Source organism: Emys orbicularis, chromosome 1, assembly GCF_028017835.1.
Source record: "Emys orbicularis isolate rEmyOrb1 chromosome 1, rEmyOrb1.hap1, whole genome shotgun sequence".
Lineage (NCBI taxonomy): Eukaryota > Metazoa > Chordata > Testudines > Emydidae > Emys > Emys orbicularis.
Genome location: NC_088683.1, coordinates 147165343 through 147309521, shown reverse-complemented (window position 1 = coordinate 147309521; position 144179 = coordinate 147165343). Strand labels below are relative to the sequence as shown.

At 43.4% G+C, this 144179-nt stretch overlaps 4 protein-coding genes across 4 annotated transcripts; 1 reads left to right on the top strand and 3 right to left on the bottom strand.

Annotated features, from left to right (window-relative positions):
* Window positions 1-3279: 3279 nt before the first annotated feature.
* Window positions 3280-7543, bottom strand: TMEM52B (transmembrane protein 52B). Its single transcript, XM_065415296.1, has 5 exons — window positions 7490-7543; window positions 6770-6813; window positions 5557-5595; window positions 4247-4407; window positions 3280-3524 (listed from the first exon to the last, which is right to left on the bottom strand). Exons 1-5 carry the CDS (start codon window positions 7541-7543, stop codon window positions 3280-3282), a joined length of 543 nt encoding a protein of 180 aa, XP_065271368.1.
* A 5189-nt stretch (window positions 7544-12732) lies between these two features.
* LOC135887425 (C-type lectin domain family 7 member A-like) lies at window positions 12733-20304 on the top strand. Its single transcript, XM_065415212.1, has 3 exons — window positions 12733-12817; window positions 14712-14782; window positions 20182-20304. Exons 1-3 carry the CDS (start codon window positions 12733-12735, stop codon window positions 20302-20304), a joined length of 279 nt encoding a protein of 92 aa, XP_065271284.1.
* A 13906-nt stretch (window positions 20305-34210) lies between these two features.
* Window positions 34211-94409, bottom strand: LOC135887323 (C-type lectin domain family 12 member B-like). The gene is made up of 11 exons (XM_065415125.1): window positions 94319-94409; window positions 87573-87671; window positions 86554-86697; window positions 83014-83168; window positions 80484-80602; window positions 73716-73753; window positions 73176-73194; window positions 71951-72016; window positions 35678-35873; window positions 35344-35456; window positions 34211-34337 (listed from the first exon to the last, which is right to left on the bottom strand). The coding sequence occupies exons 1-11, from the start codon at window positions 94407-94409 to the stop codon at window positions 34211-34213; spliced, it is 1167 nt and encodes a 388-aa protein (XP_065271197.1).
* Window positions 94410-109781: 15372 nt separating this feature from the next.
* Window positions 109782-132846, bottom strand: LOC135873033 (C-type lectin domain family 12 member B-like). Its single transcript, XM_065397502.1, has 6 exons — window positions 132756-132846; window positions 116554-116649; window positions 115620-115763; window positions 114123-114277; window positions 111008-111126; window positions 109782-109920 (listed from the first exon to the last, which is right to left on the bottom strand). The coding sequence occupies exons 1-6, from the start codon at window positions 132844-132846 to the stop codon at window positions 109782-109784; spliced, it is 744 nt and encodes a 247-aa protein (XP_065253574.1).
* Window positions 132847-144179: the final 11333 nt, after the last annotated feature.

Here is a 144179-nt window from a genome sequence, read left to right as displayed (position 1 = left end):
TGCTACACATGGGGTCTTAGCATTCACTAGTGGCAAACAGTTGGACAGTGGATAATTCAAGAAAATGTTCATGGATCTGGAAAGGATTTCACCTGGTAAGTTGGGATGCTGATTCAGCTTCATGCTCTATCACAGATTTGCTGTGTGACCTTGAGCAGGTTACTTAAGTCTCTTATGACTCCGCTCCCCATCTGTACAATGGGGATAACAACACTGCCTCACAGGGATGTTCTGAGGATAAATACATTAAAAATTATGAGGGGCTCTATTTATATAGCTGGGCAGGTGAATATTTATTTGTCTGAATATTCACACCATAAATGTGTCATTAATTCATCACTATTATTTGCCATTATGTCTAACATTTTTCCACCATCCAGTTAGTGAGCAAAAACAATACCATGTAACTTAGATGATCAATCACACACCAGAAAGAGTAACTATTCCAAGGAGCAGTTTGCAGACTGTCCATTGGTTGAAAATTATTCGTACAAACTATTTGAAGAAGAATCATGAATAATTAATATATTTATGCAGATCAGAAAAGGCTCACAAATGATTTGTTACCTGAAAAATGGCCTACATTTGTGATGAATATTATTCAGCTTGAATAGTTTGATCGCCTCTAGTAATAATTAGGCTTGGAAGAATGTGATTTTTATTTTTTATAATTTCAGCAGATAATGATTTTTAATTGTAGGCATTTTTATTAGGACTGTCCAGAGATTAACAAAATTAATCACGATTAATTGCACTATTAAACAATAATAGAATGCCATTTATTTAAATATTTTTGGATGTTTTCTACATTTTCAAATATTGATTTCAATTACAACACAGAATACAAAGTGTACAGTGCTCACTTTATATTTATTTTTATTACAAATATTTTCACTGTAAAAAAACAAAAGAAATAGTATTTTTCAATTCCCCTAATACAAGTTGTCAGGGTTCCCTCCCCACTCTGAAGTCTAGGGTACAGATGTGGGGATCCGCATGAAAGACTCCCTAAGCTTATTTCTACCAGTTTAGGTTAAAAACTCCCCAAGGCACAAATTCTCCCTTGTACCTTGGATTAGGTAACGCTGCCACCACCAAGTGATTAGACAAAACTCAGGGAAAGGACCACTTGGAGTTCCTACTCCCCCCTAATATTCCCCCAAGCCCTACACTCCTTTTCCTGGGGAGGCTTGAGAATAGACAAGATGAGCACAAACCAACCTTCAGATTCTTAAACCTTGGGTTGAGTGCTATAGCTATCTTTAGAAATCTCACATTGGTACCTTCTTTGCATTTTGTTAAATCTGCAGAGAAAGTGTTCTTAAAATGAACAACATGTGCTGGATCATCATCTGAGACTGCTATAGCATGAAATATGACAGAATGTGGGTAAAACAGAGTAGGAGACATACAATTCTCCCCCAAGGAGTTCAGTCACAAATTTAATTAATGCATTATTTTTTTAACGAGCATCATCGGCATGGAAGCATGTCCTCTGGAATGGTGGCTGTAGCACGAAGGGGCACACGAATGTTTAGCATAACTAGCACATAAATACCATGCAATGCTGACTCCAAAAGTGCCATGCAAATGCCTGTTCTCACTTTCAGGTGATATTGTAAATAAGAAGCGGGCAGCATTATCTCCCATAAATATAAACAAACTTGTTTGTCTTAGTGATTGGCTGAACACGAAGTAGGTTCTGAAGTTTTACATTCTTTTGTTTTTGAGTGCAGTTATGTGATTAAAAAAAAATCCTCATTTGTAAGTTGCACTTACATGATGAAGAGATTGCATTACAGTACTTGTATGAGGTGAATTGAAAAATACAATTTCTTTTGTTTGCCATTTTTACAGTGCAAATATTTGTAATAAAGAATATAAAGCGAGCACTGTCAACTTTGTATACTGTGTTGTAATTGAAATCAATATATTTAAAAATGTAGAAAATCAAAAAATATTTAATACTTTAATTGGTATTCTATTGTTTAACAGTGCGATTAAAACTGCGATTAATCACGATTAATTATTTGAGTTAATCGTGTGAGTTAACTGCAATTAATTAACAGCCCTAATTTTTATCTATTTAAATTGTCACCATTGCAGGAAATTATGGGGAGATCAGACAATGGAGGGAGGTCAGACAATTTTTTATTGACAGACAATGGGAAAACAGTTAAAGTTTTATGACCATTAAACCACAAATTGTCAACATGACATCAAAGCACACAAATATCCTTGAATCAAACTCTAATAAGTTCTCATACAGCATTTTTATTACTTTACATATCTGTAAATTTTGATTATCAATGAAATATTTTTTGTCCATTTGTTGAAATTGTTGTATGTTGAAATTGATATTTACCGACATTTGCTGATAACAATCTAATCCTTCCAAGCCTAGTAATAATACACAGATAAACATTAATTGAGCTTTATTTCACCAGCAATGTTTCTGCCCCTTCCCATGTCTGATCTGTTATCCCACATATCACTTTTTTTTTTTAGTTCAAATATAAGCTGTTTAGGACCAGGCCTCTTGTTTTTCAATATGGTCTCTAAAGCACTGCATGTATCTATAGTGTTATATTATCACAGTTATGTACTTTATATAAGCAGGTGGTGTTACCACCCTGCTCCAAAATATAAACACTGTATAAGGTTAAACTCACCCTTTTCTTGTGGCTTGTCATTATTAATAATAATAAAACACATATTCCACCTCAAGTTCTTTCCCTAATCTTGGCTGTTCCTAGTGTTCTTCCATCAGATCTCTGTGTCCTATGCCTGTCTCCCTCTAACAAAATAACCATTCCCACTTCCCTTACAGCCAGGTTAGAGTGACTAAGCCACGCCTGCCACAATGAGCCATCAGGAATCAGTCAGCATCTTCCTGCAGGACACCAACACCTGCCAGCAGATTGGGTCAACAGAATAACCCTGCTGCCCTGGTGCAAGGACTAACTATGGTGCTAGAGACTATGGTGATGGGCATCTTATTAATGTGTGTAATGAAAATAATAAATAATAATGAATAGCAATAACTAATTAACAATAAAAGACCAAGGAGGTATCAAGAGAGATCCATGAAAATATTATGCGTCAAAGTATTAGGAAATTGAGTTACTCTCTTTCCTTGTTCAGGACATTCGATTAAAGAGGAGAATAACCTGAACTGTATTCCTGAGCCCACCTACAACAGATTTTGGATTCTCCCCTTGAATATTAGCACTCTGCATTGTTGTCCAAGTAAAGAAAAAGAAATTGGGTGCATTCACATCAGGGGAGGTCTTGTTGTGAATCATCTTTCACAGCTGACGCCTGTTGCTTTTCCTCTAGCACTGGGGCCAGGTCTGGGACTCTCTGCCCAGTCCGGGCTACCGTGAACCTGCTCATATGTAGGGCCTCCTCATAGACTGGAGGGGTTTCCGATCCACAAGGTGGTGGTGATCCTAGCACGGTATTGTGGGAACGTGCAACAGCCAGTATCCTCCTGGCAGCAGGACCAAACACTGAATGCAGAGCTGAAAGGGGTGAGATTGGGAAAGGTTAATCTAACTCTGGAACCATCAAATACCAGACTTGAGCCAGACAGAGAGCACAAATATACTTGCTGTGCAAGGCTTTTCCCAGCTACACACCCTCAGTGCCAGTCACCTTCCTTCTCCAAGGCCATCCCTTCTCATCAGACACATCCTCTACCTAGACCTTCCAAAAATGCTTCTCTCAGCTGCTGGACCTGTCCTCATTCCACCAAAAGAAGTGTCCCACCCTCATTCCCTACTTCCCAGGTAACTGGATCTTCTAGATATATCCCATGAAATCCCCCAATCCCAACTCACAGATGCCCCTATTCCCCAGCAGAGAGCAACCTGGCCCATACACCAGCTGTTAGGACCCTCCCTCTACTACCCCAGTAAGTGACATGATGATCTATATGCAGCTAAGACCAGACCTGATCCCTGAACCCATAGTTTCAAACTTTTGGGGCTCTAGGATTTGGCACTTTAAAGTATGTTATGGGTTCTAGACTTTAGGGGACAGCTCCTTAGCTGATGTAAATCAATGTAGTGCTATTTACCTCAGTGCAGCTGTATGACTTAAACCAGCTGAAGATCTAGCCCTTGAAATTCATGGGATACAGAGGTCTGAATTTTTCAGACCTTCAGTTTCTGGATTCTGGAATATGTTCGAGGATTCTCAGCCTTCTCTACATCTACCTTGGCTTCTGCATGGTCACACTCACAAGTGATAGTGCTCTGGAGAGTGTTGTCATGATCAAAGGCAATGACTGTGACCTCATAGGGGTGGGAACCCGACTCCTCCCCTGCCTGCCGGCAGCAGCACCTCACACAGGCTGACACCAGGCCACACAGAAGCAGCAGCCCACCAATCACCACCACCAGCCTGTAGAGGTAAAGGAAGCAGAGTTATTGCCATACTTTTTTTATGTACACACACTGAATGGTGTGACAAAGTTCCTCCTCTACCTAGGTGGGTCCTGCGCTTATTGGCGGATTTGCTCGCCTCACAGATTCACCATGTGGGTCGGGAAACAGCCCAGAGACCTTCCCCTCTGGTAGAAACCACAGTCCAGGTCAAATCCTCCTGTGTTTGATCAGGAGTTGGGAGGTTTGGGGGGAACCCGGGCCCACCCTCTACTCCCGGTTCCAGCCCAGGGCCCTGTGGACTGCAGCTGTCTAGAGTGCCTCCTGGTACAGCTGCGTGACAGCTACAACTCCCTGGACTAATTCCCCATGGCCTCCTCCCAACACCTTCTTTATCCTCACCACAGGACCTTTCTCCTGGTGTTTGATAATGCTTGTACTCCTCAGTTTTCCAGCAATATGTCTTCTCACTCTCAGCTCCTCTTGCTCCCAGCTCTTCGCATGCACGCCACAAACTGAAGTGAGGTCCTTTTTAAACTCAGGTGCCCTGATTAGCTAGCCTGTCCTGATTGATTCTAGCAGTTTCTTAATTGGCTCTAGGTGTCTTAATTATCCTGCCTGTCTTAATTGGTTCTAGCAGGTTCCTGATTACTCTAGTGCAGCCCCTGCTCTGGTCACTCAGGGAACAAAAAACTACTCATCCAGTGACCAGTATATTTGCCCTCTACCAGACTCCTGTACTCCAATGGTCTGGGTCTGTCACATAGGATTCTAAGAAGTGATCACACTCATTTTACTAACATTTACAGAGACAGTCCTTTTTTAGAAAAAAACACTCAGCTGCACATCTGTGCTGTGAAATCATGAGTGTTGTACATCTTAAATTTCTTATAACAAAACTAATGCATTTAATAAAAATGCATGACTGAGAAGAGGGAAAGAGATATGTTCATGTTTGTTGAAGATAATATGTTATCTAATACTAATAGCATCCAGCAGGAGTGGGAAAACGCAATACATCCTTCATAACACTAGAGGGAACTGAGGTAAAGAGTAGAATGGAGGAATGGTTCGATTTTTGTCACTTAAAGAATCAGATTTAATTCTATCAATTGCTTGCTAACTTAAGTGACAAATACAAATGATATTTATGTAAGTGTAACCTTACCAGATGTACCAGAGACGGACCCAATCAGTGCTTGAACAGCTGAGAAAAAGAGGGTGAAAGAAAGAGTTAACAACATAACATCATAGAAATACGGGATGGAGAAATTCCCTTTTTGATCCTATCTTGTCTACCATGCCAACTCCCGTCTTCACTCCATCTGATGAAAGATTGGAGACTGGTCTCCGCTCTAAGTTTTAAATGACTCACATGATGAAGCTTCCACCACTTCTCACTGAGGAGACTATTCTTCAGTCTAATAAATCTCATTATTAGGATTTTTTTCTTAACGGCCAGCCTCAAATTTTCTCTTTTATTCAACTTCATCCCATTTGCTCCAAGTTCTCCCCCTCACACACACACACACACACACACCTCCTGACTATGTTATTCTGTTTACATCCTTCAGATACTTGTAGACAGTTCTAATGTCTGCATCTTCCTTATTTTTTCTTCATAAATCAGCCCTTCCAGCCCCACTATTTTTGTTGTTTTTCCTTTGAATTTCTCTCCCAATTTGTCACCCTCTTTTTGGAAGTGCACATTTCTTTACCTATAATTAGTAGAGTTGATCAAACAGATCACAAAGATGTTTTGCAAGACATTTCTCTAAATAAAATATTAAATTTTCTGTGGCTGCTTTCACACTTCTTTTGCATTCACTTTCTGTTGATATTCCTGCAAACAGCCTTCCTAGCAGGAATGTTCACAGCAGAATTTACAATATAATCATTCAAATTCCTACTGGTGAGTATTTGCATTGGAAACCCAGTAAATGTTACACTCTTCCCTTTAGGAGCACGAACAATATCACTTGATCTACGTGTCCTATCAAAACTAACTAATACAGCCCGAATTCTGAATATTGAATCCTTACAATGAACTGCTTGCAAAACAGTGATAGAACAAAAATTAATCCCAGAAATTTCTTCGCAAAAGTTTTCAAACAACCAATACCCCGGGGGGGGGGGGGGGGGGGAGGCAGACAATTTGCAAGCACAAAGACAGGGCAAATAAATTGTATGTTAAGAATTAGTAACTCAAATCTAACAAACAAACTTTCTGGCCCTGGAAAATGCTTGCTCAAGATTTACCAACACTGTTAACTAAAGCAAACTCTATTGGTGAGAGACAAGGCCATCAGCTGAGATTCCTCCCATGTCTGTCACTCCCCACAACCTCTTCTGAAAAAAAAATGCAGGATGTGTATACTCACTGTTCAGCATTCACACAGGCCTCCTCACATCTCACTTGGGGAAACTACAAGGAGAGCAAAGGCCATCAGGGCGAATTGTCCTCACTCAGTCTCCTCGATGTCCTGTGTTCAATATCTCTCTCATTCACCCCAATGCCAATCCTAATGTCCCCACCCGTGGATTCACAGTTACCCACCCTCTTTTGTCCCTCTCACCCACACCATCATAAATCTGAATTCTCCTCTCCCCCATGCAAACATGTAATTTATATTTTACCTTCCCCTGCCTCCATTATAGCCCTAAATTCCCTTCTGTTCTCTCTTTCCACAAACAATTACCTGCTTTCTACATCCTATATGACAAATCTGAATGCCCCTCTGTTTCTAAAAACATATACCCATCAATATCCTATTATTTACTGTGTCCATTACAAATCTGAATTCCACACTGCACTGATGGATCTCCAGTTACCCCATTTTCTATCATTCCTCAATGTAGATTTTATTTACCCCCCCCCATTCTCTTGCTTCACTTATCCCCACTTGTTCTACATCCTAACATCCTCTTTACTGCTTTGAATTCTCCTCTGCCCCTACTTTATTTCCCCAATACTTTTAAATATCAGGGAAATTCTTACTTCAAATCTATCTTTGGCTCAAATCTCCTTGAACTTTCTGATGTAATACAGTGCCCCAGCAGAGGCCAAACTCTGCCAAAGAGGAACCTATGATGTGACTCACCCAAGAGAGACTTGCCAGAGCAGAGAGGGTCACGAGCGGGCTACCGATCCCCATGAAGAAAAAACAGCTGACCCTGCTGTCCCATGTAGCTCAGAGCCAGTGCCTCCTTCCTAATTTCAGTTCATCCTCGCCAGTCCTCACAGTGGGGTGAGGAGCAGGGAAACTCCCTTTCCAGGGTGAGTTCCTTCTCTCTTCTTCTTACTCTACTGCTTTCTGCACCCTTCTGGGTTTGTCTTTCCCTCTCACGCACACTCTGGTTTTCTGTCTGCCTTCTTCTCTCTTTGTCTTTCTTTTTATATATTTCTGCCAATGTCTGTCTCTCTCTGTTACTCTCTTTCTTTCCCTTCAGAAGGGAGCTCAAACACCATCCAATCACTTCAAGAAAAGAACTGAGGATGCCAGTCACTTAGCTTTGCTATTTCCAACTGATCTAGCTCAGGGAATCAATGAGAAAAATTTACCCATGATCCTGAAAGAACTGAGAATGGAGAACTCTCTTCTATGGCAGGTGGGGGGAAGGTGCTCTGACCTTATTCATTCCCAATTACTTCTCTCCCCTCCCCCTCGTCCAGGGAGACTGGTGCAGTTTGAAGGTCATTTGTTCACCTTCTGCTTTACTCCGATGTGACCCCTCCTATTCTCCTCCCTCAACACCCTCCCATCATTATGCTTTTGCTATTCTGGCCTGCTGAGTCTAACCAGAAGCCCAGAATCAGAATGGAAAGCACATTGCACCTGGGACATGCCTGCTGGCGCAGGATGGGCAGAACGGTGTGTGTATGTGTTATGGAATACCTAAAAACTTCTTCACACACACCTCACTCTTAATATGCAGTGCTCCCGTCTTCTCAGCTGGTGCCTCTCCCCTTTGCTCTGGTGATCACCTCAGTCCTGAGATGCAGAACTCTCTAATATTCCAATCCTGCCCCCCATCTTTCCAGCTCTACCAAAGCACGCAGTCTTGACCTGCAGAAACTTCCACTATTCAAGTCTTGAGTGCTGTGGAAGCAAAAAAAGAACTGACAGGAAGGGGATTGCAATGCATAACAGTTTGTTAGCAAGAGTCAGGCTAACTGTAACCCTAATAATGCGAAATTTGTAGAAGCAAGAAATGTGTAAGGCGAGTGGGAAAGAACTGTGTAAGAAGTTGTTGCGACCTTGTGTAAATAATTAATATGGAATGTAGACTAAGAGTCTACATTAGTGAGCAAAGCAAGATATCAGAATGACTTATGTATAAACAAAATGCAGCTGTTGCTCATTATTGTCTGTAACAAAAGGTATAAATGCTTGCTGTAATTGTTTACCTGTTGAGAGACCTGTTTAGCTCTCTCCCTCTATGCAATTGATAGAGAGAAAATAAAGTATCTGACTTGCTGTACCCAAACAAAAAGTGAGAACTCTGTTATTCTCCGACAGTGCCTTACACAGCTCTGCCAGTGTCCCTCAATCCTACCCTGCAGCCCCCCTGCTATTCCAGTCCTGGGCTCTCCTCACAGCTCTGCCAATGCCCCACAACTCCTTTACCATAGTAGAGGATGTTTTGTTGCTTCTCCTCCTGCATACATTACAGTCGTCCCTCCAGCTATTTAACTTAATAGGCCTCTTTTAATGACCTGCTGTTTTCCCTCTTGTATAACCACTTTGGGTTTCTATTACATTACTGCTCACGGGTATCTATGAAGTGCTTCCATGTATGTAATTAGCATCTCTCTCTCACACACTGTTTCCAATAGTTGAAACAGGAAAATTGCTCCTCAGTAATGCGTTATTATTCCTACCCCGCAACCATCCAGGACTGGTATATGAATATATGTTTGAGGAAGTGAGCAGTGCAGAGACTAGTGGAACTTGTTACTCCATGTTGCAATCACGTTGCATCCATATTAAGCTGGTGAATCATTAGCCCTGGTCATGGCTATTAAAGGCAAAGAGCAGAACCAATGGATTCATAAACATAACACACACATTCCCCCCAAACAGGGGCTAAGAACCATCCACTATGAGCAACCTCCAAAAGAGTCATGGGCTTCTCTGACTGTTCAGATAGCTATCTTTCTATCTATCTGTCTGGTCATCTCTCCCTCACCCTTCTATCTAAATTAGTTTATGATCTGGGCCTATATACTGAATACTGGTGTGCAAAGGAGAAACATGCAAAAACACACTAGAGGCTTCTTTCCCATCTGCAGACTACTTCAGATTCCTGTTCTTTCCTTTCTTTAAATATGCCTATATATTATGGAAGTTTCAAATGAGAAGACAGTACAGCCTTCACTGAACAGCCTTCACTGTGTACAACTCTTAGAGCTGACGTGGTTCAACACACAATAACCAAAAAACCAAGTGCAAATTATAAGTGTGGACTCAACCTTTCTGCAACTTTACAACCCAGCCTCATTTAACAACCTAGAAAAGTAGAAATAAATCTAAAAAAAAGTCTGGATCATTGCATTTACAACTGATTCACGGTGACCCTAGATGTATGACCATTTCTCAAAACTGTTCTTTCCAGCCGCCAGGTATTCAGCTAATGTAAATCAACATTGCGTCACTGAAAGTCAGTGGAGCTATGCTGATTTACACCGGCTGAGGATCTGGTCCATCATATGTAATCATCCACGGAAGTCCAAATTGTCAGTTTTTAGTTTTAATTCAATAGCTATTGACAATAGATTGTCAATCAGATTTTTAGTGAAATGCTAGTATTAGAAGAAAATTTCAATTTTAGACTGATCAAATTTGGCAAAATATCACATGAAGTGATAAACATTTCTCTAATGAAAGAGCGACATTATAACCAGAAATTGTGACCTTCAGAGAGCACATGATCATTCATTCTGGCTGAACTATGTTGGCTCCATTTCTTTAATTTCTATGGCCTCTGGTAATACCATGGTTATAGTTGGACATAGTAATTTAACCATGGCCTCGTTAGTCTATTACACAGTGACAGAATAATTCACATTCAATTTGATACTTTGGCTCATTTATCCCATAATTTTATTTTCCTTTGATTTGTTTTACAGTGAAGTGAGTTTTCTCCACCAGATTTTCCCCCTTTTTAGAAGTTTAAAGCAAGTGATTATACCCTTTACAAAATTGCTCACAAACATCCTTGTCCTATTGATGTGTTCTGCTGTTGTCATAGATTTCAAGGGCCCATTACATGTTCAGCAGTGAGCTTCGTACTTCCTACTGGGGCTCCAGTGACAGCATAGTTTGCTGGTGAACAGGCAGAGAACTCCCCCTTTTACACACACACCCACACACACACACACACACACACACACACTCCTGGGCTAATGCAGTCTCAGCAAGGTCTCAATCCCCTCCCAGATTTGATTAAATTCAGTTATGCAGTTCTTGGAAGTCAATGGAAATTTCCCTGCTTTGTTATCCTTCTGAGGAGTGTTTTTTTAAGGCCAGCTTCTTTAGTCATATCAGATATTTCCCTTGTGAATTTAGAACAGAAGATGGGAAAGAGTTTGGGGTTCATAACAGCCATTTGTTTTTTCTTGTAGGTGGAGAAAGGATATGCCCACTGTTTCATGTACCACATGCTGGGTAATAACACAAAAGGACTCCAGATTGTAAAACAAAACAGGCTGTTTATTAAGAGAACTATTTACAGAGATGCTGCAACTGCAGCTAGCATTCTAGCCCATGTGCATACAGACTGACTTCTTGGTGCCTTCTCTAAACTCTTCCTCCTGCAACCTGTGCTCTAGCCTCCAAGTTCCAAGCAGGTTGCTGCACCCACCTCACAGAAGATTCAATGTGGTGGCTGAGCTAGGAGTTAGCGGTCTGCACTGCTGTGCAAGAAATCCATGGAGTCCAGGTCACAGTGCCCATTTTTCCAAGTGAAAGATGTAAGAGTTTCTCTGTGTCAGGAGAATAGGACCTCTGATCCTTTGCTTCCTGGGGCTGGTGAGGTCTGGGAATGATGTGGAAGTAGGGCTTGGTGCCACCAAAGGGGTAGCATTCTGCTTTGCCCAATACTGGTCTGTTGCCCCCTGGAGTGACAACTAGTGAGAATGCTACTGAATCTGGGTTCTTGTGCTCCTTGAATTAGTGCCATGTGCTGCCACGCAAGAGACTCAAGTTCAAGACCTATTCCTGATCTCTCACAGGCAGCAGCTGGGACTGCTACAGAGTCTAGGACTGGTTAAGGGTCTGTCTTAATCTCAGTCAAATAAGAAACATTTTGGGGTCCTGCTGTTTTGGAGGCTCTGCAACTCATCCATATGTCCCTTTGCAGCAGTGGGACTAGAGGGACAGGAAACAATTCATTTCCAGGTCTCCAACGAACCTCAAGTAATAGGACCAGAAGAAAAGGCAACTGATGTCTAGAGTTCCTTCTTCCGATGGCTTGGGGCCCTGCAAATAGTAAAGCTGGACTCTGGTATGGTGCAGCTCATCTGTAAACCATGGAGAACCAGTATCTATTCCTAGTATTGGTATCACACTTTCTGGAGTTGGCAGCACTGAAAGGACTGGGCCTGATACCTACAGCAGTTAGTGCTCTGCGTTGCCTGATGAAAGACCTGGGTTCAGTTCCCATTCTGATTCTTTTAGTCCTTAGGTGGGATGTTGGCTATGAAAACTGGATCTGCTACACCCTAGGAGTCAGAACTCTATGCAGGAGCACAAAAGCACCTAGAAGAACCAGTTCAGTTCTCAGGCTTGGACTCTTGTTCTCCACAGGACTAGTGAGGACTGGGAGCATTGAAGAGCACTGTTGTTTGAATTTATTAAGTGTTAATAATTGCGTAATAAAGTTGAGAATTGGAACACATATTGCAGTGAAGCCTCAAGAAATCTGTAAAGCACAGTTTGAATCTATCCCTCTCTAGCCCACTTCCTATTAATCACATTTCAGCTCACTCTCTCTGTCTCTCCATAAATCTCTCTATGCATTTATGGCAGTAACCAAGAAATGCAAGACTCCCTCTCCCATTCCCACTGTGTTTCTGCAGAGGCAGATGAAGAGATAAATGTCAGTTTGTGAATCTATTGTAAAAGCTCCCACAATGTATAAAACAAGCTCCCCAAATGCCCCAGATTTTGTTTTATAAAACTCTGGCATGAGTCATAGTCCCCGCCTGATTTGTAGTTGAATCACTCTCTCATTTCTAATGACTCTGACCATTCAAAGGATCACACCCAGAACCGTATCTCTGTCGGTCTCTCCCTCTGTGTGCTGAGCCATAACCTGGATTTCTCTCAGAACCTTGCCAAAAATGGCTGAAGTGACCTATGCAGATCTGAAGTTCATGACACGGGAGCAGCCCAGGAACCAAGAGCCCCATGAAGCCAAAGCGAAAGGTAACAGAGTGGGGTAGATCCTTACATGGTGAGCTTGCTTACTTAGAACACAGCATTCAATGTTGTCCTTCTGTGTATGACACTGATGGGACCTCTCTTAGAAAACTGCATTCAGCTCCAAAACCAGAAATCTATTGACAAATTAGAGGGAGAGGAGCTATACTGCTAAGAAGCTGGAGGGGTTGGTTTTCAGAAAAGAGTAGAAGAGTTAAGACTCATATTATCCCCTGATATGCACACAAATGATCCCCCTTAAATCACTGGGAATGAAGCCATTTGGGTGGCATGGGGGTAGAATTTGTTTCTCAGTATATATCTCTTAGCTAACCAATTAGTAATGAAAGAATATGACTAATAGCTACAAGTATTTGAAGAGTGTATACACTTAGAATGCAGAGGAACTCTTTATGCAGGGGCAAAGGGGTCTAACTAGGCATAATGGGATGAAGTTAAGGAAAAAGGGACATTTTCGGGCTAGATATTAGGCATCAGTTTCTAGAGGTCAGCGAAATAGTCGTCCCAAGGGAAATGATGGATTATTATTGGGTTATTTAAAACTGAATTGAACAAAACACTTAAGAATATTCTGTAGGGAACAATTCTGGGTGGAACAAGAGATGGAACAGATGGCTGGAAAAAGACCCTTTGGCCTTTAACTTCAGAGTCTATGAAAATAATGCTGTGTAGCTTCACAACAGTGCTGTATGTGTGGTTAATCCCTGTTCTGTAGGGTATATACAGTTTTTAAAGTGCTTTGGAACCATTCAGGATTAAAGGTGCTAGAGGAACAAAGAATTAGTCTAACAAAATTCCAACAGGATCCTAATTTATCAATTTACAAGACTGAGGAACACTTTCCTGGGGGGATTCTCTGTCAGTAGCCAATCTGGTGGCTACCCCATTACCAGCCCTCAGAAGGATCCCTGGATCTTAGATAGAGAGTAAAGTCAGACTCTGTAGAATGCTTCCCCTTAGGGTTGGGAATGGGGGATGGTTAATCCAGATGTTGGATTGTTTGGATCCACAGGATTTCACAGGGCGCCTTCAGTACGGAATCAATATTCCAGCTGAGTCTCTTCATCTTTGGTAAAAAAAAATAATAATCAGAGAAGTAAATGAGAGCTCAACTTATTATTGTGTGTGTGTGTGTGGTTATGCATCCATTGCCTATCTGTGTTTGCATATATGTTTGTCTCCATATTGCTTGTATGTACCTATATATTTCCACGTATGTCTATGTTTGTGTACTCTCTGTGCATCATGCCTGTGTTTATATGGCCAACATTTTCAAAAGTGATTTTGAATGTCCATTTTTGGGGTGCCCAATTTGGGACACCTTTAAAGGGGCCTGATTTTCAGAGGATGTGTGTTTCAGAGGGTATTTTCTGAAAATTAGGCCTCTTCAAAGTATCTCAAGTTGGGCACTCAAAAATGAAGGCACCCAAAATCACTAACCACAGTTGAAAATCTTGGCCATGTTTTAGACATATACATATGTGTTTGGTAACGAATGCATACGGTGGGGAGGGTTTTTTTTCTTACATGTGTACATTCCCGTGTCTCTATATGTTAGTCACTTACATCCTATTCTGTCCATCTCAATATTTTGAACCTATCCATATATATAAATGCCACTGGGTATTTCTATCTCCATGGTCCATGCAGTCCTTGGCATCTGTCTGCTGAAGAGGGGGCCAATCACAATTATTAGGGGAGTTTTTGTAAAGTATTACTATGAACTGGACTGAACCCACCAATTCATTTCACATAGCTGCACAGCCATCAGACAGGAATGACTTTCAGTCACTGCTGACTTGGGGCTATGTATGAACTGGTGACCTAGATGTGAGAGGATCCATATATTTGTCGATTCCCTTCCTTTTCTTTATCTCAGACTCTCCCACTCCATCTCCTTATTGGCGACCTGCAGCAGTGATTCTTGGGATCTTCTGCTTCGGTTTGCTGGTAACAGCTGGGGTCCTGAGTGTGAAGTGTAAGTATCAGCAAGGAAGCTGGGCTAAGAATTCAATGTGAACCATTAACATATTTTGAAATAAACTAAGGAGAGGAAATGCAGTCTTGTGGTTCAGGCACAGCTTGGGCATTAGCGGATCTGGAAACTTTTCCTTGCCGTGTGATCTTAGTCCAATCTCTCTGTGCCTCAGTTTCACAGTCTTTGAAGCAGGGATAATGCGTGTTTCAAATGCTTCCAGGGAGCTGGGGTGTGAGGCTTAATTTCCCTCTTATCCCATGACAACTTACTTTGCTTAAGAGCCTTTGGTGAGGGACCTTGTCAAAGGCTTTCTGAAAATCTAAGTACACTATATCCACTGGATCACCCTCGTCCACATGCTTATTAACCCCTCAAAGAATCCTAGTATATTGGTGAGGCATGATTTCCCTTTACAAAAACCACTGTGACTCTTCCCAAACAAATTATGTTCATCTATGTGTCTGAAAATTTTATTCTTTACTACCGTTTCAACCAGTTTGCCCAGTACTGAAGTCAGGCTTACTGGCCTGTAATTGCTGGGGTCACCTCTGGAGTCCTTTTTAAAAATTGGTGTCACATTAGCTACCATCCAGTCAGGGCCGGCTCCAGGCACCAGCTTACCAAGGGCGGCCAAGGGAGAGGGGTGGCACCTGTGGCAATTCGGGGACGGCAGGTCCCTCACTCCCTCTAGGAGCGAAGGACCTGCCACTGAACTGCCGCCGCTGATCACGGCTTTTTTTTTTTTTTTTTCCAATTGCCGCCGCCGATCGTGATCGCGGCATTTTTTTTATTTTTTTTTGCTTGGGGCGGCAGAAATGCTGGAGCCAGCCCTGCATCCAGTCATTTGGTACAGAAGCTGATTTAAATTATAGGTTACAAACCACAGTTAGTAGTTCTTCAATTTCACATTTGAGTTCCGTCAGAACTCTTGCGTGAATACCATCTGGTCCTGGTGACTTATTACTGTTTAATTTATCAATTTGTTCCAAAACCTCCTCTAATGTCACCTCAATCTGGGACAGTTCCTCAGATATATCACCTAAAAAGAATAGCTCGGGTTTGGGAATTTCCCTCACATCCTCAGCCATGAAGACCGATGCAAAGAATTCATTTAGTTTCTCTGCAATGGCCTTATCATTCTTGAGTGCTCCTTTAGCATCTTGATCATCCAGTGGCCGCACTGGTTGTTTAGAAGGCTTTCTGCTTCTGATATACTTAAAAAAAAATTTTTTTTGCTATTACTTTTTGAATCTTTGGCTAGCTGTTCTTAAAATTCTTTTTTGGCCTTTCCTAATTATGTTTTTACACTTCACTTGCCAGAGTTTATGCTCCTTCTGTTTTCCTCACTAGGATTTAAGTTCCATTTTTTAAAGGATGCCTTTTTGACTTTTTGTTCAACATATATACATTTATATACACTTCATATGCAAATATATAACATACTCTAATATTAAATGGAACAATTTCATTCTAGTTGTATTGTGAATTGAAGTCACTCAGGTTTCCCATCTAGTGAGTGAATGGCATGAAAACCTTACCCAGAAAAGGGAAATTCTGGGAAACCTCACCCAGCAGTTGGAGTTTCTCCAAGCGCAGAACCTAAACCTTTTGGAGACTGTGCAGCAACTGGCAAGCTACAGAGGTAACTTTTTTTCTAGGGAGTTCTTGTTGGTACAGCTGGGCAGGAAATGTTTTTTTTCCCATCCCACAAGAGTTTATGAAAAAAACTTTTCTAGGGTTGAAACATTGAAATCTAGAAAATTTTCATGAACCAATAAACTGAAAAAAAATTGGATCAGGTCAAATCAAAACATTTTATTTTGATATCACCCTTTTAAAATTGTTCCTTTTAAAATTCCTAAAATTTGAAAATGAAAAATGAAAGTCTTTATTTAGAAAATGTTGAAATGGGACATTCTGACAATTTCAAAACTTCTTTTCAAAAGATTTTGAATCCTCAGATTTGTCAAAACTGACCCTTTCCTGTGAAAAGTTTTGGTTTTGATAAATCAGCATTGTCCAAAGAAAAAACATTTTGTCAGAAAATTCCTGAGTAGCTCTACTTGTTGAATATATTGATCTCCTCAAGGCAGCCTCTTTCTAGTATGTGTTAATGAAAACCTTAGTGTGAGCATCACTGCTCTCTCCTGGATGTGAGCAAAACTCCTCAACTGTTTTAATAGACCCTATGCTGGTGATTTTTCTATCCCTTATTCAGTATGGGTTTGGTCTTTTCATGAAGGAAAATCTGAGTTTGTTAGGTTTTCCATACACATATCACAACCATGTACTATCAGTCTACATCACTTTTATTTTACAATAAAAAAGGGAGGCAGGGGAGCAGATTGAACAAAAGTTTCTGTGGTAATCCCCTCTGTAATAAGCAGCCTCTAAATTGAACGCAAAATAGTAGCAGTCTCCTAGACAGAAAATCAAAATAAATCAAATCATAAGGGTTCAATATTCCACATTGTTCCATCCTAATTGCCATCCAGCATGAAATCCTGAGAATCCAGGGTATACACTGGCAACTATGACATTCCTAGTTAGCTATGGATTTGTAGCAATATAAAATTGTACTGTGAACTACAGATGGGTGAACCACTATGCAGAAAGAAACAACCATCCCAAACCAAGAACCAAGTTCCCTGAACCTTTTCTGAGCTCTCCAAATAGTCTTGGGTACTTTTTTCTTTAAATAAAAAATCAAAAATAATAACAATTCCTGCATCCATTTTTAAGCCAGAATTGGACCTCCCAAAGTACCACAAGAGAAAAACTGTTTTCATTATTGTATTGCCAGCCCAACCAGATGCAGGAATTTTGCAGATTTATTTGGTTTGGAGTAGTCTGCATGAGGGTCAGATAAACAATCCAATATTTTGATTGCTTCTTTCTGACTTCAGTGTTGAACCAGAGTCTCTGTTTGGTGTTCAAGGGGAAATCAGCTAACAAAATGGTATGGCAGGAAGGAATAAACACAGTCACTAACAGTAAAGGCTTCTTCTTAAGGAATAATGGGTCTGATTCTCTCCTGCTTTACTCCTTGTGCCATCATCTGCACCTGTACAAAAAGAGTGCAAAGTGGATATGAAATGCCACCAAATCAGAATGGTATCACAGGTGTAAATGGCTTCATAATGTGCAAGCCTGATGAGAATCAGGCCCAATGTTTCGAACAAGAAATAAAAATAATAGAGCTACGAAAAATATAAATAAAATAATGGAACAACAATTCTGTTTGATGGCAATTTTGAGGTTTCAGATTTTGTTTTCGTTCCACACTGGAACAAAAATAAAACCTTGTGAATGTTTTCACGAGAATGGAATTGTGTCAATGTCCACTGTCAGGTCAAAACTTGAGCTTTTCAATTAAGGAAGAGGTGTGTACAGCTTGCGGGGTAGGGCACTGGTGTGGGAGACACAGCAGGTTCAATTCCCAGACTGATCTGGGATGAAAAACTCTCCTATTAATTAGGTAGAGTGGGGGCTTAAACCTGGTTCTCCTAGATTCCAGGCCATTGCCCTAACTGCCAGCCTATACAGCATGAGGGGGCTGTGCTCAAAAAACCTTCCTAGCAAAAATGTTGTAGAAATTGCTACATTTTCCCCAGACATTTCAGCTTTGACTAAGCAGCATATTTCAACAAAACTTCATTTAGTCTCAAATGTTCCTACCAGCTCTAAGAAATTAATTAACACACACACACACACATAGAGAGTAAATAGAAAACTCCCACGTAGGCCTCTGCCCCTGTGTGTTTGATGCCCAACCTGCCCAAAGGCTCTCAGGAGCAGCCTTCTCTCATACCCTTCTACAGGCATGGGTGCAAGCTTAAGGGGGAAGACAGGCTGAAGTTAACCCCTTCTTCTCTGGGGAAGAGGTAGCGCTCTGTCACAAAGTCATTGTGCTGATGGATGTACTGACTCAGCTGAGACATAAAACGAGGTCTTCATTGCTTGTGTGCATTCAAGGTCTCATTTGTGAAAATAGAGATGTTAGCCCTGGTGGATCTGATCAAATTCTAAATGGGTTAGTATTACTAGAGCTGTAGGAAGCTCTTCAATTTTGGTTTTTAAGTGCTCAGCCAAACTCTTGGTGATTTGGCTGACTTAGCTGCAGTCTTAACTATAGAGTGGCTGTTGCTGTTCCATAATACAGTTTGTGGAGTGTTTTTGTGATCCTTTAGAGGGAAATCTCTAGATGCTGCTATTGATAAGCATGGTGATATGGTATTTTATTTCCAAGGACATAGATGCAGCCCTTGCCCTGAGAACTGGCTACAGCATGGAGAGAACTGTTACTTCCTTTCTACCAAATGGAAAACTTGGCAAGAAAGCAAAGCTCTTTGCTCTTCCCTGGATTCCAGATTTCTTAAGATAGAGAGTAAGGAAGAGCTGGTAATGATTCATTTTTCTATCTTACTTTAAGGGTATTCTTTTTATTTCTAATGTTCAGCTGAGTGGAGGAGAAATCCAGGAGATGGTGCTCAGACTCAAATATATAGGAACATAGGGCCAGATCCTTTTCTGGTGTAAATCAGTGTAGTTCCACTGACCAGTGGATTATGCTTATATATACCTATCAAAGGGCAAGGCCATAGGACTTGCCCTACCAGATAAAAGTCGGCTGTTCCATGTACTTCCTTATCCCACCTCAAACCAAACTTCAGTAGATCATTTAGCAGTTCTATTTGATATCCAATCTCCAGCCATATTGGAACAGACCACTGGTCCTACACTTGGCTTGCTTTACATCTCTTGCCTTACTGAATTAGAAAATTAGTCAGTCTAGCTTGTCATCCTGCTTCCTGACCTCCCAGATCAAAACATCCAGCCCATCTCATTTCCTGATCCCTCCAATACCAGATGAAGCAGAATGTAATACATGAAAGCAAACCTGACTGGGAAGGCAAAGATGTTCACTGTGGGGAAAATTCCTCTCAGACTCCCATTGGTGATCAGTTTAAACCCTGAAGCATATGATTTGATTACTCTTATTTTGGCCAGCCTAATCAGAACACCAGACAAAGCTCATCTCAAGGGCTAAGACCTTTCACTTCCCTTGTGACTGCTGTATGCAGAGTTTGATGGAAAGAATTCTTCCAGGCCCATTACATGATCCTGGGAAGTTCTGAGCCCATAGTTATTGAGAGCATTCAGCACCTCACCTTTCCTGGCCTGTGAAATAGAACTAACTGCTGGGACTGGAAAACCCAAGGCAGATTTCCTTGCAAAACAAGCCTCTGTTATAAACACCTGAAACCAGTGAGTTCCTTTTCTCTCTGTGCCTTTCTCCCTTTGCAGCTTTCCAGTTCTGACTGGCTGTGGAGGGGATATGATTCAGAGCTTTGCTTTTGTTTCCATACAGGGTTTCATAATAAGATCAGCACAGTCTTATAGTTCCTATTCTTTCTGGATTGCCTTATCCCGCAAAGGAGCTGATGGGTCCTGGTTATGGGAGGATGGTACAGCTTTCTCCACTGACTTGTAAGTCTCTGCATGTCTAGAAACTGTTCAATTTCTAGGTATGAAGAAGGAAGAAGTGGACTCACTCACTCACTGGACTCACTTACTCATTATGGACTCACTCACTCACTTACCCAACCTCCTTGTCATCCATCACTCACATGCCCACCAGGTACAGACAGACTGTACTTGACAGCTGACTTAATTTAATGCACTTCTACTTAAAGTTCAAAGGGGTGGCATTGGTTGGGCTTATATAAGGTTGATTAGTGATTTTTACCACATGAAACTGGCTGCAGCTGGTTATAAACTCTGACTTTCTATTCCAGGTTTTGGATCCCAGAAGCCAGTTCCAGTCTTTACCCAATCTGTGTGTCAATTCAAGGTGCAAATGTTAACGCTGAGGCGTGTGGGTCATACAAGTTCTGCATTTGTGAGAAAGTGGCTAATTCAGTGGGGACTGCCTGACTGGGCTTATCAGCCAGACGTGGGGTGCAGATCTCCAGAGAAAGACACATCCGGAGATGCTGCTATATGGAGTCGTCTCTGCCCCTGGGGTTTGTGACAAAGAAAAGACAGGTGTGCAGTTCGAGCTCACTTGTCAAGATTAATTTTAGGGATCACCAAAGTTGTACTTTATCGTCTTCTGACACACACTATCCAGTCCTTTAGATTCACCCTTGAGCCTTCCTCCAGCAGCTCCTTTCCAGCTCTTCTTCACTCAACAGTACTGTCAACCCTCACACTCTCCTGTTTTTCACTGAGCCCCACCAGACTCTAGTCTCAATGCCTACCCTTTGCTGATACCTGCTCGGAGAAGGAGGGATAGCCTGAGTAACTGACCCAAACGTATTACAAAATCAGATAGCATATCTCTACATCTTTCCCTGTGGTATTCTATGTGTAGAGAACTGAAACACAGAAGGTGAGAAGGTCCCCCAGTGCTCCCTGCTGATACACCAAAGGATCAGTTTGTATGAGGCCCAGTCAATTTCTGTAGAGTGCAAGCTTTCATTTGAAACAAAATTAAGGGAGAGATTTTCCAAGTGAAGTAACTTCAATGAAAGCAGAGTTAGGCCAACCCTGAGTTCTCCTGAATTTAAAAATAAAAACACTCCTTAGGTACTCAGTGTTGTCAACTCTCATGATTTTATGGCGAGTCTGGCAATATTTGATATCTGGCCCTGGCCATTGGAATCAAGAGATTGCAACAGAATCTCAGCTTTAATTTAAAAAAAGAGTAAGTTTCTAGCCCTCATGATTACAGAGAAAAGCTTGAAAACATGACCAGAGTTCACCCTAAAGGTTTAGAAACCAGAAAGCAAATACAAAGAACCCAAAATTTATTTTAAAAAATCTCATGGTTTTTGAGCAAATCCCATGATTTTGAAGGCCTGACTCATGACTTTTGAATGCCTGGGGTAGGCAATACCAGTACTAATGAGCTATTTTTGTGCTGCTTCTGGTGATTACAGAAGAAATGCAGTATCCATGCAGGGCAATTTCCTTGGTGTGCCTCAGGTTTGCTTAATTACTTCCCCAAATTCCATTTTCCACTCTATCTACTGTGAGTTTTACAACATGTATAAATACTGATGGTGATAATTTGTGTAATGTGTGCTTCTTAGACAGCCACTGTGCATGATGTCCTCAAGGATCAGAAATTTGTAAGCAGAGGGCCTTTGGCTGTGGAAAGCCCTATCACCGCAGAGCCCTTCTGTGTGACCCACACACATCTGCAGCTCTTTGAGAGGCTGAATGGGCAGAGGTGAGACAGACCATGGATTTCTTATCTCCATGGCACTGACCAACTCCAAAGCTGCTTGGAAACACCCACAAGAATTAATTAGATGCTGTCACCAGGAATTCTCGCTAGTTGCCTATGTGTATATTTGATACCCTTCTGATGTACTCAATGAAAACTAAGATCTGAGGTCAGGGCAGACAGAGAAAGGTGAGGGTCACTCTACTATTGTACCAAGCCATAGAAACAAAGAAGGCTGTTCTCTTCCTCAGAAGTGCTGTCTCAGAATGGCTGGTGAGGGACATAGTGGGCACAGAAGGGGAATGAGGTGACTGTTACAGGCAGAGTACTTTTCTAATGTCCAGTGTTTTATGCTGTGATAAAAAAGGGGCAGTTTCATATCATAGCAGGAGTGGGGATTGATGTTCTAGCACATGGAGGACAGGGGAGTCTAAAGTGGCTGAGGTTAAAGCCCTGGCAGCAGAGGAGGCTCTGATGGGCACCACGTAACTGCAGAGGGAAGGAAAGAGACACAAATGGGGACCAATGGATGGAGACAGAGCAGGGGAGAAGGGGCGCGGGGGCTGGTGTGCTGGACTGAGGAAGGAGCCAAAAACACAATAACCAGGAAGTCGGGCCTGGGGCTCATCAGGACCCTCACCTTGGGAGATGGGCTGCCCTCAGTGTCCAGATCAGGCTCCATGCATACGCAGGACCTTTTCTGCCCTCTGGTGGGAGAATCTTCATGGTGCCTCCATGGCACATCTGCAGTGTCAGGTCCCCAAAGCTCCTGCAGGAGCCCAGACAACAAAGGTCTCCTTCTGCTGAGCCACAGCCTCAGAATTTCCCCATTAAAGGACTCTGCAGCTCCCTAGGTGCCAGGAGAAATTAAGGGAGCTGGTATTATGGGCTGGGACTGGGGAGGACACTGTTGTTGTTAAGATCTTGTTTAGTTCCTGGAAGCTCTTCCCAGCCTGGGACGACAACCAGGAAAACAGACCCTGGTGCCCACCTGAACCCTCGCCTTGGGAGGTGGGCTGCCTTCGTGCTCCAGAACAGGCTTCACCCATATATGGGACATTTTGCTGCCCACTGATAGGAGTGCCTTCATGGCACATATGCAGGGTTAGGGCCATGGGCAGCGGGTATTGTTGGCTGGGGGTGGCTGTGCCTCCCCAAACAGCCTGGCATGGCCCCGCCCACGCTCCACCCCCAGGCCCGCTCCTGCAGTTCCTGGCGCTCTGCCCTGGCCCAGACTGGCTGGGGCTGCCTGGCCTGCCTCCCACATGGACTTGGGGCAGTTGGAGCTCAGCACTCCGGGGCTGGGGGCGGCCACCCAGTGCACTGGGGCTGGGCTGGGGCCATGGACCATGGTGGGGGTGCTCTGGGCTCTTGCAGGGGTGGGGGTAGAAGGAAAGGAGGAGGAGCAGGTCACCGGGCACAAGGGAGCGGGGCCGGGGGCTAGCCTCCCCTACTGGCCAGGTCATTGGCCACCCATGATTAGGGCCCAAATCTCCTATGTGAGCCCAGATGGCAATGGGTCAATCTTTGCCATACCTTCAATTTCCCCCTAGTGCCTCTTCAGAGAGGCCAGTTTTCAGGATCTCTGCAGTTCCTTGGATGCCAGGAGAAGGACACTGGTGTCAGTGGGACCATCACTCACATCACTGGAGATGAACCTGAGTCACAAATTTCAGACCTGACTGCAAACTTCCCGAGAGTATCTGTGAGCCCATCACTCCCTGCCTCCCTGCTGCCCATTGGGGTAACCATTTCCTTCAAATGACCTGTCAGGGGGTGGCTGTGTGTTCTGGGGCCAGCGGTATGGCCTAGTGGATGTACTCTGAGGTGTAACACCTAAGGGCGAGAATCCAGTGGCTGCCTTGTCTAGTGACTATATCTTGGGTTAGTGTTGCCTAGTGGCGAAAGTGAGGGGGTAGGGGAACCCGGGCCTGCCCTGCTCCATCAGTTTCTGACCCATGACCCTTTGAAGCAGTAGCCCTTGTACTGGGCTTAGGGCTTGATACCCCTAAATGTGCTCCCTGGGTAACTTCCTAACTTTGTCTCTGTCCCTCTGGCGGCATCTTGGGCTGGACTTGGAATCCCTCACGTGTTTCCTGTTTCTCTATCTCAAAAGTTTCCTTCGCTGGCAACAGAGAGACATCACCTTCAGCTCCCATGGTTGATAGGCTTTCAGGGGCTCAGTCCTAGCAGTGTGAAGCCCAGGCAGCATCGAGGCAGGAGGCTACAGCCCAGACTGAGCTGTTAGTTCCTTTAAATGCTCTCTCCACAGGGACCAGGCCCAGCAGAGGTGAGGAGACATGGCTTCCTATCCCCAAAGAAGCTCCTTTACCCTTGCCTTGCTGCCACAGGGTTGATACACCCCAACACATAGCCCCTTGCATATAGAGGGGCCAGGCTGTCTTGCTCACCAGCTGCCCTCTCTTCTGCAGATTGGGGAGTGTGACACACTGGAGTTTCCAGTCACCTCTGCCTTCATTGGCAGAGGGTCACTGCCTGCTGATTCCCTGTCTGGACTGTGCACTGCTAGGTAGCTCTTTACTTGACAATTTCCTCTCACAGCCCTTCCCCTGGCCCCAATACTGCTGGGGAGGGAAGGTAAAAGTCCTCACCATTTCTAGGCAGGACTTGAAACTTCAACACAACGACATTGATCTGATGCCTCTAGCTCAGGATTCCCCATGCAATGAGATTTTCCACTGTGCTTCAGTCAAGAGCCTATACCTGCCAGAGGCCCTGAAAGGAAGCAAGACCTCAGGCCTCATCACCCTGCTCCAGACTGTGAGGAAGCTCCTACCCTAGCTCTGGATTTAGTGATAGTTTATTAAAGGGTGAGAAATTCTAGGAAAGAGCCTGTTCAGTTCCTAAGGGAGATGCTGGTTTGTTCCTGGTCTTCTGCCCTGCCCCAAAGGAGTCGTGAAAGTTGAAAGAGTAAAACCAATATATATCATTAGAAGAAAAGCTCACTCTGTGAGCTGGAGAGAATTGAGGGGGAACTGTCCCTGGACATCACATATTGACTAAAGGTACCATGGAAGCAGATTGTGACCAGATTTTGTTTTTACAGGGGGAATTTCTCAGTGTCATCACAGCAGTATGAAAGGGAACAGAGATGGAGAAATAGATGGTGCATGTCATAAAATTTGGGCATGTGCAGGGTGGACTGTGGTCTGTGCTAGGAGGTTTTGGAGATGGTACGAGAACAAGTTGGAGGCAAATGTCAGCAGGGAATGGGCTTTTGCTCAAGGGTATGGGAGGATAAGGAGATGGGTCATGGGTGTTCATTGTCCAAGGAACACGTGGAAGAAGGATACCTGTTTCTGGTCCCCATTGCCTTCCAGCTTCTCTTCCCCTCATATAGTACCTTGATGATGACTCTGAGACCAACCCAGTTTTCTCTGCATAGGGCCCTATAGCTCCACCTGTCTGCCTCCACACTGTACTGTGAAAACATTAGCACCCAATAGAGTGTGGGTGCTTCAGAACCAGATGATGCCCATGGAAGCTCTTCACTTGAGTTCCATCCCTGTTACCATGTTCACAAAACTGCGTAGTTAACAGTCTTCTTACAACCTCCCTTTTCCCCGTCCCAGGTTGACTCTTTACCCTGCAGGTCCACACTTAAAAAGAGAATAACTCCCAAATCCTTTCTCCACTTACAATATTGCTTTGCTTTTGCTGATTGAGAAATTAGCTCCAGCTTCGGCACCATTCTCTGCATAGCCTGCTTCCTAGGAGGAGAGGGGCAAACACAGGCTGTAGATTTCTTGTGCAGGAGTTAGATTTTTCTCTTTTCTGTGCCAAATACTGGGCAGGCGCTATACAATACTCACGAGATTGTATTAGGAAGTTCAGTATGAAAGCACATATCCCAGTGTGCACCTGTGAATACTGGGTGCACACCATTGCAGAATAATTATCAAGTCCCCATAGATCAATAGAGTAATTAATGTAACACACACACAATATGTCAAACAAAGCAGGAGAGAACAGAACTGGGAATTCCAATAACATAACACTCTCTGCTCTCTACAAGCCCCATACAGGACTTATTATAGTATGGGAACATCAGGAATTCAATACCATGTAGAAAACACTGATAAAAAAGCACAGCTCACCCACGTCTCCTAAGGGCTACTGAAGAAAACAAAACAAAACCATAAAAGTAAGGAAAGGAAAATAAAGAACCAAATCCCTCCACCCAATCCCAAGTCCCATAAAGTGCCAGCTGGGCTAATTTCTCTGTGTTATATCATCTGGGCAGATACTGAATTGCTTTATCTTGAGTACTAGAGAAAATTTTAGACTGATTTTCTTTACTGCAAATAACTTTTTAAACATTATAACATCTAGTAAAAAAGTGTCCAGGCTGTCACTACAGGGAAATACGCATGAATTACATATTTGTCCCTATCAATGCCACTCAAAAGCCAAATGCTTTTTAAAAATTGGACTAACTTGTAGCCACTGGATTTCTCCTAAAATGATTGTGAATTTATTGCAGGGTAAGTTCTATAGCAAGTATTTTTTTTAATAGGAAGATTTTCTCCAGTATCTCCCAATTTCTAGACAGCCCTACTAACCTCCCAGAACTACTATTGCATCTCCAAAATTTCTTTGAGTTGAAGATTTATATCACTTTTAATGATAATCTATTTTAGGTACTTATATGTCCCACATTAGTGTAGTTTCTGAGTGCCTCACTTTAATCTCTGCATCCTTAATATATTTATCCTCACAACACCTCTGTGAGGTAGGTCAGTGTTTTTATCCACATTTTACTGATGCACAGAGAGGCTAAGTGACTTGCTCAAGGTCACACAAGAAGTCTGTGGCAGAGCAGGGAACCAAACCTGGGTTTCCTAACTCCCAGACCACTGCCCTAGTAACTGGATCATCCTTCCTTTCCTGAATAGAATGATAATATTTTTGAGAATGAGAAAGGCCCAAGACTCACTCATTTCCTTAACCAATAAAGCTCAGCCATTGATAGTTCAACATAAAGCCAGTGCGATGGAGCTTATGTTTTCATTTAAAATATAGTTAGTTTTACACTGATAGGCTATATCATACAGCTTTCCTATTAATATGTTTAAGAAACCTTTTACATTTTAGGAACAGGTATTGTAGCTTAATTCTTACATACCTCCCATTCCGTACAAAGCTAGCAAACAACTCCATGATTTGGAATGTTGAATGGTATCATAGCTAATACATAGGTGACCAGTGGTACAAATGACATCTTAACTGATTCCCTTCTATTGCAAAGAGATGTGGGGAACTTTGTCAAAGGTTCCATTTTCATTTGAAGGAACATAAGCATCTCCACAAAGAAAGAAAAAATGAATCTTTGCCAGTCTTTGTTTGCTGTCTGTCTTAAGAAGTCCTAAGTGCTAAGGAGAGTAAGAATCTTTACTGAGGCAAAGGCTGGAGGATTTCAGAATAAATATGATAACAGAGTGCTCAGTGTTGCAAGTGATTCTCTGGACAAAGGCTGATATTTTTATCCTTGGAAAGAAGACATTACTGATAGATTTCAGCATATTACTGCATCATTTAGTAGTGAAGCAATTTGCCTTAGGGTAGATGGTCCCAAACCTAACCCCCCTCATGCCAAATGCCCTTACTCTTTGGTAATGGTGTTCAGAGGGAACAGTGCCTACTGTCACCTGCTGTTCAATGGTTTAGGTGGCATCACAATGTTAGCTCAGCATGCACTTGCTAACTAAAGGACATTTTGAAGTGTTTCTCAGGCTTCTACTGTCATTGTTCAATCAAGGCAATAATTCGTCCTCTAAAGCCTTTCTGCTGTTTATATTGGGATGTCTTCAACACAGTCCGCATTGCACGTGTAAGGAACAGCCAGTCTAGAACCCGCATCTGCAGATCCCCCATGTGGCAACCACTGCCCCCCCAATCACCTAACAGCTCTGGAAGTGGACACACTGAGTAGGTCATGAGCCTCAGGGACCTTCACACACACCAGGACATGCTGCCCATGAAGGGCCTGATTGATAGGACATTCCTGATTGGTCTGGACATACTATTTAAGTCTGGGGAGGATACAGGAACCCCAATTAGCTGGGGTACAGACCCTACTTCCTCATTCTGCTTCTGATTCTGGGTTCCTGATCTTGGCTTTTCCTCCTGGCTCTGAACCCTGGTGTCTGGCTTACCTTGTCTTCTGCCTCTGATCCTTGATCCATGACCTTGGCCTTACCCTCCACTACTCCTGCCTTGGCCTCAGCTCCTGACTCTGACCCTGGATCAACCCAGGATTCTGATTCCTGGTGGTTGATTCTGGCTCTAGCACTAGGCTGTCTTCTCATAACCCAGCCCTGACAATGCTCCAGGAGGCTTCATTTGGAAGATGAATAGCTGTGCAGGATGCATTAATGCATTGAACTGAATGATAAATTCACTTTAATTAATCTTTTCTAAGTGGGGCAGTATCTCAGTTGTCCTAGTGGAAGAACTACTACAATGAATGTTTTTATATGACACTAGGGAGTGTGCTGCTGCCAGATGTGCAATTTTTCAGATGCAATGTGAAACTGCAGCCGGTATCATTTTTAATTACTACAGATCTCAAGGAACTTTTCACAAGAGTAAGAATGGCAGCTGCACTGTCTTGACCAAATTTTGGCATGAGCAATTCTGCTTATCTAAAATTTGCTTCCATGGTTTCAGATGGAAGAGTTAGTCTCTGCTTACCCTAGTAACAACTGTTGTAACGTGTCCCTCCAGCCCAGTGGAAGTTGCATTTAGTAGCTAGTGAGCAATCCATATGTATAACATAAAAACAAAAAAGATGTTATGCTTGCAAAGTCCAGCACTTGGAAGGTAGGAAATGCCAGAATTAAGGTTGCCTGTGCAACCATAACTATAGATATTGCTCTTATAGTTTAGTTCCCACTTTCAATGTCTATTAGGGCAGCACTGCACCAGTCCCCCAGTGCAAGGCTATCATAGATCCTGACCTCTGCAAAATATTCACTCTGCATAGAAGGCTCCTCTGGTTAAATAGAACCACTGTAGTGGTTCCTATCACACCCAAACTTCCAGGTGTGACTTACCATTGTTGGGGAAAAGAAAGCAAGGAAGCCCCAGCTGCCAGAATGGCTCCTTGGGACGGTTGATAGAGGAGATAATCACTCTAAACTATGAGGTTGTTTTAATCTATCCAAAGGACTGAGCCAGCATAGAACCAGCCTCAACATTAAACCACTCAAATCACCATTGTCCCTCTCACCCAGTGCGCTGAGTGCAGTTTGACTGGACTGGAGGACCCAGTCCTTGGTCGTCATTTATATCTGTACAACCAGGTCATACAAAGACCAAAAAATGTTTGCACTTATATTCTGTAGATGGAGACTAGAGTTTGGGACTGCAGATTTAAAATTGTTTAATCATCCTTAAAATCATAGAATCATAGAATATCAGGGTTGGAAGGGACCTCAGGAGGTCATCTAGTCCAACCCCCTGCTCAAAGCAGGACCAATCCCCACCTAAATCATCCCTGCCAGGGCTTTGTCAAGTGTGACCTTAAAAACCTCTAAGGAAGGAGATTCCACCACCTCCCTAGGTAACCCATTCCAGGGCTTCACCACCCTCCTAGTGAAAAAGTTTTTCCTAATATCCAACCTAAACCTCCCCCACTGCAACTTGAGACCATTGCTCCTTCTTCTGTCATCTGGTACCACTGAGAACAGTCTAGATCCATCCTCTTTGGAACCCCCATTGCAACTTGAGACCATTACTCCTTGTCCTTCATAGCAAATTTTCTGTTATTTTCCTGTATATTAACCCCAGCTGAAAGAAATACAATTACAGAGTTAAAAAAGCAGAAGCCAAGAAAAGAAATATTAATCACTATCCTATGTTCTGGCTGAAATCATATGGAAATCTCCCATGCTGCTAAATTAAGATGTGCTTCCCTTCCTAAAGTATAGAGAAATGAACATGTGACTCTAAGAATGAAGAATTGAAACTAGAACTGGTCAAAAAAATTCCAATGGAATTGTTTTCTGTTGGAAAATGTGGATTTGACAGAATAGAAACATCCACAGGAACACACAGCTGCCTTGTTTCCTGCCAGCCTGTCCACCCATCCACGCAGCTCCCAAGGGCTGCGGAACTCCCTGAGCTCCCTGTCTCCTCAACCACTCCAGCAGCCTATCAGAGAGCCAGCCTGGCTTCCTGGCAGGGCATTTTTTGAAAAAGTCTGTTCTGCATAAATTTGAACACACCTGGCCTTTCGTTCAGATTTGGAACTGAAATTTTGGGGGAGAAATGTGAATTTTTGTATGGGACAGAATTCCTGGTTCTGATACCGCTCTAATAAAATCAATAAGGGGAAGGCCAGCACATTCCCCACCTCACAAACACTTTTTATCTGTCTCAAAATCCATGTAATTCTTCGCATTTGTGTAACGGTGATGCCCCATGGTAAGTCGTCATCAGCAGGGATCTTGATTAAGACTGCTTGATCTTAATGCATGATTCTCTACTGCCTGTTAGTCAAGGCTGCAGCAGGCTAATCAATCTCTGCCTGGTCTAACCACCACTAGAGTGGGACAGAGCATCACACCAAGCAGGCATGGCTTACATTTGTTTTACAAATAAAATCACAAATATTTCATTGGAGTTTTAGACAAGAAAACAAGTCAGTCACAGCAGCCTCTGTGCTAACCAGAAACCCTAAAAGAACAAACTAGAACACACAGTCCCCATATGCACAATGGCCCTTGTTGGTAGGTGATCTACTGGTGATGGAAGATCTAATCTCCATGCTGATATTACTAGGCATGTTAGCTGTCCAATGAAGTCAGAAGTTGAACACAACAGAGAGTATGGCCCCGATATTTAATAGGAAGGATAAACCTTGTGACGGGTTTGGTCACAGAGACCCCCTGGGGACTGTCACCTGATGTGCTGAGACTATCTCTGAGACCGTTTTCTCTGCCAGTTTGGGCCTCTAGAACCCTGCCTTGTTGAGCCAGACACACAAGCCTGCTGCAACACAGACCCAGGGTTGGAACCACGCCCCCAAAGCTGCAGGCTTAACTGAAAACAGCTTAAGAAGTGCTCCTGTCTCCGGCACCCAGACACTCAGCTCCCAATAGGATCCAAACCCCAAATAAATCCGTTTTACTCTGTATAAGGCTTGTACCGGGTAAACTCATAAATTGTCCACCCTCTATAACACTGATAGAGAGAGATGCACAGCTGTTTGCTCCCCCAGGTATTAATCACTTACTCTGGGTTAATTAATAAACAAAAGTGAGTTTATTAAGTATAAAAAGTAGGATTTAAATGGTTTCAAGTAATAATAGACAGAACAAAGTTACCAAGCAAAATAAAACAAAACACGCAAGTCTAAGCCTAATACATTAAGAAACTGATTACAGGTATATCTCACCCTCAGAGATGTTCCAATAAGCTTCTTTCACAGACTAGACTCCTTCCTAGTCTTGGCCCAATCCTTTCCCCTGGTACAGACCTTGTTAGTTCCAGCAGGCATCTTAGGTGAAAAGTAGGGGATTCCTCCTGACTGGGCCCCCTTTGTCCTGCTCCACCTCCTTTTATAGCTTTGGCACAAGATGGGAATCCTTTGTCTCTCTGGGTCCCCACCCTTCCTTCTAAATGGAAAAGCACCAGGTTTAAGATGGATTCCAGTATCATGTGAAATGGTCACATGTCAGTGTAAGACCTCATTCTTCATTACCCATGTCAAGTACACAGGAAGGCTTGCAGGTAAATAAACCCATTCACAACTAATTGTCCTAGTTAATGGGAGCCATCAAGATCCTAAGCCACCATTAATGGCCCACACTTTGCATAATTACAATAGGACCTCAGAGTAATACTTCATATTTCTAGTTTTAGATACACGAATGATACATTCATACAAATAGGATGAACACATTCAGTTGATTATAAGCTTTGTAATGATACCTTACAAGAGACCTTTTGCATAAAGCATATTCTAGTTACATTATATTCACATTTATAAGCATATTTCCATAAACATATGGAGTGCAACATCACAAACCTGAAAAGCAGTAATGTTGAAATGCACTTCTTGTAGGCGGGAGTGGACAATCAATTAGATATGAATTTGCCACATGATATGATAGCTAGGGTGACCAGATGTCCCAGGTTTATAGGGACAGTCTCAATATTTGGGACTTTTTCTTATATAGGCACCTATTTCCCCACACCCCCTGTACTGATTTTTCACATTTGCTATTTGGTCACCCTAATGATACCCCAAAGGCCATCGTAGTTTACGGCTTCATACTTTGAGGTGTCATGTCACAGACAGGGATGTGATAGTCATTTTCTATGTCACTCAGGTGACACTGCACCTGGAACATTGCATTCAGACACCTAATTTTTTAATGTATTTGTTCCAGTAGAGCTTTGAGTACATAAATGGGTTTGAAATAAATTACATAAAACTTCCAAAAGACAATGTACATCCAAAAATCATACAAACTTCTCAAAAATCTCTATTCTACTTCACCCACTTAATGCATTCCCCCAGGATAAACCTAAGAACATAGAGATTCCTTGAAACATGACTTGAAAGTCAACAAATCCAGCGAGCGTGTTCCAGAGGTAAGATTCCCTCACTGAAAACACCATCACAAGCAGACTCTTGTTTAAATCTGAAATCCGTTACTGTGAGCACCTCATCTTGTATCAACCTTTACAGGATCACATGTGGATGTCATGAGGCGTCATTCATTCACATGTATAAAGTGCTTTGAGGTCTTTTGATGAAAGGTGCCATAGAAGTACAAGGTATAATTTATTTGGAGTTATAAAAGACATCCGTCTAAAAATCAAGGTATGTGTGTATTACAAAGATACAGACAAACATTCAGCTGCCCCACCAGCAGCAATTAATATTTTTCTGAACCCTCTACAGGATCACCAGACCTCCACATGCCCCTTCAAAAAAGGCTTCTGTTACTCAGGGGTAACATGCTCTATATGAGGAGCATTATTAATTAAGAGGCCATGTGTTCTGCATCAGGGTTTTTTAGGTGTAACGCCAAGTAGGGCTCATAGCAGAAATCTAATTATTATCATCATCTTCCCTGGCATAACTACAAATCTTATTCTGTACATAATAACCCACTCCTTTCAAAAATCTAACCACAGTATTTGACTCTGATGTCTATTGCCAGCAAGTGCCAGAGAGTTCCTAGGCACTGTATTAAAACCATATTACCTCAGTAAAGAGGTAATCATATGGAATTGGAATGTAGAGCACTTTTTACAGCCCCATACTACACAAAATGATCAAGAGGCTGGAAGAACTGAAGTATGAGGAAATGATTCAGAGCCAAGTAATGACTAAGGACCCAAAGAACTACAATAATCTTGCACAAGTCTCTGAAGAATAAAAGGTGGAAGGTGACTTGCTTTGGGTCACTGAAGGTTTATACAGTAACTAGGAGTAAGTGTGATGAAAATGAAGATGGAGTATCATGAAATATTTAACACTGAGATCTATTAGAAGGTTGTATGTCCTCCCAAATGGAAGTGGTGATCACTTGAGTCATTTAAAATGGACCAGATAAAGCCTTGGAGAATATACTGTAGCGAACAGATATGTAGTGAGTTCCCAGGGGATTGACAATAGGTGGTCACATAGGTCTTTTTCCATCTCTAATTCCTGTAGCCTTATTTTTTGTCTGAAGTTATTTGTTTCACTTCTGCAACAGTTACACATTTCAGAACTAGATTTACTGTGCATGTACCTTCTCTCTGGTGTGTGTCAGTAGCTATTTGATACTGCTGGTGCCTTATATCTGCCAGAGACTTCCTAGTCCTGTTTCTGTTTCTTGATTTGCAAGCAAGCAAGCAAGGGTTCTGGTTTTGGCTCTATTTAAATATCACCATGAATCCTCATTTTGTGAAATCTGCAGAAGAAAATCAGAACTCACTGAAAAAACCAGGAGTCCTTGTGTGACAAGTTTTTTCATGAAGTTGTTGGATTTCCACTTCATACGGAAAAATTCAGTGCCTTGCATGGTGACAGGTTTCAGTGGTAGCCGTGTTTTTTGCGTTTTGCTGATACAGACTAACATGGCTACCACTGAAACCAGAACTCATTGATGCTCTTCCAGTGTTCCTTCTGCTGATTGTCTCTTTAGGTCATCTGGACAGCTGCCTTCTCACAGATCCAGGGGTACTTTACATTACAGTTCTTACTGTTATAAACTTTCAAATGATGATAGTACAGGTATGCACTGTTTTCACCATAGGACAAAACAATCCTAGAAAATAAAGCACCATTCTATTACATCCTGCCAATTCAAGTTCTGTAAATAATGCATAGTCACTCTCAGCCCCATAATCACAAAAATTGATTGAGTCACTCTCAGTGAAATGTTTTTTCAAACTGTTGAAGAGTTTGGTGGTGCAAAGAACTGAACCTGAGGGCAATGGCCATGCTTCTTGAGTGCTCCTTCTGGCCCAGAAGATGTGAGATAGTGTGTGCAGGAATGGGATTATAATCTAGGTCACCCTGAGGACAGTGCAGAGCACCAACTCTTAGATCATTGGGCCTATCATCCACAGTGCTTCCAGCTTGGATGTAGAAACTAAAATGCCATTGCCTAGTCAAACCGTACACAGGAGATTCTGCACAGCACTCCCAGCCCAGACACAGGAAGAATAAAGGAACTGAATTTATGTTTCCAGCATGGCAGTGCAGAGCTCTTATCTGCAGGGCACCAGACCTGCCTTCCACAATCATTGCAACCCCAAGGACAGTTCTCATATTAACTACCCACATTTACTACCTTTGGAAGGAGTGGAATCTGGATTCAGAATTTTCCCCAGCTAATAATTATGAGGGACGGATGATTATGTTTGGGAGCCTGTCTGTGTCTGAGGGGAACTGGGTGCAGGAGGGCTTGGTATCCGGGAGGAAGGCTGGAATGAGGTTAGGGATGCTTTTCAAACTGGATGGGTCTAACTGTGGCACTCAGTGATGTGTGGTACCAATTCATGACCTTTCTGCTCCCCTGATTGCCTGCTTTCCTTCTAGTTTGCTTGCTTGCAAATACTAAGCCCCTCCTTTCTCCTGCAGCAGTTTTTTGGAGCCCTACCTTAAAGTGCATGTGAGGTACAGATGGCACCGGGTCCCAGCATGAAGCCTTCACATTGAAGTTTTGTGCAGATCAGTAAAACTGGGAATATAATCTCTCTCTGCTACTTAGACACAATATTATAGATGCAAAGATGTAAACTACTGACGGTTAAGATGTGGAAACTTACCAGTCTCTTTTCTTTGTTGAAAGAGCTGTGTTATCTACCCAAAACCAGCCATCAGGTTTATATGATAACCCTATCCAGTAATATTGTTTTTTATCTATTTGAGGTACATACTCCTGTGAGGAAATAAGAAAAAAATACTTTTTTACTTAATTTTGTAGGTTCAAAAAAAGCTAATGGAAATCAAGTACTGTTAAATTGTGGTAGTAAAAAAAGAAAGAAAAGGGGTAACTTCAAAATTAGAACCTCCTAAAACCCATATCCAGTCATAATAATCTACACCTCCCATTAAGAACTATCTCTGCCCATCTGACTTGCAAGTGTGGACCGCTTATACTTGGTTCCTCCAATAGCCAGAAGGACAACAATTCTTGTTAGAGCACTGATCAACCACTTCTCCTTGCAGCAGGCAGAAGGTGGTCTCCAGAGCAGAAGATCCACGGATCATAACCACAGCATGATTCAAGAAACTCATGCCTCCTATTTCCTTAATAGTATCCTGCATTATGATGTTCCTCACCAAAATGAATTTTCTGAATTTTGGAGACTTGAGAAAAATTACATACAGATACAAGATAAGCACAGTAGGATAGGCCTATACCAGCTTCTTCTGCTCTTTCAGCATGAAAAGGGTGGAATTCTGCGAGGAACAGAACTCCTGACTATGCTGCCAGGTCTCCTTCCGGTTTGAAATGTAGAAACAGGTGTTGCCTCCTGCCCATTGCCAGTTTGCGGGGCAGAGTGTACATATTGGTCCTAGAACAGAAGGAAACCATCATTCTGTTTCATCCTGAACTCTTAAGTGAAGAACACAGAACCTATAGCCATTGGCTTGAGAGGGCAAATTAATGGAGACCTGTAATGTACATGCCACTAATTCTTCATGGGCCAAATCCTGAGGTCCTTACTCAGGTTTGAGTCACTCTTTATTCAGACAATCACTCATTAAGAGCAAAAGGAGTTTGATTAAGTAAAAGCTACATAAATTCTGGGTAAAGACTTCAGGATTTGGCCCCATTTGAAGATTTTCAGAATGAGTCATATGTTATGTCACATCTTGACTGAGACCCCCATGTGACATTCCTGTGTGGCATGTGTGATGTGGATTCCTTTGACTGGTGATTTATTAGACTATGAAATACTTTCCCAAAGAAAGTGGTTGAATCTCCATTTCTTGATATATTTCTACCTTCTTTGGACCAACCAGTAGAGAATATACTGTAGTGAACAATCCTGAACTGGCTATGTGGAGAAAGGGGAGGAAAAGAACAAAATGTGGCCTGTGCTTTAAGGTCTTCCTATCTTTCACTTTTATGATTCTACAGGTCATGAGGGAAAGTCAGAAACTGTTTAATTTGACACTTCACTGCACAACAGGTCAACGAGTCCAACGAGTTTATTGCCCATCATTATCTGTTCCCGGTGCCCATGTCTGAGGCCACCAGCTCTAGGTAGGCAATAAAATCAATTTGTGAGCATGGGAGACAGATTACCTCACCTGCTCGGTTTCCTCTATATTACTGTAGATCTCCCTACTTTTGCTTATTTTCCCCCCTACTTTCCAATACATCTCACCCATCCCTCCCTCAAATCCCACATTGTAGTCACCATAGGTTCTCAACAGACATTAACCAGTATCACTATAGGGCTCAGTTACCATATGATGACAGTACTCTGGACTGAGTCTCAGTCCAGATTCTACTGGTCAGCTGCAGACTTTGCATTCATCATAGTAACTGTCAATAGTTATCCTCATTGGTAGTTTCAACAGAGAGGAGAAAGAGTAAATGATCCACATAGACTGAACTGCCCTCTCATCCCTAGAAGCAGCCCCTTGAGGACACCCTGAAAGGAAGTGGTTTATTCAGCAATCTTGCACTGTTGCTGTTCCTGATATGCCTGTTCTGGGGATTGAGGTCTTCAGTCATGATGTGCAATTTAATTAATTAATTCATAAAGAAAGAACTAACCCATTTCTGAAACAGTTTTTCTGTAAAACATGTGGCATTATGGAAGCATCAGTCACAACTCAATAGTTAAGGCTGAGTTGAGATTTACTCTGAAATTTACATAATACATGATGGTTTTGTGCATTATACAAGTCTATATTTCTCATATGGTTTTGCAGTCATCCCAAATGTGTGGCAGTAAAACATTACCACCCAAGCCTCACATCTTTCATTCAGTTCTCTTTCTGATTATCTCTCTGTCTATTTATGGATCAACTGATCAAGAATATCATTCTATCTAGAAAACATTGTATTACAAATGTATGTTCTAGCAACAACCCTCATTACCTTTCTCTTCTCCTTTCCGATAGAGGGTCTACAGGCCATCAGCCCTGTGCATAAGAACCCCATTTACCATTATTCTTATTGTGCTCCTCCCCTTCCAAACACAAATGCTCTTGCATTTCTTGCATCCTCCTTCCTTCCTTATGGGTCTTGGACACATGGAAAACTGAAATGCACAAAAACATCATCCAGTGAGATATTTTACAAAGCAATTATGATGATGCTGCACAGCATTTGCTTCTTGCCTGCATATTTATACCTGCCTCTGGAAATTTCCACCACATGCGTCTGACGAAGTGGGCACTCACCCACAAAAGCTTATGCTCCAATACTTCTGTTAGTCTATAAGGTGCCACAGGACTCTTTGTCATCATTTACATATATATCACCTTCATTTCTAGGTCACTGATCTAGATTCAGCTCAAGTAGCTACTATATGAAAGTCACTATTATCAGTGGCCTATGTGAAATGAATGGGTGTATTTTCATTGCAGATTTTTTAGTGATACTTGACAATCTTAATGGATGCACAGTGATAGATGGGGAGAGGGCAATTTTCATGGGCAGCAAGAGTTCAGACTGTCTTGTTGGGTGGCTCCTGCCAAACAAGCACCTTTCACTAATGCTGGAATTCCCTAAGAATATTAAAATAAATAAATACTGTATCAATACTTACGCATGGCCATCAGTCCTATGACCAGCACCAGACACAGTGTGAACAAAGTCAGGGCAACTGGACACCATGTGAAGACAGGAGCAGAGAACCCTGGGAGAAATCAACAATAGATTCAGTGCAGTAGAGAAGTGAACCCCTCTCCCTCAGTGCAGTGGTGCTTCCCATCCCCCGTTAGTAGCCATCTGGTTTCACTACTAAATACCTTTTTTAAAACACTTTGCTTTTCTTCACTATCAAATATTTTCAGTCACTATTTGAGTGCCAGGTTCAGCTCCAATGGAAGCTGAGAGGAAGAAAAGGGATCTGTATAGGGGGTTGTGCCTTCTCTTACATATTTGTTGTAGGTTACTGTTGGACATGAGATACTGAACTAGGTGGAAGATAAACCAGACAGGTTGAGGATTCCTATCATCTAAACATGGTGAAACCCTGGTGTAACGGGTTAGAACCCCCTTCTGGGATGCCATCTGATGTATTGGGATTTCACTGAGCCTGCCTGCTCCACTAGCCTGGGCTCCCTCTCCCAGTTTTGCTGAATTAGACTCTCCAGCCTCTGGCAGCACACACACGCAGGTAGGGATGCACCAGCTGTAGAATCACATAGAGTCTACAAACAGCTCTCTATGAGAAGATTCAGCTAGGAAATCACCCAGCACTCAAGTGCAGCTCCCCTCTGGAAAGTACACTCAAAATAATATTGTCTTGTGCTATAGAGAAATCTATTCAATGTAAGCTCATAAATTCACCCCCTCCCTCAATGTGGAGGAAGATATGCACAACTTCTTGCTCCCCCCCCCAAGTTAGAAATTGCATAAACTGAGTTTAATAATAAACAAATACAAGTTTATTAACTATAAAAGCCAGATTTCAAGTGATTATAAGGGATAGCAAACAGAAGAAAAAAAGATTACCAAACAAATAAAACAAAACACACATACTAAGCTTAAGATCTTAAAGAGACTTGTTTCAAGAATTTCTCACCCTAAATGTTGTTTTTAGGCAAGTTGCAGAGTTTCTGTAGCTTAGAGTCCCAGTTATTTCTCTTTACAGACTAGACCCCGTCTTAGTCTGGACTCAGCCCTTGCCTTTCCCACCGCTCAGTTCCTTTGTCTCTTTAGGTACTTTCAGCAGCCCTGCTTCTTACGCAGGACGACAATGAAGGGAGAGTCCAGATAAACTTACTCCCCAGCATTAAATAAGATTTATATAAGGCAGGAATCTTTTGTTTCCCAGTCTTGACCTCCCCGTCCTTTTAGTGGAAAATTATTAGAAGTCCAAGATGATGTTTAGTAGCAGGTGACAGGACCCTCTGACCTAGTAGTGTCACAGCTACGCCCCAGGACGCCTCTCAGGAAGAGAGATTAATATCTTCAAAGTCTTATTGTTTCTTCCTAATGGCCCATCAAGGCTGATTGCCTGTTGTCTGGTGGGTGTCTCCCAAATACATAGACAGTTGTAATTGTTACATAGTCAATATTCCTCACTTTAGATACAGAAATAATACATGCATACACATTGGATAATCACATTCAGTAAATTATAACCTTTCCAATGATACCTTACAAGACCAATCTTGCATAAAATATATTTCAGTTATGCCATATTCATATTGTAAACATATTTCCATAAATAATATGGGGTGTAATGTCACACATGGAATGTTCTGGTGATTCTCTGAATTAGAAGGGCAAAAATGACACACATCCCTTTTGTGGCAGCACCACATGTTTCTGCTCTGTCACCATTAACAGAAAAGAGAAGTGTTTGAATAAAATCTTACCAATTGGATTTAACCCATTCTGGAGGGGATGCAGAGAGCTCCCAGAATCTGTGTCATCTACAGATTCAGGCACTAATTCAGCAAAGCAGTTAATCAGGTTCTTAACTTTAAGCATGCATATAAGTCTGATTGAATTCAACAGGTCCTTGAAATTAAACACCTTCAATTGACAGGGTAGCGTGGATTCTCCATCACTGGAACATTTTAAATCAAGACTGGATATTTTCCTAAGAGAGCTGCTGCAGTTCAAACATGAATTACTTCAGGAAAGTCCCATGGCCTGTGTTATACAGGAGGTAAGATTTGATGACCTTAAAATGTATTAAAGTGGGACCCAAGAGAGCGGAACTTGAGGTTTAAACATACTATTTTCCATTAAAACTATATTGTCCTGCCTCTGCCACAAATGCTCTGTGCGAAATTAACAAGCAAGCCATACCAGAATAATGAAATCTAGATCAGGGCTGGCTCCTAACTGCCAGAGCTCAATTTGGAAATCCTATGTCATGTTAGAGACAAAAAATGTCAGACTCTGTGATGCCTCAGCAATTGTCATAAATAATGCCTTCCATACTATGCATATAGATAATGATATAGAGAGTACACTTTTAAAGTTTGTGGACGATACCAAGCTGGGAGGGGCTGCAAGTGCTTTGGAGGATAGGGATAAAATTCAAAATGATCTGGACAAACTAGAGAAATGGTCTGAAATAAATAGGATAAAATTCAATAAGGACAAATGCAAAGTACTCCACTTAGGAAGGAACAATCAGTTGCACACATACAACATGAGAAACAACTGCCTAAGAAGGAGTACTGCAGAAAGGTATCGAGTGGTCATAGTGGATCGCAAACCAAATATGAGTCAACAGTGTAACACTGTTCCAAAAAAAAGCAAACATCATTCTGGTTGTACCAGCAGGAGTGTTGTAAGCAAGACAGGAGAAGTAATTCTTCCACTCTACTCCATGCTGATAAGGCCTCCACTGAAGTATTTTGTCCAGTTCTGGGTGCCACATTTCAGGAAAGATGTGGGACAAACTGAAGAAAGTCCAGAGGAGAGCAATAAAAATGATTAAAGTTTAGAAAACGTGACCTATCAAGAAAGATTGGAAAAATGGAGTTTGTTTAGTCTGGAGAAAAGACTGAGGGGGGACATGATAGCAGTTTTCAAGTACATAAAAGACTGTTACAGTGAGGAGGGTGAACAATTGTTCTCCTTAAACTCTGAGGTTAGGACAAGAAGCAATGGGCTTAAACTGCAGCAAGGATGGTTTAGGTTGGACATTAGGAAAATATTTCTAATTCTCAGGGAGGCTAAGCACTGGAATATATTGCCTAGGGAGGTTGTGGAATCTCCATCACTGGAGGTTTTTAAGAACAGGTTAGACAAACACCTGTCAGGGATATTCTAGTTATTATCTAGTCCTGCCTTGAGTGCAGGGGACTGGACTAGATGACCAATTGTTCCTTCCAGTCCCACACTTCTATGATTCTATGTACACAGCCCCCATGCATTTTCACTGCAATTACACAACTATTTTATCAGAGGAAATACAATATAAGTATTGTATAGAAATAGATACACATTCTGCAAACACAACTATTACTCATTTACTGAATTAGACAGAATAAATTGTATATAGAGTAATTACCTATTCCAACAATGAAAGTGCAAAAAATATGCAGCAATGATACCTTGGTTGTTGCATGGAGGTATGTCAATGTTCATTGGATTTTGGTATGGCTGGTTTAAAATGGTGCATCCGTCCTCTTCCTGCACATCCGTCATTCTATTGTTCTTTTCTGGTGTATTAAATAATCCCAGTAGGAGAGAGAAACTGAGAGTCTGACTGTCCTACAGAGGACAAGCTGAAAAAGGAAGAATTACTCACTCATCAGTGTTACAACTGAACTCTTACAGGAAATATACACATTGTTAAACTTTGATTTGCTACTTCTATATTTAGAGGAAAATCCTGAACCCTCATTTTGGTTTGGGGCTAGTGGTTGTTGCCCACCAGCTCACCTGCTTCCTGCCTCCCCAGGCTCCCCAACTCTTTGGTAGCCCATCTGGTGGGGAGCATATTTCATTCTGGAAACACCAAAATGTTCCCACTGACCATTTTCATTCTCATTCTCATTCCAGTTCAGGATGAACAAAATTTCTTTCACAGAACTGAAATTCTGTTTCCTGGCCAGCTCTGGTGGGGCCTAACTATGTGACTACACAATACAGTTTTTCACCAATCCCAGCTTCATGTGTGCTCTGCATGATAGCATACAGGAGGAACCTGTGTTGAGCCATTCTCGGGCCAGTGGAGAGACAGGGTGGCTCTAAATGTGTGGCTCGACCTCTCTTTTTCCACCCCCATGCAGGAAGACAGTCCTCTGGTATTACTCTACAATTTAAGTTTTAGAGACAAGCCCACCTCTTGGTGTGATATTTGAACCCAGAAATTTAGTCATACAGCTTCAGGGCAGAAGGGACCCCTAGATCATCCAGTCTGATCTGTATAACACAGGGCACCAACACCTCCCAGCAACCCTCACACTAACCCCGACAACCAGAATTAGACCTCAGTATTACAGACTTTAGGAGAGTAAACTCATTTTGTGGTCTAGTGTTGAGAATCTCATCATGGACTGAGCCTGGCATGCCCCTTGTGCTGTTCTTCATCTGAGCTTTCAGCACCTTTAATGTCTGCCAAACATTTCAAATCCCAATAACAGAACAAGCACATCTCATTCATCTCAGAGCCAGGTTAATTTTCGTTCTCTGCCTCTTCTTTAGCCATTTAGCGCTGGGAATGCCGGCTTTGGTGTCTACCATCTTCAGATGAAAGACTGCAGATGAGAATGGCTGCTGAGACTATTTTATATCTTTGTACAGGCAGTGTCTGCTGGCTAGCTCTAATCTCATCTTTCCAAGTGCACCTTCTTATTGTTTAAAGATATATTTATATTTAATAGTGTAAATATGGAAAAGTAATTGGATTTAAATGAAGAAGATAAAAGATTACACTAACCCTTGATTGTAAGACAAAGATACAAATTATTGCTGGTTGAAATGTTTTGTTCAATTTTCTTTTCAGAAAAAAATGATTTTTTTGAAAATGAATTTTTTGGTAAAAACAAACATTGTGGATTTTCTCAATTGTTTTTGTTTTGCAAAAATTTTCACCAGCAACCATGTTTTGACTTGTGTTTATTGTTTTGGTTTAGTTTGGGAGCTGTTTTTGGTTGTTTGCATTGCTAATTTTGATGAATCACTTTTCGGTTTTTCAAAAATTAAACAAAAATCTATTAAAGACGTTGAACATTGAACTTTTGAAAATTATGATAAAAAAATTGGGAGGAAAAAACCCTGAGACCATTTAGACAACTCACACAATGAAACTGTCTATGAAATTTTTACATATATTCTTTAACCAGCTGTGGTAAAAATGAACCAATCCACACCGGGCCAGTCTCTGAGATGGCACCTTTGTGCCACTCCACTTATGTGAAGACACCATAAAAACTTCTTAAACTGAGCAGTTGAGGATTCCCCTGGCTTTAGGGAATCTCTGGTAGACACAGCTAATGTAGCCCTACAGCCAGTCCTACACCATCCTCTCACACTCCACCTGGCTGGGGATTGTGTCAGGTGTGTGCCTGGGGGACGGGGCACTTGGGCAATGCCTCACCTACCGAATGACCCCTGTGGGGCAGTTACTAAACAGGCATAATTTAGAGCAATCCTAAGAGTGCTCTAACTTGTACTGGAAGCCTAAAAGGCCCCTCATAGCCCCATGGATTAATTCAAGCCCCTGTGTATAATTTGCTTTTCCTGCCTCCCCAGGGTCCTCTGTGTCACAAGTAAAGAACTTGAAGCTCTCTCTATGCCTGTCTCTTTTCTTTTTTCATTTGTTTGTTTTGGGGTTTTTTTGCTGTTATGCTCATCCAGTCCAGGGCCGGCTCCAGCATTTCTGCCGCCCCAAGCAAAAAAAAAAAAAAAAAAAGCCGCGATCGGCGGCGGCAGTTCAGCGGCAGGTCCTTCGCTCCTAGAGGGAATGAGGGACCTGCTGCCCCCGAATTGCCGCTGGTGCCGCCCCTCTCCCTTGGCCGCCCCAAGCACCTGCTTGTTAAGCTGGTGCCTGGAGCCGGCCCTGATCCAGTCCCTACCTTCAGGCCCCAAATTGCTGTCACTTTAGGAACCCATCATTGTTGTCTCTTACTTGGCCAGAAATCTCACTGCTGAGAGATATGAGACACTCCCACCTTCTACGGGACGGGGTAGATGGCCTCTGCCACAGTCCAATGACTCCACCGACCAATCACAGGGCTGCACAGAACCTGCACGGGCTGCACGGAACCTGAGGAGGTCATCTAGTCCATCCTCCTACAAAGAGGCAGCGTCAAGTAAACCTAGACTATCCCTGACTGTGTTTGTCTAATGTGCTCCTAAGAACCTCCAGGAAAGGAGATTCCACAACCTCTAGGTAACCTGTTCAAGTGCATAACTATCCTTAGAGTTGGAAGGTTTTTCCTACTATCTAACCTGAAGTTCTACTGCTGCAAACTAAGCCAATTACTTCTTGTCCTACCCTCAGTGGACATGGAGAAAAATTAATTAATGGGAATTGAACCCTGATCTTCAACTTTGTCATATAGAGTGCTAAACAACGCCCTTAGGAGACAAGTGACATTATTATTTATTATATGTTTTGTGGTAGCACTCAAAGGCCTCCATCTGAACTGAGGCCGCATTGTGCTGGTCACTGTACCAACGTACAATGAAAGACAGTTTGTGCCCAAAGCATTTATAATCTATACTAAAAGCAAGGCATCACAGCAGGTCATAGTTTGTAACAGGAGGTCAAGGGTGTGTGAGAAGACAAGAAACGGTAAATGAAACACATGGTTACATAGACAAAATAAATAGATGATCCAAAGTGAAAGTGACTCAGGGATGAATCTTTGATTGTCCATCTGACAGTTGTTCCATAGTTTGTGTGAAACGAGTTGGGGAGTCTCAGTCCAGTTCTTAACAGAAAAGTGTCCACATTAAAACAGGACACCATTGTAATTTGCTTTAATTAACCACCTTGCTGTGTCATCTTGAAAGCTAGTAAAAGAATTGAATGCATCATGGAAAATGAATGCTCTTGCACCTCACCTCCATTTGTATTCCCATCTTACACATAGGAGATTGTTCCTCTGATTGCCTGGCTAAGGGCCCCAGACTCATTGTTTATGGTTGCTTAAGAGAGGGAGGGATACTGCATAGTCATTGGACTATAAGGTGGATAGAAAGCTGGCTAGATTGTCAGGCTCAACGGGTAGTGATCAATGGCTCCATGTCTAGTTGGCAGCCGGTATCAAGCGGAGGGCCCCAGGTTTTGTTCAACATCTTTATTAATGATCTGGATGATGGGATGAATTGCACCCTCAGCAAGTTCGCAGATGACACTAAGCTGGGGGGAGAGGTAGATACACTGGAGGGTAGGGATAGGGTCCAGAGTGACTAGACAAATTGGAGGATTGGTCCAAAAGAAATCTGATGAGGTTCAACAAGGACAAGTGCAGAGTCCTGCACTTAGGATGGAGGAATCCCATGCACCGCTACAGACTAGGGACCGAATGGCTAAGCAGCAGTTCTGCAGAAAAGGACCTGGGGATTACAGTGGACAAGAAGATAGATATAAATCAGCAATGTGCCCTCGTTGCCAAAAAGCTCAACGGCATATTGGGCTGTATTAGTAGGAGCATTGCCAGCAGATCGAGGGAAGTGATTATTCCCCTCTATTTGGCACTGGTGAGGCCACACCTGGAGTATTGTGTCCAGTTTTGGTTCCCCCACTACAGAAGGGATGTGGAAAAATTGGAGAGAGTCCAGCGGAGGGCAACAAAAATGATTAGGGTGCTGGGGCACATGACTTATGAGGAGAGGCTGAGGGAACTGGGCTTATTTAGTCTGCAGAAGAGAAGAGCGAGGGGGGATTTGATAGCAGCCTTCAACTACCTGAAGGGGGGTTCCGAAGAGGATGGAGCTAGGCTGTTCTCAGTGGTGGCAGATGACAGAACAAGGAGCAATGATCTCAAGTTGCAGTGCGGGAGGTTTAGGTGGGATATTAGGAAACACTATTTCACTGGGAGGGTGGTGAAGCACTGGAATGGGTTACCTAGGGAGGTGGTGGAATCTCCATCCTTAGAAGTTTTTAAGGCCCGGCTTGACAAAGCCCTGGCTGGGATGATTTAGTTGGGGATGGTCCTGCTTTGAGAAGGGGGTTGGACTAGATGACCTCCTGAGGTGTCTTTCAACCCTAATATTCTATGATTCTATGTTGTGCCCATTCTGGGATAGAGGATTTACAGCCTTATTTACCGTTATTCTTATTCATCCTCATTCTTCTGAAACACAAACTCTCATTTTTTTCAAACTCTTTGAGCAATTGCGGTTAGTGGCTTGCATATCTTTGTGGTCCAAGGTGGGGCTTTCAGTTCCCTCCCCAAAGGCTCGGAAACCTGAAATGAACTAAAATACCTTCCAGAGCAAGATTATGATTTTGATCTTTTAGCTATTGTTATGTTATTCATTCTTTTTTGTGTTTATCCACGGTAGGTGTGTGAGTACTCGTGTGCATTTTGCATTGCAAAACTTAAAGGCTAGGAGAAGATGAAGAAAAATACCAATAGATGCAGCCAGCTCAGGTCACTACTTACTGAAAGTAGTTACCATCACGCTTTTTCATGGCCTGTGGGAAATAAGTTGGTGAGTTTTAAGTGCAGAATCTAGTGATCTTAAATGATCTGTGGTGAGACACTTGGGGTTTTGAGGGTGGGGTGTGTGTGTGTGCCTGTTGGAAGACTGATCTGTCTTTAGTGTATTGGTTCTGTGGATATTTAGAGGGTAACACTTTCCATGGGGCTACCAGACCAGCACATTTCACCAGCATTTGAATGCCCTAAAAATCTAGAAGTAAATACAACAAGTCTCAGTACTTACACAGGACCAGCAAGGCTACCAGCTCTATGAACAGCACCGTGTGTGCACAGTTTGAGCAAACCGGACACCATATAGGCAGGGAGCCCTGGGAGAAACCAAGAATGGATTTGGTGATAAAAGGAAGCGCACACACATATCTCCATGTAGTGGCACCTGCTATCTGCTATTGGCAGCCTTTTGGTCACTTTTAAATTATTATTTAAACAATGGTTTTTTTTTTTCCCCAATGACTATTTATAGTGACAAAATGTTTTGAGATTCTGGGTTGAAACACAAAAAGGGAAGAAATACATCTTGAAAAGCAAAGGTAGATAAACATTAATCGTTTTGTGAAGAGCTCTCTATCTATGGATGTTTTTATACTGCACTCATCTTCATAGGCTCTGTGACTATAAATAAATACCACACTACCTGGGAATAATATTATCAAGACGTATAAGAATAACTTCTACAGTGGCATTAACTATGGCTGTGGATCCTCATGATTGTAAAGAGACTGCCATCTGCAGGACAGAAGAAAATCCCTCCGCAGAACTCCAGCATAGTGCATAATAAGATTAATGAAGCCAATGAAGGGATACAAAGAGAGGGATGATGTGGTCAGAGTAATGAACAAGAAAGATTATCCCAAGAGAAGCATATTGAATGGGCTTGAGCAGTCAATTCTTCCTGTATAGCATCTCTAAATATGGCCTTTCCCCTACATCCAGACTGCTAGACTCCAGGCTGTTGTTATCTTATGTCTCAACTACTATGACATCCTCCTGTCTAGCCCTGACAAATGCAGTCTTGCCCTGCTGCAATGATCATTCTCCTAGCTCATCACTTTAACCATGTTACCCTTCTGTTTGTATCTTTTCATTGGGCTCCCTTTTTTCATCACTTCAAATAGCAATTACTTGTCTTCACTTTAAAGGCCTTACATGACCTATCCTCAGGCCACCTATCATCTCTCACACTACTAAAATATGGACGGCCATCTGTGATCAGCCAATGATGCCTACTGCCAATGATGGCAACTGTCATCACCCATTTGTTAATTTTCAATCAAGCACCTTTGTGTTTTCCTCCCATGCTTCCCCTCTCTTAGGAGGAGCTCCCTGTAAAAGTCCACAAAGCTACCCCATTATCATCCTTCATAATTCCCTTTAATACTCTCCTTTGCCATCATGTCTACAAAAACTTGAAATCATCTCAGCAGTGGATGTGCTGAAACCACTGCCTGTCATGCTGATAAATAGCATCCCATTGTTTCCCTGTGTTTCTCTATTTGTCTGTCTTCACCTGTTATCTCTTTTCTTATGCTTAGATTGTAAACCCTTTGGGGCAGGGACCATGTTTTTACTATGTATTTGTAGGATGCCTACCATAATGAGCGTCTGGGTCCATGGTTGGGGTTTTTAGGTGCTACCTCAATAAAAACACATAATAAATAATTATTAAAACTAAAGCATATGTTTTTAACAGTGAGGGTGATTAAAAACTGGAACAAACTACCAAGAAAAGTGGTGGATTCTCCATGTCTTGATATCTTCAAATCAAGACTCAATACCTTTCTGGAAGATATGCTTTGGCCAAATACAAGTTAATGGGCTCAGTACAGAGGTAACAGGGTGAAATTTTATGGCCTGAGATAGACAGAATGTCAGATTAGATGACCTAATGGTCCCTGCTGGCCTTAAAATCTATGATTCGGTGAATGAATCTATGAATTCTTTCCTGGTGCTAAGACTGGCAGTGCAAGAGAGAGAGACTCCTTAGTTCATCCGCAGCACTGAGAGACAAAATTAAATTTATTTTGGGTGGTAGTGAACATAGCTTATAAGGGGTATGCCATCTAATCAGGAAACAAAAAGAATACCATGTGAGTTATCCAGTCACCAAACAGACCAATCATATTGAAAGAATAAGAGAGTTAAACATGTCTAACTTAGAGTGAGGATCACAGGCATGATATAGTACGTTTGCACCAGATAAATAAAATCAACAAGCAGAACGAGGGATTTGTTCATGGCTGTCTCAGGGGGAGGGGGGGTAATAACTGAAGTGTGATGAAATTGAAAAAAAAATGTTTTTTCAGGTTAGAATTGAGCAACTTGTTTTCCCCCCTGCAAAAGTAAGATCTATGTGATCCTCCACAGACATGGTTAAAGCCTCATCTCTTGAGTTACAATATTTGAAGCTGAACTAGATCTACTATTCAGAAGAATCATGTCCTGGAATTCTGGTCACCCGATGTGACCGAACAGGTCTTTTAATTTATATAGTTCTGTGATATTCCTGAAGCTCCCAGTTTCACTTGGTCATCTGTTACACATTTCACAACTGGACTGATGGAGCTAGTGAGTTCTTCCTGGTGTATGTCAGTAGTACTTTGATGTTGACACTAACTTATTTTTGCATGTTACTTCCTCAGACTCTTTCCAGTTATTGTGTATTAATTTTTCTAATGGAACTCTAAACAAAAGCAAAACAAAAAAAAGTAAACAAAATACACTGAGTCTATGTTATCTCATACTGACAGAAACAATGTTCATTCTGGTGAGGTCTCTTCATTTTAGCCGGACAACCGCTTTCTTGTGGATCCAGAATTGTTCCCATGAACAGGCATAATGGGTATACATTTTCAATCCATACAGGATGCACAGTTGTCATAGTTTTCATAAAACTCAATCCTAGAAAATAAAGCATCATTTCATTATGTCCTGACATTTGCGTTCCGTATGTGTATTCAGGGCCCATTCACCAGCTTCCCTGGGGAAAGTAATCTGTATCTTCCCTACAACTGGTTCAGATTACTTTCACCTCCATACCAGTTCAGCTATGCCAACCATGGCATTGTGGGACCAGGTCCAATCCTCTACCTCTGCTTGCCCACTCCCTCCCTGTCCTGGGCACAATGGGGATCAGCAGCCCCACAAAGGTTACTAGTGCCCCTGTGCTTCTATTTACAACACAGGCAGCCAGTGCAAGAGAGTAAGGGAGTGACACAGGATTTTCCCCTACAGGAGCTCTCAGGATGGGTCATAATCTGTCCCTAAATTATCAAAATTTACCAGTCCACTCCCTGTGTTAAGGAGAGCTGAGCCATCCTCCCAATACCAGCCAATCCTCTCAGATTTATATGATAATCCAGTCCAGTAATATTGTATATTGTCTCTTGGTATATGTTTCTATGAGGGAATAATTATTTAATAATTATTAAAACAACCTCAAGTTCTTATCTTATCTTTCACAATTGTGTGACTTAAAAAAAAAACCCTAATGGAAATCAATGACAGGAGATAATCCACAGGAAATGGCTTCGCATTTGCAGGATAAATTTAAGAGTGACTGCTGTAGGACTAAGAGATTTTGCCCATCTAGAAATATAAGAATATTCCACCTAAATACAAGGATGGAAACCCCTATGAACTCAAGTCTTAATCCTTTAGAAATATGAAAGATTCTGATATATCTGACATCAAACATAATTCCGTTTAATTGGGAAAACTGACAACAAATACTAATTAATATATTGATGGTTTATTTGTACTGTAATAAAACCATTGAAATTAGAGCTGGAAAAGCTCCTGCATATGCTCAGAGTCTAACCAATTGCCATATGTGAGTTCAGGAAGGAATTTTTCCCCAGGTGAGACTGGCAGTGACCTTGGGGATTTTTCACCTTCCTCTGCAGTGTGGGGTGCTGGTCCCTTGGCAGGATCTATTCCCTGCCATTTCAAGGGCCTCAGGCACTGCTGCACCTCATTCCCTCCTATTCTCTGCCTGAGGCACATAGTAGGTTAGTCTCTCAAGGGCTGTAATACTTTGGTCTAATTTCAGTTGTTGGGTTAATGTGTGAGTGCTGGGTAGTATTGCTGGCCTGAGATATGCAGGAGGATGGTGTAGATGATCTGGTGGTCCATTCTTGTCTTAAACTCAATGAGTCTAAAAAGCCAATGCATGACGGATTTATTTATTGTGTAATTTAGAAAGTACTCTCCATACAAAGTCTCCAAATGCATGTGCTCCAGTTAATAGAAGATGTGGGTTTTAAGCAAAAGGAAAAAATATAAATTACACTTCAAACTACTGAACTCCCTTTTGAGCAACAGCCTGAAGAAAGAGATGGGCCCAGCCCTATACACTAAATATCAACAAATTCTGGTTTTGTTGAACCAGCATGAGAAGTGAATTACAGAGTCCAGGAACTTCCACTAGGAACATCCTGCCTCCATCCAGACATTTTAACCTCTAGCTCCTCAACTGGCCTCAACTGCTTGTGATGGTCCATAGCAGATGAAGGTGGCTATAAAGAGCTAGGAACATCCCCACTTCATTTTTGCTCTCTCTTTTCAACCTGCTTTTCCAGACTGGTAATAGAGCCAGTGCAGAGCAGAACTGGCTAAAAAAGGACTGGCTGAGAAGGGTGAGATGAGGAACTGTTTGTGTTTGTTTTACTTATCTTTGAACAATAAACCTACTTAATAAACCTACTTAAAGGAAACTGGGGGGGGGGGAGGAGGGCAGTGTATGCTTGGAAACTGGGGAGAATCCCTCCCTTGTGACATATGGTGTAGAATGTGGGCACTTTGATTGTGCCCTGATATAAGGGGAGCGTGAGGTGGATCTTTGGTGCCCAGTGACGAGGGGTAAAGGCGAGATGGCAGGATCCCACGGTCCATCCTTCTGTGCAGGAAGGAACCTGCAGATGTGGAGAATCAGCAGAAGTCACAATTTGCCACATGACAGAGTTGGTTAGAAATCCACTTTCAATAACAAGAGATGTTGCAGAAATGGCTGGGCCAAAGGATGCCAGGCAACAGAGTCAGTGATAGAACCATGGGCTAGTTGGACCTGGGCCTAGCAAAACTGTGATGGGAAGATGACCCAGAGGCCTTACTCCTAACATATGAGAGAGTGGTGAGGGCACTGAGCTGGGAGGAGTCAACGTGGATGCCCCGCCTAGCACTGATACTGAGAGGCCAGGCAAAGGCAATTTACTGAGCAGTAAGTGATGAACAAGTGAGTCCCTATTTGGCAGTGACAGCAGTCATTCTGGACCAACTAGGGTTGACTCCAGAGGCATTCAGACACCAATTTTGAGTGGAGCACAACCAAGGGTAGTGTCTCAGAAATTATGGGACCTTGTGGCTCAGTCCCAAGACCAACTCGATAGAGAGAATCATGGGACAAATTGTCTTGGAGTAGTTCTTAAACTTCTACCCTTGGGAGCCCAGAGCTTGGTAAGGCGCTTTCAGCCACCCTCAGTGGAGGAAGCTTTTGAATGAGCAGAGGCCTTCTTTGAGGCCAAAAAGAGGTAGATGAACAGCTGGGGCAGTATGGCAGAGGGTGACCCAGGGAAGTTCCCACAGGGAAAAGACCTCATGTGGCCAAAACTTGGGGGATACACAAGAGTTACAGGGGGCCCAGGTAATCCCACATCTTACTGGAAACACTTGTGGGGATGGTGAGGGGGCCACGTGGTGTGTTTTAATTGTGGCCAGCCTGGGCACATTAGATGAGAATGTCCAGTCATGAAGTGTGTTCTCCGAAACTGTTACTTGAGCAGGACCAGGAGCCAGGGTCTACTCAGAAAGTTATGGCAGGGCTCAGTTGTATATGGTACCAATTATGTTGGGAGAAGCAGTGGTCATGGGACTTGCAGACTGGGGTTATTGGTGTACTCTTGTCTGGGAAGGTGAGGCAAAGGTAAACAAGTTAGACCAACATCTTCTGGTACATGTCTCATGTTTCCATGGTGAGTCCCATGTCTACCCCACACAGCAGAAGTTGACCTGGAGGTGCACTGCTGGAGAGCTCGGTTGTGTGTTGGGGTGGTCAAGGATCTACCCAGGCCTATAATTCTGTGGACAGATGGGGTGGGTTTCTGGGACCTCATGTAGTGGGAATTAGAATGGCAGGACAGGGCAGGTCTGGGGTCAACTGGAAAAGGAAGTAAGGTGGCTGGAAGCTCAAGTAAGGACAGCAAAGGGAGTCTGAGAGGGGATGATCGTGATCTCCCAAGGCTGGTGGGAGCAATTTAAAAATATGTCTAAAAAGTTGAGGGAATTAAGCACCTCATCGGAAAAGATTATTAGTCAGTTAATAGGTTTAGAACAAGAATTAGACTGGGTTCGGGTGGAGACTTAGAAAGAGAAACACCAATGCTTAATCCTGAAGCAAGAATTGGCTTGGCTTCAGAAAGAGAGAAGAACCAGGGAATGGTGGCTTGTGGAAACCAAAGTCTCAATCCTAACAGGGTACTACAGAGCCCCAGACTGGCTTCCAATTAAGCAAGGTAGTGTGGGGACCCAGACAGCGCCACGCCAACAAGAAGAAGCCCAGATAAGGGGCTATGGGTGGAAGCAGGGCTCCAGAGCAGGTAGGGATTCAGGGAATACCTGTTTTATGGGTCTGTCCTGGGCACCGGGGAGCTTGCAGAATGATTACAAGTGGTGGTGTGATAAATAAAGTGTGTGTAGGGGGGGGAGGGGGGAGCTCCCTTTTGTGTACACCCACCCAGCCAGTTAGCTATAAAGTCCTTCTCGGTGGCTGCTTGCTTTACCTGTAAAGGATTAAAAGTCCCCAGGTAAAGAAAAGGGAGTGGGCACCTGACAAAAAGAGCCAATGGGAAGGCTAGAACTGTTTAAAATGGGAAAAAAGCATTCCCCTTGTCTCTCCGTTGTTCTCTCTGGGTTAGAGGAACAGAGCAGCAATCCTATAAGCAGCTTTAAGCCAGGTATGATCATAAATCATCAGATCATACCTAGAACTACTTATCTGAAACACCAAATGTGTAAGATCAGAATGTTTAGCTAGACGTGATCAGGTTTATTTCTGTTTATTTTTTAAGGCTTGTGGATCTCCTCTGTGCTAACCCCAGAGGCTTTTGTTTGCTTGTAACCTTTAAGCTGAACCCCCAAGAAAGCGATTCCAAAAATTAAGCACCCAAAATAGCTCTTTTAAAATCTAGCAAAAGCCTAAGTTCCAGATGTATTTTCTTCCTTTTTGTTTTTAATAAAATTTACCTTTTTTAAGAACAGGATTGGATTTTTGGTGTCCTAAGAGGTTTGTGCATGTGGGTTGATTAGCTGATAGAAAACAAAGGAAACTAGCTGTGGCTTTCTCAGCTCTTCCCCGGAGGGGTGTGTGTGAAGGGGCTTGAGGGTACCCCACAGGGAGGAATTCCCAAGTGCTCCTTCCTGGGTCCAAGGGTGTTTATTTTTCTTTTGCATTTGGGTGGTGGCAGCATTTACCAAGGTCAAAGAAAAGCTGTAATCTTGGGAGTTTAATACAAACCTGGAGTGGCCAGTATTAATTTTTAGAATCCTTGCCGGCCCCCACCTTCTGCACTCAGAGTGACAGAGTGGAGATTCAGCCTTGACAGGTGGAAAGCAAGTTACAGTACCTCAAACATGAGAAAGGGCAACAGGTGAGATATCTTTGTCCCACTCAGGAGGAAAGAGGTCCTCCAAGTCCAGGCAGAGAAAATGAGACTGTGTATTGACTGTGCCCGATGAGGCTAACTGTGTGACCCTGACCCCATTAAATAGGTCTCAGAAGGACAAGGATTAGAGGTTTGTTCCAGTTAGATTGTATTTGGGTCTATGGGACTTCAGGAACCCTCTGTGATATGTCTGAGTTTGTGTGTAATGTTAAATGTTTTATGGAATGCTTGTGTTATGGTAAATGAGTGCCGGGAATGTTTTGATTGGTTTGGGAAAATTTGGGATCCACTTTGGTTGGAAGGCCCTGGAGTATTATTAGGAATGTTTTCTGAAATTTGTCTGTGATAAATGTATTTTGCCTTGGGAGGGGTTGTAGGCCTTGCTGGAGCCCTAGGCATAAGAGTGTGAACCACAGGCTGTGAACCAGAGTAGGCCTGGTCTTGGCAAAACAACACCACCCCATTAGGTACTGGCTAACCAAATACGCACATTCCTGACCAGAGAGGATGACACAAGAACACCCAGAGTTCTCAAGTTCTACATAAACAGATTCTTAAGAGTATCAGGGGGTAGCCGTGTTAGTCTGTATCTACAAAAACAACAAGGAGTCTGGTGGCACCTAATCTGTTAGTCTTTAAGGTGCCACCAGACTCCTTGTTGTTTTTGTAGATTCTTAAGAGATGGTACAGGAACACGCTGACCCCTCGTAAGATAAGGAGGAGATGACAGGATAATGGATAAGGATGTTTTGTTTGAACTAGCAGGTACAAGGAGAAGGGTGGTAACTAGCAATGTCTGGAGTGTAATACAGAACTTATTTGTATCAGTGTATAAAAGGAGAAGACGTAGGCGGGGCACCTATTTCCAGCGTAGGGGGCAGAGTACTGGTGCACTGACTGAGCTGGTTCCATTCTCACAGGCACACGTGTTAGTGTACCTGAAGCTCCTATGGGGGGCTAGTACCATGTTTTGTCAACAATAAACCTGGCAAGCACCTTCACCACCAAACAAAGCCAGTGGTCTTGCTTATGAATAACATCAAGGTCTGCTGAATCAACACACTCCACTCTCTGCTAGTGCAGCTGACATTGGAGCGCCCAAAACAGCAACACCGGCAGCAGTAACAACATTCCATAGCACTAGCAACAACAGGGCTCAGAGTAGCCCCAGGAGGCATTTCACAGGTCAAAAGAGGGGAGAGGTGTTACAAGGTAAGTAGACCAGACTCAGTCCCTGTGTCAGGGCAGGTAGCCCAAGTGAGCCAATTAAAGGGGGCAGGGCTGCAGTTGAGGCTATAAAAACCTGCCAGAAGGCAGGAAGAGGAGATGAGTGTGGAATGGAGGCTTTAAATTCTCAATTGACAAAACTAAAGGACTGAAATTTCCTTTAGTTTTGTCAATTGATAATTTTTTTAAAAAAAATTGTAAATATGGACAGAAAATAAGTACAATTAAAAGCTTCAATTTTTTAGGTGTGATACTTGATAGCAAGCTCACTTGGAAGGACCAAATTCAAAATATTAGAGATAAGTGTAAAGCACAAACCAGTTACTTAAAAGTATTTCTGGAACCTCCTGATGTGCACATTAGAAAGCAGTGGTAATGCCATTCAAAACACTAATAAGACCAATGATTGAATGTAGGTGCCAGGCTTTCAGTTTGGCTTCAAAATGAATTTGAGAAAGCTTGACTCACTCCAAACTCAGGTGTTGAGAAATGCATGTGGTGCCTTCATCACAATGCTACTGTGTGTACTGAAGATGGCTGCAGGTAAAATGCCTATTGCTTTAAGAATGAAGCTTTTATAGACAACCTTTTGGGCTAAAGTAACTGGAAACAGTGAAGATGGAAACACTAAGCTAATGTATGATGAGTGCTAGGAATTAAGTGGTCAATGTTTAGATCAAAACCTCAAAATACCTCATGTAAGTAGAGTTAAACCATGGACAAAGGATCTCAGTGAAAAGAAAAACCTGCAAGAGGTTAAAAATACATAGCTTTGGGAAAATGCATCATAATTGGAAAAATATACCTCCTGAGATAGATAAACTCCACCAGAGAGGTCCTTTGGGGCCATCTGCCTGTCCCAAGTCAGGATAAAGGAGGAGGGTTGGGCGTGGGGCTAGCAACTCCACCCCGTAAAAAATCAACTTGCTACAGAAACGCCAACAATAGAGATAACAGAGACTTTTAGCCTGGAAAAAGAAGGGTCTTCAACTCGAAGACGCATGACGCTGGGTGGTGAAAGTCGTGAGGAAGCCACTAAGCCGATTACCCTTCTTGCAACCAGGAGGATTACCATCGGTACATGGAACGTGAGGACCATGTATGAGTCAAGAAAGACGGCGCAGGTCGCAGCAGAGATGAGGAGCAACAACCTGACCCTACTAGGCATTAGCGAGACAAGATGGACGCAAGCTGGACAGAGACGACTGTTGACAGGAGAGCTGTAGCTGTATTCTGGACATGAAGAGAGCGACGCACCCCACACACAAGGAGTAGGCAGACACCATCAGCAACATCTACCTCTTGGAGAGGACCCGTCAACTTCCAGCAGAGGAAGAAATTAGAAGGAGAAGGTGGGGTTGGATAGGACACACACTACGCAAGCAGCCAACCAACATCACTAGACAGGCATTGCGGTGGAACCCCCAAGACAAGCGGAAAAGAGGCCGTCCAAGAAACACCTGGCGACCCGACCTTCAGGCTGATAGCATAAAAATGGGCTATACCTGGAACCAACTAGAGCAAATGGCCCAGGCTAAAGGACTCTGGAGATCTGTGGTTGGCGGCCCATACCCCGATTGGGGTGACGGGCATGAGTGAGTGAGTGAGATAGATATAGAACTGCATAATGAAATTAAAAAGAGGTAAGGGAGTGTTAAATGTACAAGATATAGCAAATCAATGTGCTTGTGATAAGTAGGGCTGCTACTGCCAAATGTATACCAATAGTTCCAAAATGTAAGAACAGGAAGAGTGGGAACAGCATTCTGCATTCCTTCGCTTGGAATCAAGACAACTGTAAGGCTATCAAATTTTGTATGTATTTTGTTAGCTGAATGAGCAGGGATAATACTGGCATTGAACTGGGGCATAGATGTGTGCCCAGCCACTGTCTGATTGCTTATCAGGATTACTGGCAGTCAAAAATGGCACTTCAGATAGCAGAAATAATATACGTAATGAAATGTTACTGTTGACAACAGAACTGATGCAGCTGGGTGTAATCATAGTAATAGCAAGGGTCCCAGCACATGTAGGGATAGTGGGCAATGAGCTGGCAGACAAAGTAGCAAAACTGCTGTCAAGTACAAGGAAACTGATTTAGAGATTTCTTTGAATAAACTGGAGTTCAAAAAAATCTCAAAAAGAAAGGAATGGCAACAAGTAAGAGCAAAAGAAACAAAGTGGAAAATACTGATGTACGCCAAGACACAGACAAAAAGTGAAGGGGGCCTAGTTAGAACTTAAGTGACTATTTAAACTACAATGGCAAGTTAGTTTCTAAAAAAAATAAAGATGGATTATGTGGGAGGTGCAAGGTCCCGGAAACAGTTGATTATCTTCTTTGGGAGTTCAAAGAGTGTACCATTGAAAAGGGGTATTTATATGAAAAATAGAGGCCTTAAAATACCTAAATTTTCACTGCAACTCCCAGTAAGAGCATCAGAAAAAGGGGCCCTATAAAAAAGCAATATTGCAATTCTTTAAGAATACTGGGGTTGGTGAGAAACTTTAATTATTGAATTATCTGTGGTGGCCAGTGCCTGGAGGTTATAGACTCTGCTTTGCCATACAACACAAGAAGAAGAAGAGGAAGAGGAGGAGAAATGATTGGGGCAGGCTAAATCTGAAGAGAGGAGTCACAGAGGAATGGAGCTAACTCCTATAGTGGGCCTCTGGAGCAAGGGGTCAGTGCCCAGGAAGGTTGCCCTGAACCTGCTGTTCAAGAAGGGTAACGGAGCCAGTAAGAGCAGAGCTGGCTGAATAAGGACTGGCTGAGAAGGGTGAGCTGGGGACCTGTTTGTTTTGTGTATGTCTGAACAATAAACCTATTTAAAGGAGCCTGGGCAGGACAGTGTATGCTTGGAACCTGCGGAGAAGCCCTGCCCTGTGACAGTCATCTGGGAATATCTCACCAAATCAATTTCATGCCATTGCAGGGGCCTTGGTGCGCTTCGGTCCCACCTATTTTCTCCCCATGGCACACAATAGTCCAGTCTTCTGTGGTCTGTAATACCGTGGTCTAATTTCGGTTGCTGGATTTAGTCTTTGGGTGCTGGTGACCTGTAATAAGCAGGTGGTCCGATTAGAAAAATCTTATGATTTCTTATGATCCCTTCAGTAGGTGTGATTATTAGACTCTGGATTTGATATTTTTGCATTTGACCTTTGGCATAAATTGATAGTTGTAATTAGGACCGACACTGTTGAAAATTTTCCATCAAGACTGTTTGACAGAATATTTTGTTTTCTACTAAACATGAAAGCATCTGCTTTCTTCTGAAAATTTCAATTTATTTAGTTGATAAACTGAACTCCCCAAAAGCTAAAGTCTTCTGGTTTTGGCTGAAAAAAAACCACACAACATTGCCTCAGGAGAATTATAGGTTATCTTATCTGATTCATCACCTCTCCTCCTCAAGACAGAAAACCCTGGTGTGTAACAGTAGATGTAGTCTGAACAGACAGCCCATCACATAAAGGAGAATGGGAACATGATGCACCCAAACTGCAACTCCCTTGAGAGACGGTGTGGCTTTCCAAATAAAAATATTTTTGTTTTCAGTTTGTAGCTAACAATTTGGTCCATGAAGGGAAAAAAAAAAAATTCCGACCAGTTGTAGTTGTAATGCTTCTAACTATCATTCTGTAACATTATGTTCTGATGCAGTGATATGCCTCTTTGAATAAACGTTAAAATGCAGGAAAACGTGATCTTGAAGGGCAGGTTTTAACAGACAAATGTACAATTATCAAAGTCAGAGAGTGGTAGTATTAGCAAAACAACATAGTTAATGGGATTTTTTTTAAAGTATATCTAACTATAAATATGAAGGAGATGAGAACTGGGATACAGAGCCTTTCACCAGTCTGAATACAGCAGAGGTTGCTAATAATTGAAGAAATGTTACCATTGGTGGCTACTGTGGAATGGGCTGGTGGGTTTTAAGTAGAGATGTTAGTGATCCTATATGATCTCTGCTGAAGCACCTTGGTGGGGAGCAATATGTGTTGGAAACCTGAACTACCACTATACTTATTGTATTGTTTCTGTGGGTATACAGAGGGCATCAGTCTCCAGGGCCTGCCAAACTAGTATCTTTCACCAGTGCTGGAATGCACTAACAAAACTAATACAGTAAGCCTCAGTACTTACACAAGACCACCAGGGCTACCAGCCCTATGCACAACACCAGGCACAGTGTGGGCAAAATCATGTTCCAGGTTTTAAGCAGACTAGGTGAGGACAAAATCAGTCTCCAACTTCCAAGATAGAATTATTGCATAATGAGGTCCATTATGTATGCAACCATCTACAGTGCACCAATTATTGTGGTGCACAGAGGACTTTATAGTGGGTTATACCTTATTCTAACAAATATTCTCAGACAGAATACAGTAACTCCCCACTGAACGTCCTCTCGCTTAACGTTGTTTCAATCTTACGTCCCTGCTCAATTACAGAACATGCTCCATTTAAAGTTGTGCAATGCTTCGCTATAACGTCATTTGGCTGCCTGCTTTGTCCACAGCTGGCAGCCCCCCCATCAGCTCCCCTACACCCCACCCCATAGCACCTCCCTCCCACTGGCAGACCCCACGGATCAGTGCCTTCCCCTTCCTCCCCCCACCTCCTGCCCGTGGCAATCAGCTGGCTTGAGGTGTTCAGGAGGGAGGGGGGGAAGAGCAAGGACTCGGCACGCAGGCTCCCTCTCCCTCCCCGCCTCCTGAACACCGCAAACCAACTGATTGCCATGGGCAGGAAGCAGGGGAGGGAGGGGGGAGCCTGCGCGCCGAGTCCTCGCTCCTCCCCCCTCCCTCCTGCCCCCTGAACGTCACAAGACAGCTGATTGCTGTGGGAAGGAGGGAGGGGGGAGGAGCGAGGATGCGGCGCACCTCCCCCCTCCCTCCTGCCCGTGGCAATCAGCTGGCTTGCGGTGTTCAGGAGGCAGGGGAGGGAGGAGGAGCCTGCGCGCTGTGTCCTCGCTCCTCCCCCCTCCCGCCTGAACGCTGCAAGCCAGCTGATTGCCGCGGGCAGGAGGCAGGGGGGAGGAGCGAGGATGCGGCATGCGGAGGAAACGGGGGGGGAAGAAGGGGCAGGTTAAGGGTGGGGGCTTGGGGGAAGGGGTGGTGTGGGCAGGCCGAGGGTTGATCCCCCCACCCCTGGTACCTGCAGAGTAGGGGAAGCTGCTTCTGCTGCTGCGCAACGTGCTTCTCCTAGCCTACAGCACCTTCAGCCTCCTTGCCTGCCTCATAGTCTCCAGTGCCAGTGGGCTGTGCCTGTGTGGGGTAAGGTGGGGGCACTTCCCAACTATAGTACTGTACTGTACTGTATGGCAAAAAAAAAAATTCCCTAGAACCTAACCCCCCCATTTACATTCATTCTTATGAGAAAATTGGATTCGCTTACCATTGATTCACTTAAAGTCGCATTTTTCAGGAACATAACTACAACGTTAAGTGAGGAGTTACTGTATCAGATTTGATGGAACACTGGCCCATTTTAGTTTGGCAATCCAATAATCCTGGAGATAAAATCTGGTAAGAGAAGAGAGAGAACCACCCACCCTTCACTTGCCTGTACTATGTGTTTTGTAAAGGAACCACTGATTAGACAAGAACCACTTTACTTACAGTACCACAGTCTGGGAACATGGTGCTTTATTGACCTACAGAACAGTGAGATAGGGATACACATTAACTAAATAGAAAATAAGGGAGAGGTGGAATATGGCTCCAATCCATAATACTGAGTAACCTAGTTAACCCCTTGATGATCACTTTACTTCAAGAACAAGGAATAGAAACACTAGAAGTCCATGGCCCATAAGCAAGAAAGCTTTCTATTCACTATGGGTAAGTGAGTAACTGCATTTTTCAAGCCCTGCATTATTAAATGGTATTATCCTTCCTTTTCTCACGTGATCTTAAGAAACAAAGTTGACCAAAATAATAAAATCCTGATCAGGGCTGGATTCTACTTTCCAGATTTGGGAACCCCACACGTAGTGTTAAATGGAAACAAGTCAGAATTAGGCTAAATATTGCATCAAAGACCCCAAAATGATCATAATCAACATTGTAAAATTTAATAAGCAGCTGTGGAAACAGAGAAAATTATAGAGGTTAGCAATATACATATACATGGTAGTATGCAAATATTACTCATTTCCTTTGTTGCCTGAAGTCCATGGGCTGACACTAGAGATCTGGACTGCAAATTTAAAATGATATATCCTTCCTCATCTTCCATATCCAACACTTGGCTGTTCTTTCCTGGGATAGTCATCTCCAGGGGCAGAGACACCCTGACTGTCCTGTAAGGCTCATGCCGAGAATGGAAGCATTGTTCATTGCAGCGTTTCCACAAAACCCACACAGGAAATTGGCACTGTGCTAGTCTGAGTATGCACAGAAAAGGTACTTGCAGCTTGAAGAATTAAAGTGACACCGTCTAGGCTAGAGCCTTCTTTCCTTCTCCCTGTATTTTAAGTCCATGTAATTTGAAATGTGCAATTATGTATCTGTATAAAGTTAAGCAAACATTACATTATGTGTCACTTTTTATCTAGGTATCTCAGAGCTCTTAACAAAGGTAGGTCTCATTAGCCATGTTTCACAGCTGGGAACACTGAGGCACACAGAGCTGAAGAGACTTAGCCAGAGTCTCACCGTGAGTCAATGGCAAAGCCAGGAACACAGTCCCAGCCTTCACTTCAGTATTCACTGACACTATCCACCAGACCACAAAGGCTCCTTGTTTATATCTATTTTAAATGTTAACAGAATACAAGGAGGGTGTGATGGTGCCTTTCTTTAAAGTTATTCCATCTTTTACGCTCACACTATAACTGCCATCCCCTATGTGGTGCTGTCACATGCCCAGGCCACATCCCAGTTTCCCTTTGCTGTTATAACTCAATCCTGAGTGAAACTTTTACTTTTAAGAGCCCCTCCAGAGGATTTTATTCATTAATAACAGAAACTAATGCAAAGAAACAGTTTCAGTCTCCAGTCCATCTCATCAGACTGGTTCATCGCTTGCTAGAAACTGTTCCCATTCCCTTGCTTTCTGAGCATCAGCTGCTTAACCCCAGCATGGACAGGGAGATCAATCTCTTGTTCATCTGCTCTCCCAGAAGCTAGGCCTTTTATTACATGTGCCCTCACCAGGAACCCACTCCTACCCAGAGGATTTCAAATTTTTCCGCTTCCTCCTTAGGAGCCAGCTTCAAACTGCAGGTCTCTTCAAAGGCACCTACCAACTCTCTTCCCAGACCTAACAACCAGATGCCCCCTCCTATCTCCCTTTACAAAGGCTCTGACAATCATCCCTTCAGGGCTCTTTGTCACCTCTAAGCCCTAACTCAGGGCTTCTCCCCAACAGCAGCCTGCTCTGCTTTCTGTGGGTTTCCCCTCTAGCCTGTAGTCCCAGGCCTTCCCCACAGCAAGAACTCTCCTCCTTTTTTTTCTCCTCCTGATCTGCATAGGTTCTTTTATATACTGCTCAGGCAGTCTCCTTATTGAGCTCAGCTGCTCCCTTGCAAATTGGCTAATGAGCCACCACCAGGAGCACCTACCTGCTCCCAGGTATAGTTATGTAAGCAGGGAATGGTCCCGCTATTGTGGGGAACTTTCCTGGCTTATACAGTACCCCGGTGAAGTGGGCAAGCAAAAGGATTTGAGTCCTTGCTCCCATTTCCTTTACCCAGAGCCTGACCTCAAGGGCTCCCCTTGCACTCTCCTGTGTGGCAGAGTCCTCGTAACTCCAACAAGGCTGGGCCCAGGATTCCTGGGGGGCTCAACCCCCAATCTTGTTGTGGTCACTTAGGGCAGGGGCTAGGGTGTCCCCACTCCAGGGTGCTCTCTCTACACTGGATGCTTCCCTGACCCACTGATCTTTTCATACAGTTCAAAGCAAATACAATTTATTAAACAGCAATCAATTAAAAAAATAAGGAAAAAGTGGGAAAGGTTAAAGGAAAACACGTCACCCCGCTCTGTGGCACGGGGACATCATAGCCAGTGTCTCTGGAATGTCAGGGAAGTTCACAGTCTGTTCCTCACAAGTCCCGGGCCACCTTCTCAGGCCCTGGCTGTGCTGCAGGAAGGACACTTGCTCTGGCGGTGGCCACACACCCTCAGGCTCTAGGTGGCAGGACCCTTCTTCCCAGCATCGCCCCTGTCCTGTCGGGGTTACAATCCCCCTCCAAGTCTGGCCTGCAGAGCCTCTTGGCTGGGAGCGTCTCCCTGCACTGGGCCCACTGCCCAGGGTCCCCCTTGCTCTCCCCAGCTGTTCACCGCACTCGGCTCTGAACTGCTCCAGCCCCAGCTCCAGCTCCAGGTCCACCACTCTGTCCCAGCTCCAGCTCCACTCTGCCTCAGCACGGCGGCTGCTGCTGCTCTGCCTCCAACTCCCTGAGCTGCTTCTCTGGCCCCTCTGGCTCTGGTTGCTACAGCTCTCCTCCCAGGACAGGTCTGATCTGTGGGCTGCTTCTGTCACTCTGCTCCCAGCACTGACCTGCTTCCTGGCTGCTTGTCTGGCCCCTCTGGATCTGACACAGCTCTGCTCCCCAGCTCAGCTTGGGCCCCTGCTTTCTCCTTAGCTCAACCCCACTCTGTCTGACTCAGGCAATTCCAGCTCACAAGAACCCCGCTGCCCTCCTCACTCCCTGATTAGCCTGCCTGCCCTGTCAATCAGGCTGACCTGGAGCATTGGCCTCTCCCCATTGTTCCTGAGGACTGTCAGTCTCAGGGTCCTGATTTCCCATCAACCGTTTCCCTTTCTTTTGGTGCTGGGAGCTAGCCAACCAAGTTTTACATGTTACAGTTACATGGTTGTCATGGGCCAGTTGAGCCCTCATTCTCTCTGAAGAGCCACTGGCCCCATGATAGTCATCTTCAGAGAGCTGAGAACTCTACCTCTCTTAGCTCTTAACTCACATTTACACGGCCACTCGCATCAATATTTCTTCTTTCCAGTAAGAAGAGAGTTAACATTCTCTGTGAAAGCATCTGACAGTAATTTTCTCCTTGAGAATCTCACTCCAGCAGACATTATGGTTTCCCTAAAGAAGTGAGGCTTAAAATATTCAGCAAGTTACAGATGAGACAATACAGATTAAGAGATATTATTCAGGACACTATCCCAGTTCTTATACCTTACCTATCTCTGTGGTATCTGAGCATCTAACAAAGTAGCTTTAGTGAGGAGTTGCATTATCACCAAAATGTCAGTTTGGAGAATAAAAAGTAAACTGTGCATAGGGGAAGAAGTTAGTTCCCTCTTTAGCAGTTACCTCTTCTGCTTGTAGCACAAGCATCTTTGCTTCTTTCTCTTCCTATTAGCAACATGGCTAGTGATAGCCACTTGGGAAGAAAGAGTCTGCATTGAGAGACCTTTCAGAGATATAGGCCAATTCTCTTTCTGAGCACAGATGATGCAATTAACAGAGTGGGATCAATACTGGTAGTTATCAGTATACCACCAACATAAGGTAGTGAGTGGGGTTTGTTTGTTTGTTTTGTTTTTTCTTTTCTGAAGATCACACAATAGCTTAACTGACAGTCACTGGAAAAGTGAAATGATGAAGTTATTTATATCCAAACAGATATTAAGATGAGGAAGTTGTGGGTAAATGATACTTTAAAGTGCATGTCTGCTCTGAAGAGCAATTCTGTTCATGCACACAAAGGGATAAAATCCAGGTCCCTTTCCCGGAGATGGTCTGTTTCTGAAGTTTGAACAGGACTAAAAAACAACAACTTATATCTGTTCCTTAGGCCAGTGGACATGGCTCTAAATATCCACAGGAAGCAGGTGTATTCAGTAAGAAGTTGTCTTTTTATACTCAACTTTCAAAGTAAAACTGCACTTTTAGAAAATTAGTCCTGTGTTGCTAAGATAATATAATGGTCTTGCTGATTACATCTTAACCCATGTCTCTGTCAGTACAGAAAAATAACACCTGAGATTTTCACACTGGTCTAGGAGGATATAGACACACATCTTCCATTCAAATTTGTGTGTCTTTAAATTCCCTAAACTGCTTTGAAAATCTCAAAATGTTTTTTTTCAATAGAATCTTATTGTTCAGAATTACAAGAGAGAAAAGAGCAATTTACACATATTAAAGGCATCAAAATATAACCACAATCTAGACAGAGTAATCTGAAAATACATGGAAAATCGGAACTGAATAAATGGAAATAGACTTTATGGAGTCAAATCCCAAAAGCATACACTACGCCTTCTGGCTAGACAGTGAATATTGGACATACAAAGGGTAGTTCATAGCTCAATTGATTCAGTACAGTTTTCTTGGGAAGACCACACTTGTCAAACCATCAGAATTTGAATAAGTGGATTTCTTCATTCCCCTTCACTTTAAGCCAAAAAAAAAAAAAAAAAAAAAAAAGACAAGGGTGGAAGATCAGAGACCAGAGTCTAAAAATGGCCCCTTTTAAGACTCTGCTATTTTGCTACAGAAAAGACAGATTAGGCATTGGTATTCATTGTTGTTCTCCTCTACAATCCCCTCCTTGCTAGAAAGAAATTCACTTGTACCAATGCAGCTATCAGAAGATTCCCTGTATACTCATTTTTAATACATAGTTTCTGCTGCCTAGTGTCACCAGGAGGATGTGTGAATGAAATGGAGTACATCTCATGTGATGTAATGTAACAAGAGGCATGGATTTGACATGACTCACAGCCATCTTGTGTATGGATTTAGCATAACCCGCAGCCATCTTGTATGCTCAGCCACCATAATTTGGAAACGAAAACCATAGAGTAAGAAAATTCGGCCTTGGCCTAGACAGATAGAATAAAATACCAGCTGCATCTGCAGTGTTAGTAATAGGGATAGATACAGTAAAATTACAGATTCATGGGAATGGAAGGGAGTATCGACAAGCTAACCTTGAGTTTCTGCAAGTTTCTTATTGGGCACCTGTGTGAGTTTTGTTAAAAGTAGCTTTTGCTGATAAGTAGATATTGTAAGGTTTTGCTGTTGCCAGAGAAATTGTTTTAGCCTATTAGGGGTTATGATTGGTTAAAATAATATTGTAAGTAAAATAATTGGTTAAGGCATAGAGAAGAGGAATCCTCATTTTAATTATATAATGAGGGGCAAAAGACAGTCTCGTTGGAACTTAACTCTGGGATACAGCTCAAGACCAACGCTGCTAGGACTTTTTAACCCCTGCACAACCAGATTGTGCAGAAGCTGGAGCCTCAGATGATACGACCCTGACTCACCATTGGGAGAAGTCCATCTGTTTTACTGGGAATGGTGAGCACTAGACTACTGGCATGTGTATTCTGTTGATTAACGGTTGATTGTTAATAAATACATGTACATATTTAAGAATATTCATTGTGTAATAAAGGCTCTTTCATTGGGAAAAGGTCCCATTAACCCGTAGAGACCAATTACACCCAGAGAGGGAGGAGCGAGCCGTACATTGTTCGAGTAACAGTGACACATTTTCCTGTTGTTGTTTAGTTGAGGAAGATGCATACTGTAGTTCAGCATGTCAAGCACCTGGCCTGTAGATTGGAACTGGTCCATTGGCACTGGATGTATTTTTGTGACCCTTGTGGTATATTCAGATTCTGCAGAGTCTAAACTTTTTTTATTTTTAAAATTAGGTTTCCAGTCCCAAGTTTTGCAAAGAAACACTTGAAAATCTGAACCACCAAGTATCAATTGATGCTGTGTTTTCCGGAGTTTGCAGAGAGCCTAAAAGTGGTCACTGTGAGTTTTCAATTCCACCACATCCCCATTAATCTTATTAAGGACATTAACCATGAACCTATTGATGACATTCTAAATATGAGAATTAATATTTTCCTTTTAGATGGAATGAGACAGTAGATAAGAATGAAGCCCACAAGAGTGGAAATTGAGAGTTGCTCAAGGTAGGGAAATACATAAGATAGGAGGAGACAGAAAAGAAAGAGAGAGAACAGAGAAAGGAGGATGGAAAAGGAAGAGAAGTGATAGGCAGAAATTGCCATGGTCCTAAAGGGGACTATAATTTACTACTAAGTGATTCTGAATGTGACAATTAGGCATTGAGAAAATGAAAGAATGATAATAGAAATAATAATAATAAATAATATGCTTAGTTAATATGTAAAGGCCAAATTCTATCCTTGATCTTTGTGTAAAACTCCAAATGGCACCACTGGGCACTCCATTTTGGACTGACAGGGGTTTTGAGTACTAAATTTAAACACTGATGTATTGACCACAGTATATGTGTGTGTGTGTGTGTGTGAGAGAGAGAGAGAGAGAGAGAGAGAGAGAAAGAGAGACAGTTCTCAGAGTACCCAGGACAGAGAGTCACCTTGTTACCTCCAGCAAATGGTAGCCTTGCCCATGTTGCCTGTGATGGCTGGGTGGTAGCTCCTGACACCACTAGCCTTTCAGCCACCCAAGCACTCTTCACTGGGCAATGCCAGCCCTGACTTTGTCTGTCAGGTTAACAATAGGTGCACCCCAGTCCCCGAGTCCCCTTGAATTCTTATCCTGGGATATGCAGTCCCTGAAACTGGCTACTCAGAAATCCCAGATCCTCTATCCCCAAAGGAGCAGTGTATCCAAATGTACCAGTTTTACTTAAACCACCTCTCCTGTAAACTACATTTATAATAAAACAAAAGAAGGTTTATTTAAGAAAGGAGAGACATTCAGCTACACACACAAGAGAGTGATGCAAACAAATGTTTACAATAACAAACAAAATCATAAAATGCAAACTAGGGCCTATGCTCATTATAATAAGTTAACTTTCCTGTCTAATAAAGTAGGTTTTTCCCACAAAGTTCAGCCTGCTAAAGAGCTGGCTGGCATCAGTGGAACCAGGATCCAAACTTTTATGAAAAACACCCTAGTGCCATAAGATGTTTCCTCAGTGAATAGATCCAAAGTGCCCCTCCTCACTCTGTTATATTGAAAGACTCAGGCAGACCTGGGCAACCCCATGAACTTCACAATAGTAACTTACTGGAACTCAGCAGTTCTACTGATGATGCACATAGGGGATAGCTCCCTCTCTTTCTGCAGGGCAAACAGCTGTAAAAATTCATATAAACTAATTTTTGTCCCTCAGCTGAGCAGTTCTGATGCTAAATATGTACAAGTAGTAGGGCTTGTCAAAGCAGACTCTCCCTCTAAGGGAACTAACCATGTGTTACAAAGCCAGTATAGTGCCATTACTGATTCAGTATAAACATACACTTTGTTTCTTTCTGGAACATGTTTCTCCAGTAGAATCACATTGTTCATAATGAAATGCAAAAAAATAAAGAGGAACTAAGATAGGTGGACGGAATCAACATCTGAGCACAGCCCAGTCATAACTGTCACCAGCAGGCTGAATATATCTGTATTTATTGAACAGAAACTGGCTTTATGTGGTCAGACCACATAAGTAAGTTATGTCTTTTGATTGGAAATAGATGTTGGATATACGAAGAGTACTTCTCGTCTGATTGCTGCAAGCCTGTTTTCCTGGTAGGATCACAGGAAAAGAGATGTCACAACACCATCATGCAGAATTTTATACAAGACAAAACGAAAGGGACCTTCTTTGTTTTGCTTCACCTATAGTCAAAGATCATTTTAATGGAAACCTTAGAGACCTGACTCAGTGAGGGCCTCTCAAGATTCTGCAATGTTGCAATATCAGTAAAATCATCAACTGGGGATGTTTGTCTTCACTATTCTTACCCTTTTTCAAGATGTACTTGTACCCTCTTGTACCTTGAATCACAGTGGGAATTTGAAACCTAGGGCTCTCATATACCAGCTGAGTATCAGCAACCTCTGGGCTGTTGGCTAGCCTCAAGGATCAAGCTTCCCAGACTTCCTACCCCCTGGTTTTGGCCAGCAATTCCATCATAGACCCGAGATCCCTTCCAATGAAAGATTTGTCAAAAACTGATTTTTTTTCTTGCAAAAAGTTTCAGTATTGACATTTGCTGACAAAAAAAGTGTAATCAAAAAATTCCTGCCCAGCTCTACAGCTTTACAGATGACATCAGTGGGAACTCCCCTATGGATTGAGGGGTGTTTGAAGTCCTAAATGTATTCACTGATTCATGGACCACAATTAAAAATGGAATTCAGCCCTCTCAACAGAATAGGTGTGATGTGCATGCCCTAATCCTTGTGTATGCTCTAATCCTAGTTCTGTTGCCCCATCTCAAAAAGGATATAGTGGAAATGATTTAGAGAAGGGTAACAAAGATAATCAAGGGTACAGAATGGCTTTCATATGAGGAGAGACTAAAAAGTTTAAGGCTGTTCAGCTTAGTAAAAGAGATGACTATGAGGGGATATGATGGAGGTCTACAAAATCATTAATGGTGTAGGAAAAGTGAATGGTGAAATGGTTATCCTTTCACACAATTAAAAAACCAGGGGTCACCTGATGACATTAATAGGTAGCAGGTTTAATACAACCAAGAGGAAGTCCTTTTTCACACAACCCACAATTAAACTGTTTTTGCCATGGGATGTTGTGATGGCCAAAAGTATAGCTGCATTAAAAAAAGAACTAGATAATTTCATGGTGGATAGTCCATTAATGGCTATTAGCTAAGATGGCCAGGGATGCAGCCCCATGCTTGGGGTGACCCTAATCCTCAGATTTCCAGAAGCTGGAAGGGGAAGTTGGGGTGGATCACTCCAACCTGTTTGGTTCACGCCCCCTGATGCTCTTCTATGGGCCACTGGGCTAGATGGACCATTGGTCTGACCCAATATGGCTGTTCTTATCTTATGTTTTTAAAATGAGAGGAGGAGGACCTCCCTCATGACTTTTAGCCCACTGGTTATAGGGTTGCCAACCCTCCAGGATTGGCTGGAGTCTCCAGGAATTAAAGCTTAATTAAATTAATTAATCTTTAATTAAAGATTATGTCATGTGATGAAACCTCCAGGAATTCGGCCAACCAGAATTGGCAACCCTAACAGGTTAGGATACTCATCCTAGGTATAAAAGACTCCTGATTGTCCTTCACCTGAATCTCCCACATCCTAGGTGAGTGAACTAACCACCAGACTAGAGCCATTCTCATGGTTGTGCATGCTCTCTGGCGCAAATGACTCTTTGAGAGAGAGGGCATTGACCCAGGATACGGGAGACCCAGGATTCAGTTCCCCTGCTCCAATGACTCATTATTTATTCACAGTGGGACAGTTTCAACAGGAGAGAATGAGGGAGCCCCATATCAGAATATCCCATTGACTAGTAAATAGGGCATTCACCTGAGACATGGCAGACCCCTTTTAATACCCCATCTCCCCCTTAGATGTAGGGGGGACTTGAATTGGACTGTCCCTCATCCCAGGTGAGTAACTAACCACTGGGCTAAAAGTTACAAGGGAAGTCATCCCTTCCCTTCGCTTCTTGCAAAAACAGCATAGGTGCCTAACCATAAAGAGAGTTTCCAGATGAGAATAGGTAGCAGGGCTAGGCACCTCCCTGCAGCCTGGATTTAGGTGCCTATCTCTGTGAGAAGGGCAGGACTTACATATACCTCTCCTCAGCATCTCCCTTTGGCTAGCTTAGATGGCTTCCTGCCTATCATGCTGGCTTTTGTGAGTCCTATTCTAAGGCTCCTATCTCTCCCCATGCAATGTATATTAGCCTAGGTGCCTATCTCAGACTTTGTGAATCTCAATGATTTTTCTATGCACTTAAAAGTTAGACAGTGTGACACTGAACATTGCCATGCCTAACACCTGTTTTACATCCAGGCCCTAGAGAATGTTCAGAAGCATTATGACCTGGGCTTCTGGTCACAAAATGTGTCCTAAGAGGTCTTTTTATCTCTTTTTATTTCTTTGGTTCTATGATATAGCTGAAGTTCCAAGTTTCAATTTGACATCTGTTACACACTTCAGATTGGACCGATAGATTTTGTGTGTTATGTCTAGTGCATGGCAGTAGTACTTGATGCTCACAGAAGGTTATTTTTCCAAGGTACGTTCTAAGATTCTTTCCAGTTAGTGTTTCTTTTCCCCAGGTTTCAGTTGAGAAAATCAAGACACAAAAAGTTCTGGCTTAGTGTCTAATGGAATGCCAGTTTGAACCCCCACTTTGAGAAGTCTGAAACCCCCCAAACAAAATACTGAGTATATGTTATCTCGTACTGAAAGCACTGATGTGCCTTTTGGTGATGTCACTGTACCTTAGCTCAACAGCTGCTTTCTCACAGGTCCAGAAGTGCTTCTCCGTGCAGTAGTTATTAATAGAGCTGTCAAGCGATTAAAAAAATAATTGTGATTAATCGCGAGATTAAAAAAATAAATTGCAATTAATCACGCTGTTAAAATATAACAGAATACCATTTATTTTAATATTTTTGGATGTTTTCCACATTTTCAAATATATTCATTTAAATTACAATACAGAATGCAAAGTGTACAGTGCTCACTTTATATTTATTTTTATTATAAATATTTGCACTGTAAAAATAAATAGTATTTTCCAATTCACTTAATACAAGTACTGTAGTGCAATCTATTTATCATGAAAGTTGAACTTACAAATGTAGAATTATGTACAAAAAAATAACTGCATTCAAAAATAAAACAATGTCAAACTCTAGAGCTTACAAGTCCACTCAGTCCTACTTCTTGTTCAGCCAATCGCTCAGACGAACAAGTTTGTTTACATGTGCAGGAGACAATGCTGCCCACTTCTTGTTTACATCACCTGAAAGTGAGAATAGGCATTCACACGGCATTGTTGTAGCCAGCGTTTCAAGATATTTACGTGCCAGATGTGCTAAAGATTCATATGTCCCTTCATGATTCAACCACCATTCCAGAGGACGTATGTCCATGCTGATGATGGGTTCTGATCAATAACATACAAAGCAATGTGGACCGATGCATGTTCATTTTCATCATCTGAGTCAGATGCCACCAGCAGAAGGTTGATTTTCTTTTTTGGTGGTTCAGGTTCTTTAGCTTCTGCATTGGAGTGTTGCTCTTTTAAGACTTCTGAAAGCATGCTCCACATCTCGTCGCTCTCAGATTTTGGAAGGCATTTCAGATTCTTAAACCTTGAGTTGAGTGCTGTAGCTATCTTTAGAAATCTCACATTAGTACCTTCTTTGAATTTTGTCAAATCTGCAGTGAAAGTGTTAAAAAACCCAACATGCTGGGTCATCATTGGAGACTGCTATAACATGAACTATATGGCAGAATGTGGGTAGAACACAGAGCAGGAGACATACAATTCTCCCCCAAGGAGTTCAGTCACAAATTTAATTAGCCCATTATTTGTTTAATGAGCGTCATCATCATGGAAGCATGTCCTCTGGAATGGTGGCCAAAGCATGAAGGGCTACAGGAATATTTAGCATATCTGGCATGTAAATACCTTGCAATGCCGACTACAAAAGTGACATGTAAATACCTGTTCTAACTTTCAGGTAACATTGTAAGTGGACAGCATTATCTCCCGTAAGTGTAAACAAACTTATGTGTCTTAGCCATTGGCGGAATAAGAGGTAGGACTGAATGGACTTGTAGGTTCTAAAGTTTTATATTGTTTTGTTTTTGAGTGCAGTTATGTAACAAAAAAAATCTAAATTTGTAAGTTGCACTTTCACGATAAAGAGATTGCACTACAGTACTTGTATGAGGTGAATTTAAAAATACTATTTCTTTTGTTTATCATTTTTACAGTGCAAATATTTGTAATAAAAATAATACAACACAGAATACAAAGTGTAGAATGCTCACTTTATAATTGAAATCAATATATTTGAAAATGTAGAAAAACATCTACAATATTTAATAAAATTCAATTGGTATTCTACTGTTTAACAGTGTGATTAAAACTGTGATTAATTTTTTAATCATGATTAATTTTTTTGAGTTAATTGCATGAGTTAACTGTGATTAATCAACAGCCCTAGTTATTAATAATAATTTTAATTCCACATAAGTAGCCACAATTATAGGATGCATACAAGTCAATCCTAGAAAATAAAGCATTTCATTATGTCCTGACATTGGCACTCTGCATGTATTCGGGACGCTGTATATTTACCAGTTTCCCTGGGGTTAGTAATCTGCACCTACCCTACAACTGGTTCAGATTACTTTCCCCTCCATGCCAGCTCAGCTGTGCCAGCCAGTGGTCTGCAGGGCCAGGGCCAATGCTAATGCTCCACTACTGCTTGTCCACTTCCTCCTCATCCACACAGGACAGGAAATAGCAGCCCCACAGAGGCTGCTATTGCCCCTATGTTTGTAGTCACAATGCAGACAGCACAGGAGAGTAAGTGAGTACCATATGCTTCTCCTTTGTGCAAGCACACAGGACAGGCCACAATTGGTAAGTTTTGAATAGTATTTAGGACCCAACCTGCTCTCTGTGTCAAAAGAGCTGAGCCATCCTCCCAATACCAGCTGTTCCTTTCAGATGTACACAAACCAATCCAGTAATATTGTGTATAGGAGCCTTTTGGCAGTACATGGTTCTGTGAGCAAATCACAACATTATTTCCAAAAAGAAACCAAGTTCTTATCTTTCATAATTTGTATAAGCTAGAAAACCAAAAACTAACATAAATCAGTAACAGGAGAACTTCCAGCCAATGACATCCACCCATTCCAGCCAATGGCATCCTGATTTTGATTAAATGGCCCTAACTTGTATTACAGGACCGTTGAAGTGTCTCAGATTATTGCTATGTTGTAGGACAGATTTAAGAGTCACTGTTCTAGCACCAGGGGACAGATTTTCAAATATATTTAGGAACCTAAAAGTTGCAGATAGACACTTAGTGGGATTTAAAAAAAATGCTTAGGCACCTAACTGCCATTGATTTTAGTGGGAGCTAGGCACTTTTAAAATCACACTGGCTGCTTATCTGCATCTGTAGGCACCTAAACAAGTGAAAGGTGACAGGCAGAGCTCTTTGAATCCAGGGATTTACCGTCCCTTACGGCTTCGTCCCTGATTTCGAAATGTTTTGTCTGGGCCAGATGATATGGAACCAGACACATTGACTATCTCCATTACTGTGTCCTGAGCAATTCCTGAGATGTGCCTCACATGTTCCTAATGTTTCCTGTCATCATATGCAATTTCAGTCCATCCTTCTTCTGTTTTCTGTCTTTCTGGTTTTTTACCTTCTGTCTTCTAAGAGCCTAGCTTAGCCAGCCAGGACAGCACTTTGCTGTGACTGATTTAGCAAGCCATAAATAATACAGAAGTAACATGATCCATGGGAATTTTGCTCTCTAAAATAGGATGAGAATCAGGATAACCCAGTCAGATGTTTTCCTGGGCCAGGGAATTGCAGATGAGGTCAAGGAGTGTCTAAATGGGCCAAGGGCCCTAGCGGTCCCTGTAGTCTTCCAGTACCCAACCAGCAATTTGGAGACAGAAGCTTTCTCTTTTCTCTTTCCCCCTTTGTGTGTCTGTCTGCTTTTCTCTTAGGCAAATATAGGATCAGAATTTAATGACAACTTAAGATTTGTGAGCTCCCACCTAAAATAGACTTTGTTTCTTCCACCCTGACCCTCTCCCAAGTTCAGTGGATATTATTTAAGAAAATTTTAAGGAAGAGTTTTCTGTTAATTCTCTGTCTAACTTCTGTGCTTCAGCCCCTGGAGTGGTGAAAAACTGAAAAATGGAATCTAAGGTGGGATACCCACATGGCAGTGGAGGCATCAACTTCTAGATCACTGGATACAGCTGCACAGGATTTCTAGGTAGAGACAGACGTAAAAGCAGTGAGAGACTGGGAGCAAGGAATCAGGCTCTGATTGCTTGGATGGCAGCACACAGCACTCATCCCAGACTTACCATTAACATCCTCCACAGCACTCCCTTCCTCAACTGTTGCCAGGGAACTTGAGAGACTGGCATAGATAGCTTGTTAATGAAGAGCCTTGGTTGGAATGATTTAGCTGGAGTTGGTCCTGCTTTGAGCATGGGGTTGAACTAGATGACCTCCTGAGGTCTCTTCCAACCCTAGTCTTCTTCTATAAGAGAGGTGTATTTTTCCATGACTGAGGATAAGGAGTGGATAAAGGGAAGAAGATTGAATTGGAGTGTACATTGTTATGGGGCAACTGTGACATGATTTTGCAAACTGGAGGAGCTATGTGGGGATGCTTGTCACTGATGCATGTGGTATCTAAGCATGCCCTAAATATGCATTTAGCCCAACTTTAGGCATCCATAGTTAATCTTAGCCCTAAATTATCAAAAATTTACCAATCTTTTTGTGTTTTCCTCCCAGGAGCAGCCAGTCCAATAAATTTTATCTGCTATTATACAGACAGAGATATTCCTATGAGGACACTTTAATAGAACCCCCACTTCTTAGTGATAAGTCTGTAGGATCAGAATCACTGATGGCACCATTGAAAGACGATGAGTACCACAGAACAGGGTGCTGTTCACTCATTGTGATATCTGTGAGATAATGCTCCTATAAGCATAAGAGCAGGGCTAAGTGCTATACGAGAAAGTTTAGAGACACCATTTTGAAATATGATTCTGGCATATCTGACACAAATATATATTTTGCTCGGGAAAGTGACAGGAAATGTGAAGTGATATATATTTTTGTAGTTTCATAAAACCACACATTGTGAAGTTGGAAAAGCCCTATACGACTCCATCTCATTTACCCATGCCCCATCTGAACCATTGAACATCATACAGGGATTTGGAGAGGCTGCTTCATTCTCTAATGTTTGTACTTCTATGGCACCTTCAATCAGGATATTGTAGCATTATACAAAGTGACCAAGTGAAAGTAAACATTATTTTTCCTTTAGATTTGTAAAAGTCACCTGTCCAAATATCAAGGCACATCTACAAACAAAATCAAATGTATAATTTTAAATAGATACTAGCCTTTTCAAATGCATGGAGGACAGTGCAGTCTCTGGTGTACAAGGTGTAATTGTGACACTAACAGACTGGTCAACTGGTGTGTGACCATAACAACTTAACAGGGGGTATTAAAATGGTAAACAGGGCCATTTCTTGTAGATAGTTATCAAAGCCATATTAAGAAGTCTCAAATCTTTAACATGTTTGCTGTATTATTAGAGAATCAAGACTAGAAGCTAAGTGCATTTGTCTGTATTTACCTATATCTTGTTAGAAGTTTACCCAGGTGATCTAATTAGCTTGTAGATGCTAAAATCTTATTCCTGTCTCTTACTGATTCATTACTGTATTGTATTGACTCAAAAATCAGATGCAAGATGCTATAGGACAGAATAACATTACTTACATTGTCTTCAGCTTAATTATCTGATATAATGAATTGTTTTAGTAATTTGAATAGCTATTGCTTAATGTATTGTCTGAGAAAGGACCCATTGAATAGCGATCAAACTGTTGGCTTGCTTTCATCAAAGCTCATATGGTGGGATTACCTGTCAGCACCGAGATTGCTTCAGAGATAAAGAAAGCTTCAGGCCTGATCCTTTTTATCTCAGGTCTGCTTAAACTTTGACATGGAAGGTCTAAGCCACAAGACTGAGGTCTCCAGATTTACCCTGGAATTCTCATGGAAGAACTTGAACAAACTCTACATCTGAACTGCCTATTGGACTGTAACCTTTTAAATTGATTCCAGAAAGACTTTTACAAATCAGCAGTCTCACCATTGCCGCTATGAAACTGACCTAAGGACTTTACACACATTTGTATGTATATTGATCTCTTAACCATATATAACTCTCTTTTATTAATAAATCTTAGATTTAGTTAATAAGGATTGGCTGTAAGGGTGTATTTGGGTAAGGTCGATGGGCTTTTAGGATTGGTAGAACTTTAATTATGCTGAATAAGGTTTTCAATAACCCCTCACTATATTAGCATTAGCTGTCTAGATGGGAGCCAAAGGTTGGATTGCTTAAAGGGGATTGTAGTTGACTTCTCCAATGTGGTGACATAGGAGCTGTTTTGTTACTGGCTTGCTGAATCTAATTATAGAATAAACCACCAGTTTGGGGGATTGTCTGCCCTATTCCTTGCTGTTTGCCCTGAGTAAGCATTCTCAATGTGACCCTTCCAGGCACCACAACCACAGTAATATATATGTATAATGAAGGAACACAACTAAGTAATCAGGCAGCTGCATTCTGCATGATCTTAAGTTTGAGTGGTCTTCAAGTGTTGTCCCAAGTGGGGCACATTACAGCAATCTAGTTATTATCCTTATTTCGACATGTAAAATTGCAAAGGTTATTATGAGCATGAAATAATCCAGGACATTTTGAAATCCAGCCACAGTATATGATTCTGATTTCCTGTAGCAATATTTGTAATGGTTTTCTATACTCTTTGTAAAGAATGTCTTTTTGTTTCTAATGTATCTATACAATAACAAGCTGGCTGTCTGAAATAGAAGAAACTTTGTACAAGTATCAGATGAATAAAATCACCAAGGAGAAACAGGATAAAGGCCTAGCTTACACTACAGAGCTAGGTCGACACAAGGTGGCTTATGTCAACCTAATTATGTCACTGTCTACACTAGAATGTTGCTTCTGCCGAAGTAAGTCACCCGCTACACCAACATAATAACTCCACCTCGACTAGAGGCGTTGCGCTTAGGTCGGTGTTGTTTGGGCAGCGCAGTGTCCATGTAGACACTGCGTTACTTACATCACCTGTTGGCTGTCAGCCCTGAGTAGGGCTGACAGCTGGAGCTCCCCCCACCCTGGTGCTGACAGCCTGAGTTGTCACCAGGCACTGGGCTCAGAGCTGGAGCTGTCAGCACCCGGGCCGGAGGGAAGGGCTCCAGCTGTGAGCCTGGCCCCTGGCTGACAGCTTGGGCTGTCAGCACTGGAGCGGGGGGAAGGGAGGCTGACAGTTGAGGCTGTCAGCCCCAGGGTAGCTAGGCTGCAGCTGTCAGTGTCCCACAATGCCCTACCTCAGTCAGTGGAAGCACTCCTAGTCATGGCATGCACCACCGTCAGATGGAACATAGTGTGGACGTGAACCACCACTTTAGTTATTATGTTGGCTGTACATTGACTTAACTTAAGTTGACTTAATTTTGTAGTGTAGGAAAGCCTTTAGTTTATGGTTGTCTGAGGGAAATAACTGAAGTGTGATGAAATTTAGAAAAAAATACTTTCAAGTTGGAACTCAGGATTTAATTTTAACTTTCTTGTAAAATTGAGATCTGTGATATTCTAGAATTGTCTCTCAAAGAGAAGTGGTTAAAGCCTCATCACTTCTATTACAATATTTAAAGCTAGAAAAAGCTTTGGTGGATCTCCTATTCAGGAGAATTATGCCCTGGGGTCCTGGTCACAAGATGTAACCCAACACATTTTATCTCCAGTTTCTCTGGTTCCATGCTATGCCTGAAGTTCCCAGTTTCAATCTGGCATCTGTTACACATTTCAGAACTGCACTGATGGATTCTGTGTTCTCTCTGGTGCATGGCAGTGGTATTTTGATGCTGACAGTAGCTTATTTTTGCAAGTGACTTCCCAAGACCCTTTCCAGTTATTGTCTTGAATTTCATAACTGAACCCTGGGGGGGGAGGGGGGGGAAGAAACAAGAAGTTCTGGTGTAGCATATAATAGAATGGAGATTTCAATCCCCACTCTGAAAATTCTGAAAAAAAGTATAAAAACCTCACATGAAAACAGAATACACTGAGCATATGTCCTGTCATACTGATGGAGCCAGTGTTCCTTCTGGTGATGTTTCTTTATCTTAGCTGGACGGCTGCTTTCTCACATATCCATAAGTGCTCCTGTAAGCAGTCACCTTTAACAAATTTCCTGTCATATAGGCATACACAATGATAGTATCCACATCTGGGGGCCCTGAAATAGATTAATGTTGTTTGTGTTCAGTAATTTTGTTCATTATTGTATAGAACTGTGTTAATGGTGACATAGAATCATAGAGTTGGAAGGGACCTCAGGAGGTCATCTAGTCCAACCCCCTGCTCAAAGCAGGACCCATCCCCAACTTCCCCCCCCCCATCCCTAAATGGCCCCTTCAAGGATTGAACTCATAACCCTGGGTTTAGCAGGCCAATGCTCAAACCACTGAGCTATCCTGCCCCCCAATATATCATAAGAGAAATGGGAACTGCCCCTTTAAGAATAGGGTGAGGGCATAGTGAGTGAGCTACTACAGAAGCTAGTGTTCATTGTGTGCTGTTGCTGCTGGAAAAGGAGGGTGGCCTGTAACTGGGCACTGGGGAGGTCTCTGTCTGCAAAAAGCTCCTTAAGCAAAAGGTTGGAAACTCAGAACAAACAAAATGTTCTCTTTAAAAAATGACTCTAGTAATTAAGGGTGTAGCACACAGAATTATATCCTGGAAAATGAAGCATCATTTCACTGTGTCCTGACATTTGCATTCTATGCATATATTCATGACCCTAGTGTGTTCACCAGTTTCCCTGGGGGCAAATAATGCACACCTGCCCTACAACTGGTTCGGATTACTGTCCCCTCCCTGCCAGCTCATCTGTGCCAGCCAGTGCTCTGCAGGGCCAGTGCCAAGTCTCCATCCTTGTTTGCCCACTCCCTCCCTGCCCTGTGCAGAATGGAGATTAGCAGCTCACAAAGGCCGTTATTGCCGCTGTGCGTCTCTATCAGAACACAGGTAGGCAGCACAGGAGAGTAAGGGGGCACCCTATGCTTTTCTCCTGCAGGGGTCCTGAGAATGGGTCACAATCAGGCCCTAAATATTCATTACCAATCAGTTCTGTGTGCTGAAAAAGCTGAGCCATCCTCCCAATGCCAGTTGTTCCCTTTAGATTTACATGATAATCCAATCCAGTAATAGTCTCTAGTCTCTCTTGGAGGTATGTGGTTCTGTGAGGAAATCACAACAACATTACTTAAATAAAGAACTCCAATTCTTACCTTTCAAACAAAAATACTAATATACATCAGTGATGGAAGAGAACTCCCAGCCAAAGGTATGGCGTCCACCCTTCCTGATGTGATGATATAGCCCGGATTTGTATTACAGGACGGTTCTCAGATTATTGGAATGTTGCAGGACAGATATAAATGTCATCACTGAAGCACAAGGAGTCAGATTTTTAAAAGTATCAGAGGGGTAGCCGTGTTAGTCTTAAAGGTGCCACAGGACTCTCTGTTGCTTTTTACAGATCCAGACTAACAGATGTATTGGAGAATAAGCTTTCGTGGGTGAGTGCCCACTTCGTCGGATGCATGTCAATGCCCATCCAACGAAGTGGGCATTCACCCATGAAAGCTTATGCTCCAATACATCTGTTAGTCTTAAAGGTGCCACAGGACTCTCTGTTGCTTTTTACAGATTTTTAAAAGGTACTTATGCAGATAGGCACCTAGTGGGATTTTCTAAAGTGACTAACACCCATTAAAATCAATGGGAGATAGGTGCCTGAGTGCTTTAGAAAATCTCATTAGGAGTCTATCTGCATCTTTAGGTGCATAAACACCTTTAAAAATCTGCCCTAACAGCCACATTTAAAAAGGTAGTTAGGCATAACTATGCTCAGCGTTGCAACACCTAACTAATTTAGGAGCCTAAACCTCATTTTCAAAAGTGACTTGGGCACTTTGGAGCCTAAATCTGTTTGAAAATGAGATATAGTTTCCTAATCAGTTAAGCATTGAAAAGTTGAGCACGTAAGCAGCTAAATACCTTTAAATATGTGGGCCTAAATGCCTTTGGTAATCTCGGGATAAAAGAATATTCGAGCTAAATGCAAAGATGGACAATTTCTATGAACTCTTGTCTTAATCTTTTAGAAATATGACAGATTCTGATATATGATACAACATATAATAGTTGAGAAAACTGACAAGAAATTCGATAAATATTATTTCTAGTTTCATAAAACCACAGAAATTAGAGTTAGAAAAGCTGCTACCTTGTCCACCCGCCAATGCAAGGTGGATTTCTTTATTTTGTAATTTAGAAAATGCTCCCCATACAAAGTTTCTGAATTCATGTGCTCCAGTTAGTAGAACATGTGACTTTTAAACAAAAGTCAAAAACAATAGAACTCTATGCCCAATCCAATTATAAACTTTAAACCAAACAACTGAACTCCAATTCCAATAAGCAACATCCTGAAGAAAGGCATGGGATCAGCCCTATGCCCTAAAGATCCACAAATTATGGCTTTCTTGTAGCAGCACAGGAAGTGAATTCCATCCTCCGGGTTCCTCCACTAGAATGCCCTGCCTTTCCATCCCCAGACATTTGAACTTAGCAATGGTTAACTCTAGCTCCTCAACTGGCCTCAATTGCTTTGTGACAGTCCATGGCAGAAGAAGTTAGCTACCAGGGAGCTAGGACACAACTCACATAGGGCTTTAGATAGCAAATCCAAATCATCCCTTGCATTGCATATGGCAGGTAGGAGTACAGCTGTTTCTGGAAGTTGTCTGAGCAATAACAGACCTTTGGTGGACTTCTGCTGTTGATTCCACCTTGCTGCTCCTCAGTGCATCTTGTCTTTATCCCACACTCCCGGCTCAACCTATGCTTGGCTCCCAGCCCTGATTTACTGTCTTCCACTTAAGACAATTGCTGACCTCAGTGAAAGACCGTGGCCCAACCTGACCCAGCTGTGGCCCAACCTGACCCAGCTGGCTGGCCTGGCCCGGCCCCGGATTGATCTCTGACCTTCAGCCCCAATATTGAGCAGCTCACTCCAGGCCCACAGGCCACCAATGACCTGGTCCTGACAATAGGGTCCTTATTCCCAATTGTCCTGTGCCTTCCGTTGTCATTTACATGGGTGTAAACATCTACCAGATCAGATTGCTAACATTTTATGTCGACTTTACCACATTGTAAATGAAGAAGTGAATCCTGCTCTCTCTCTGCCCATCTGATGTGGAAGTGTGGAAATCCTATCCTTGAACCCCTCTAGCAGCCAGAAGAGCAGGACAAATGTTATCCCCATAGAACTGATCAACCTACTCCTTAAAGCACACAGAAGGCAGTGCCCTGTGTGGAAAACCCATTGTTCATAACCACAGCAGGATCTGAGAGACTCACGTCTACTCTTAGCTTTAAAATATTCTATGGTGGTAAGTTCCACAAGCTATTTATCCAGTGTCTGACAAAGGCACTGTGCTCTGCAATGTACCACACCCTGTAGATAGGAGGCAACAGAGCTGTAGTAACCAAACTGCATTTTCTGTCTTGAGGGGAGAGGGGGGGCTTATGAGAAATTTATATCCAGATACAATGAAAGAGGCTGGGGTAGGAGCCGTACCAGCTTCTCCTTGTCCTGTAGCATGAGAAGGGTGGAATTCTGTAAGGAACAGAATTCTCGACTCTGCGTCCAGGGCCTTTTCTCTCTTGACATGTAGAAGCAGGTGTCACCTCCCATCCATTGCCAGTTTGCAGGGCAGAGTGTACAATTTGGTCCTAAAAGAGAGAGAGAAATTGTCTTTGTTTCTCATCCTAAGCAGTTCAGAATACAAGGGCTACTGCCATTGACTTGAATTCACATAGAAGTTGCAGAGCTGTCATGTATATGGCACTGATCCTCCGCGGGCCAAGCCCGAGATGATCACTAGCCTGTGTGAAATGATCTACTGAGTCTCAGTTCTTTGAAAGTATGATATGATCTCCATTGGGAAGGGCTGGATTTCACTTTGCTGAGAAGGTAAAAACTGTTGAACCCAGCAGCAGAGAACATTGTTATATCAGGAGTCAGCAGATCGAGCTTCTACACATAGTCTTACAAGTTCTGCTCCTCAGCATGAGAGCAGTGTGCAGTCTCTGAAGAGATGCTGTATTGTTGTTAGGTTTGTGATTCAGGTTCGTTTTTATAGAGCTGTTACAAGCAGCAAGAGAATTTGCTCTTTTCCTTAATCTTTGTAATTAGAGTTCATTTCTGGGGTGGAGTTGCCTCCTGGGACCCAGACATTAATGTGTGGGCTGAGATTCCTGAAAGCAAGAATTGTCTGTATGCTGTTTGTAACCACCTCTGTTCCTGGTGTATCTAGTGTAAACAAACCAATTGCACTAAGAATACCCACACTCCTCATGATTAATTTCTCTTCCAATGGAAAACTGACCCTACCAGGCCCTGAAATCTGGTGTGACTCAGCAAAGAGGCCACCTTTTTTTTTTAAGTGAACAATCCTGCAGTGGCCAGAGAATGAGAATGGGGATGGAGAAGGTATGAACTACCAGGAACAAGTCTTTTTCCATCTTAATTGATAACATTACTATGAATCTGAATGTCCTTTATGTAAGGCCCCTTTAGACCACTCTGACAATGTAATGGTGCTTTAAAGGGAGTGTAAATGGCTGCCATAGCAGTGTAAAGGAGAATCTGCTCCTATACTATCTGTAAAGGATAGTCCATACATAACATACCTAAGGCAAAATCACAAAAGCAAGGTGGTTAAAAGTCAGGGCATCTAACAGGACATATCCTCTACTCCAGTGGTTCTCAAACTTTTTTTTTTCCGCATACCACTTGAAATTTGCTGAGGATCCACTAATTAGGTGGGTGGCCCTTCATTCTCTGGTGTGTGGCCGCCCAGGCGCGCACCTTAGAGGGAACTATCTGCGGACCACCTGAATGTAGCTCGCAGACCACTGGTGGTCCGCAAACCACAGTTTGAGAACCTCTGCTCTACTCCTCAACCTAGGAACACACATCACTACTAGAGCAACCACTCTACAATACAGACTACACACTAACATCTTAACTCTGCCCTAGGGGGAAACCAGACTTACAGAATTGTCCTCCCAAACTCTCTATACCCACACACAGACCTGACTTCCCTCAAGCACTGTTCCAATTATTCCTTCTGCACAGTTCTGGAAAAAACACACTAACTCAACGTTCATAAAGGGGCTGTTCCACAGAGATCCTTCTCTTTATGAAAGTAGCCTCTGCTTTGCTGAAGACCTTCCTCCCATAAATGATGCTCGACTAGAAAAGCCCATTCATGCTCTGTGTTAGGTTCCAGTTTCAGAGAGAGGGGACATTACTGGAGGCATGTGAAAATTTCTTGCTCTTCCAATATGATCAAAACTAGTGCTGGTGAAAATAAAACTCCATTGTCCGTTTCAAAAACAAAATGTGTTCATGTTTTCCACTGGTGAACCATTGTGCTTAAGGATCTATTTATAAAATGATTATCGATCCCTCTTCCCCAGAGTCAGACCACTGGTAGCCTTAGGCACTAGAGCCAGGGTCAGAAATAAATCACTTTTCCCATCTCCCCGAGATTCTGGGCATCACAATGAAAGACTCTGATGACCTTTCCAGCTCTGCTTATTTTTCTAGTATTTTGCAAACAACTACTGTACTCCACCCTTGAGGTTCCAGAGTGAATTCACCTTAGAAGCCAATCAATATTGCTCCTGAATTAGCCAAAGAGGGCAGTGCAGAGTAAAGCTAACCAAACCATTTTTTAGATTAGGGTCTGAACAAAAATATCTGAAAAAAAGTTTCCAATCAGAAGTGTTTTGTTTTTCATTTTCTCTCTGAAATGAAAAATTGAAAAAAAAATCTTGATGTTAAATGAAACCACATTTAAAAATGAAACATTTCATTTAGAATGAAATGTTGTTAGCTTAGAAAAAATGGAAAAAATTTGCTAAAAAGTCAGTTTGGGGTTGAACAAAATGTTTCCTTCATCCCACAATGTTTTGTTTCCAGACATTTTTAAAGGACTAGATTGAGAAAATGGCCAGAGGAGGAGGCCCTCTTAGAACCCTTACCTCAACAGGTAGGGCACTCATTTGGAGGGGATATTTGGGTTTCCTGCACCGATGCATTGATATGAAGCTCTATCTCCTCTATCCCAGCGGAGTGAGCTAGAGGCTATTCTTGGACTAAGAGTTTCTCTTAGTCTATTTTGTTGAAGCCATTCCACTTTGTATAAATAATTAAAAAAATATTTGGAGCAAGGACTTAAACTACATCATCACAGGTGAGGGCCCTAGCACCTAAACTGTAATCATTCTCCCAGTCATGCTCTGCTTTTGTGAATCACTCTGCTTTTGTGAATGGCACCTAAATCCTTTTGTTTATCTAGCCTGAATTTTATTTATTTATTTATTTTTTTTGGCCAAAACAATTTGGGAAATACCTGTCCAGTCCTCTGATACTTTCTGGACAGGTATAATAAATAAAAATAAACTTTTTTATTTGACTTTTTATTTTTTTTCCCCTTATTTTTTAATTTAGCTGAATTCAACCTAAGTTGACGAGTAATTTTGGACACCCATTTGATGATTTACTATTAAAAAAAAAGTTGCCCAGCTCTATTGCTGAGTGATATAAAGCATTCCTGCTTCTCCAGACTCTGAACATGCTACTTCTTTCACACTTCATGACCCAGTCTTAGAGGAACGGAATGAAAGTTGATCCTTAATCTTCCAAGCTGTTATGCAGACCACTAAGCAACATCACTAGTGGACAATTACCATCTGATACTATTTTATGGCCCATGTGAAATCAGTTGGAAAGTACCAGTTCAGTTACTAGGAGGCAGGTGTCAACATCACAAAATCACAATAATAACTGGCATTATTAATTATTTGCTTTCTTAGCCATTTGAACAGAGAAGACAAGGACTGAATGGATCATGAAGGAGGAATTCCCTTGTACCTCACCTCTCTGCTAATTGCATACAGTTAGTTGTGGTCCCTTTCAATGCAGGTGTAGAGCTCATTTAATGGGGTGTAATTGGAAGAGAATAGGTGAAATTATATAACCATTGCCCAGCCTGTATCTATTCTGGAATAAAGGACAGGAGTCCATTTGCATAACAATCCTATTTACCATTATTCTTATTTTTTTCTTCCCCTTTCAGACACAAATTGTCTTTCATGTCTTGCAGCCTTTTTGAGGAACTTGTTTGCAGAATTTCCTGGTTTCGCTTGAGGTTTCCAATCTGTTTCTGGAAGTCACTGGAAACCTGAAAAACTGAAATTCACAAAAACATTTTGTATTCTCATAATTTACAAATCAAAATTATTCCTGCCTTTGTCCACTTTTAATTTTTGTATTGGGGTAGCCATGTTAGTCTGTAGCCACAAAAGCAACAAGGAATCTGGTTGCACCTTAAAGACTAATAGATTTATTTGGGCATAAGCTTTCGTGGGTAAAAAACCTGAAGAATCTGAAGAAGTGGGTTTTTTACCCACAAAAGCTTATGCCCAAATAAATCTGTTAGTCTTTAAGGTGCCACCAGACTCCTTGTTGTTGTTTTTTAAATTTTTCGTTATTCTATTCATCTGGTTTAAATTTTGTGCCTTGTTTTGGGTAGTAACCCTTAGTATTAACATCACAGGTTTAGTGTAATTTTTCTATTTAAAAATAAAATTTAAATAAAATGAGCTGGCTTGTTAATGGGATACAGAGCCTTTCACCATTTTGTCACCAATTGATATCCAGCGCAGGTCAGTATTAACTGAAAAACATCCCCACCTTATAAATGTTCAGTGTGAAATGAATTAGTGGATGTCATCCAGTTCCTAATGGGACAGGTTTCCATATCACAAAAAACAGCATCATAACTTGATGGCACAAGAAGGCTTCCCTTTGGCAATTTAGGTAGAGAGGTCAAGGAGTGAATGGGCTACAGAAATTGTCACTTGCAGCAATACTACTACTCTGGAGCTCAACCAAGGTAAAGTACATTAATGGGTGATAGTGTGTCTGGAAAGCTTGCATTACCACTGCCCATGCTGTACCTGTGCAATGGTTAAATCAGCAACTTCAGACTACAGGGGATAGATAGCAATCTGGCATCTTTTACCTGTATGAAATTCACCAGATAAAAAAGTATTGATACTTACACACAATTCCCAGGGCTAACAGCCCTACCAGCAATGCCAAGCACAATGTGAGGAAAGTCAGGGCAACCAGACGCCATGTGGGGGATGAAGCAGGGTGCCCTGCAGAAACAGAAAAAAAAAGTCCAGACCAGTAATATATATAATTGGTGCTTTAGTGGGGCCAATTTCACAATGCTGAAAACAATTAGGAGCCAAATCCAAACCATCTGGAAGGAATAATTTAATCAAAACAAAAAAACTGAATGATAATTAGGAATCTTTAAACAACACCTTACTAGATGTCCCCAATGCCATAAGCCCACAATTGAGGAAGAAGGCTGTGCTAGTTTTAAAAAAAACGTTTAGTGTAGAATTAAAGGCAGCTGTAAATAATAATAATAATTAAATACATAACCATTGAAATAAAGGGGAAGTTGATAGTAATGAATATAAATCAGAAATTAGGAATTGTAGAAAATTGATAAGGGAAGTCAAGGGACATAGGGAGATATCTATGGCAGCAGAAATAAGAACAATAAGAAGGAGTTTTTAAAATATATTAGGAACAAAAAGAATCCTGACAATGGTATTGGTCCATTGCTAGATGGATATGTTAGAATTATCAATAATAATGCAGAAAAGGCAGACATGCTAATATATATTTCTGTGCTGAATTTTGGGGGAAAACAGATGATGCAGTCTCATCATATGGTGAGTACACTCTTTCCCATTCCACTTGTATCTCTGGAGAATGTTAAACAGAAACTGGTGTGACTGCTGATGGAATACTATGTCCAGTTCTGGTGCTCACAGTTCAAGAAGAATGTTGATAAATTGGAGAGGGTTCAGAGAAGAGCCATGAGAATGATTAAAGGATTAGAAAACATGTCTTCTAGTTGTAGACTCAAGGAGCAAAATCTCTTTATCTTACCAAAGGGGAGGTTAAAGGGTGACTTGATTATAATCTATATGTACCTCCATGGGGAACACATATTTAATAATGGACTCTTTAATCATGCAGAGAGAGGTATAACACGATCCAATGGCTGAAAGTTGAAGCTAGAGAAATTCAGACTGGGAATAAAGTGTACATTTTTAATGGTGACAGTAATTAACTGTTGGAACAATTTACCCAGGGGTGTGGTGGATACTCCATCACTGACAATTTTTAAATGAAGATTGGATGTTTTTCCAAAGCCACGTCTACACTAGCGAGCTTACAGCGGCATATCTGTACCGATGCAGCTGCACCGCTATAAGACGCTCATGTAGCCGCTCTATGCTGAGGGGAGAGCGCTCTCCTGTCAACTTAATAAAAACACCTCCATGAGTGGTGGTAACTATGTCCGTGGGAGAATCTCTCCCGCCAACATAGCGCTGTGCACACTACCACTTTTGCCAGCAAAACGTATGTTGCTCGGGGGGTGGCTTTTTCACACCCCTGAATGACATAAGTCATAGCGTAGACATGGCCTAAAAGATCTGCTCTAGGAATTATTTTTGGAAAGTTCTATGGCCTGTGCTATGTAAGAGGTCAGACTAGATGCTCATAATGGTCCTATCTGGCCTTGGAATCTAAGAAAACCAATAGTGAATTCAGTGACTAAAAGCTGTGCATTCTGGAAAAGCCTTATTTTGCTGCTTTGTTCTTCTTCCTTCCTTACTTACTTCTTGGTTTCCACATACCCACAAAGACACTGAGCCAGCTTCTGATAGGGCAGACTCTGCTGCAGGATCCCGAGTGGTAAGAGGTCTGCTTGGAAAGGGCTGCAGCTACAGAAGTTTCCAACAGACTCTTTTCCACTGCAGGGGCTACAGATGGTCAGCACAGACCCCAGAGTGGGTGGGATCCTCACTGCAATCTGTCTGCAGAGCTCTTATTGAACCCTAATTAGAGATGAAAGCTAAAAACATGACCTGCCTTCCCCAGGGTAAATCCTTCTCAGGTCACAGCGGCAGCCCTTGCTGGTGAAGGAAGTTATAATTCCCCTTGCCTATAAATGTGGGAATGAAGCAAGCACACTTTGTATTATTGTATAACAGTTCAGACTTTGTATCATTTCTTGTATCTCCTCCTTATTGGTCAACACCATGGCTACGGAGGAAACAAGAAGTCCATCTACCACTCCAGCATTGGTATCTCCTCCAACCAATAGCCATTTGCCTCCTTCTCCTCCAGCAATGGCATGTCCTTCCTCTTCATCAGCTTGCCTCCCTTTTCTATGATAATGTTATCCACTCTCCCACTTCAGACACCATCCAGTCCCCCTTAAGTGGTTTTTGTTCTTCTTAAATGACAATCTTTGTAATGGCAAAATATTTTAGAAGCTGGGTTTTGACCGAAAGGCTGTAAAGAGTGAACAAAAGGGTAGAAAATGAAAGCAGAATTCCCTAAACAGAATGTTGAGAACACAGGGTTAGAAATGTATATGAACAAAGAATATAATCTGCTGTGACACTAGCTAGGGTAAAATTACAAGGGCCATTGATCCTCATGCTTCAGGGCATGATCACCAGCTAGAGTCAGGAAGGTTTCATTTACATCCCTATGTAATAGTGCAAAGTGGTGGTTGATATTTTGCTGCCTGATATGAGTTGTATTTTTAAATGAATTTAATATGATGTTTGATTAATTATTCTATCTGATAATCAACCAGGAAACAAAGAAAACTCCAATGGTGAAAAATATTTTAACTTTCTAATAGCTCCAGCCCCCAGAAAAGAATTTTTACACATACATGACAAATGAGTTGTCAAGCCCTTTTGTAGACCAACAAGATGTAAGACATCAATTTTATGAACTCTTTGTTTGGATATTATACACTATGAACCAGATCCTCAGCTGGTGTAAATTGATGTGGTCCACTGAAGTCTGTGTAGTGACAACAAGTATTCACCAGTTCTAGCCACAAATCAGTTAACTCTTTACCAAATACAATCCAGTCTCAATTTGGAGTGTAGCTGGGACAGTAACTGTGTCCCAAGTTCATATTAACACTTAGCACAAGTCCAAGGCTGGAGCACAGACTGAAGACCCAGTTAAATCCACGTTAGTTCCCAACTTCACTTCAAAATAGAATGGTGGTGTAACTGGTCTTGTAAATGGGCCTCCGAAATTGGATATTTTTGTAATGTAGATAGACCCATGGCCCACATGCTCCCAGAGAGAGCCTGGCCCTGTGAAGACAGACAGCATGCTGTAGTGGGAAGAAACAAAAGGACTTTCTGTAAAGTAACAGTTTTTAGTCTAGCTGTATTTCTAGTCTCCTTATTGAGCCAGGTCCTGCTTTGTGCTGTTCTGACAATGCAAAGCAGGATGAAAGCCTGCTTAACCATCTACTTGGGAATCCCCATGACAGGGAAATCCCTAGCTGCAGTAGCCAGCTCTACATCACCTGGCCATAACTCAAAGAAGGTGTCTAGAACATGGCTGTGGAAGGGACCATGGTGAGAGTGCCTCTGCACTGCATTGATCACTGCTGTGAAGTGGCCTCTTGGGGACTGTTGCAGCCAGGCATAATTTAGAGCAGGCCTAAGGCTGATATAAATTATGCAGAAGGATGAGTCAGCCTGTAAGTGTGCATCTCCACCTCAAGGGCAACCCCCAGTGCATAGATGCAGCACTGCACAGGACTTTGCCTCTCATACCTGCTCTGGTGGGTACTTCCTTGGCTGCAGTGGGCAGTCCCAGATAAAGTCTTCCTCCTACTCCCTGTCTGGGTCTTCTGTGCCTCGGCTCTCTGGCCATGTCCATAAGAGTTCATCCCTTCCAGGGTAACACAAACAAGTTCAAACAGGTTCTTAAACTAATACCCTTCTGCTCCTCTCAACATCTGTAGTTCCCTTGTTGGCCTTCGCACAGGGCTTCCCCTGCAGAAGCCTAACCTGCTCCTGTATTGTTCTTCCACCATTGTACTCTATCTGTTAAAACTTATCCCATGACTTCTCTCTGCTAGAGAGACCTTCCTCCTCTGCAGTCTCTTCCCCCAAGTGAGCTTCCTCAGTCTACTTTTAAGGGCTAGCTATCTCTGCCTCTTCTGGGCAGAAGAAAATTAGTTAATCACCCCCAGGTATGGAGCTGACTAACTAGGGTTCTTTCCCTTACTTTACAGAGGATGGGGATGCTCTGGCACCAGCTAAACACCCTGAGTCAGCCCTGGGTACCTTGGAGTTCTTTTGGCTGAAGCTATACTGGGTCTCTGTGGGGGTCCTGAGTCTCCTTCTGGGAGAGGGTGGACAGGATCTGCCCTGCCTTCACAGTCAGATCCATGTCTACCACCTTCAGGCCCTGCAGAGACTCCTTTATGGTGCAGGTACTCTGGCGTAGAGTTTGCTGGTGCACACCTTCCTCCACCATCTTTGAGGGCTCCGATGCAACCTCCATCTCTTCTACCTCCATCTGAGGGGTCTTCTGCAAGACCTCTCTGAGCTACCAGTCTTCTACCGGGACATCCTAAGGACCTGGAAGCTGGTCTAGGCGACCAGGTCCATGGTGGCCGCCGAGAGGGAGGACCTCTTTACAGAGCCTCTGCTACACAACCCCCCGCTCAGTGTTCAGGTGGTGGAGTCCCCCTTGGTGTGCCGGAAGTTGGTCCTGACAGGTATCACCAGAATTGGGGAGACCTCCTGGAGTACAACAGTTGGAGCCCCTGTCGCTTGGCCAGTACATGGGGCTCTCCATCCCTCAAGTTCGACGGCATATAAGAGCGGCCATACAAGGTCAGTCCAAAGGTCCATCTAGCCCAGTATACTGTCTTCCGACAGTGGCCAATGCCAGGTGCCCCAGAGGGAATGAACAGAAAAGGTAATCATCAAGTGATCCATCCCCTGTCGCCCATTCCCAGCTTCTGGCAAACAGAGTCTAGGGACACTATCCCTACCCATCCTGGCTAATAGCCTTGATGGACCTATCCTCCATGAATTTATCTAGTTCTTTTTTTAACCCTCTTATAGTCTTGGCCTTCACAACATCCTCTGGAAAAGAGGTCCACAGGTTAACTGTGCGTTGTGTGAAGAAATACTTCCTTTTGTATACTCCAGGAGGTGAGGGCAGCCTTACTGCCTGTCTCTAAGGCCTTCCTTGAGTGGGTTCTGCAGGAGTGGTCTCCCCGCCTGCCCTTCCCCCTGGCCCTCTGGACCTCTCCATCAGGCCCCTGTCTTGCGAGTCTCCCCTCCCCCACAACTGCTCCTTCCTCACCAGATGAGCTGGCTGAGCGACTTGCAATGGGTCCATCTCTGAACTGTTGCATTGCCCTCCTCAAAAGATGCTGCAAAGAATCTGGCTACAATCAAGGTGTGTCCACAGAGCACTGAGAAACCTGTATGTCTTCTTACAGCATGCTCCTGAGGGCAGACTTCCTTCCCTATGACTGGTGTAAAGCGGTGGCTCCAGAAAAGAAGACGTCGCTGTGGTTTCCCTGAACTCTGGTGATCTCCAACTGCTCTGCCTCCAATGACCATTTATGGTCACTAGCACCTGCAGCAAAGTTGGAACAGCCTTCAGACTGCTCTAATTGATACCAGAGGACTGGCTTAGAGCACAAATGGCCCAGGATCGGGGATAGGACAAAGATGATTTACAGCCATTCTTGCACATTCCCCTCCTGAATCATGCTGTGTGCTCCTCTGCCTGAGCCAGGAATCAGAGCCTGTAACACACTGATGCCATCGGGTGATTGCTACTTTCCTAAAAATGGCAAAACTGCTAAATAATCTGGCTTTTATCTGAATTGAAAGGCAAAATAACCTACCACCTTCCCTACCAAGGTACAGCCCCAAGCTGGAGCCTGACAGCATCACATGTTGTGGTCTCTGACAGATAAGGAAAAAAGGAAGTGGTTTCAATTTGATTCACTCGGGATCTGAGGTTTCCCTAGCTGAATGCAAGCCCTTCTGCAGAAGACAGCCTGGGGCTCTGAGGTCCAAACTGGTCAGAGAGCCAAAGCAAACAAAAGTTCTGTCTTCAGAGTTTTTTATTTAACTAATCTCTCATTCATTGTTTCAGGAAAAGGCTCCGTGAAACAGAGTTTGTGTTTTGAGCATTTTTTCTCTTGCATTTATAAATATTCCCATGGTCTCTTTTTTTAAAAGGACCTTTGACTATTTAAAATATTTCCCTCTTCTCTGGCTCTGTTCACCCTCTCACATGGAGACATCACATATGCTCCATACTGTGAAAGTGAGTTATCATTTGTCACCAAATGTTACAACCTCCCATGAGAAAGAAGCAGGTCAAAAATGAAAGAGAACTAAGATTCTATTTCCTCCATGGACCAGAGTTTGACAACTATAAAATCCTAATCTAGCGCAACATCTTGCCATTGTTGATTCTGCCAAAATCCCCATGGATGGCACAGTATGTCCTCTAGACTCTCAAACTCTACACTAGAACCTGATCCCACAAACACTACCTTGCACACTGCTCACTCCCATGGGTAGTCCCATTCAAGTCAATAGGATTACTCATGGTAGAAAGTACTCTCAGCAATTAGTGTTTGCAGGGGTCCTTACATTGTGAAAATATTCAGGGGAGGGACAACATCTCCCTCCATGCTTTGAACTGCACAGTGCATGCTTCTGTGCTTCTGTTAATTAATAATGACAATAAAACAAAATGAGAAATTCACCACTGGTGTAACTCTACTGAGAATAACGGATTTAGAGGAGTTAATTTAGAAGAGGCCCATTCTGCCTAAGATTAGGTTGACAGTACTTCCCAATCCAGCTAATTTAAGCACAATAACTAAAAAAGCCCTTAGAGATTGTACCTTTTTCCTCAGGAGCAGCAGGCTTTGGGATATTTTCCAGTGCATAAGATTTATTAAATTCCAGATCTGCATACGTTATTTCCTCAGTCATAGCTGGTGAAGAGGGAAGCTTACATTTCAAGTCAAAAAGTTAAGGCACATTCGAGGTTCTGCAGCAGATGAGCGAGGAACAAGATCTGCCATTTTAGAGAGGGCTCCTTTGTAATGCATTGGTTGATACAAATGAGGCAACACGGATATCAGAGCAGAGTGGCCCAGAACTTCCCCTGAAAGGATGTTACAAAAGAGAAATGTTCCCTTTTGACTGAGGAACAGTCCCCCTCTCTTTCTTCCTCTGCCTCCTTTCTCGCCCACCTGCCCACCACTTATTTCTCTTTGCAACATCTGTCTGTGTAAATTCTATACTTTGTTTTTTAAAGAGGCAACTTGTTTCTGCAGAACTGCAGGATCAGGATTCATATGTGGGGGTGAGTACAGGATTTTCACAGCATTATGGTCATGTTCTGTTATGACCAGATGCATGTCATAGGGGTTAGCACTCTGCACTGTCCTGCAGCAGGCTTGGGATCAATTCTCAGTCCTTGTCTCTTGCCACAGGGTGCTGAGAGTGCTCTGGAGACTGGGTCCAGTGCCCAGGGATTAGAGTTCAGTGTGACCATGCAGAAGCCCTAAGTCCAGGTACTTGGGCCCAGATCCTTGGCTGGTATGAATCAGTGTATTGATCATTGACTTCTAGTCCAATTTATACCATTTGGCACCTGGTTTCTACCAGCTCAGGTCAGAAAGAACAAGGAATGCTGCAGGGATCAGGGCCAATGCCTGGGAACCACTGCTTTGTGCTCTATGTGAGACTTCAGCTTTATTACCGTTCCTGGAATCTTGCTTGGCTAGGCCTACGAGGATAGTGTATGGCACAAGGAAAAGTTCAGGCAAAGGTACAGATTTTGAGGCTGCACAAGAAGGTAAAAGGAGGATGCAACATGTGTGCTGGCTTTTGTGTCTCCTCCATAAGGGCCAGCAAAAATTGTAGAACCTGCACTCTTCTCAGTGCAGTGACTGCTCCTTTCAAGCACTCCCTGCAGTATAAGGCTCTGAAAGGGGACAAGAAAGAGGGAAGGAACTGGCTAGTCTTGGAAGGCAGTGCATGCTGCACCCTCCTAGCAGACAGAGCACCAGGTGTGTTATCTTGTGCCCCAGAGAGATCCACTGTATTTCTCTGGGTCACAGTGATTCCCACTGTTCCTGACCTGACAGCATTAGGGCAAGTTTTGTAACAGCCAGAGCAACTGAGACACAGAAACAGACTTCCCTGGGGAGGTGGTCAAGTACTCAGTGATACAGAGAGATTCCAGAGAGTTTGGATTAGATGTGGAAATGCAGATGTGGGACGTACACCATTGTGAAATGAAACAAGTGCTACAACATGTGGATCAGGAGCAGATTGCACATGGTGTCACAATCTGAATTGCTAATTGTAATAGGCCTGATTCTCATTTACACTAGGGCCACCTTACACCACTCTGGCAGTGTACAGGGATCTTTAAGTGAGTGTGGGTGAAATTAACATCTACTTTAAGATGTCTTTGCACTTTCCCATTGGTGTAAACCAGCCTTAGGGTGACTGAGAATCAGGCCTTAATATGGGGTTTGTTTTGTTTCTCCCTCCAAGTAACTGAAAAATATTATAGACATTAACATTCATATCAGTGCACAACAGAAACGAGCAGCATTTATAGTGTAAGCAAGTGAGATCCCAAAATACTGAGTTTTAATCATCTCAGTTGTTAGTAACACAGAGAAGGAAAATTAAATTTAAATTATCCAAATGTCAACCTGTATTTCCATAGAGCCCAATTCTGCAAATGCTTTGCATAACATTATCTTTACTCAGATGAGTAGCCCAGGTGAATTACTGATGTGCTTAAGCGTTTGCAAGTACAGGTAATTCATTTGGACTGATCAAAGAAGAAAACGCTATCTGAAATTATTTTAGTTATTAACCAAAATTCGAGTGTCCCAACCTTTAATTCTTAGTGTTTAAATTCGGCAGAGAATTCCATCTCTCTTCCTGAAGATAGTGGTTTTTCCAGGCTGCACAGTTCTCTGCCTAGACTTCCCAGCAAGCCAGATGGCCTACACAGCCAGTGTCTGCAGTTTGCTTTGTGCTCCTTGACAGTTAAGCAAAAAAAGGGGGCATGACCTATGCTAAGGTTCAACCCAAATCAGGGGCCCTGTGACAGTCACCCTTTGTGAGCTGAGAATTTTGCTCCTCTTTCAGCTCTTGACTCACATTTACACAGCCACTCACATCCATATTTCCTCTGTCCAGTAAAAAGAGAGTTAACATTCTCTAAGAAAGCATCTAACAGTAATTTTCTCCAAGAGGAATTCACTCCAGCAGGCATTATGGTTTCCTTAAAGAAGTGAGGCTTAAAAAATTAAGCAAGGTACAGATGAGAAAGTATAGACAATATGAGATATTATGCAGGGACACTGTCCAGATTCTTATACCTCACCTATCCCTGTGGTATCTGAGCACCTAACAAAGTAGTTTCAGTGAGGATTTGCAATGTCACCAAAATCTCAGTTTGGAGAATAAAAAGTAAACTATGTTTAGAATAAATTAGACCCCTCTTCAGCACTTACCTCTTCTGCTTGTAGCACAAGCATCTTTGGTTCTCTCTTCCTATCAGCAGCATGGCTAGTGACAGCCACTTGGGAAGAAAATGTCTGGATTCAGAGACCTTTCAGAGATATAGGCCTAGTCTCTTTCTGAGCACAGGTGATGCAATTAATAGAGAGGGACCGACAATGGGAGATATCAATATACCACCAACATAAGGTAGTGGAGCTTATTTATTTATTTTTTGGTGTCAGTCACACAATAACTTTACTGACAGTCATTGGGAAAGTAAAATGATGAAGTTATTTGTATCCAAACAGATATTAACATGAGGAAGTTGCGGGTAAATGATACTAAGTGCACGTCTGCTCTGAAGAACAATTTTGTCGATGATGAACAGAAATCCAGCTCCCTTTCCCAGGGCTGGTCTGTCTCTGCAGAGTGAACTGGACAAAAAAAAAATCAACAGCTTGTTTCTATTCCTAAGGCCAGGGGACATGGCTTTAAATATCCACAGGAAGCAGGTGCATTCCGTAAGAAGTTGTCTTTTTATACTCACCTTTCAAAGTAAAAGTGCACTCTTGGAAATTTAGCCCTGTGTAGCAAAGATAAATTATAATGGACTTGCTGATTACATCTTAACCCATGTCTCTGTCAGTGCATAAAAATAACACCTGAGATTTTCATGGTGATCTAGGAGGATTTAGACACACATCTTCCATTCAAATTTCTGTGTCTTTAAATTCCCTAAACTGCTCTGAATATCTCAAAATGTTTTTTTTCCAGTAGAATCTTATTGTTCAGAAGGACAAGAGAGAAAATTAAAATTTAGGCACATGAAAGGCATCAACATCTACCCACAAGCTGGACAGAGTGATCTGAAAATACCTGGACAATCAGAACTAAATGAATGGAAATGGACTTTATGGTGTCAAAACCCACATGCACACACTATGCCTTCTGGATAGACAATGAACATTGGTCATACAAAGGGTACTTTATACCCAGTTGGTCCAATGTAGTTCTCCTGTGAAGACCATTCTAGACAAACCATCAGAGTTTAATGAGTGGACTTCTTCAGTCTGTGTGTGTGTGTGAGTGTGTGTGAGAGAGAGAGAGAGAGAGAGAGAGAGAGAGAGAGAGAGAGAGTGTGTCCTTGCGGTATCCAGAACAGTGAGTCACCTTGTTATCTCCTGCCTCCAGTGACTGGTAGCCTTCCCCATGGTGGCTGGGTGTCAGTTCCCTGACACCACCAGCCTTTCAGCCACCCAGGCACTCTCCTCTGGGCAATGCCAGCCATGATTTTGCCTTGGTGGTTAAAAATAGGTGCACCCAGTCCCCAAGTGCCTTTGAATCATTCCCCTGCAATATCCAGCCCCTGACACTGGCTGTAAGCCACACAGAACTTGTGGACACTTATAATACCACAAAAGAAGGTTTATTTAAGAAAGGAGAGAGATTCAGCTAGAAACAAGAGAGTGATGGAAAGAAATGGTTACAATAAAAAACAAAATCACACAATGCAAACTAGGGACTACACTTACTATAGTAAGTTACCTTTCCTATCTAATAAAGTAGGTTTTCCTCCCAAAGTTCAGCCTGCTGCAGAGCTGGCTGGGTTCACAGGAACCAGGTATGGCATTACGCCCCATATTCTTCATAGTAATATTATTATGATATGATTATGGCATAGCTATGATGTATTTTATACAAGATAGGTCATGTGAGATATCATTGGAAAGGTTATGATTCACTGAATATAATTATCCTATTTAAATGCATCTATCATTTTGGTATCTGAAGTTAGGAATATGCAATCAATCTAGATGGCTGGCTGGGAAAGGCCATTAGGGAGAACAATAGGTCTTAGAAGATGCTAATCTCCCACCGGGAAGCCTTCCTAAGGACACTACAAACAGCCTCCGAGTCATGGCTGCTATGTTCCTACAGGGGCACATGAACAAGTCACCTGGTACTGGACTCCATCTTGGAATACCAATGTTTTTCCACTGACCGGGCATGGGAACCAAGAGGGGAGACAAAGGGTTCCCACCATATGCAAATGCTATTTAAGGCAGGGGCACGACATCATTGTGGTTCTTCACTGACTCCCTGCCCAAGAAGATTGCTGGAAAGACCTGAGGAACAAGGACTGGACTGGGGGAGAAGGGCTGAACCCGGGCTAGAGGGATTTCTAACCTGTAAAAGGAATACCTGGGGATTTAAGCAGCAAGCAAGTGCAGCTTGCGCTCAAAAATCTCTGCAAAATGCCTAAATCCATAATTAGAGTGAGAATTTCCTACTCATTTCCAATCTCTTTAGTATATTAAGCTTAGATTGTGTTTTTGTTTATTTGCTAGGTCATCTGCTTTCATCTGTTTGCTATCCCTTATAATCACTTAAAATCTATCTTTTGTAGTTAATAAACTTGTTTTGTTTTGGCTAAAACCAGTGTGTATGTGAGTCATAACTTGGAGCAGAAAGCTATGTATATCCCTCTCCAAATCGAGGGAGGGGGCATCTTTCATGAGCTTATGCTGTACAGTTCTCTGTGCAGTGCAAGACAGAATAATTTTGGGTTTACACTCCAGAGGGGAGTGTGTGACTTAGGAACTGGGAGGTGCCTTAGCTGAACCTTCCCATGAAAAGCTGATCTAAGCCTCTTAGCCCTGTGTGTAGCTGCAGCTGGGTGTGTCCCTACCTGTATGTGTGCTGGAGGGGGTTTGAGGGCCTGTCGTAGAATCATAGAATCAGAAAATATTAGGGTTGGAAGAGACCTCAGGAGGTCATCTAGTCCAATCCCCTGCTCAAAGCAGGACCAACCCCAACTAAATCATCCCAACCATGGCTTTGTCGAGCTGGACATTAAAAACCTTTAAGGATGGAGATTCCACCACCTCCCTAGGTAACCCATTCCAGTGCTTCATCGCCCTCCTAGTGAAATAGTGTTTCCCAATATCCAACCCAGACCTCCCCCACTGCAACTTGAGACCATTACTTCTTGTTCTGTCATCTGCCAACACTGAGAACAGTCTGGCTCCATCCTCTTTGGAACCCCCCTTCAGGTAGTTGAAGGCTGCTATCAAATCCCCCCTCACTCTTCTCTTCTGCAGACTAAACAAGCCCAGTTCCCTCAGCCTCTCCTCGCAAGTCATGTGCCCCAGCCCCCTAATCATTTTTGTTGCCCTCCACTGGACTCTCTCCAATTTGCCACATCTCTTCTGTGGGGAGGAAGGGGGGTGACCAAAACTGGACACACTGCTCCAGGTGTGGCCTCACCAGTGCTGAACAGAGGGGAATAATCACTTCCCTTGATCTGCTGGCAATGCTCCTACCAATACAGCGCAATATGCTGTTGGCCTTCTTGGCAACAAAGACACACTGCTGACTCATATCCACTGTAATCCTCAGGTCCTTTTCTGCAAAACTGCTGCTTATCCAGTCAGTCTCCAGCCTGTAGCGGTGCATGGGATTCTTCCTTCTTAAGTGCAGGACTCTGCCAGGGCCGGCTCCAGGCACCAGGCAACCAAGCTGGTGCTTGGGGCGGCACCTGGAGGGGGGGCGGCGCGGCGCTCGGGCCGCGGGGGAGAGCGGGGCCACAGCCGGGCTCGCCGCCCTCCCCCCGGCGCTCTGGCCGCCCTCCCCCCCCTGCGCCCTCCCCCCGACTGCCCTGCGCTCTGGCCGCCGGGGGGAGAGCCGAGCCCCAGCCGGGGCTCGCCGCCCTCTCCCCGGCGCTCTGGCCGCCCTCCCCCCCCCTGCGCCCTCCCCCCGGCTGCCGGGGGGAGAGCCGAGCCCCAGCCGGGGCTCGCCGCCCTCTCGCCTCCCTGCCCCCGGCGCTCTGGCCGCCGGGGGTGGGGGGGGAGAGCCGAGCCCCCGCCGGAGCTCGCCGCCCCCCCCGGGCTCCGCCCCCCCCCCCCCCCCGCGGGGGGGGGGCGGCCGGAGGCTTTTGTGCCTGGGGCGGCAAAAAAGCCAGAGCCGGCCCTGGACTCTGCACTTGTCCTTGTTGAACCTCATCAGATTTCTTTTTGCCCAATCCTCCAATTTGTCTAGGTCACGCTGGACCTTATCCCTACCCTCCAGTGTATCTACCTCTCCCCCCAGCTTAGTGTCCTCTGTGAACTTGCTGATGGTGCAATTCATCCCATCATCCAGATCATTAATAAAGATGTTGAACAAAACCGGCCCCAGGACCGACCTCTGGGGCACTCCGCTTTATACCGGCTGCCAACTAGACATGGAGCCATTGATCACTACCCGTTGAGCCCAACAATCTAGCCAGCTTTCTATCCACCTTATAATCTATTCATCCAATCCATACTTCTTTAACTTGCTGGCAAGAATACTGTGGGAGACCATATCAAAAGTTTTGCTAAAGTCAAGATATATCATAACCACCACTTTCCTCATATCCACAGAGCTAGTTATCTCATCATAGAAGGCAATCGGGTTGGTGAGGCATGACTTGCCCTTGGTGAATCCATGTTGACTGTTCTTGATCACCTTCCTCTCCTCCAAGTGCTTCAAATGGATTCCTTGAGGACCTGCTCCGCGATTTTGCCTGGGACTGAAGTGAGGCTGACTGGTCTGTAGTTCCCCGGGTTCTCTTTCTTCCATTTTTAAAATATGGGCACTAAATTTGCCTTTTTCCAGTCATCCAGGACCTCCCCCAATCATCATGAATTTTCAAAGATAACAGCTAATGGCTCTGCAATCACATCAGCCAACTCCCTCAGCACCCTTGGATGCATTAGATCTGGCCCTGTCACAGCAGTACAGTGTAAAGGGAGCCCAGGCTGGTGGGTCAGGCTGACTCAGTGGTACCCCAATCCCAGGTGGCACCCCAGGGATCCAAATATTTTATGAAAAACCTCCCAGTGCCACAAGATGTTTCCTCAGTGAATGGATCCAGAATGTCTCTGTCCACTCTGCGTTATAGTGAAACACTCAGGCAGATGTGTGCAACCCCATGCACTTCACAATAGTAACTTACTGGAACTCAGTAGTTCTATTAATGATGCACATAGGGGATGGCTCCCGCTCCTTCTGCAGGGTAAACAGCTGTAAAAATTCATATGAACTAAATTTTGTCGCTCAGATGAACAGTTCTGATGCTAAATATGCACAAGTAGTAGGGCTTGTCAAAGCAGACTCACCCTTTAAGGGAACTAATGATGTGTTACAAAGGAAATATAGTGGAATTACTGATTTAATATAAACAAGCATTTTGTTTCTTTCTGATAACAGAAGGGAACAATAACATGTTTCTCCAGTAGAATCACATTGTTCAGAATGAAATGCAAAAAAGGAGGAACTAAAATAGGTGGACAGCACCAACATCTGAAATAATCCAGCACATTTTGAAATCCAGCCACTGTACTGTCTTGTAGTCATTCCTTCTAATGATTTTCCATACTCTATAAACAATGTATATTTTGTTTCTACTATATAGCTGTATATTCAGTAAAGAGCTGGTTGTCTTGAACAAGTACAAGTACAAGTATCTGCTGAGTGAAATCGCCAGGAGAAAGGGGGATTTGTTTACCGTTGTCTAGCGATATAACTGAAATGTGATAAAATTGAGGAAAGGAGAAACTTTCAGGCTGCAGCTTAGAAAATATTTGATAAAAGTGAAATCTGAGAGATTCTGGAAATAGTTTCCTCCAGAGAAATGGAGCAAACTTCATCACCTGAGTAGCAGTATTTAGAGCTTGACTAGATAAATTTCTAAGCTTGAATGCACAAAATGAGTTAGGTACCTAAGTCCCTAGTTTAGGCACCTAAATCACAGTGTGAGGCTCCACGGAGATGCACAGCCCCCCTGCCAAATCCTGTAACATGATGTGCTGAGTCAAGAGCCAACTCAGTATCCTGTCACTCTAATATCCACCAATATTAATTGACTGGGACCTAAGTGGAAGACACATAGTCAATAGTGTGTACATGAACTGAGTAGAGATACAGCTGAAGGGCTAATTGAAGGGCAATCAACACCAGCAGGTGGGATTATATAAATTGACAGGAAGGAAGTGCTGGAGAGGAGGGAGCCTGAACGAAGGTAGAGGTAGGCATAACTGGCCACTACTGCTGCCTTCCCCAGAGGCAAGTGGGGAAGCTGGCTATGGACTGTAAATATATGTACATTACACTAGAGTCACTGGCCTGCTGATAAAATATGGTGATAGTGAAGACGACCTGGAATTGTTGTGGTGACTAACTGAGGCTGGAAAGGACAATCATGTGACCACCCAGGATAATGCCAAAACTCATTTGGTGCCTGTAGCGGGGTGGTCACCCGCTCTGGCCCTGACTGATTGGGGAGGCAGGGTCAGCTGTGGCCACGCCCCAATCGGGACCCAGCTGGCCCTATAAGAGGGCAGTGGGCCAGGAGAGAGACACACTCTCTCTCTAGCCTTTGGAGAGCAAGGGACCAGGCTGCCTGGGGAGCTGAGGAAGGTACCGAGGGTAGAGCAGTGCTGGGGAAGGGCCAGGGAGCTGGGGAGCTCCAGCCTAGCAGATCACCAGGCTGCAGGCTGAAGTAAGGGCCCACTAAAGGGTACTAGGGCTGCAGAGGGGCAGCCCCGTTATAGGTAAAGGCAGCAGGTCCAAACCCAACCTTGCCTGTGATGAGTGGCTTATACTGCAGTCTACCCCAGTGAGCGTGGGCTAGATGGTGATTGGCAGTAGCCTACGACTGAGGTGAGGTGGGGATAGTGGGTGGGGGTTCCCCTGGGTGGGGAGACCCAGGGAAAGTGTGGGGGTACTGCCTGGGGGCAGCACCCAGAGAAAGGGGCACCAGGGTCCGGGAGGGACACCGGGGTCAGAACAAGGTGAGACACCGGCCGACAGAGGGCGCTCCGGAGGCTGGAGAGCTAATTCCCCGAGAGGCCAGCAGGCGGCACCACCGGGTGAGTCTGTGCCCCATTACAGTGCCTAAGCTATTTTTTTGTAAAACTTCCCTTGATGCTTATGTTCCTGCTTCTGGCCCTATGCACTGAGCATCTGGAAGCCTATGTCCTGCCTAAGCCCCAGAACGATTCATAAGCCAGGGGAAGATAGGTGTTCAGCTTCCTAAGTCATATGTGGGGCCTGATCTGGTAGGTGAGCACAGGGATTGCATGCTAGATTGGGTCCCTCTGTTGTGTTCATGCAAAATATGAAATTGCAGAACTACTATTGCTGAAACAAGTCTCTACATCAGATGACTGGGAGGTGGCTAATGTAATGCCAGTCTTTAAAAGGGGCTCCAGAGGGGTCCTGGCAATTACAGGCTAGTGAGCCTAACTTCAGAACTATGCTAATTGGTAGAAACTATCAGACACATAAAAGTCTCTCAAATAACAAATTGTGTTTATCTAAGGAAGAGTTCTCCAAGAGTTCTGACCTTGAGTGGATCACTGCAGGCTAAGTGGCTCTGGGAAGAAGGATAAAGGAGTTTGAGGCACAAGTGGTGTTCTCGTCCATACTCCCTGTGGAAGAAAAAGGCCCGGGTAGAGACCGTTGAATCGTGGAAGTCAACGAATGGCTACGCAGGTGGTGTCGGAGAGAAGGCTTTGGATTCCTTGACCATGGGATGGTGTTCCAAGAAGGAGGAGACAGGCTCCAACTAACGAAGAGAGGGAAGAGTATCTTCGCAGGCAGGCTTGCTAACCTAGTGAGGAGGGCTTTAAACTAGGTTCACTGGGGGAAGGAGACCAAAGCCCTGAGGTAAGTGGGGAAGTGGGATACCAGGATGAAGCACGAGCAGGAAAGCGCAAGAGGGGAGGACTCCTGCTTTATACTGCTGCAGGACGATCACAGAGTGATCTTAAGTGCCTATATACAAATGCAAGAAGCCTGGGAAACAAGCAGGGAGAACTGGAGGTCCTGGCACAGTCAAGGAACTATGATGTGATTGGAATAACAGAGAGTTGGTGGGATAACTCACATGACTGGAGTACTGTCATGGATGGATATAAACTGTTCAGGAAGGACAGGCAGGGCAGAAAAGGTGGGGGAGTTGCATTGTATGTAAGAGCAGTATGACTGCTCAGAGCTCCAATATGAAAGTGCAGAAAAACTGAGAGTCTCTGGATTAAGTTTAGAAGTGTGAGCAACAAGGGTGATGTCGTGGTGGGAGTCTGCTATAGACCACCAGACCAGGGGAATGAGGTGAACGAGGCTTTCTTCCGGCAACTAGCACAAGTTACTAGATCACAGGCCCTGGTTCTCATGGGAGACTTCAATCACCCTGATATCTGCTGGGAGAGCAATACAGCGGTGTATAGACAATCCAGGAAGTTTTGGGAAAGTGTAGGGGACAATTTCCTGGTGCAAGTGCTGAAGGAACCATCTGGGGCAGAGCTCTTCTTGACCTGCTGCTCACAAACAGGGAAGAATTATTAGGGGAAGCAAAAGTGGATGGGAACTTGGGAGGCAGTGACCATGAGATGGTTGAGTTCAGGATCCTGACACAAGGAAGAAAGGAGAGCAGCAGAATACAGAACCTGGACTTCAGAAAAGCAGACTTTGACTCCCTCAGGGAACTGATGGGCAGGATCCCCTGGGAGAATAACATGAGGGGAAAAGGAGTCCAGGAGAGCTGGCTGTATTTTAAAGAATCCTTATTGAGGTTGCAGAAACAAACCATCCCGATATGTAGAAAGAATAGTAAATATGGCAGGCAACCAGCTTGGCTTAACACAAAAAAGAAGCTTACAAGAAGTGGAAGATTGGACAAGTGACAGGGAGGAGTATTAAAAATATTGCTCAGGCATGCAGGAGTGAAATCAAGAAGGCCAAATCACACTTGGAGTTGCAGCTAGCAAGGGATGTTAAGAGTCACAAGAAGGGTTTCTACAGGAATGTTAGCAACAAGAAGAAAGTCAATGAAAGTGTGGGCGCCTTACTGAATGAGGGAGGCAACCTAGTGACAGAGGATATGGAAAAAAACTAATGTACTCAATGCTCTTTTTGCCTCTGTCTTCACGAACTTGGTCAGCTCCCAGACTGCTGCACTGGGCAGCACAGCATGGGGAGGAGGTGACCAGCCCTCTGTGGAGAAAGAAGTGTTTCAGGACTATTTAGAAAAGCTGGACGAGCACAAGTCCATGGGGCCAGATGCGCTGCATCCGAGGGTCCTAAAGGAGTTGGTGGATGTGATTGCAGAGCCATTGGCCATTATCTTTGAAAACTCATGGCAATCGGGGGAGGTCTCGGATGATTGGAAAAAGGCTAATGTAGTGCCCATCTTTAAAAAATGGAAGAAAGAGAACCCAGGGAACTACAGACCGGTCACCCTCACCTCAGTCCCTGGAAAAATCATGGAGCAGGTCCTCAAGGAATCAATTCTGAAGCACTTAGAGGAGAGGAAAGTGATCAGGAACAGTCAGCATGGATTCACCAAGGGCAAGTCATGCCTGACAACCTAATTGCCTTCTATGACGAGATAACTGGCTCTGTGGACGAGGGGAAAGCAGTGAATGTGTTATTCTTTGACTTTAGCAAAGCTTATGATACGGTCTCCCACAGTATTCTTGCCAACAAGTTAAAGAAGTATGGGCTGGATGAATGGACTTTAAGGTGGATAGAAAGGTGGATAGATCATCGGGCTCAATGGGTAGTGATCAATGGCTCCATGTCTACTTGGCAGCGGTATCAAGCGGAGTGCCCCAAGGGTTGGTCCTGAGGCCAGTTTTGTTCAATATCTTCATTAATGATCTAGAGAATGGTGTGGACTGCACCCTCAGCAAGTTTGTAGATGACACTAAACTGGGAGGAGTGGTAGATATGCTGGAGGGTAGAGATAGGATACAGAGGGACCTAGACCAATTAGAGGATTGGACCAAAAGAAATCTGATGAGGTTCAACAAGGACAAGTGCAGAGTCCTGCACTTGGGAAGGAAGAATCCCATGCACTGCTACAGACTAGGGACCGACTGGCTAGGCAGCAGTTCTGCAGAAAAGAACCTAGGGGTTACAGTGGATGAGAAGCTGGATATGAGTCAACAGTGTGTCCTTGTTGTCAAGAAGGCTAACGGCAGTTTGGGCTATATAAGAAGGGGCATTGCCAGCAGATCGAGGGACGTGATCATTCCCCTCTATTCGACATTGGTGAGGCCTCATCTGGAGTACTGTGTCCAGTTTTGGGCCCCACACTACAAGAAGGATGTGGAAAATTTGGAAAGAGTCCAGCGGAGGGCAACAAAAATGATTAGGGAGCTGGAGCACATGATTTATGAGGAGAGGCTGAGGGAACCGGGATTGTTTAATCTGCAGAAGAGAAGAATGATAGCTGCTTTCAACTACCTGAAAGGGGGTTCCAAAGAGGATGGATCTAGACTGTTCTCAGCGGTACCAGATGACAGAACAAAGAATAATGGTCTCAAGTTGCAGTGGGGGAGGTTTAGGTTGGATATTAGGAAAAAACTTTTTCACTAGGAGGGTGGTGAAGCACTGGAATGGGTTACCTGGGGAGGTGGTGGAATCTCCTTCCTTAGAGGTTTTTAAGATCAGGCTTGACAAAGCCCTGGCTGGGATGATTTAGTTGGGGATTGGTCCTGCTTTGAGCAGGGGGTTGGACTAGATGACTTCCTGAGGTCCCTTCCAACCCTCATATTCTATGATTCTTTGGGAGGGGAGTTGAGTTCCAGACTCAAATATCCTACACTGAAGTTACCCTTTTACCAGCTGACTCATGCATAAACATCTGGGAACTGTAAACTCAAGTGTCCCAATCAAGTGCTGGTAAAAAACACAAGGAATATAATTGATGTGTCTTTCAGACCAATAGCAACACTTTGAATTGAGCCTGGAAGCCCATTCTGTTTCTGGAACACAGAGGGACGTGCATGTTCCATTCCAGAAAGAGTATTATGTGAGTGTGAAGGTAAACTCTTCCGCACCTGAAATTTCTGAGTGGCCTTCTGGAGTAGCCCCAAGCACAGTTCATTGCAGAAATCCAATTATTATTCTCTTCTGCTGCATAACTGTAAATGTTATGATTCCCCTAAAGCTACACAATACATTTAAAAAGCAAGCTACAGTATTCTGAGGCCAGAAAGGACCTCTGTGATCGTCTAGTCTGACCTCCTGTATAACACAGGCTATAGAAGCTCCCTGAAGTAATTCCACAACTGATTTGTAGTACTTGGACATAGTTGAACTAAAGCAGATCTTTTAGGAAAAACATCCAGTCTTGATTTTAAAAGTGCCAGTGATGGACAATCCACCACAACACTTGATAAATTGTTACAATGGTTAAGTACCCTCACTAATAAAAAAAAATGTTATATTTCCAATCTGAATTTACCTAGCTTCAACTTCCAGCCAGTGGATCTTGTTATACCTATGTCTGCTAGATTAAAGAGTCTATTATCAAACATTTGTTCCTCATGTCGGCACTTATTGACTGATCAAGCCATTCCTTAACTTTCTGTGTCTTAAACTAAATAGATTGAGCTCCTTGAGACTATCAGCTGATTATTCACTACGTCCCTCAAGTCTTTTTAAGAGTCACTGCTTCCCAGGACAGAGTTCCTCATCCTGTAAGTATGGCCTACAGTTTTTATTCCTAGACATATAACTTTACATGTAGTGGTGTTAAAACACAAATTGTTATCTTCTGCCCAGTTTACCAAGCAATCCAGAGGTTTTCTGTACATTGTATTAAGAGTATCTTCAATATATTATTAGATGTACAATAGAGAACTACTCTGAAAAAGGAGTGTAGCTCACTTTCTACATCCCCATTCCCCCATGACATGGTTCGTGGGCTGGAGGGATTGACTGATAAGTAAGGCTCCGTGTTTTTCAGAGAGATCACGGACGTCACAGATTTTTGTTTATTGCCCGTAACCTGTCCATAACTTTTACTAAAAATACCTGTGACTAAAACACAGCCTTACTTATAAGAAAAGATGAAAAGAGCTACCTGTGCATAATTGGCTAAGTAATTACTTATTGGTGAAAAACTTTGCCACTCTGTAGAAGTATGTGATGCATGAAAACATTAGAGGGGCAGAGGAATTTGGTTAGGGTTGCTGGAGAGTGTAACTGGTGTGTGATAAAACTGTAGGAAAGAGAAATGTTTAGGCTGGTGATCAGGAAATGTTTTGTTGAAGTAAGATCAATGAGAATGCAGAAGAGTCTCCTGAATGGAAGTGGCTGAAGCCTCAGCACCTGAGTTACTGAAACCTGCAGTAGAGAAACCTCTGGGAACAGAGGCATCGTTTCAGTAAAACTCTGGAGGGAGCAAAATTGGATCAGCAGATAGAGCATTCTCCATCCCAAATAGCATCATGAAATAGAAAAAAACAGACAATTATTGCTTTCCTAATGATCACGTCAAAAATGGGGGGGGGGGGGGGTAGAGGTACTGAAAGACAGAGGGGTTGGGCAAACCCTGGTTGGGGGAAGGCAACTGTCAGCGTTTCCCCATTGGGCACCATTTCCTATCTGAGAAATGGGCAATAGGGAGCAATCATACACTGCACTTCCAGGGGATGGACAAGCTGAAACCAGATAGGTCTTTCCATATTTAAATGTAGTAATTTATTTTTACTCCAGAGTTCCCGGTTTCATTTTTTTCACATTTCAGAGCTGGATTAACAAATTTTGTACATTCTCTGGGGGGTCATATGGCCTTCATGATGTGTGTAGCATTTGACATATGACTTTTGTAAAGCATCCTAAAACAATGAAAATGACAATGCTGATTATGACTCTAAACAACTATTTAAATGCTGATTTGGACACTTTGCAGAACCCAAAATCTCACAACTCAAAACAGAGCCCACAGAGCTTCTTCCCACTGCTAATAAATAAATATTTCATACTGATAAACCATAATCAACTGATAAACTGCTACTGATTGTCTGTGAGCCTCAGCTGAATGGGTGCCTTCTCACAGATCCAGAAATGGTTCTCATCACAGCGCTGATTCGCATAAATGTATTTATCCCACAGATATGCACAGGGATTCTTGTCACCGTAAACAGAAATTCTAGAAAACAAAACACAGTTTTATTACACCATACCACATTTGTGTTACATGTATAATTATTATCAGACAGGGTCATCTTCAAAAGAATTGTTAGAGTCACTCTGAGGTACATCTACACTAGAGCTGGAGGTGTAATTTCCAGCTCAGATAGACAAACCTACACTAGCTCTGATTAAACTAGTGTCTAAAAGGTGGCAGGATGGGCTTTTACATGGGATTGTACATGTGGTAACAAGCCTGTCCTGCCATTTTTACAGCAACGATTACATTACTTCTCCCTCTCCCTCTCCCTCCCCCCTTCCTGTCCCCCCCCCCCCCCCCCCCGCATGCTAGCTGAATCAGCACTGGCTCATATAAGTATATCTGTAGTAGCTCATTCAGAGCTAACACAGGTATATCTACCCGAGCTGCAAATTACACCTTCAGCTCCAGCATACCCTCAATACACATATCTCTCCAAAGCACTGAAGAGCTTGACACAGTGCTGTGCACTGACCCCCTACGATGATAGACCTGACTTTACCATGCTCGCAGCCCCAGTGGCGGCTTAAGTGGTGAGAGAAACTGAGGATTTAATCTTAGATGGGTCACCCACATGGCACTGGAGAGCACTAATTCCTATGTTACTGGATCCAGCCTCCACAATGTTCCTAGGCACAGCCGAAAAGCAGTGAGAGACTGGGCCCAAGGAATCACCCTCAGGTTGCTTGGATGGCAGTACACAGCACTTATCCGACAGGCAGCAGGAATATCCTCCACAGCACTCCCCTCCCCACTGACAGGTGCCAGGGAAAATGAGAGACTGAGAGAGATTTACAGCTTCTCAGTGAAGTGCCTATACCCCCCTTCCCCCCGAATGGCTGCTTGGGAAGAGGAATGTAGGAGGGTTTGGCAGCTAGGAGGAAGGTTGGATTGGATTGGGGGTTCCTTGTCATTGGTGGGGGGACACTGTGGGAAGGTTTGCAAAGTAGTGGGTCTAACTGGATGGTACTTACCACTGATGGTACCTGCCCATGCCTAAGTATGGACATAGACCAACTTCAGGTACTCATTGATGAAAATCTTTCCCCAAGTTACTAAATCTTACCCCTTTTCGGATGTAGAAAGAGCTGTGGTGTCCTCCCAAAACCAGCCATGCCTTTCAGTGTTACGTCGTGATAATCCAATCCAGTAATGTTCTTTAATGAAATATCTACTGACATTTTCCTATGAGGAAATGAGGACAATTTTTTAGAAAAAGTTCATAAATTTGTAGGCTCAGTAACACTGCTGGAAGTCATTGAAAGAAGGTAAGTATCGCAGAATGGGATGTTGTTCCCCATTATGACACCTGAGCTATAGCCCTCTTTCTATGATTGCAGGACCATTCAAGTGCTGTAGGAGAAACTTGAGACACCATTTTGAAATATGATGGATTCTGACATATCTGAACACAAACATGCTGGTTAGCTGGAGAAAAGAGTTAGGCAATTCTAAGTGACATAAATATATATAGTAACTTTTTGTAGTTTTGTAACCTCACAGATATTAGAGCTGGAAAAGCCCAGTCTGAGATTCCACCTTATCCAACTACCTCTCTAGGCTGGCCAATGCCAGAAAGACTGATTTCATTGTGAATTTATAAAATTATTTAACACAAAGTTTTTGAAGTCTTATCTAATACTTACATAAGATGTGACTTTTAGACAAGAGTTTAAAAAAAAATCACTACTCCACCTGCCTGGTAACTGGCCGCTCCTGCCAGTCTTATTAGCCCAGAGCTATAAAGGCTGGAAGGAGGCCAGAGAAAGGGAGGGAAGGGGAAGGGGAAGGGAAGGGAAAGGGAAAGGGAAAGGTCAGGCACAGAAGGAGGTGGGAGTCTCCTAGTCTGTTGCTGGCCAGGCCTGTGGTAGGCAAAGTAGCTGTGAAGCCTGTATATTGTTGGGAACTGGTGGTGAGAAACCTTTTGAGAATAAAGAACATGGGTGTTGCAACAGACTGAAGTGTCCCTGACTCATTGAAGAGGGAAGCCCAGGGGCCCAATACCTAGGGGCGCAACGTGAGCCCCGTTACAAGGAGATGTAATCAGATGACATCACCATCCATCTCCTTGGTTGCTCCATGGCAACTCCTGAGATGTGAGCTCAAGGTTCCTGCTATTTCAATTCCTCAGTTCACATTTCCATCCCCACTTTATTCCTCCTACATATTTCCACTCTCCTTTTTTCCTACTGCCTCCTAATTGTCTAACTTAGCTATCCTGGATAAATCTAATTTTACAGTCTTTGCTATGACCAATTTGGAAAGCTGAAAATGATGTTGAAGCAACCTGGGGGGAATTTTGCCTCCTACAGTCTGGTGAGAGGGAAATCTGAGCAACCCCTCCTGATGTTTTTTCAGAGGAACCAGCCCCAGCAGTGCGTACTAAGGTTATGTGACACACAGGCTGTGATTGTGATCTTCCAATACTTGAACCTCAACCCAAAGACAGAAGCCCTGATTTCCTCTCCTCTGCTGTTCCTGTCTCTTTCCCCCTCTGTGTACATCTGTCATGTCTACTCCTAAAAAAAAGACAGACTCAGAATTTAACAGCAAATCTATTTTAGGTGGGAGATCTCAGCAATTTAATTTTGTTTTTTCCTCAGCAAAGGTATTGGAAGCTATTTGATATATTTCCCAATTATAAAATACTCTCTATGGGGGAAGGAGGATTAAAGGTGTTTGATAAAATGAAACTTACTTGATTTATTTATGTGCCTGTTGTGACAGATAAGGCAATTTCCTGCAATACTCTTGAAAAACCTTGTTGAATAAAGTTTAGGTGTATTTGGAGTCCTTTGTATAAAAACCCAATGTATTATTGTGGAAGTGTATGTAATTTCTCTGGAAGGGACATGTAGCCAATGTAAAGCTTGTGAAGTGTTATGAGTTTCAAATAACTATATTAAACAGTGTTATAGACAAGAATGAATTTCTGGGACAAAAATAATTAAGTGGGAATCTTGAGGTGGAGGTGGATGCAAAGTTACCCTCCTCTATTTATGCAAAAACTCAGCCTTTTGAAGCTATGCCCTGAGGAGACAACCATTGTCTACTGATTACCTGCTCCCAGAAATCTGAAGATCAAGGCCCTACAGGGATAAAGGAAAGACAAACATTTTCATAAGTGCACTTGTTCCAGGTTAAAGCTGTTACAAACAGAAAACCCCCTTGGTATGGTCTGAAGAACAGCTCACCTAACTGAGTCCTTGTTGGAGTTGGGGGTGATCTCTGGTAAGCTCATTAGCATGCATGTAGGTTCTTTTATTGTTTTAATGTGTGTTCTCCGCAATGCTTTCACCTTAAGAATAAATGTGCTTGCTTAGAAAGGGTTGCATGGTAATTTATAACTATGGGCACTTATGCTGTTTATAGCCTCTGGAAAAAAAGCAAAGTGCAGATGCTGGCTGCTTAGGTCATCTACCTTGCTGGGGGATATCAAAGTGTAGGCAGGGGACTGTGCACCCTGAAAATACCTCAGATAGAAGGGAGAGAGATGCAGGTCTCCACCCAACAGAGCTGGTGCCCTTGCTGGTCCATGGTGTGGAAATGGAGGTGCAGTTGACCTAAACTGTGACACATGTAATAAATGTGAGATGGGCATTTCTTGTTTGGGCAGATCAAATAAGTAAAACCAAGATCCAAGCAACAAAAGCACAGATTACTGTTACTGGGAGAGGGGGGGAATTAAAAATGACAGTATCCTGCAACCTCAATCCAGGCCTGTTAATAATGTATGCCTCTGAGTAGGACTGTCTCTGCCCACCTGGCTTGTAACTTTGAAAACCTCTGCCCTACATCCCTCTACCAGCCCGAAGAGCAGATCAACTGTTCTCCTTAGAGCACTGGTCAGTCCTCTGCCTGAAACCTGAGGGGGTAAAAAGCCTTTGTGGACGACTCAATGCTTGTAACCATGCTGCGATTCAATAGACTCACAAAAAGAGTTTCTGAATAATACCCTGTGACTGGCAGTAATTTCTTCATGCCAGTATCCCTTGTTATACAATGACATCTTTGGAACTATGCTAATTATGCTAATGTACATGGATCTGGCCTACTGTACAGAGTCTGGGGATATTGAATAGCTCGAGATACACTAGTCAAAACATATTTTCTGTTTTGTGGAGACTTCTGAAAGTTACACAGAAATATAAAAGGAAACTGGGCTGGGCTGGGGAACATACCAGCTTCTCCTTGTCTTTTATCATGAGAAGGGTGGAATTTTGTGAGGCACAGAAGTTCCGACTCCCGTTCCATGTCTTCTTCCCTGAAGAAATGTAGTAACAGGTGTCTCCTCCCATTCGTTGCCAGTTTGTGGGGCAGAGTGTACAACTCATTCCTGAAGAAAAGTGAAAAATCAACATTCTGTTTTTAATCCCATGCTGTGATGTGGAGAAAACGAGGGCTACTGCCATTGGCTTGAGACGGCAAGGTAATCAAAGAGTTGTGATGTCTGTGACCCTAATTCTCCATGACTCCAAATACTGAGATCTTACTCAGATTTTACTCAGTCCTCGCTGCGTCAAAGTTCCATTGAGGTCAAAGAAATATGACTAAGTAAAAACAGAGCAAAACCTGTCAACGCTGAACTCATTTGGGCATTGTCAGACATTGCCTTCCCCATGTTGATACTTTGGATGGAGGTTAACTGGACCATGGAATAGTCTCCCAAGGAAATGGCAGATGTCTGATTGCTTGAAGAACTAGCTGGCATTAGTGAATACACTGTACTAACAATCTTGAACTGGCCAGAGGACAGGGATCCAGAGAATGTACAATATATTCGCCACCAGTAACATGTAGGCTCACCAATAATTTTTATAGTTTTATGAGTTGTGTGGGAAAAATATCAAGCACATTTTCAATCTGATTTCTCCCTGCACAACAGTTTTGTGAGATGGGGGTTATTTCCCATTATTGCCAATCACCATGCTCATTTTTTTCTCCAACCAGTAAGATTTGGATAATAGATCCAAAGATTTCAGAAGTTCCAAAGTAAGTTACTTTTTCCCCATCTCCCTGGGGCTGATTCCCTGCTTCACAATCAAAGACCTTAAGATCTTTCCTGTTTAATTTACCCCTGTTTTCTGATTCACCTAACCCACCCTTCCGTTAAGGTGCCATCTTGAATTTGCCTTAGAAGACCATTAGTACTGCTCCTTAATTAGTCAGAGGAGTCAATCCTGAGAAATATGAGGCACTCCTACCTCAGAAAGAACATAGCATGGTGCCCCTTCCACACCCCACAACAGTTCCCCTCTTTCTGCTGTGCCCCTCCCCCCGATCCCAGGGACTGAATGGGAGTGGAATCCTGATTTACCACACTTGAACACTATAAGGGTACTGTCCCCACCTGACATCTGTTTCATATTCTCTGTAATAAATTGGTTAATCTCACTCCAGTTCTTAGTGATTTGGTGTCACCATCATGACAGGCTCTAATTATCGATGTTGTAAGCAATTTCATCAGAGAGGATAAAAGTAGAAAGTGTCCTGGAAATGGAATTCCCTTACACCTCATTTCTCTCCTTAGTCCCTGCTTACTCTCAGTAATGGTCTTACTGAGCTCAGGATTAGCATGAGATGCTGTGTGTGAGGGGACTATTGCATCACCATTGCCCTGTGTTATTACTCATCCTGGGACAAAAGATTTAGTCCAGGTGTATAACAACCTTGTTTACCATTATTTTTATTCTTCGCTTCCCCTTCCAAACACAAACTGTCTTTTATTTCTTCCAGCCTGCTTGAGAAATTTGTTTGCAGAGCTTTCTCCTTCTCTTTGAGTTTTACATTCTCTTCCTGGTAGATGTTGGTAACCTGGAAAACTGAAATTCACAGAAGCATTTTCTAGCATGAACTTTTACAAATTCAAATGTTATTGAGGTGAAAAGGAGGTTTGTTTTTTTTATGTGGCTCGCCTGCTAGCCATACTGAGATTTGTTCGTTTCTGAACGGTTACTTTTAAATGCTGCTGGGATTATTAAAATGCAAGTGTTAATTATCAGGGTGCCTACAGCTTTTCTATAATTGTCTTTTTAATATTTAAATCTGAATAAATTGTTCCTTTCAATTATTGGTCATTCCATTGACTTGATTTATTTTCATCCTTATTTTACAGAAATATCAGATAGTGATGAACTCAGACATCAAATGTAATTTTTCTGTTTATTTTTTTTAAAGGAGGTGGCCTATTCATGAGACATGGACCCTTCCACCTTTCCATCATGGATTTGTATCCAGAGAAGGTCACTAGTATCCAAAAGTGATGGCCACCTGAAAACAGATTAGTGTGAAATGAGATAGTGGAGGTAACTAGTTCCCAATGAGCCAGCTGACACAAAAAATGGGTTCCTTTTTGGCAGTTTAAGAGGAGAGGTCCAGGCATGAATGGACTATTGAGATTGTCACTTGTAGTAGTGATACCTCCGGAGCAGGGCCAAGGTAATGTACAGTAATGGGTGAGGCAGAGCATCTGGGAAGCTTGTTCTGTGCAGTCTGCCTGTGTTGTACCAGCTCTATGGCTAAATCAAGAACTTCAACCTATAGGGGATGGATATCAAACTGGCATCTTTCACCAACATTAAATTCACCAAATAAATATGTATTGTTACTTACACACAACTCCCAGGGCTAGCAGTCCTACCAATAATGCCAGACACAATGTGAGCAAAGTCAGGGCAGCCAGACACCATGGGGATGAAGTGGGAAGCCCTGGGAGAAATCAACAATGAATTCAGTAACTAAAAGAGGCAGATCCTGAAAATTCCTTATCTTGCTTCTATTATTTTTTCTTCTTTTCCTCACCCTACCCACAAGGACACTGAGCCATGTGCTGATAGTGCAGACTCTGGTACAGGGTCCCCAGTGAGAGCAAGTCTGCTTGGAGGGGGCTGCAGCTACCCAATGTGCCTAAAACATCCCTTCCAATGCAGGGAGTTGCAGCCGCTCAAAACAGACCCCAGCTTGGGGTCGCCCCCACTGCAATCTGTCTGCAGAGCTCCTGTGGACCCAAAGTAGAGATTAAAGCTGGAAGCATTACCTGCCCTCCCAGGGGTGAATTCTTCTCAGGCCACAGCAACAGCCCTTGCCGATGAAGGGAGTTGTAATGTGCCGGGGGGAGGGATAGCTCAGTGGTTTGAGCACTGGCCTGCTAAACCCAGGATTGTGAGTTCAATCCTTGTGGGGGCCATTTGGGGCAAAAATCTGTCTGTGGATTGGTCCTGCTTTGAGCAGGGGGTTGGACTAGATGACCTCCTGAGGTCCCTTTCAACCCTGATATTCTATGTCTGTACATGTGGGGTGAATCAAACCCACTGCACATTATTCCACAACAGTTCAGACTTGGTGTGGTTTTTTCTATTTTCTCCTTATTAGGCAACACCATGGCTTGAAGGAGAAAGTAGTTAAGGACATTGAGGTCAATGGTAATAGGGACAAAATACAACATGGTTTTACAAAAGGTAGATTGTGCCAAACCAACCTGATCTCCTTCTTTGAGAAGGTAACAGATCTTTTAGACAAAGGAAACGCAGTAGATCTAATTTACCTCGATTTCAGGCAGGCATTTGATACGGTTCCACATGGGGAATTATTAGCTAAATTGGAATAGATGGGGATCAATATGAAAGGTGGATAAGGAACTGGTTAAAGGGGAGACTACAACGGGTCATACTGAAAGGTGAACTGTCAGGCTGGAGGGAGGTTACTAGTGGAGTTCCTCAGGGATCGATTTTAGGACCAATCTTATTATTACTGACCTTGGCACAAAACGTGGGAATGTGCTAATAAAGTTTGCGAATGACACAAAGCTGGGAGGTATTGCCAATACAGAGAAGGACCGGGATATCATACAGGAAGATCTGGATGACCTTGTAAACTGGAGTAATAGTAATAGGATGAAATTTAATAGTGAAAAGTGCAAGGTCATGCATTTAGGGATTAATAACAAGAAGTTTTGTTATAAACTGGGGACGCATGAGTTGGAAGTAACAGAGGAGGAGAAGGTCCTTGGAGTATTGGTTGATCACAGGATGACTATGAGCCGCCAATGTGATATGGCCATGAAAAAAGCTAATGCGGTCTTGGGATGCATCAGGTGAGGTATTTCCAGTAGAGATAAGGAGGTGTTAGTACCGTTATACAAGGCACTGGTGAGACCTCATCTGGAATACCATGTGCAGTTCTGGTCTCCCATGTTTAAGAAGGATGAATTCAAACTGGAATAGGTACAGAGAAGGGCTACTAGGATGATCCGAGGACTGGAAAACTTGTCTTATGAAAGGAGACTCAAAGAGCTCGGCTTGTTTAGCCTAACTAAAAGAAGGCTAATGGAAGATATGATTGCTCTCTATAAATATATCAGAGGGATAAATACCAGGGAGGGAGAGGAATTATTTCAGCTCACTACCAATGTGGACACGAGAACAAATTGATATAAACTGGCCATCGGGAAGTTTAGACTTGAAATTAGATGAAGGTTTCTAACCATCAGAGGCATGAAGTTCTGGAACAGCCTTCCAAGGGGAGCAGTGGGGGTTTGATACAGGAGTGGGTGGGTGAGATTCTGTTGCTTGCGTTGTGCAGGAGGTCAGACTAGATGATCATAATGGTCCCTTCTGACCTTAAAGTCTAAAGTCTATGATACTGAGGAAACGAGATGTCCACCCTTCCAGCCCTGGCATCTCCACCAACCAATAGTCATTTACCTCCTTCTCCTCCAGCAATGACAGGTCCTTTCCCACCATCAGCTTACCTCCCCTTTCTCTAAAATTATCCTCCCTCCCTCGTCAGCCATCATGCAGTCCCCCTTAAATGTTTTTTGTTTTTCACATTTCACAATCTTTTTTAATGGAAAATATTTTGAGAATCCAGGTTTAGCCAGAGAGGATGGAAAGAGTGAGCAAAAGGGTTGAAAATGAAAGTGGAATTTCCTAAAAAATAATAAAATGGTGAGAACAAAGAATTAGCCCTGGTCTACACTAGGAGTTTAGGTCGAATTTAACCCTGTACCCATCCACACGACAAAGCCATTTTTGTCGACTTAAAGGGCTCTTAAAATCTATTTCTGTACTCCTGCCTGGCGAGGGGTTTAGCATTAAAATTGACCTCGCTGTGTCAAATTTGGGGTAGTGTGGATGCAATTGGACGGTATTGGCCTCCGGGAGCTATCCCAGAGTGCTCCATTGTGACCGCTCTGGACAGCACTCTCAACTCAGATGCACTGGCCAGGTAGACCGGAAAAGCCCTGTGAACTTTTGAATTTCATTTCCTGTTTGGCCAGCGTGGCGAGCTCAGAGGTGACCATGCAGATCTCATCAGCAGAGGTGACCATGGAGTCCCAGAATCAAAAAAGACCTCCAGCATGGACCGAACGGGAAGTACTGGATCTGATTGCTGTATGGGGAGATGCATCCGTGCTATCAGAACTCTGTTCCAAAAGACGAAATGCCAAAACATTTGAAAAAATCTCCAAGGGCGTGAAGGACAGAAGCTATAAGAGGGACCCGCAGCAGTGCCGCATGAAACTTAAGGAGCTCAGGCAAGGCTACCAAAGAACCAGAGAGGCAAACGGCCGCTCCGGGTCAGAGCCCCAGACATGCTGCTTCTATGATGAGCTGCATGCCATTCTAGGGCGTGCCCCAACAACTACCGCAGCCCTGTGCGTGGACTCTGTCAATGTATTCTCACACAACAGGGATGCGGATTTTGGGGACGAGGAAGATGATGAGGAAGAGGAGGTGTAAGGTAGTGCACAGCAAGCAAGTGGAGAAACCGTTTTCCCCAACAACCAGGAACTGTTTTTCACCCTGGATCTAGTACCCTCCCAACCCATTGAACGCGGCCTCCTGGACCTGGAAGGTGGAGAAAGGACCTCTGGTGAGTGTACCTTTGTAAATATAATACATGGTTTAAAAGCAAGCATGTTTAATGATTAATTTGCCCTGAAGACTTTGGATGCATTTGCGGCCAGTACAGCTACTGGAAAAGTCTGTTAACGTGTATAGGGATGGAGCGGAAATCCTCCAGGGACATCTCAATGAAGCTCTCTTGGATGTACTCCCAAAGCCTGTTAGCCATGTGGTGGGGGGAGGGGTGAAGTGATCATCCCAGAGAATTGGGTGTGTGTATATGGGGGGGTTTAGTTGGGTTTGTGCTGCACATTAACCCCAAAATCACAGCCCCTCCTTTTAAATGGCCAACCCATTTTAAATGGCCAACCCAATGGGTGCTTGGTATGTGAAATGAGGGTGCTACTGTTTGAAACCATTCCCACATGTTTTGAAGGTTAAAGAAGCCAAAAGACTGTGGCTTACCATGGCTGCCTGCAAGCCGAATTCTGTTGCTCGCCGGCCCTGCATGTGTGATCTCTCACATCAAACCGGCAGGCCCTCAATATAAAAGGCAAAATGCGACCTTGTAAAGAAAGCATACGTGCTATGTAATGTTAACAGCTTGGTTCACTGTGAAAGAGTCTACCCACTGTTCTCTAAAATGTGTCTTTTTAAAGACTATTCTCCCTTTTTTTCCTCCCGCAGCTGCAAATGTTTCAACGCTCCCTGTATCATCTCTGTCCCAGAGGCAAGCAAAGATTAGAAGGCGAAAAAAATGCACTCATGATGAAATGTTCTCTGAGCTCATGCAGTCCTCCCTCACTGAAAGAGCCCAGCAGAATGCATGGAGGCAGACAATCTCAGAGTGCAGGAAAGCACAAAATGAATGTGAGGACATGAGGGACACGGGAGAGGACAGGTGGTGGGAGCAAGAGGAGAGGTGGTGGGATCAAGATAATAGGTGGCATCAGCATGATGAGAGGAGGCAGGAAGCAATGCTTATGCTCCTGGAAGATCAAACTGATATGCTCCAGCATGAGGGAGGCCAGTTTCAAGCGGAGTGCCCCAAAGGTCAGTCCTGGGGCCGGTTTTGTTTAATATCTTTATTAATGATCTGGAGGATGGTGTGGACTGCACTCTTAGCAAGTTTGCAGATGACACTAAACTGGGAGGCATGGTAGATACATTGGAGGGTAGGGATCAGATACAGAGGGACCTAGACAAATTAGAGGATTGGGCCAAAAGAAACCGAATGAGGTTCAACAAGGACAAGTGCAGAGTCCTGCACTTAGGATGGAAGAATCCTATGCACTGCTACAGACCAGGGACCGAATGGCTAGGTAGCAGTTCTGCAGAAAAGGACCTAGGGGTCACAGTGGACGAGAAGCTGGATATGAGTCAACAGTGTGCTCTTGTTGCCAAGAAGGCTAATGGCATTTTGGGGGCTGTATAAGTAGGGGCATTGCCAGCAGATTGAGGAACATGATCATTCCCCTTTATTCGACATTGGTGAGGCCTCATCTGGAGTACTGTGTCCAGTTTTGGGCCCCACACTACAAGAAGGATGTGGAAAATTTGGAAAGAGTCCAGCGGAGGGCAACAAAAATGATTAGGGGTCTGGAGCACATGACTTATGAGGAGAGGCTGAGGGAACTGGGATTGTTTAGTCTCCAGAAGAGAAGAATGAGGGGGGATTTGATAGCTGCTTTCAACTATCTGAAGGGGGGTTCCAAAGAGGATGGAGCTCAGCTGTTCTCAGTGGTGGCAGATGACAAAACAAGGAGCAATGGTCTCAAGTTGCAGTGGGAGAGGTCTAGGTTTTATATTAGGAAACACTATTTCACTAGGAGGGTGGTGAAGCACTGGAATGCGTTACCTAGGGAGGTGGTGGAATCTCCTTCCTTGGAGGTTTTTAAGGCCCGGCTTGACAAAGCCCTGGCTGGGATGATTTAGTTGGGAATTGATCCTGCTTTGAGCAGGGGGTTGGACTAGATGACCTCCTGAGGTCCCTTCCAACCCTGATATTCTATGATTCTATGATATGGTTGAGGTGCAGAAAAGGCAGCAAGAGCACAGACCAGCGCTGCAGCCCCCGTGTAACCAACCGCCCCCCTCCCCAAGTTCCATTGCTTCCTCACCCAGACGCCTAAGAATGCGGTGGGGGGGCCTCCGGGCACCCAACCACTCCACCCCAGAGGACTGCCCAAGCAACAGAAAGCTGGCATTCAATAAATAAGTTTTGAAGTGCAGTGTGGCCTTGTACTTCCCTCCTCCCCTCTTCCCCCACCCCACCCGGTGCTTCCCTCCTCCCCCACCCCTCCCGGGCTACCTTTGCAGTTATCCCCCCATTTGTGTGACGAATTAATAAAGAATGCATGAATTTGAAACAACAATGACTTTATTGCCTCTGCAAGCGGTGATCAAAGGGGGGAGGGGAGGGCGGTTGGCTTATAGGGAAGTAGGGTGAACGAAGGGGGCCGGTTTTCATCAAGGAGAAACAAACAGAACTTTCACACTGTAGCCTGGCCTGTCATGAAACTGGTTTTCAAAGCTTCTCTGATGCGCAGCACGCCCTGCTGTGCGCTTCTAACCGCCCTGGTGTCTGGCTGCGCATAATCAGTGGCCAGGCGATTTGCCTCAACCTCCCACCCCGCCATAAACTTTTCCCCCTTACTCTCACAGATATTGCGGAGCACACAGCAAGCAATAATACCGATGGGAATATTGGTTTTGCTGAGGTCTAACCGAGTCAGTAAACTGCTCCAGCGTGCTTTTAAATGTCCAAATGAACATTCTACAACCATTCCGCACGTGCTCAGCCTATAGTTGAACAGCTCCTGACTACTGTCCAGGGTGCCTGTGTGTGGCTTCATGAGCCATGGGATTAAGGGGTAGGCTGAGTCCCCAAGGATAACTATAGGCATTTCAACATCCCCAATGGTTATTTTCTGGTCTGGAAAGTAAGTCCCTTTCTCCAGCTGTTCAAACGGACCAGAGTTCCTGAAGATGCGAGTGTCATGTACCTTTCCCGGCCATCCCGCATTGATGTTGGTGAAACGTCCCTTGTGATCCACCAGTGCTTGCAGCACCATTGAAAAGTACCCCTTTCGGTTTATGTACTGGCTGCCTTGGTGGTCCGGTCCCAAGATAGGGATATGCATTCTGTCTATCGCCCCACCACAGTTAAGGAATCCCATTGCAGCAAAGCCATCCACTATGACCAGCACATTTCCCAGAGTCACCACCCTTGATAGCAGCAGCTCAGTGATTGCGTTGGCTACTTGGATCACAGCAGCCCCCACAGTAGATTTGCCCACTCCAAATTGATTCCCGACTGACGGGTAGCTGTCTGGTGTTGCAAGCTTCCACAGGGCTATTGCCACTCACTTGTGAACTGTGAGGGCTGCTCTCATCTTGGTATTCTTGCAATGTAGGGTAGGGGAAAGCAAGTCACAAAGTTCCATGAAAGTGCCCTTACACATGCAAAAGTTTTGCAGCCACTGGGAATCATCCCAGACCTGCAACACTATGTGGTCCCACCAGTCTGTGCTTGTTTCCTGGGCCCAGAATTGGCGTTCCACGGCATGAACCTGCCCCATTACCACCATGATGTGCACACTGCCAGGGCCTGTGCTTTGAGATAAGTCTGTGTCCATGTCCTCATCACTCTCGTCACCGCGCTGCCGTCGCTTCCTCACCTGCTTTTGAAGTTTCTGGTGCTGCATATACTCCAGGATAATTCGCGTGGTGTTTACAGTGCTCATAACTGCTGAGGTGATCTGAGCGGGCTCCATGCTTGCCATGGTATGGCGTCTGCGCAGAAAAAAGGCGTGAAACGATTGTCTGCCATTGCTCTCACGGAGGGAGGGGCGACTGACGACATGGCTTACAGGGTTGGCTTACAGGGAATTAAAATCAACAAAGGAGGCAGGTTTGCATCAAGGAGAAACACACAACTGTCACACCGAAGCCTGGGCAGTCATGAAACTGTTTTTTAAAGCCTCTGTGATGCTCAGTGTGCCTTGCTGTGTTCTTCTAATTGCAAACAACCTAGTCAGCAAACAGCGGCAGCGAGATTTTAAACGTCCAAAGGCACATTCTACCACCATTCTGCACTTGCTCAGCCTATAGTTGAACTGCTCCTTACTACTGTCCAGGCTTCATGAGCCATGGGAGCAAGGGGTAGGTGCAACCGTGCGGTGCTGGGAGAGCAGCCTGAGGCAAAAGTCTCCAGCTCGCATGATATTCCAGGCAGGACTGAATCTCCATTAGATGAAACTTAAAGAAGAGAATGACCTAGAGTCACTCCCATTCATGTCCAGGCGACCCCGACCGACCTCACCGATGCCGGCCAGGAGCAACCAGGAGACAGCAGCAGACGGTACAGTACGGCTGCTAACCATCTTTGCTAACTTGCAAAGGCAAGGAGCTGCTGCTCTGTAGCAATGCAGTACCGCATCTGTCAGCAGCACCCAGGAGACGTACGGTAACAGTGAGCTGAGCGGGCTCCATGCTTGCCATGTTATGTCATCTGCATGGGTAACCCAGGAAAAAGGCGAGAAACGATTTTTTGCCATTACTTTCACAGAGGGGAGGGGGCTGACGACATGTACCCAGAACCACCCGCGACAATCTTTTTGCCCCATCAGTCATTGGGAGCTCAACCCAGAATTCCAATGGGCGGCGGAGACTGTGGGAACTGTGGGATAGCTACCCACAGTGCAATGCTCCGAAAGTCGACGCTAGCCTCGATATTGTGGACGCACTCTGCTGACTTAATGCGCTTAGTGGGGACACACACAATCGACTGTATCAAATCGATTTCTAAAAAATCAACTTCTATTAAATCAACCTAATTTCGTAGTGTAGACATACCCTTAGACATTAGCTAGGGTAAAACTACCAGGGCTATTGATCCTCATGCTTCAAGGCATAAATAATCATCAGTGATGGTCAGGAAGGATTCCTTCTCAACCCCCCCACCCCTCATCATGGGATAGAACTGCACAGTAGTGGTTAATATTTTGCTGTCTTATATGAGTTGTATTTTAAAATAAAATTTAGTGAGTTTAATATTATCTTCCATTCATTATACTATCTGATAATCAGCCAGGAAACTTGCTAAAGATCCATCTCCCAGAGAAGGTTAAGTATCAGAGGGATAGCCGTGTTAGTCTGTATCAACAAAAACAATGGGGAGTCTGGTGGCACCTTAAAGACTAACAGATTTATTTGGGCATAAGCTTTCGTGCGTAAAAAAACCACTTCTTCATATGCATGGAGAGAAGGTTGTTTACACTGGCATCACAAAGGAAATGAGGCTGAAACCCCTATGGAAAGTAAAATGACGATAGAAATCAATTTTATGATTGGATATCCTCAAATGTTGTAAAATGGCATGGTTCCATTGAAGTAAACACGGTGTTTTTACCAGCTCTAGCTACAGGTCAATTAACTCCCCAACCAGTTACAATCCAGTTCCAGTTTATAGTGTAGATGGGGTGATAACTGTGTCTGCAGTTCAGATTCAAGTTTTGCACAAGTCCAAGGCTTGAGCACAAACTGAAGACCCAATTAAATCCTGGTTAGGTCCCATCTTCACTTCAAAATAAAAACATGTTGTAACCAGTCATGTAAATGGTCTCCCTACAGGGTTGCTTTTGTAATGTAGCCAGACCCATCACCCACTTGCTCCCACACAGAGTCTGGCCCTGTAAAGACAGACAGCATGCTGTAGAAGGAAGAAACAAATGGACTTTCTGAAAAGTCACAGTATCCACCTTGTTTAGCCAATATCCCATGTAATTAAGTCTAAGCATATTTCTAGTCTCCTTATTGAGTCAGATCCCCTGACCTGCCTACTTTCTGCTGCTCCGAAGTACAAAGCAGGCAGAAATCCAGCTTAACCCTCTGTTTGGGAATCCTCAAGATAGGTAAATCCCCAGCTGGAATATCCAGCTCTATGCTACCCTCTTCTGCCCATGGGTCCAGGGGGCACTGCCAGAGTGCCTCTGAATTTCAGTGATCACCGCTATGAAGCAGCCCCTTGGGGACTGTTGCAGCCAGGCATAATTTAGAGAAGGTCGGAGGCTGCTATAAATTACACTAAGGGATGGGCCAGCTCCATTGACCTCAGGATCAGCACATGTGGCTTCAACTCTCCTTTATCTCCCCCTCCTCAGCTGCACTGAATGGAGCTTTGGTACAACTGAGGATCTGGCCCCTTATATTTCCTTTGTGGTTTTTCTTTTCTCTTTACTCTCTAATGGAGGCAAAATAAACTGAGTGTCTGTTGCGGGGACAGTTTGTCAGTTTGACTGTGTGCTTGATTGTTTGAAAAGTGTGAATTGGGAGTGCTTTGTTCCAGTTGGGCCTTGAGTGGGCCTGATTGTTATAAAAAGGCAGCCAATTGTGAACCAGCAGATTGACGAACAGCGGAGAGGCTAACGGAGGGAGTTTGCCTGGGGGGAGCCCACTGAGGCTTTCATCTTACAGGCTTCTCTGAGTATTAACTGCAACAGCTGAGGAAGCTCTTAGAAGGAAGGTAATACGGATGGTGAGTGATCAGCTCTTGTGACCTGCAGAGGATGTGCCATGTTTGTCTTTCTTCCACAGGACAGGAGCGACTTTGTCTGTACAAAGTGCAAGCGGGTCTCCATATTGGAAGAGAAGGTTCAAGGTCTGGAGAAACAAGTATCAACCCTGCGTTGCATAAGAGAAAATGAAGATTTCCTGGAGAAACGTCAGGATATGCTTCTATGGGCACAACATTCTGAAGAATCAGAGCAGGCTGCGCAGCGGGGACAGAGGGACAGTGAAGAAAATTGGCAGCCTGTGACCTCCAGAAGAAGAAAGAGGAGCGTCCATATACCAGCAATGCAGATACAGGTGAGCAACCATTTTCATGTTCTCTCCACAGGTACTAATGCGGAGAGTGGACCAGATGATACATCAGAGGGAAGGGAGCAGAAGGAGACTCCACCGATTGGAAGACATGAGATGCACTGTCCTAGGGATGGGGGTTCCATGACCACCGCTCCCAAGAGAAGGAGGAGGGTGGTGGTGGTTGGGGACTCCCTCCTCAGGGGGACTGAGTCATCTATCTGCCGCCCCGACCGAGAAAACCGAGAGGCCTGCTGCTTGCCAGGAGCTAGGATTCACGATGTGACAGAGAGACTGCCGAGACTCATCAAGCCCTCGGATCGCTATCCCTTCCTGCTTCTCCACGTGGGCAACAATAATACTGCCAAGAATGACCTTGAGTGGATCACTGCAGACTTCGTGGCTCTGGGAAGAAGGATAAAGGAGTTTGAGGCGCAAGTGGTGTTCTCGTCCAACCTCCCTGTGCAGGGAAAAGGCCTGGGTAGAGACCGTCGAATTGTAGAAGTCAACGAATGGCTACGCAGGTGGTGTCGGAGAGAAGGCTTTGGATTCTTTGACCATGGGATGGTGTTCCAAGAAGGAGGAGTGCTAGGCAGAGATGGGCTCCACCTAACGAAGAGTGGGAAGAACATCTTCGCAAGCAGGCTGGCTAACCTAGTGAGGAGGGCTTTAAACTAGGTTCACCGGGGGATAGAGACCAAAGCCCTGAAGTAAGTGGGGAAGTGGCATACCAGGAGGAAGCACAAGTAGCAGGGAGCAAGAGGGGAGGACTCCTGCCTCATACTGAGAAAGCAGGATGATCAGCGAGTTATCTTAAGTGCCTATATACAAATGCAAGAAGCCTGGGAAACAAGCAGAGAGAACTGGAAGTCCTGGCACAGTCAAGGAACTATGATGTGATTGGAATAACAGAGAGTTGGTGGGATAACTCACATGACTGGAGTACTGTCATGGATGGATATAAACAGGAAAGACAGGCAGGGCAGAAAAGGTGGCGGAGTTGCATTGTATGTAAGAGAGCAGTATGACTGCTCAGAGCTCCAGTATGAAACTGCAGAAAAGCCTGAGAGTATCTGGATTAAGTTTAGAAGTGTGAGCAACAAGGGTGATGTTGTGGTGGGAGTCTGCTATAGACCACCAGACCAGGGGGATGAGGTGGATGAGGCTTTCTTCAGGCAACTAACAGAAGTTACTAGATCACAGGCCCTGGTTCTCATGGGGGACTTCAATCACCCCGATATCTGCTGGGAGAGCAATACAGCGGTGCACAGACAATCCAGGAAGTTTTTGGAAAGTGTAGGGGACAATTTCCTGGTGCAAGTGTTGGAGGAACCAACTAGGGGCAGAGCTCTTCTTGACCTGCTGCTCACAAACAGGGAAGAATTAGTAGGGGAAGCAAAAGTGGATGGGAACCTGGGAGGCAGTGACCATGAGATGGTCGAATTCAGGATCCTGACACAAGGAAGAAAGGAGAGCAGCAGAATACGGACCCTGGATTTCTGAAAATCAGACTTTGACTCCCTCAGGGAACTGATGGATAGGATCCCCTGGGAGAATAACATGAGGGGGAAAGGAGTCCAGGAGAGCTGGCTGTATTGTAAAGAATCCTTATTGAGATTGCAGGAACAAACCATCCCGATGTGTAGAAAGAACAGGGCTGGCTCTAGGATTTTTGCCGCCCCAAACAGAAACAATTTTGGCCGCCCCCCCCCGTTTTTTCCTTACCCCACCCCCGGCCCTGCCTCAGCTCCGCCCCTTCCCCAAATCCCCAGCCCTGCCTCCTCCCCCCAGGCTCTCAAGCCTAGGAGGGAGGGGGAGAAACGGCGCACGCGCCGCGGCCACTCGGAGTCTCCCCCTCCCTCCCAGGTTTGAGAGCCTGGGAGGGAGGGGGAGCAGCGGCGCATGAATCAGCTGTTTTGCGCGCCGCGACCGCTCGGGATCTCCCCCTCCCTCCCAGGTTTGAGAGCCTGGGAGGGAGGGCGAGCAGCGGCGCGCAAATCAGCTGTTTCGCGCGCTGTGAGCAGCAGCGGAGGTGAGCTAGGGCAGCTGGGGCACATTTTTAGGGGCGGCATTCTGGCACCGGCCATGCTGCCCCTAAAAATGTGCCGCCCCAAGCACCATCTTGTTTTGCTGGTGCCTAGAGCCGGCCCTGAGAAAGAATAGTAAATATGGTAGGCGACCAGCTTGGCTTAACAGTGAAAACCTTGCTGATGTTAAACACAACAAAGAAGTTTACAAGAAGTGTAAACTTGGACAAATGACCAGGGAGGAGTATAAAAATATTGCTCAGGCATGCAAGAATGAAATCAGGAAGGCCAAATCACAATTGGAGTTGCAACTAGCAAGGGATGTTAAGAGTAACAAGAAGGGTTTCTACAGGTATGTTAGCAACAAGAAGAAGGTCAGGGAAAGTGTGGGTTCCTTACTGAATGGGAGAGGCAACCTAGTGACCGAGGATGTGGAAAAAAGCTAATGTACTCAATGCTTTTTTTGCCTCTGTCTTCACGAACAAGGTCAGCTCCCAGACTACTGCACTGGGCAGCACAGTATGGGGAAGAGGTGACCAGCCCTCTGTGGAGAAAGAAGTGGTTCAGGACTATTTAGAAAAGCTGGATGAGCACAAGTCCATGGGGCCGGATGCACTGCAGCCGAGGGTGCTAAAGGAGTTGGCGGATGTGATTGCAGAGCTATTGGCCATTATCTTTGATCAAAACTCATGGCGATCAGGGGAGGTCCTGGATGACTGGAAAAAGGCTAATGTAGTGCCCATCTTTAAAAAAGGGAAGAAGGAGGATTCAGGGAACTACAGGCCAGACAGCCTCACCTCAGTCCCTGGAAAAATCATGGAGCAGGTCCTCAAGAAATCAATTTTGAAGCACTTAGAGGAGAGGAAAGTGATCAGGAACAGTCAGCATGGATTCACCAAGGGCAAGTCATGCTTGACTAACCTAATTGCCTTCTATGATGAGACAACTGGCTCTGTGGATGAAGGGAAAGCAGTGGACGTGTTATTCCTTGACTTTAGCAAAGCTTTTGATACGGTCTCCCACAGTATTCTTGCCAGCAAGTTAAAGAAGTATGGGCTGGATGAATGGACTATAAGTTGGATAGAAAGCTGGCTAGATCATTGGGCTCAACGGGTATTGATCAATGGCTCCATGTCTAGTTGGCAGCCGGTATCAAGCGGAGTGCCCCAAGAGTTGGTCCTGGGGCCGGTTTTGTTCAATATCTTCATTAATGATCTGGAGGGTGGCATGGATTGCACCCTCAGTAAGTTTGCAGATGACACTAAACTGGGAGGAGTGGTAGATACGCTGGAGGGTAGGAGTAGGATACAGAGGGACCTAGACAAGTTAGAGGATTGGGCCAAAAGAAATCTGATGAGGTTCAACAAGGACAAGTGCAGAGTCCTGCCCTTAGGACGGAAGAATCCCATGCACTGCTACAGACTAGAGACCAACTGGCTAGGCAGCAGTTCTGCAGATAGGACCTAGGGGTTACAGTGGACGAGAAGCTGGATATGAGTCAACAGTGTGCCCTTGTTGCCAAGAAAGCTAATGGCATTTTGGGTTGTATAAGTAAGAGCATTGCCAGCAGATCGAGGGACGTGATCATTCCCCTCTGTTCAGTATTGGTGAGGCCTCATCTGGAGTACTGTGTCCAGTTTTGGGCCCCACACTACAAGAAGGATGTGGAAAATTTGGAAAGAATCCAGCGGAGGGCAACAAAAATGATTAGGGGGCTGGAACACATGACTTATGAGGAGAGGCTGAGGTAACTGGGAGTATTTAGTCTGCAGAAGAGAAGAATGAGGGGGGATTTGATAGCTGCTTTCAACTACCTAAAAGGGGGTTCCAAAGAGGATGGATCTAGACTGTTCTCAGTGGTGGCAGATGACAAAACAAGGAGTAATGGTCTCAAGTTGCAGTGGGGGAGGTTTAGGTTGGATATTAGGAAAAAACTTTTTCACTAGGAGGGTGGTGAAGCACTGGAATGGGTTACCTAGGGAGGTGGTGGAATTTCCTTTCTTAGAGGTTTTTAAGGTCAGGCTTGACAAAGCCCTGGCTGGGTTGATTTATTTGGGGGATTGGTCCTGCTTTGAGCAGGGGGTTGGATTAGATGACCTCCTGAGGTCCCTTCCAATCCTGATATTCTCTGATTCTATGATTGAAAATAATTATGGCTCTGCTTCTCCTCCCACAGGAACTGGTGCAAATCAGCATTAACCCTACTGAATTCAATGCAATTAGACTGCTGGAAGGACAGAGCACAGTCTAAGTCCTGGGACTAGTTATGGGAAGTGTCAGTGGACACTGCCTTTCATGGGCACTCCAAAGAGAAGGAAGTTCACTTTAAGTGCCAGAGGAGGCTGGGTCGGGAATGAGGGCACACAACAGACCCAAAGAGTGGCAATGCCCTCCTCAAAAGATGCTGCCAAGAAGCTGGCTGCAGTCAGTGTGTGTCCAGAGATCACTGAAAGATCTTTGTGCCTGCTTACAACATCCTCCTGGCGCCAGACTGTTAAATCTTCCTCTAAAGCCTGTGACATTGGTCAGTATCAGAAACAGGATTTCTTTGTTTCTCTTTGTTTTTTCCAGCCAAGGTTCTGGGCACTTGACAATACTTAAATGGCCCAGATCCTTAACTGTGCTGTGACCCCTATGCACAGCACATCTGGGACACAGTGGCATAGCCGGCCCAGGAGGATCATAGCAGTGTAGTTGCTCTAGTGCTAACTCCCCTCCCTATGGCTGGTGTAAAATAGTGGCTCCAGAAAAGAAGGCACAGATGGTGCTTCCCTGAACTCAGATGATCCCTAACTGCTCCAGTGGTCATTTATGGTCACTAGCAACTGGAGCAAGTTGGAGCAGCCTTCAGACTGCTCTAATTGATACCAGAGGACTGGACTGAAGCACAACTGGCTCAGGATCAGGAAGAACACAAAGGTGGCTTAAAGCTACTCAGCGCATTCCCCTCCGGAATTATGCTGTGTGCTCCTCTGCCCAGCCAGGAATCAGGGCCTGTAACACACTGATGCCATCTGGTGATCGCTACTTTCATAGAGATGGCAAAACTGCTAAATAATCTGACATTTATTTGAATGTAAAGATGAAAAAACCTTCCACCTTCACTACCGAGCTACAGCCCCAAGCTGGAGTCTGAAGGCAAAAAAACGGAAGTGGTTTTTGGTTTCAATCACTCCGGGTTTGCTGGATGCAAATGCTGCTGCAGAGGACAGCATGGGGCTATGTGCTCAAATTGTTCAGGGGGCCACAGCAAACCAATGTCCTGACTTGTGAGTGTTTTGCTTAAATAATCTCTCATTCATTGTTTCAGGGAAAGGCCATGAATTGGGGTTTGGCTTAGAGGGTTTTTTCTTCCACTTATTAATGTCGCCTTGGCCTTTTTTTAAAAAATGCATCTTTGACTCTTTAAAGTGTTTCCCTCCTCTCTGGCTGTGTTCGCTCCCTCACATGGAGCCAGCACAAACACTCTGCTCCAGAAAAGTGGGTTATAATTTGTCACCAAATGTTAAAATTACAAGAAGCAACCTGGAGCAGGTCAAACATGAATGCAAACAAAAATCTTCACTTCCCCACAGACCAGAGTTTGACAACAGTAAAATCCTAATCTAGGCTGCATCATGCCATGGATGACTTTGCAAAAATGATTATGAACTGATGGCACAGTATCTTCTCTAGACTGTCCAACTCTGCTCTAGAGCCTGATCCCACACAAACACTTACTACCTGGCATACTGCTCACTCATATGGGTAATCCATCAAAGTCACTAGGACTATTCATGGCAGTAAGTACTACTCTCAGCAGTTAGTGTTTGCAGGATTGGGTCCCTACATAATAAAATCTTCAGGGGAGAGACAGCATCTCCCTCCCATGCTTTGAACAGAAATGTGCATGCTTCGGCCCTTCTGTTAATTAATAATGACAATAAAACAGGACAAATTCACCACTGGTGTAACTCTACTGAGAAGTGTGGAGTTAGAGGACCGAATTTGGTCCATTCTGCCTAAGACTAGGTTGAGAGCACTTCCCAGCCCAGCTAATTTTAGCACAATAATGAAAAAAGCCCAATAGAGATTGTACCTTTTTCCTCAGGAGTGGGAGGCTTTGGAATATTTTCCAGTGCATAAGATTTATTAAATTCCAGATCCGCATATGTTATTTCCTCTGTCATATCTGGTGAAGAGGGAAGCTTATATTCCGAGTCAAAAAGTTATAGCACGTTTCAGGCTCTGCAGCTGTTGAGCGAGGAACAAGATCTGTTGTTTTAGAGAGGGCTCCTTTTTAATGCATTGTTAGATACAAATAAGGGAACCCGGATATCGAAGCAGAGTGGCCCAGAACTTCCTCTGAAAGGATGTTACAAAAGAGAAATGTTCCCTTTGAACTGAGGAATTGTTCCCTTCTCCTTCTTCCTCTGCCTCCCTTCTCGCCCATCTGCCCTCCACTTATTTCTCTTTGCAACGTCTGTCGAAAACACAGCCCTGTCTGTGTAAATTCTGTGGTTAGGTTTTTAAAGAGGCAACTTGTTTCTGGAGAACAGCAGGTTCAGGATTCACATGCAGGGGTGAATACAGGATTTTCACAGCATCATGGCCATATTCTGTTGTTACCAGCTGCATGCCGTAGAGCAGGGGTAGGCAACCTATGGCACGTGAGCTGATTTTCAGTGGCACTCACTGATCCGGGAGGCTCTGCATTTTAATTTAATTTTAAATTAAGCTTCTTAAACATTTTAAAAACCTTATTTACTTTACATACAACAATAGTTTAGTTATATATTACAGACTTATAGAAAGGAAACCTCCTACAAATGTTAAAATGTATTACTGGCACGCGAAACTTTAAATTAGAGTGAATAAATGAAGACTCGGCACACCACTTCTGAAAGGTTGCCAACCCCTGAGCTAGATCCTCAGCTGGTATAGAATGGCATAGCTTCAACTTCTGTTTAAGCCAGCTTTCTCTCCCTCCTTCCAAGGCCCCCGCCATTTTCTACTGCCAGTGAGGCACAAAGAAGCTGGTGAGGTGAAGTAAGGTTCTGGTCCTCAGGGCCTAGCTGTCCATTTGGCAAATTCTTCTTAAGCTTTATTGTCATACTGTATCTCAAAAATGGCAAGGTCTCAAAATGTGTTCTGAAGGTCTTGCAGATCACCAACTTCTATTGGTATTTTTGAATGCTGGTAGTAAATGCTGGCATGATGTTCCTGTGTGAATCTGGAAAATCAAAATGTTCCCTTGTCATGTTATAGACATGTACGCTCTGATGCGTGGATCTACAGTTCCTTCTCCTGCAAAGTCTGGCTTTATAACAACTTCAATGAATGACATTTAGGGCATTTTAAAATATAACTGGGAAGTTAATTTGGTGGTTGTGACGGTGAGGACTTAATTGCATGCTCTAAATGGATTGAAGGTTTACACGTTTCCTCAGAACTGTTATTGCATGTTATTGAAGCCTTCCTCATTCTATTCTAACACTTGTAGGGCATGAGTAAAATACATCAACAAACCTATGTAGAGTGGCAGGCCTAATCTAGTAGGGATACTGAGAACAGGACTGAGACAAGCAAAATTGGTGGTGGTGGTGGGGAAATTGCATGGGCCCTTCAGCAACTTAATCTGTCTCTATCCAGCACTACCAACCACAATATTAACCTGTTTTTGTCTAAGCTGATCCATCTTGGGAGACAACTGGAACAACTAGACAGTATCATGAGACTGTTTTCATATACTCAAGGCCAGATCCTTAGATAAAATTGGTGTAACTCTTTTGATTTCAATGAGCTATGCTGCTTTACACCAGGTGAGAATATGGCCCTCCTTCATCTCTAGGTCACTGGTTCTTCTACACCTCCAGTTAGTTAATTCCCATCTGGAGGCCCCTCAGGGGCCTATCTGAAATAAGTGGGTGAATTCTAGTCTTGCTCTGAGAAGGATGGTGTTTACATCACAAAAATCACTACCAGATAAGAATTAATTGGCTTCACTCAATGTCTCAGCACAGGGATGAAAACTGGAATAGACCATAGCATGGGCCTCTGTCTCCCTTAGAGGTCCTTGGGGTCAAGGATGAGGTTAGCATTAGCAGGGGGATGGGACTGTGTGCATATGGGTGTTGGGCCCGGGAAGGCAGCTTGTGTTACTGCCCTCTGGATTGTAGATATTCTCGAAACAGAGGACATCAGCCTCCAGGGCTATTAGTTCTGCAATTTCCAACAGCACTTTAGAAAATAACACAAACTCAGTTGCTTGTTCTCAGTGGTCAGGAATCATTACACACTCTCAGCCACAGACGGAAAACCACAACAGAAAATATGAGAAATATAAGAGACACTCAGCGCTGACATCGTTCACACTTGGCTGTGAAACCTGCCCCATCAACTGTATGCAAAGCAGCAGCGATGGTATCTGGGAAGTACATGAACTACAACAGCAGGGCTGCTCTACCCCTCTAGCTTTTGTGGGTCTTTCCTGCATTACTCAACCCATAGCCAATGGTGTGGTTGCCACCATATAACAGCATCAAGCACTTTTGCAGTGTCAATAAGGAGAACTACTTGAAACTGTTTGAAATCTTGATGCAAGATGTCAAAAGCTTTGTGTGGAACATTTTGTACAACTGTGCTGACTTTTCACCCACTCTCTTGAGGATTTGAATACACACACAGCAAGACAAGCCTGAAACGTAAGGAGTGAACTGGGTGTAATTTCCTGTATACTATTCTCTCCAGAATCCTCACTAGGACTCAGGAACAACCAGAGAAGAGGCTGTCCTTCTCAGGATTTGAACTGAGCTCAGTGCAGGCTGGGGCAGGTCTCTGGGAGTGAGGTAGTGATTGCACCGTGGATACCTATACACTGCAGTCATGACCGACAGACCTCACAGTTTACGGACCTTGCTATTGAGTTTCAGTGCCTCGATTTATGGAGTTTTCAATGATCCGTGACCCATTTATTATCTTTCTTCTCTGCCTGTGTAACATTTTCTGTCTGTGGTGATGAGGGACAGGAGAGGGAAGCAAATATAACTCTTTTGTGAATATGCTTTATGAGTTCTGAGCTTGGAAAATCTCTTAGTGTTCCCTTTTATTTCACAGTGTGGTCAGAGCTACACAACAAGCTCACGGGTTCTCTGGAGTCACTTAAAAGCATAGTTAAGCACTTGAACAGGTTACCTAGGGAGGCTGCAGAATTTTCATTACTGATGATACTTTTACACCACTGCATGACATTCTCATTCTCACAAAATTCTGCAACATCATTGTATTTTCTTGCATCTCAGTGAGGATGAAATGTAATTGTATCACCTACTGAAGGGACAATAAGAGACAACAACATTGCCTATTGAAAGGAAGTCATTTGGGAAGTTTGGATGCAACAACCTCACAATGCTTCATAATGCCCCAGGTAAATTTGGGGCTCTTTAGTTTTTCTGCAGAGAACACGAAAGCCAGGATTAACTGACTGAAAATGGGAATAGAGTGAAAAACGAGATTCCTTATGAATGGAAGCCACAGGGAACTGCTTTAGCAGGGTGTAATGATGCCTATATATGATTTTGAAAGTTCTGCTTTGGCCACAGGAAAGTGTTGTTTTTGACAAAAAGAGACTCTGGAAAGGTAGGAACATAATTGTATAAAGACCTAGTGACAATTCTGTTGGTGACATATGAGCCAAAATGAATCCAAATTAGCACCATTCACTGGAGCTGGAATTCTGCAAAATTGTAAGTCTCAATACTTACACATAACCAGCAGGGCTATTAGCCCTATGAAGAGCACCAAGCACACCGTCAGCAAAGTCAGGGCAACTGGACGCCACATGGGGGAAGAAACAGGGAGCCCCGAGAGAATCCAATAATTGTTTCAGTGATGAAAATAAGTGAAGTGACATCCCCTTTTTAATTGCTCTTTTAAAATATATTGTTTTTCTTCATTCACACATGTTTTTAACAACTGAATATTCTGAGATTCTCGGGTCAACCATAAAGCGAACAGAGGAGAAAGAAGAGATCTTGAAAAGCAGAAATAGCTGATTCATAAGAGTAGATTTTTATGTGTTGAGATATTTTTATGATGAACCCAGCTCTGTACTGTCTGAGAATAATATTAGTAGATAAACCTAATATTTGGGAACATTATTGATAGAACACTGACCCTTATTAGGATATTTCAGGTTGTAAGGAGACTATAAACTTGGGGTGAGGTTGAAATCCTTCTCCTGAGCCCCAAAATGGTGTCAAGGTAAAATTTTCCATAGCCCTATATTTTCAAAAGTGATTTAGGCACTTAGAAAAATGTTAGAGTAATGAGTCCAATGGGAATTCACCCACTCAGCAGGAGATACACATAGCTCCCAGAGTCTGCAGCATTCACAGATTCAGAAAGCAAAGTTTGAGGTTTTGTTTAATTTTTTAAAATAAACAGCTCCAGTATGTTGAATATTGTTAATAAATGTGGAACAGTTACATACTGGCACACAGATCTCTTGCCCCATCCCTCGGGATGATGGCAGCAACCACCAGTACATGGTGCAACATGAACAGATGGGTTTCAGAAGAGAACGAGTAAAGCAGGGGTATGCAACCTATGGCACGCATGCCAAAGGCAGCACGCGAGCTGATTTTCAGTGGCGCTCACACTGCCTGGGTCCTGGCCACCAGTCCACAGGGCTCTGCATTTTAATTTAATTTTAAATGAAGCTTCTTAAACATTTTAAAAAACCTTATTTCCTTACATACAACAATAGTTTCGTTATATAATATAGACTTATAGAAAGAGACCTTCTAAAAATGTTAAAATGTATTACTGGCACGTGAAACCTTAAATTAGAGTGAATAAATGAAGACTCGGCACACCACTTCTGAAAGGTTGCCGACCCCTGGAGTAAAGGGTTCACATGAGCAGCAGGGTCTATAATTAAAGCCCATCTCATCTTTGATACTAGTTGCACCGGAGCTGCATAGATCAGAGATGAGGCTTTAAGAAAAACACTAAAACTCTCAAGACTCACAATAAAATTACTGCAGATGACAAGGCTGCTCTGATCACATTTAGAAAATTTTGTTCACAAGCATATGGATTAGAAACCTTTTCAATGGAAACTTCAGTTCATGGAAGCTGATTGCATGTAACCAGGAAAATATATTTGTCAAGGCCTGCATTAATTTTTTAAATTACGTAGTTCTTCCTTCTATCACAATGTCCTGCATAATCTCAATCATAGAATATCTGGGTTGGAAGGGACCTCAGGAGATCATCTAGTTCAACCTGCTGCTCAAAACAGCACCAATCCCCAGAAAGAGCCCCCCCCCTCTCCTTAAGTGGCCCCCTCAAGGATTGAACTCACAACCCTGGATTTAGCAGACCAATGCTCAAACCACTGAGCTATCCCTTCCCTCTCTGCAACAAATGAATTTGATCAAAATAATAAAATCCAGATCAGGGATGTCTCCTGGCTGCAAGGGATTGATCTGGGAACCCCACAAGTCACAGCAGAGGGAAACATCAGAATAAGGTTTAATATAAAAGCAGAGACACCCTCCCCCAAGTTATCATCCTCAATAACAGATTCAATAATAGACATTTTCTTAGCCACTTCTTATATTTTTTACAGATAAAATACATTATAAAGACCTATTGAGAAATATATATACACAATAGTTGCTCATTTCCTGAATTGGACTGGGGCTGTGAACTGTGTGCACAGTAATTATCCCCTGCCACAATGAAATAATCAGGATCATGAGTGGTGTTGATCAATTGCATTAATCTGTATGATGGTAGTGACTAGAGCAACCAGCCATTATTGGGACCCTTTTGTTCTAGGTGCTGTACAAACACACAATAGGAGACAGTATCTACCTTGAAGAGCTTACAAACGAAATAGACAAGACAGACAAGTAGGGTTGTGATCAGTGTGATGACTGTAAACTTGCTCTTGCTACCATCATTTTTCTTTTTGTGAGGAGGCGATGTGGGGATTAGCGACATAAAAAGACAAAAGAAGAGATGGGGATAAGGGAGACAGGTGAGAACATGGAGAGGAGGAAGTGGAGTGAGGCTGAGACGCAATTCTGTGCATGGGGCTGGGAGGGGGTTGGAGCAAGCAGCCAATCAGCAATGGGCACAAAGTCCAAGAAAAACTGTAGAAAATGTGATACCTCTGTTGTTGCCTGGATGTCCACGGGCAGATACTGGAGTTCGGGACTGCAAATTTAAAGTGGTGTATCCCTCCTCATCCTCCATATCCAATCTTTTGTCCTCCCTGGAGGACAGAGACACCCTGGCTGCCCTGTTAGTCCAGTATTGGGAAAGGAAGAACTGTTCACATTTCAGCATTTCATCTGAAACCACACAGGAAATTTGCACTACACTCCTAAAAAGGAACGTGTAGACCCAAGAATTAAAGTGACACTGTCAAGGTTGCAACCTTCCAGTCTTCTCTTTCTATTTTTAATTCATGTAATGTTTTGAAAGGTCAATGAAATGCCTCCTTAGAAGGAGGAATGACTTAAACATTTGTGAACACTTTTCATCTGGAGTTTTAAAGTGCTTTTGAAAGGAGGGTATCCCTAGTCCCCTTTTATAGATGGGAGAGAGCTGAAGTGACTTGCCCAAGTCACATAGTGAGTCAGTGTCAAAACCAGGAACAGGATTCAGGTTTCCTCCTCAGGAACTTCTGTTCTGTCCCCTACACTTGAAAACCTCCTTGTTTACAACTATCAAAGGTCTTAACAGGATCCACAACTGTGGTGATAAAATGTTTGTGACTGGGGTGCCTGAATGGGCCATGCTGAGAATGACAACTCAGGGCAGACTGCGAGCAATAGGGCAGACAATCCCCAAGACTGGTGATTTATTCTATAATTAGATGCACCAAGCCAGTAACAAAACAGCTTCTGGAATGCCGCACTGGTTACCAAGAAGCCAAATATCGTCCCCTTTAAGCATTCCAGCCCGTGCCTCCCATCTAGACAGCCAACTCTAATACTGAGAGGTTATTGAAACCTGATTCACATTATGTTAGGTTCACCAGTCCCAAAAGACTGATCTCCAGGTCAATATGAATTTCAGATATTACCCAATAATCATGCAGATGCCAAACCTTTAGTAACTAAAAGACGAAAAGTTTAATAATAAAAAGGAAAAAGTAAGAGAGGTGCTGTGGCTAAAAGATCAATATGCATACAGATAAAGTCCTTTGGTCAGTTTCATAGCAGAGATAGTGAGGCTGCTGATTTGTAAAAGTCTTTCTGGAATTGATTTAAAATGTTATAGTCCCATAGGCAGTTCAGATGTAGAGTTTGTTCAAGTTCTTCCATGAGAATTCCAGGGAAATCCAGAGTAAATATGGAGACTTCAGTCTTGTGGCTTAGTTCTTCGCTGACAAAGCTTAAGCAGACCTGATATGAAAAGGATCAGTCCCGAGGCTTCCTTTATAGTTAAAGCAACCTGGGTGCTCACAGCTAATTCCACCACATGGCCTTTGATGAAAACAAGCTGACATTTTGATCTCTATTTGATGGTTCTTTTCTCAAACAATACAGTTAGCAATAGTCATTCAAACTATCAAGACAGTTCACAGGTGGTTTACTATGTGGAATTACAAGGTTTGAGGAGAGTTTAGGACAATAATATTATTACACCACAAATCCCATCTAAATGATAATATCCCCTTTTGATCTAGGAGTAAATAGAATATAGTAAGGAAGTGTTACAGGACAGAAACAGGATTTAGCATCTACTAATAAATAGATCACATTGTTAGATTTCTAATAGAGAATCAAAGAGTAAGTGCTAAATGTGTCTATGTTTACCTGTATCCTAACAGTACAGGCAAACATGTTAAATGTTCTAATCTACTCAACATGGCTTTGATGACTGTCTACAAGGAATGGCCCTGTTTATCAGTGCAATATCCTTTTGGTATGTTCTTAAGGCTTGCTTTACAGGTGACCCAGCTTGCTGATCGTTTAACATTTGCTGGCCCAACGTTACAATATATTTCTCCTACACTTTTCTATTAGGATTTTAAATTCTTTAGGGGCAGAGTCTAAGTGATTGTATAATGACTAGCACAATGTGGCCGAAGTCTCTGCTGAGACCTCTAGATACTACAGCTATGCAAATAATAATAATAATAATAATAATAATAATAATAATAATAATGGTGACTTTTTCCCCCCAAGTCCTTCCCCCTTCTGTGCCCACCTGCTAATGGCCACCCATGCATGGCCCATCCTGTGAGCTGAGAATTGAGACTGGCTGAGCTCTGTAGCATTTAGGTTGTAGCTCATAACAGTTTTTGCTGTCTCCAGGAAAAGAGGGAGTTAACATTCCCTGTGAAAGCATCTGACTGCAATCTCTCCTGAAACAAACTAACTCAAGCTGTCCTTTTTAGCTTTTTTAAAGAAATGAGGTATCTCATCTAGAGAAAGTTATAAAACAGAAAATATAGGGACAGTAAGAGATACTGTACATGGAGTTATCTAGATCCTTATAACACGCCCTTCATCATGGGAACAGAAATAATCCTTGATAAACTAGCTTCAATGAGCTGTTTCATTTGTCACGGAAACTTTAATGTGAAAAGTAAAGACTATAAATAGTTAGAAAATAAAAACAGTTTCCTCTTCTGCACTGACCTCTTTTCCTTGCAGTAGAAACATCTTTGTGTCTCTTTTGCTATCAGCAATGTGGCTAGTGACTGTCTTAGGAGGAGAATGTGTTTGTAATGCAGGAGCCTGCCTTAGATAGAGGTCAATACTGTTCTGAACAGAGGTGCTACAGTAAGAATGAGGTTTGTAGTTATCAGTGTAAACTGTAATCCCATGGCATGAGTTAATAATTTCTGTTGCAGATCACAGTATAGCTTCACTGACAGATACTCACCTACAGAATGAAATTAGTGAGTTACACCTGTACTCAAACAGATGTTACAAAGAACAAGTCTGGGGTAAATTACACTTTAAAGAATGAGAGCCATTCTGGTCTGGTCTGAACAGGCACTTTGTAGAAAGGACATTTATAGTTCCATATTTATTGTCTCTCCATAATTTCAGCATCAAATGTGCTCCTTTTACAGTGGTAATGACGTTTTTTTCTATAACTGCTGGTACTGCAAACTCACTATGGGATTTGAGTGTAAAGATGTTTGGGAATTTTTCGGAGACATCATCACTGGTAATAAATTTCTTCAGCAAAGTTTAGATGCTCAGACATGCCGGTGCATCCCAATCAGTTTTCACAATAGTAATTTATTAGAATTGCATTGGTTTGTTGATGCATTTATGAGATAGCTCCCTCTCTTTGACTTGTGTTATTTCTGCATTGTAAATAGCAGTAAAAATCAATATAAACGTATTTGTGTCACTCCCATCACCAGCTCTCACTCTGAATGTACGCAAGTAGCAGGTTTGTTAACTGAGATAGATTATTTGTTACTGTCACTGTTAAAACCTCCCTTTAAGAGAATTAACCCTATGGTACCAAGGTAATATGATGGTGTTATTGATTAAATGTCAACATGTGTTTTGTTTCCTGCTAAGAACAGTAGGGAAAAATAACTTGTTTCCCCAGGAGAATCTTATTATTCAGAATGAAATGACACAAAGGAGTAACCAAGGCAGGAGGACACTATCAACGTCTGAGAGGAGCTCAGACACAGCAACAACCAGCAGGCAGAAAATATCTGTAAAAGTTGTATTTATTGAACAGAAATTAGCTTTATATGGTTAGACCACATGTACAAGTTACACCTTTTGATTGGAAGTAGATTTTGCACATGTGAAGTGCACTTCTCACCTGATTTCTGTAAGCCTGTTTTCCTTATAGGATCACAGAAAATGGGGATGTCACAAGATCTCCATTCAGAATTTTATACAAGATGAAACCACTTGAATGGAAGAAGGGAAAGACCTGAGACAATTAGGGCCTCTTTTAAGACTCTGCCATGTTGTAACATCAATAACTCCATCAGGTATTGATATTTTCCTTTCCAGTCCCAACATTGTTGAAACAGATTTGGAGTAACTTGTACCCTATATCAGTACTGGGAATTGAATTTGGGTTCCCTATATCTCAGTTTAGGCCCTAAATCGTAGGAAACTTGGTATTCACAAGGTCCCACTTCCTTCCATTCTTGTTCTGACCAGAAATTCCATCTTGGACCTGAGAAACCGTCCAAACAAATTATGCATCAGAGCCAAAGTTTCTGTGAAAAGTTTTGGTATCAAAATTTTCTGACAAAAGTGTTTCATCACCAAATTCTTGACCAGCTCTACAGGGGATATCAGTGGGAGCTGCATTATGGATTGAGAGTAGTTTGGAGTCCTAAATGTATACACTGACCCGTGGACCACAATTAAAAATAGAAGTCAGTCCTGGCTACAGAACGAGTGTGATATCTCTGCCCTAGTTCTTGTGGTCCCCATATCTACTGGAAGAAGCATATTCAGAGTTATAATAGCCTATGCTTCCAAAAAAAAAAAAAAAAAAGGAAAACTATTAAACCTCACGATTAAGGGCTTAAGCCAATCTCTAACTCTTTGATATCAGGATGAGATCTAATATTGGGGCCGATTATCCTGCAACTGGCTACATTGCATTTCTTGCACCTTTCTCTGAAGCATCTGTTGCTGCCCAGTGCTAGGAACAGGATACTAGACTATGTAGACCTTGGGTTTGATCCATTATGGCAATTCCTGAGTTCCTGTGTATTTAGAGCTCACTAAATAAAAGCAAAATGAATTCATGACAATTCTTGCAAATGATGAACTCAGTTTCTATTCAGCCTTGTTCATTTTCCTTTCACCTGCTTTTTGTGAACCTCTGTGCAAGTTCAGCTTTGTTAGTTTAAATGTTCAGGCAAAGCAAAGTTTGGGCCTTTGGTTAAAATCTCTTTAATGAAGAAACAAAATGTGTTTAGAGCTAGATGATGTCATTTAGTGAGAGCCCTGTGCTGGGATCAGTGGGATGGAGGTGACCATCCCGGGGGGAGCGCTACTCAGTCTGATTAGGGGAGGGGAGTTGAGTTCCAGACTCAAAGATCCTACACTGAAGTTACCCTTTTACCAGCTGACTCATGCATAAACATCTGGGAACTGTAAACTCAAGTGTCCCAATCAAGTGCTGGTAAAAAACACAAGGAATATAATTGATGTGTCTTTCAGACCAATAGCAACACTTTGAATTGAGCCTGGAAGCCCATTCTGTTTCTGGAACACAGAGGGACATGCAAGTTCCATTCCAGAAACAGTATTATGTGAGTGTGAAGCTAAACTCTTCCGCACCTGAAATTTCTGAGTGGCCTTCTGGAGTAGCCCCAAGCAGAGTTCATTGCAGAGATCCAATTATTATTCTCTTCTGCTGCATAACTATAAATGTTATGGTCCCCCGAAAGCTACACAATATATGGGGGAGGGATAGCTCAGTGGTTCGAGCATTAGACTGCTAAACCTAGGCTTGTGAGTTTAATCCTTGAGGGGACCACTTAGGGATTTGA

Coding starts and splice junctions, on each gene's coding strand:
- TMEM52B (XM_065415296.1), bottom strand. CDS start 7,543: ATGGGGATCGGTAGCCCGCTCGTGACCCTCTCTGCTCTGGCAAGTCTC. Junction 5,596..6,769: donor GCCTGTGTGAATGCTGAACA/GTGAGTATACAC, acceptor TCTTTTTCTCAG/CTGTTCAAGCACTGATTGGG. Junction 4,408..5,556: donor GTCCGTCTCTGGTACATCTG/GTAAGGTTACAC, acceptor TTACCTCTACAG/GCTGGTGGTGGTGATTGGTG.
- LOC135887323 (XM_065415125.1), bottom strand. CDS start 94,409: ATGACTGAGGAAATAACGTATGCAGATCTGGAATTTAATAAATCTTAT. Junction 80,603..83,013: donor TACAGGACAAGGAGAAGCTG/GTACGGCTCCTA, acceptor ATTTCCTCACAG/AACCACATACCTCCAAGAGA. Junction 35,457..35,677: donor CTGGCTATTGGAGGAACCAA/GTATAAGCGGTC, acceptor ATTTCCTCACAG/GAGTATGTACCTCAAATAGA.
- LOC135887425 (XM_065415212.1), top strand. CDS start 12,733: ATGGCTGAAGTGACCTATGCAGATCTGAAGTTCATGACACGGGAGCAG. Junction 12,818..14,711: donor CCATGAAGCCAAAGCGAAAG/GTAACAGAGTGG, acceptor TCTTTATCTCAG/ACTCTCCCACTCCATCTCCT. Junction 14,783..20,181: donor TCTTCTGCTTCGGTTTGCTG/GTAACAGCTGGG, acceptor GTTTCCATACAG/GGTTTCATAATAAGATCAGC.
- LOC135873033 (XM_065397502.1), bottom strand. CDS start 132,846: ATGACAGAGGAAATAACATATGCGGATCTGGAATTTAATAAATCTTAT. Junction 116,650..132,755: donor TCCCACTCCTGAGGAAAAAG/GTACAATCTCTA, acceptor GATTTCTCCCAG/GGCTTCCCACTTCATCCCCA. Junction 111,127..114,122: donor TAAAAGACAAGGAGAAGCTG/GTATGTTCCCCA, acceptor ATTTCCTCATAG/GAAAATGTCAGTAGATATTT.